The sequence below is a fragment of the Dermacentor variabilis genome, chromosome 11 (genome assembly GCF_050947875.1).
Source record: "Dermacentor variabilis isolate Ectoservices chromosome 11, ASM5094787v1, whole genome shotgun sequence".
NCBI lineage: Eukaryota > Metazoa > Arthropoda > Arachnida > Ixodida > Ixodidae > Dermacentor > Dermacentor variabilis.
Window position 1 is genome coordinate 57,008,987 of NC_134578.1, and position 111,851 is coordinate 57,120,837.

General features: G+C 46.0%; 4 protein-coding genes across 11 annotated transcripts in view; all 4 read left to right on the forward strand.

Annotated features, from left to right (window-relative positions):
* The window catches only part of LOC142563288 (solute carrier family 22 member 13-like), a 1,920-nt gene extending 1,759 nt beyond the window's left edge, over positions 1 to 161 (forward strand). The window contains exon 1 of the mRNA XM_075673843.1: positions 1 to 161. This exon is cut by the window's left edge and continues 1,759 nt beyond it. Within this exon, the coding sequence (XP_075529958.1) occupies positions 1 to 161 (161 nt within the window).
* Positions 162 to 12,358: 12,197 nt separating this feature from the next.
* On the forward strand, positions 12,359 to 44,458 carry LOC142564616 (uncharacterized). The gene is made up of 8 exons (XM_075675677.1): positions 12,359 to 12,678; positions 14,273 to 14,399; positions 18,023 to 18,903; positions 21,324 to 21,382; positions 23,084 to 23,207; positions 26,401 to 26,563; positions 27,732 to 29,261; positions 41,837 to 44,458. Coding segments are annotated over exons 1-7 (1,881 nt in total). The 5' UTR covers positions 12,359 to 12,677; the 3' UTR covers positions 28,258 to 29,261; positions 41,837 to 44,458.
* Positions 44,459 to 49,388: 4,930 nt separating this feature from the next.
* LOC142564615 (uncharacterized) lies at positions 49,389 to 87,206 on the forward strand. Of its 3 annotated transcripts, none has more exons than XM_075675675.1 (8): positions 49,389 to 49,500; positions 51,416 to 51,523; positions 55,362 to 55,466; positions 59,031 to 59,089; positions 59,915 to 59,965; positions 60,342 to 60,393; positions 63,835 to 63,997; positions 68,397 to 87,206. In XM_075675675.1, exons 1-8 carry the CDS (start codon positions 49,449 to 49,451, stop codon positions 68,860 to 68,862), a joined length of 1,056 nt encoding a protein of 351 aa, XP_075531790.1. In that variant the 5' UTR covers positions 49,389 to 49,448; the 3' UTR covers positions 68,863 to 87,206. The 3 variants fall into 3 exon arrangements, with proteins under 3 accessions (XP_075531790.1, XP_075531789.1, XP_075531791.1); XM_075675674.1 differs by lacking the exon at positions 49,389 to 49,500 and adding an exon at positions 49,668 to 49,893; XM_075675676.1 differs by lacking the exon at positions 49,389 to 49,500 and adding an exon at positions 50,102 to 50,372.
* Positions 87,207 to 89,020: 1,814 nt separating this feature from the next.
* LOC142564617 (uncharacterized) lies at positions 89,021 to 108,770 on the forward strand. Of its 6 annotated transcripts, none has more exons than XM_075675680.1 (7): positions 89,021 to 89,406; positions 98,467 to 98,571; positions 101,866 to 101,906; positions 103,727 to 103,780; positions 104,394 to 104,447; positions 106,937 to 107,045; positions 107,678 to 108,770. In XM_075675680.1, exons 1-7 carry the CDS (start codon positions 89,097 to 89,099, stop codon positions 107,800 to 107,802), a joined length of 798 nt encoding a protein of 265 aa, XP_075531795.1. In that variant the 5' UTR covers positions 89,021 to 89,096; the 3' UTR covers positions 107,803 to 108,770. The 6 variants fall into 6 exon arrangements, with proteins under 6 accessions (XP_075531795.1, XP_075531798.1, XP_075531796.1 ...); XM_075675683.1 differs by lacking the exon at positions 89,021 to 89,406 and adding an exon at positions 90,269 to 90,513; XM_075675681.1 differs by lacking the exon at positions 89,021 to 89,406 and adding an exon at positions 91,635 to 92,094.
* Positions 108,771 to 111,851: the final 3,081 nt, after the last annotated feature.

Genomic DNA, 111,851 nt, shown 5'->3' on the forward strand with positions numbered 1-111,851 from the left:
CGAAGATTCGAAAGATCACTGCTGGCAACTCTGAAAGAACTGCTAAGACAGCCGGCGGGCGCCACGGCCACAGACATGGAGTCACCCAGGCACCCTCAACCACAACCCCTCCAGAGCAACCCGTGCATAGCAGGCACGGTCATAAGTCGGCGCAGAAGTGACGATGCCATCGCAGGTTCATCGCTTCTCGACTGCGGTGTCGTCCTTCAGAGCGAAAGCTACACTTCGGAGGCGTGTTATCATAAATTCGGCGATTGATTCCGATGCGGCTGGAGAAATTAGCGTGGACTTATTTTCACAGTGTATTTCTTTCTTTATCATCGTGGTCTTCGTATGCGTTTCCAACATGCTAAGACATGCCTTATATGTTTTTATATCAGCTGCCTGCTGCGTAACCTTCTTTACGGGCTATCTGCCTAATTTGATATTCTTGCCGAAAGGTTACTTTCACTATAAATAAAATCTTTTACATAATTTGTTGATATTGGACTAAACTCTGGCCTGTCACTACCACTTCTTAATCGCTTTGTTAACAGGCTGATTATGCACTCGTTTACTGTTCATCTAAATACAATCGTACGTTTCTTAAACGCATTTGTGATCTCTTTTTTACAATGTGTGTTTTAGGCTTTCTTTGACTAGTTCGCCGGATTTTGCACGGCTGCGTGACTGCTAAGTGCGGTTAAGCCTGTCGGTATATCGGCGGATATATTTGTAGGTATATATACACAAAAGTCGTGTGTTTTACAGCGGCGCACTCGGTCTTTATTTCACGGTACAAGTTGCCGCGCGGGATTCATTTTCCAGGGTGGCAGGATGGATGGATGGTTGCCATGAGTGTCCCCTTTGAAACGGGCTGGTGGGTTGCACCACCAAGCTCGTGTTTTTATTTTGCCTAATGCCCTACCTATCTTTCCGAAGAAAACGAACACACACACACACACGCAAAGAATTCCCAGCATGAAACTTTCTGAACCACTACTGGGAACTTTGTTTTTGCACACCCGCGTTGTTTGCGGTCTCCCTATAGGTTAGGTGGCAGAAAAGTATATTTTTTTGCCACCAAACCTCCGATCGCATCTTACTAATCTATATCGCCGATATGTTTACTTTCACCCTGCTATTCCTGAACCCGAGGGCCTCAATGAGGCGAGAGTTGCCTAAACTGACAGCGACTGCAGCACCACTGTTCGGTAGAGCGTGAACCACGGTGGCGCTTCGTTTCTGGGAGCTTTTGCCGCAGAATGCCTATCAAAAAACTTATTTTGCTCCCTAAAGAATCGCCTTTGCCTAGATATGTACATGCTTATGCACAGGAAACGCCTTTAGCTCCATTCGTCCCTAGCTACGCTGTTTGCAGAAGTTGCAACACAGCCGCACTGAAGTCACACCTATAGCATTTCTTGCACTACTCCATTCTGCGGTCATAACGAGTAAATCGTGTTCTCTCTGTCGCGCTGGGTCGACATGGAAACCCGATAATCGCAACGGAGTGGCTGTAAATTCGCAGTTTTTCTTTCTTTACAAGCCAGGCAAACTTTGCAAAGTGTTGTATTGAACAATCCAGACCATAAAATATGCGATCTCGATCCAAAATTTGAGCAGGAACGAAGCATCCGTCAGGGGAAAATAATTTTTCCTCGATTTTAAAACAAATACGCTGCCGTGATGAAACACATCACACAAGCAAGGAGATGCACAAACATGGTGGACGGATGCGAATTTCCTTCCTTCATGCGAACAAACAAAAGTGCTCCGAAGGCAAACGCTTCCGAAGTGTTCCTTCAGTGGGGGAAGGTGGGCTAAAACTCATCTTGAACCCTGCTTCCGAAGCCCCTTAATTCTTCTTCAGCGGGTGCGCCGTCGCCCTTTAACTCACTCCTGCGGATAACTAACTCTGGATAACTAACTTTAACTAACTCCTCCGGAGGATAACTCCTCCGGTTATCCGACGCCAGCCGCGGTGCAGTGCCTTTGTGCAGCCATCACATAGTTCGCGTGTATATTGGGCCTGTCCTGCGTAAGGATAACGAAAGCTGAAGGTTGGGGAAAGGGGGGCTGAGATCCTCCCCCTCCCTTTCCTGCGGGGACCGGTAGGATCACGCCGCCCCCCCTCCTCCCTTTCTTCGAAACCCGCGGTCTGTACGATGTTCGAAACATGGCGGCCACGGTGTGTTTTCGGCTCTGCAATCACCTTCGGCGCATGCAACTTGCAAAAGCATAGTCTTCGCTTTCTGCTTTCCTAGTCAGAGGGGAAACTGTCGCTGGGGCGTGGATTTGGGCCTGTCCACTTGGACCTCTTTCTGTCCTTTGCTCCCATACCCTTCTTCCTCAATGCTGGCCGCCGCTCACATACAACATACTCAGCTATAAAGATCAAGTTACAGTTTTAGGGGGTAGTATTTTACTCCCGTAATTTCCTAAAATATTAAAGAAACGATATATGCGAGATCATGCTCCCAAGAGCTCATCCAATTAAAGAGGTCTTTGGTCTAGCTGGTTCAGAGCTGTGTTGAGGTCTTGTTTCTCGCTTTCGAACGACTGTGTCCCGTCCACCTGACTGAGCATGCGACCGAGCGGCCGCCTGTGATATAGAAGCGGCGACATCAACAGTGGACTTTATTTTCTCGTTATCTTTCGCTCTCCTTTCTTCTAGTGCAGGGTAGCCAACCGGGAGCAGTCCTGGTTAACTTCCCAGCCTTTTATTCATGCTTCTCTCTCTTCTTCTAAGGAACAACCCATTACTAGACATTGGCCTTCGAGACATGCGCGCGCTGGTAAGTTTTGTTCCCAGCAAAAAAAAAGTGTAATTGGCGCGCGCGACCGGCTGCCCCAAGGCACGTCCTTGGTGAATGTGTATAACAGCCGATCACTTGGAGCTGTCTCTTCTGAAGGACACTCTCGTCCTGCTAGTATATTACAGCACCAGTACCATAATGGGAAGCGTCGTTGTTTGGCTCGGACGGCTTTGTCAGTCCGGTATTGTCAGCACCGGGTCAGATGATGTAACGTCTCTTCGTCGGAATCATTAGTCCACGCAAATGGAGTATATTTCTGAGTCATTAGTGTTAGGCGTTTGGTCTTCAGGACGTCGTCTTTTATAAAAGCCCTAAACTGTCCATTGAGACCCAAGAACGTACACTCGAAAAGTATGCACGTCATACGGTTCGGTCAGCTGGAACATGCCACTTGTCGAAGTCATCTTTTGTGCTTTTAGTTTGCCCGCGTCAAGTACTCTCCCTAGGAAGACAACGGTGTTCTTAAAGAATTCCCTATTCGCTAAGTGAATTATTAGTCCAGATTTGCTAGGTGCCTCTAATACACAGGACAGATGTGATCAGTGGCGATCACGAGTCTTTGAATAAATGACGATGTCATCCACATACACGGCGCAAAAGATCCTAGTGAATTCATTAAGCACGCTGTTCATCTTCTGAAACCATGCACCGTCCGGAATTTTCTTTCCAACCGGAAATGAGTCGGTTGTATTCGGAAGTGTCCAAAGGACTAACAAACGCCGTGAATTGCATGTAGTCTTCTTGTAGCGGAATCTGCCCATACCCTTTGCAAATGTCGATGCAGAAAAACCCATGTATACATCCACCTGTCTCGTCAATAATATCGTCACTTCTTGGCGTCTGGTATGAGAATAAATCAGTCTGGACGATTTACAAGTATATGATCAGTTCACATCCTGAAAGTTGCATCATCTTTCGGCAATTGTTATCGGAGATACAGAGGTAAATTTTGGTGATAGAACAGTTTCAGCATCAAGCAAAAAGCCTTGTTACACTTCTTTTAGCCATTTTTTTACAAGACATCCCATAGGGATTCTGTCTAGCATCTGTCATGTCGCGGAGCTTGAACGGAACCTTACTTACTTTCGCTGCAGGAGGGTAAACTCCGAAGCATATCAGCTGCGGGTAGTGTGTCGGTACGTCCGAAGTATCACTGACACACTTGAGATGACAGTATGCACTCACATTCAACTGGGATGTCTCAACCGGGATGTCTACGACGACTTCACCACGTCCTGAGATATTTATCCTCAATTTCGTCGTGTGAGGGTGTGCCAGTATAAAATTAAATGCGGCGTCATGAACGAGTAGTGCTTTTGTTTTGCTTGTTTGAAATTCCACGCACATACGTACCCGCTCGTCTAGTACTCGAGAATTTCTATCGTAACTGTGGACTTGGACAACTTAGGCGCTGAATCAGTAGAGAATTACTTATGCTAACAGAAGCTCCAGTACCAATTAATACCTCAATGACGGTTCCGTTGACGCTCATCTGTGCGAACAGTAGGCTTGCCGCAGACTTAGCCAACTACACACTTTTAATTATTTCGGTCTTTCCAAAGAGAGTGAAAAGTCCCTGCTTAACAGCTCTTTTACCGGTCTCGGATGTCGAGTATTCGCATTGGTTGAGTCAATTACAGCATAACTCACTGTAGTGATGCGGTCGTACGACGACGGGTCTTCTACCCGCCGTGGTTGCTCAGAGGCTATGGTGGTGTTGGGCTGCTGAGCACGAGGTCGTGGATCGAATCCCTGCCATGGCGGCCGCATTTCGATGGAGGCGAAATGCGAAAACACCCGTGTACTTAGATTGAGGTGCACGTTAAAGAACCCCAGGTGGTCAAAATTTCCGGAGTCCTTCACTACGGTGTGCCTCATAATCAGAAAGTGGTCTTGGCACGTAAAACCCCTAATAAAATTATTAATTAAACGGGCCCTCTGTGGATCCAATAGTATAGCTTCGACTACTGATGTAGCTTTTTCGGCCATTGGCTAGAAAATATGTGATCGCCAGCGTCTTTCGGTGACTGTATAGGAGTTCAACCAATATCGCATGTGGTCTTATCATTATGCATAGATGCTGATAATCATTTGTAATTCCAAGAATAGCCAGTGGCACGATTGACGATTCCCGCAATATAGCAAGAGCAAATGTTTCTCATAGAAGTAGTGGATGGCAGATCTTTCTCGGAGCTTGAATGCAATGGCCTTTTCCCAGCATTCTATAGGGATCCAAGCAATTTAAGGCTCGTAGAAAACTACCTCGCCATTCAACCCATGGTACATCTGTGTTGAGCCGTATGCACAACTCGAACCGCTTCTTCGCACTTCCAAAAAGGAAACGCTACCCATCATAAATACACTCACAGTCCGTCGTCCGATTGTTCAGCGAGTTCATAAAAATATATGGGCACTTTGCTGAGCTAAACTGCGATAGGCGAAAACCTATCTATGTTCCTTTCTTCACTCGGAACCACCTGTCAACTTTGATGGATCACCCATTGTTCACCTAACGCCACCTGTGAACTTTGATTGATCCCCCATTGTTCACCTAGAGTCATCCATCAAGCGCTGTGACAGCTGTCACCGGCTGTGATTGATCACCGCTTTCCTGCATCCACCACGGACTGTGCACGGACACTCATGAGCCACTAAAGGCTTACGCCTTAGAAGTGAGCCATGTTGACGGGCTTGATGATGTACCATCTAAAGGATCTGGCTGGTCAAGTGCACGCATTTTCTGCTTTGCGTATCTGAGTTAGATGATAATATAGCGAGAAGCTCTTTTTGTATCGCTGCGCTTGCTGTTGCCGATTTCGCAAAATGTGTTGTGTGAAAACGCCGGCTGCTTGGAGTTTCGCTTTCAACCATGGTTTAACTAATCGAACTCTGCATACAACGTTGGAAGTGGGTCACCCTCATATTCACACTGCACGAATGAGCCAATAGATTCGAGTTTCTCAAGCGCTGAATTGGCTCTATCGGCTAAGAAGGCCAAGAAGTCTGGTGTGCTGACCTTTTCAGTTAACTTAGCGGCATTCAACTGTCTTCATCTTTCTATAGCAGTTCCTCACCTGTAGACGACAATCTTCATGCCGGGCGAAGGCGAATGGCACCGACATGGGGCAAAACTGTGACAGCGCCAAAGTGTATCATTATGGTTAAGTAAACATAAATAATGTGGGCGCCTCTTCTTACTCTTATCTTCCCTGGCGTCCCCTGTGCGCTTCTTCCTTCGCTTTCACGAGCGTTACAATACATATAGCCCGCAAACTGTGGAGTACAGTGCGTTTCCGGCACATTGGCAAATGATGCCTGACAGCCCATGTCCGTTTCCGGACGTGGGCTGTCAGCCATCATTTCCAAATTTGTAATGGACCCATCCCAGAGCAGCGTAAAGGCACTTTTTTTCCTCGCCTCATCCAAGCCGCAGCAACAGCAGTGGAGCTCCCGAAAGCCTCCCCGAACCATGAAAAGCTCTCGGTAGCGAGCGCCGCCCGGTGGTGTAGAGGAGTCATCCACGATTACGCCCTCTCCGTGCGAATCATAGGTGCGAATGGAACGGCGGCAGCAAAGCCTGCTAAAACCCCTTAAACTTCGTAAAGTAGCGACACTCTCCTCCTCCGTCTTCACTCCTCGTTTCTCCTCTCTTTCACGCTCCCTCCTCGACCGTGGCGCCGCCTACACTGCTCGAGCGTAGCAACGGCGCCGACATGTGCTCCTCGCCACTCCGCAGAAGCTTCTCGAGCAAAAATGGCGCTGATGCACGGCGCGAGGGCCCACGTGATGCTATTAGGCCAATAGCGACGCGGCGTTGGCCAGAGCGCGCGAGGAGGAGGCGGCATTCTTCAAAGCGTGGCACTACTTTACGAAGTTTAAGAGTCTTTAAAACCTGCCAGCGCGCGCAATCTCGGAGGGCATCACTCATAACTTGAGCTCTAACGAAGAGCGCGCACATCGAGGCAACCCGCTGCCCAGCGTTACTAGATTAGGGTTTAGTTTTCAAACTTCTTTGACTGCGTGGACCCGCCAGCGATGCTCGCCTCTGGTCGCGCTGCTGTCCTTATTTGCTCGATCAACACGGCTACAGTGTACTATAGTTCACTCTAGTACATTCTAGTACACTGTAGCAAGGCGCGCACGGTGCGGCACTGTCCGCGGCTTTTCACGTGGTTTGTCGGCGTGCATACATTTTGCTGCAGTCTCGGTGCTTGTTGCGAGACTCTTGTGCGTGTTGGATTGTTCATTTTGTACATTTTTTACATGTACATATTGAGGAGTTTACTGCCCGTATCAACAAATTTTATTTGGTGACGCGAATTCATTTTAATGCACGGTTCCAGCAGCGAAAACGGGCCTGCAATGTGCAAGTCTGCTCGCAAGCGAGTAAAGCTCATGTAGGTTTGAACATTGCACTTGTGAATGTGGTGCTCTGATGAAAGAAAAAAGTGCTAGCTTCATTTTTTTTTTCATCGCGAAATAGTGCTGAGAGTGCGTACATATCTAGAGAAGGTATTTTAGATTTATTCCTACTATTTTAAAAGAAGTGCATCGAGTGGCCTGCTGATCTGCTACAAGTGCTGATTAGCAGCAAATATTAGTACCAATACAGTAATTCATTAATAATTAACTGACTGGCCTACTGACCGCTACAACGGCTGGTTAGTAGCAACAATTAGTTATAATAGTTTGATTAATTAGGTAGCTGGTTGGCCTGCTGACCGCTATAACTGCTACTTAGTAGCAACTCTTAGTACTCATTCATTATTTATTTAATTCATTCATCAATAGAAAATTTGTACGATGACGAAAGATTTATGGCGCAAGGTAATTGAGTGGAAACACAAGAGGCATATGCTGCTAGCTATCCCGCTTGCGCTTCCTGTCACTTAAATTGCGCCACAAATCTTTCGTTAAAGCTGTGCACCAATTTGCCCAACAGTATACTCTAATTAGTACCAATCAGCAACAGTTGATTAGTTGAGCGCAGCGGATGCCTATGCGGCTGGGCACCTGGACTAAGGACCCAACAGCGCAATCCGGGGAGCGCAGCAGGAGTTTTACAGCTCAGTAAAGTTTTTCAGTGAATCTGCTAAACGCGAGGCTACTCAAGCATTAAAAAGGAATCGGTAAATGCACTTTTTGCATTCGCAAGTTGTGAAGTCGGAGAGGAGGGCCCGAGTGCCTTCGTCAACGCAGAGCTGCGCCCGCGTAGAGCAACGACAAAGGCACGGAGGAGCCCGCGACATATACGTTGCCTGCGGAGAGCTCAACAACTGAACATAGCCTAGAACGCTGCCCCATGGAGGAAGTGGCATTTTAACGCCAAAGCGGTAGGAAGCCCGTGTCGCAGAAAATCCGACGTCGGCGGACAACACTTCGGCGAAAAAGATTTTCGAACCACCCATACCCAGGCCATCCAAGTGATGCAAGGAATTTACTGAGCGAATAGAATTTGTCTAGCTAAAATACATGGAAAAATCGCAAACTACGGCATACACACAACCTGCGGGCGTGATAGCCCTCGCATTTTAATTTGACTATACGAGAAAATGTAATTCTGTTGGGCGAAAACTCAAGGAAACCCCTTTTCTAGCGTTTCTGCAATTCACTAACCGACCGCGGCGTCCGCCATTTGCGCATGCCGGTTCGTGGGTGTCTCGGGGGCCACGGAGCGGCGCGTCCGGTTCCTTGCAATACCTCCAGCTGGCGCTCGCCTCCGCCGCATCGCGGCCCACGCGAGAGGCCGCGTTTCTACCACGGAGCCCGCCTTCGTGCACAGAGTTTGCGGTCAACGTTTCCCGGTAAAGATTACGGTTACATATGCTTCAGTTGCCGGGTAGTGTGCGAAGCAGTCAGGGATCTTCGAATGCTATCGGCGTTCCGCTCTTAAAGGCGAAGCTTAAGCGTCCTCCAAATTGTTTTTATTTCCCACTACGGGCCGTCCAGCGGGCCGAGGATGCCGCCAGGACCCACGAACTCCTGGCCGTCACCTAGGCGGGGCCTTTGGCCCTCTCTGCCAACCCGCAGGGCACCACAATAAAGTTATTTCTTCTTCTTCGTCCTCCTCCTCCTCCTCCTCCTCCTCCTCCTCCACGCGTTCAGTGGAGGTACCCGAACGGGGAATACGTTACTATTCTAGTAACATTGCGGTAGCGGGGAATGGCGGGGATGGCACATAGCGCCGCTGGCGGCTGCTTATCGGAGGAGTTCTGGTTATAACCACTTGTCTCTATGTTTTATAGTAGGGCTATTTTTTTAATACGCTCATAAAGTTTCTCACTATATTACCTAGATGGAAATGTGGCGCCACTGCGCTGTGGTATTGGTGGTAGTAAGAGGCGATGGGAAGATTGGTGGGAGAATAGTAGGAAAACGACGAAAAAACGGAGACGTACAAAAACAAGGTTCACAATAGGGGGTCAGAAAATTTGGTTATGGGAATTCATCGTGGGTGTCTTTTTCCTTTCTTTTTTTCTTTTTTTCTCTTGCTTGCCACCAAGAAAGAACTTGGTGGCGCAACCCACCGCCCCGTTCCAAAGGAGGCGCTCATAACATCCATCCACCCATCCATGGATGAAAATGACGGTATATATATATATATATATATATATATATATATATATATATATATATATATATATATATATATATATATATATATATATATATATATACCGTCAAAATCGGGCCCCTTAGTTAACCCCCTTTCTTCTCGTTTATATATATATATATATATATATATATATATATATATATATATATATATATATATATAGTGACTTCATTGGCATCGTTTTCGAGAGCCTGCAGGGGTCATAGAGTTTCATACAATAATTGCATATTGCAGGAAATTATATGCTGCAGGTTGCCTTCACCCAAGAAGATCGCGTACTCGTTACGCCTGCAGCAGAAAAAATATTCCACATCCGCCGCCAAGGCTTGTGAGTGGTGGCGCTGGACAACTCTCCAATGATTAGTTCTAGTAGTAAAAAAAAACATAAATATTCCAGAAAGCAGACGGGGGAAACGGCACCGCAGTAGCTCACTTGATGATGATGAATATGATGCTGATTATGATTATGATGATAGCAACTTTATTGTACCGCCGGATAAGGAGGCCCCCTACTCCACGTCCCCGGCACACACGCCTAGGGGACGGGGGACGGGACCTCCGTGATTAGAAGCAAGCAAAGAGATCTTGACTCTTCGCGGCTTCTTCTGCCAGGCGGATGGCGTGTTGCTGTGGAGTAGGGTCCTCGCTCCGCAGCAGGGCTTCGCAGGCCGCTCTACAATTTATGTTTGCTTTAGCCCCCGGGGAGCTAGCGCATATTCCCAGATTATGTGGTCGAGGGTCCCTCTCGCCCCACAGTGTTTGCACTTATCGTTTTCTCTACCATGTATAACATGGTGTGCCCAGAACGGGTTTACGAAGTTCCCAGCTTGCAGGCGCCGCCATGCGACTGCCTCTCTATTGTTTAGACTTTTATCCGGTGGTGGCACCAGTCTCCTGCGTAGCCGATAATTTTCGACAATCGCCGTATAATTTTGCAGACGCTCGTTCATGTTCCGGCAGTCGGGCGTCTCCACAGCCACCCGGAAGTAGAGAGCTGGGCTAACTCGTGGGCCGCCTCGTTGCCAGGAACGGACGTGTGTGCGGGGGTCCAAATTAGGCTAATTTTTCTGTTTAGCCATCTACTGGCCCGAACCCTTGCCGTTTCCGGTGAGATCCTACGCTTTCCAAAATTCCAGATGGCCGTTTTGCTATAGCTAATTAAGAAATTTGCTTCAGTTCCCACGCAAGCGAGCGCTATCGCAACTTCTTCAGCCGTTTCCGTGTTGCGGCTTCTAATGGTGGCGGCCGATGCAGAGGCCCCTCAGCCGTCGACCACCGAGGCGACCGCCGCAGCCGACCTGCCACTTGCCGCGTTCACGTACGCAACCGACTTGCTGTCCAACGAATCCAAGCGTTTGATCAGTGCTTCGATCTGCTCTCTTTTCCCTCCTCTCCGTGTTGAATACGGGATGCATGTTACGATGGAGGGGGGAATGATTAGATTTTCTTGGCAGTCCAGCGGGATGTTTGTCTTGCCTCGTAGTCCCCTATCGGTTTGCAGGCCTACCATTTCGAGGATAGCTCTGCCTGTGGTCGTTCGTTCGGCTTAATCTTTCGAGCTGCGAAATTCTGACAGCCTCCGCTATTTCGTCCCAGGTATTGTGCACTTCCATAGAGAGGACCTTCTCCGTGGAGAGGCTAATTGGTAAGCCTAAGGCCTTCTTTATGCACCGTCGAATGAGCGAGTCGAGTTTCCTCCTCTCCTCTGACTTGACGTTTAAGAAAGGCGCGGCATTGTAGACGCGGCTTATTACGTATGCTTGGGTTAGTTTAAGCAAGCATCTTTCCTTCAGGCCTCGTCCTCTCAGCGCAACCCCTCTATATATGCCAAGGCCTTGCGTGGCAAATCCCTCTAGATTTTTGATTGCCCCATTATTATATCCATTTTACTGTACGAAAAGTCCCAAGATTCTGATTTGGTTTACCTTTGGGACTGGTTTCCCCTCAACTTTAATGTCAAATTCTAAGCTGCGCTTGCACCGGATCGACTTTGGGTTGTAGACGAATAATTCCGATTTTTGCGTAGGGCATGAGAGACTAGCTGCTGGCAGCATATATAGTCGACGACAGTGTCCGCCGCCGCCTGCAGGCGCTCCTCGATGCTCGCCTCGCTCCCCTGGTTGGTCCAGAGGGCGATGTCATCCGCATGCATGCTGAAATTTAGCTCCTGTATGCTTCTCAGAACTTCATGGAGGCCCCTCATCGCCACGTCGAAGAGGAATGGGGAGAGAACAGAGCCCTGCGGCGTGCCCCTGCTCCCTAATTTCAGTGTTGGAGATTCAATATCTTGGAACTTCATGCAGGCAGTTCTGACTGACAAAAAGTCCTTGGCATGGCCGAGGATTACCTTGGCTTCTCTAGAACGCGAGTCAATTGTGTCATGTTTGAGTAGGAGCATCACGTCCTGCATGCACAAGCCCAGTCGGAAACCGATGATCTCTTGCGGACACAGGTCGTTCTGCTCCATAAAGCGCGTCAGTCTGGTCTGGACTGCGCGGTCCATCAATTTCCCTATGCATGAGGTTAGGGAAATGGGTCTTACATTTTGTGTTTTTTGGGGTTTGCCCGGCTTTGGGAGTAGGATCCCGTTTGCCGACTTCCAATGGCGTAGGAGGTGGCTTTTAGTCCAAATTTCTTGCATGTACTCCATCAGAGCGCTGCTCACTTGATAAGAGAATCGCACGCGTAACGCGAAGACGTGGGTTCGTGCCCACTTGCGGCCAGTTGTTTTTTTTTTTTATCCGCTTTCCTTTTCATTTATTTATAATTTTCTTTAATTCAATCAATAAGCACAAGTAATTCCCCCTGTATTGTTATTGGTGTCCTTGTTTGGTGGCTTTTACGATATGATTAATAACAATCAGGCCCCTCGGTTCCCTTTCTTCTCTTCAGCTGTACTCCCTAATTCGCGCAAAAGTCGATGGAAGCCAAGCCTGGTCAAGTCAGGCTGAGTTCATTTTGTAGACGCTGGCTGTGTGGCCTGCAACCCTACTTTTATAGCTAGCCTCCGTAACCCTTACGCATGCTTATGGTAAACTGCAGAAAAGTTTACTGTAGTTTTGGCACCGGTGGCCTTAAAGTGGCTAAATCTGTAGTAAAAAGGAACCCGCAACAAGCCTACAGCAGTCCCGACTCTCCCTGATACTTTTGACGATCCTGTCGTCTCGTCCGGCGGGAAGCGATGCCTCTGTGAAAAGAGGCTAGCGTGACCAGTAAATCAGCCAACGGCGCGCGGTGTTTTGGCGGTGCTGCAACCACCAGTCAGTGAGTTTGTTTCTCATTCACTCTCAAACTGCCTCAAAAGCGTTGTTAGCGTACTGCCGACGCTTTAACTACCACTGTCCCATGCGCCATTCGAAGAATCACGTCACACCGTCGGGAACTCGGAAGCTTGTGTATTCGTTTCGAATGCTCACAGCTGCTCCCTGATGATTCGTTGCATAACATTTACATAAACCGATAGAGACATAAACCCGTGCTTCACCGTGAACTTCAAAAACAACGGGACCGCTACATCACAACTGATCTTGAGAAGCATGAACTAGAGCGGGGCGCTGACATACTGTCGGGCGGAAAGAAAAGTGAGATAGAACAGTTGTCCGCATTGCGAACAACGCAAGCCATCATCTATGTCATCTTGACTGCTGGCACGTCCTTGTTGCAGATTTCCTCTTAAGAAACCAATTTTGTAAAATTCACTCATATTTAATCCTCTATTTGTATATGAAGTCGCCACGGCGTACTTCATTCATAAACAGCGCACAGACAGCCGTCTATGTGCCGCCCCGCGCGAAGGTAGTGTAGTTTATCTTAATCACGAGATATGCTATCTTTCGTTGTCTGTTCATTCATAGCCGAGTCTGCAGGAGTCGTGCATTGTGAAAAGAACATATTCATTTTGTATTACTCCTTGCGTAGAGAATGCCTCTGCTTATCAAAGTTCGGTTCGTTGACGGTATATCTAAACTATTTGGGCAGCTTGTGTGGCAAGCGCAGCCCACGTTTTTAGATAGACATTGTGCTTCTAGAACTTAAAATTTCAGTGAAACGTTGCTTTGAAATTTGAGCTTTCCGTGGTTTTGCTTTTCTCTTTTCTTTTCTTTTTGTGTGTTCATTGTCTTAAGCTTTCGTGAGCTCAGAATCCAGCTATCCCTGTGACATCACATTGGAACGTCTCTGCTAGAAAAATAAATGGCCATCATTTGTTCTGTTTGAATCAAGGGTCCCATAATTGCCACATGTATGTTGCATTGCTTGCAATAAAAGGAAGAAAAGTTGCAATATCACCTTACTCCCCTACTTCACAAATGGTCCTAACAGGCCACTGTAAGGGTTGTATCAAAAAATATCAAATCACTTCTTTTGCAAAGTTCTGTTAAATTAACAATGGTGGTTTACAAGCACCATAATGCAGATTGCTGCAGTGTACTAACCAATTCTGTGGTCGGAGTTTTATGAGTGGCATTGCAGAATGTTAGCCAATTTCATGGCCTTGATGGGCACACTCTCGACTTGCCCGAAAGTCATGAACTGTACCTGAGGCATAACCTTAGTAAGCTCCAATGCAGACTCATTGAGGCAGATTTGTTAAAACCCAACAAATGTGGTTTTTAGCTAAAAGTGAGCTGAGCTCTTTTAAGGGCATTGAAGGGCCTACCTAAATTTTTATTGGAGAATCATGCATGCATATTCTTTCGCATTTGACTTACTGCAGAACTATGCAACCTTCGGCATTGTCATTTGGTGCACATGACCAAAGCACCGAGAGTAAAATGTGCGCTACAGATTTCACCGTTGGAGCTTAGCTTTAAGAGGCACACTGCTTGTGGCACTCCAAGAGGTGTGGTTGTCTTTGCAGTGGAGGAACAACCCTCGCAACAGAAGCCACAAGAGGAAGGAGCAACGATGCAAGGCTCATCAGACTGTGACGTCTTACGTTTGTGCAAGCAGCTGCAAGAGATACGTGCCCAGCTTGCCAAGGCCAGGTGTGTGCATTGAGACTGTATTCTGCTGTTATTGGCTGCATGTTTGATCGGAGCTATGCTTTATTTCAATGACAGTGGTGAGTTTCCAGAATTACCACTGTTGTTGATAAGTGAAGTGTGCAAACATTGCATTCGGCCAGTGCTAACATACGGGGCAAAAACTTGGAGGTTAAAAAAGAAGCTTGAGAAGTTAAAGACTGTTCGAAGAGCATTGGAATGAAAAATGTCAGGTATAACGTTAAAGAGACAGGGAGAGAGCGGTGTGGATCAGTGAGCAAACAGGGGTAGCCGCTATACCAATTGAAATTAAGAGAAAAAAAAGGGGGGGGGGGATTGGGCAGGTCGTGTAATGCGTAGGGCAGATAACCAGTGGACCATTAGATTTACAGAGTGGGTGCCGAAGGGAGGGAAGTGCAGTCATGGACGACACAAAATTAAGTGGGGTGATGAAGTTAGGAAATTTGCAGGTGGACGTTGGAATCGGCAAGCACAGGACAGGGGTATAATTGGAGATCGCTGAGAGAGGCCTTTGTCCTGTGGACATGAAAAGAGGATGGTGGTGATAATGCTTTGTTTCATGCTTAGCAGGGCAATGCTTTGGAAGCTGCACAAATAGCGCAGTCATAAAAGTTTTCACGCTGCAGGTTTCGCGCTGCAGTTGTTTACCATCTGCAATGCTTCCTACAGACTAACTACTATCTATATAATGACTACAATTTGGGGACATGAGGGCATGTTAAACTGTGTGTCACCTGTGCACCTTTGTGCTTATAGTATGCAGCGCACAATGTATTGGTCGCAGGTGTGCTGTGGCTGCTTGTTGCAGCAATGTATTGAACAGCAGATGTACAGGGGCACACACTCCCCACTGACAAAAAATTTTGGGGAGAAATGTGCGCTGTACGCTGTCACACGTACACTGTTTTTTTACTTTTGTTCCAGTTACTGTCGTTCACCATATTACCGCTGTTATCAAGTTAATTAAGTAGAACCCTTGGAGGCTTATGAAAAGGGTTCTACTTGAATTGAGGACGACGCAACGAACTATGGAAAGAAGAATGATAGGTGTAACGTTAAGGGATAAGAAAAGGGCAGATTGGGTGAGGGAACAAACGCGGGTTAATGATATCATAGTTGAAATCAAGAAAAAAAATGGGGGCGTGGGCAGGACACATAATGAGGAGGGAAGATAACCGATGGTCATTAAGAGTTACCGAATAGATTCCAAGGGAAGCGAAGCGTAGCATAGGGCGGCAGAAAGTTAGGTGGGCGGATGAGATTGCGAGGTTTGCAGGGACAACATGGCCATAATTAGTACATGACCGGTGTAGTTGGAGAAGTATGGGAGAGGCCTTTGCCCTGCAGTGGGCGTAACCAGGCTGATGATGATGATGATGATCAAGTTATTCGTCTTTATCACACACACCTACTGTATCCAGAATAGCTTGAACGTTGTCACCAGTTCTGTAGCAGGAAAGACTTGTCTAATCAGATTGCATGTGCAATGCAAATAGTAGTTATTTACATTCTCAAATGTACACGAGTGCCACTGGTTACTCGCTTATAAGTAGCAGACTGATTTGGCCCGTCTGTAAAGGTTTGGTGACTGACAACTGTGCCTGCCTTTGTAGCTGTAATTTGAGTGTTTTTCTTCTTGGGCACAAGCAGGATTCATGCAATGGGACGGAGTGCCAATTCAGCCAGCGAATGAGCATGACGCAGCTCAGTGCCACCGAATCACGCCACACGAAAAAAATGTCACAGAGAAGCTGGCAGTAGCTCAATTTGTTGTGCCTTCGTCATGTGACAGACTGTGAACTGAATAGGCAATCCGTCTCGTCGTGTGAATCCAGCTTTAAAAGGACATGAGGGGGGAAAAAATTATATTATTCAATCACAATTCTACGATATGAAAAAAACATCTCACACTTGAGAACAGGCTTGCTAAATCGCAATAGACGCAAATACCAAGGACACATGGCAACACCACGTTGAACTCTAGTTCAGTCACTTCAAGTCAAGCACCATCTCGCCACGACATTATGGATATTGGCTGAGCCTGCTTGAGTCTAGTTAATTGTTTATCGGCAAATAAGGACTATGACGTATTCTGAAGGAATTATACAGAACAGGTTTCAAAGTCTGACAATGCCACTGCAGCCCAAATAGGAGAAAATACTTTGAAATCCATGTTGTCACGCTGACATGGTGGCACTGGGATCTCGGCTTGAAATTCGAGAAGTGGACGCTTATCCTTCATTTTCTGTTATGGTAGTAATTAACCTCTTAGAGCAAATTTAACAAAAATAGAGTTTTAAAAGGATAATTTATCAGCCCAAACTGATCTAGTGCTTCTGAATTAGCATCCCTTTAAGTTGCATTTTTGACAGTTCTTCACCAATATTACATGACTTCACTATTGTACACGCCATCATAACTACCAGCACGGCGTAGCCATTGTGCACTACACCACACAATGTTGCCGCAGGCAGAGCATGTACCAAATGCACACATGTTGATAAAACATCAGGAACATGACGGCAAAATTTTTTAGAATTTGGCGTGCAACTCTCACCAAGCACGTGCAAGGAAGCTTAACTGTTTCGTTCATAGGGCTGTCTAGAAAGCATTTACATGGGAATTGCCCGATTGCACAAAACTTATCAGCTTCTCTGATTTCCCAAGTGCATTTGCAATAATATTTCTTCCAAGTCAGTGTTGTCTGTGCCTGCTCCTGTTCGTCCTGTGTAACTGCGCTGTAAGTCCAGTGACGTGTCACCCAAGAAGCCATCATCATCATCATAAAAACTTTAATGTAAGACTGAGGAGTCAACTTTCCATGCACCTGCCCTGGCAGCTCAGTGGCTGTGGCGCTACGCTGCTGAGTACAAGGTTGCGTGTCCGATTCCCAGGCGTGTGTGCGGTAACGGAACCCAGATTGTCAAAATTAATGCGGAGCCACAACAGTCGAAACTTGTTCTGTTCTAACCTTTTGATGGCAACGGCGCTGGCTGTTGCCAGCATTGTTAACTCAGTTTTGGCTTTGTAGCCGATGGTAATGCATGAAAAACTTTTGGACACTTCTCCCATTTGCTTTCCTTAGGGGTGCGCCATTAGAATGGGTAAATAATGTAGTTAATGTGGCCTTTGCTCATTTGTCTCTTACTGGAAGACACAGCTCATTGGCCTTTTAGACAACAAAATTATTTTGTCTGGCAAAATGTTTTGACAAGCTCACTCTATGTTCCACATAGTCACTCGCTTCATTACCGTGGAAAGCATAGTCAGTGCCTGCATTCATGCAGCTTTTTCTTTTATCTAAGAGCATGTTCTCAACGACTGGCATTCAGGTGCCTGCCAACCCTAGTGGCATTCACATCACTAGGCGAAAACTGCAACAATGGCCATTTGCAGACGGCACTTGTGTATGACAAGTTCTTGTGAACGTGTGCCCATGTTTTCTTGTGTATGGCTGTTTTCCCCGTACTTGCTTGTACAATTTTTGTGCCGCAACACTTTACACAAGATAGAGCCGTCAAACAATGAGGAATGTGGTGTCGTTAGAGGGCTTTTCTGATTGCGACAACTGACTGACCATGCATCCCCTTATTTCTGTTAATCAGGGCCAAGGTGCAGGTCGATGGCACCATTCAAGACAAGGCAGCGGCAAAATTAGATGAAGTGTGCGAGTTGCTACAGCAAGAAAGCCAGAGTGACGGGTCTACCCGTCCGAAAGATGGAACCTCATCAGAAAACAATGCTTCGACGATGACCGAGGACGATGCCGTGAATGCAGTTGTTGAGGGGCCAGCCTCTGGTCCAAGTTGTTGTGCTGCAAATGAAACAGTTGGGGGCGACGACACGTCCCTTTCGTCGGCGGTCATTGTGGACACGGCAAACCTTGACATCGCCTGCGAGACCGTCTCGACCACAGACTACTGCGACGTCACAGAGAGCCCGCCGCCTGCGGAAGCAGACGGAGTGCGTAACAGCACACTGGGAAGCTCTCCTTACAATGAAGACCACTGCTATGCAGCAGGCACTAGCGGCGGTGAATGCATCCTTCCCGACTCACAGGCTTCGTTAAAATTCATCCACCAGAGTTCGGAAAAAAGGCCTGCTCCCACCGACACGCAAACTCCAGATGCGAAGAAGTTGAAGACCACTTCGTCAGTCTCTTCCGGGACTCCACTCAAGGGCCAAGTGATTGTGGCTGGAGCCCGTGTTCCGTCGGGGACCCCGGGTCCTGTGATTGTGCGCCGGTGCATCCTGCAGCCCGCCGGGACGAACATTTCACAGACGCTGCGGAACTCATCGCTGCCCATTGCTAGCCAGTCCAGAGTCACCATGGTAGTCAAGGCGAAGGATGCCGGCAAACCGATTCGTGTGCCGGTTCACATGTATTCCTCGTCAAATCAGCAGAGTGGGGAAGCTGGCAAAGACTCGCCACAGAAGCTCACGATTGTGCACATGAAAGTCCTGCAGCAGTCACCGCAAACTAGTAGTGAGTTTTCTTCCTTTCTCTCATCCTAAGGCATGTTTTAATATTTTGTTAATTTATTTTTACCCACCGTGGTTCATCGTGTTGCTTCTGATCTGATGCACTGTGGCACTGACTCTCTGCGCATTGAGAAAGTTTCAAAGGAACACAACTCCTTGGAGACTAACCGGTGGGTCATGACGGATCCGAGCAATTTGACAAGTCACCCACCAGTGAGTCATCACACTCGAGGATCGAGACTCTTAAAAGTGGTGCCACAGTGAATGTATTTAGTAGGAGGTCGCTGGTGGAATTCCCAGTTGTGGTGGTGAAATGCATAAAAAAGAAAGTCGTTTAACATGCTTTGGGTGCTTGTTAAAGAACCCGAGGCCGTCAGAATTAATCAGGATCAACCTAGCGTGTCATAGCTCCTGTGGTGCTTTGGAACGTAGAACCAGGTTTATCAGCCGTTTCATGCTTTTCCTTGGTTTGAAAATGTGTCTTTTGTGTTTTATTGCACACACTAGCTGCAATAGTATGTAGTTCAGGAGAGCATGGTGCTGGGCCCGTTGGCATTGCCGTGTTATCAAAACTAGGAGTTATTTTTGCATCTGCATGCAAATGATCATGTTTCTGTGCTAGCCTGACTTGGAAACATTGGCATGATGTTTTGTGCAAACAATTTCAAAGGCTTTGTACATTGTAGTCACACGTCATACCATGTACAAGCACATAAGTAGGAAACAGCAACACAAAAATTTGTTGTGCGATTACAGTGTCGTTGCATGTTTAAAAAGAAAAGAAAATGATAAGCAGCTCGTACCTCTGATCTTGCATGGTTCAAAGATGCTTAGTATCACTCATTAGGTGAACGGCATATTTAAAAAAAAGATAAATGATATTTGTTTTACAAACAGCTATGTGCAACTAGTGCAAAGACTTGCAAAGGCTTACAACAATAGATTAAACTGGGTAAACTACTAGTACAGGTGCCATTCTGACGCCTGGCCACCTCTCTCAATTCGCGGCCATGATTTCTGGAAAAAGCCCATGAGACTTTTCCCTTTTTGTTGCTTCCAAAACACGCGTTTCAGTTGCAGCGTTTTGAAAAGTCAGCATTGTGGACCTAACCCTAACATTTCTCATCGGCTGGTCCTGCAGTGTGCTTCATCCCGAAAGGGACCAGCATTGAACAAATGTGCTTGTACACACAAAGCTTTTATCGTTCTGCACGTAAGGGCCACTCGATTTACAACATGACATGAATCAAAAGAAGGCGTGTGTACAGAATAATGTACAATTGTACTGCTAGGCACATTTCTCACCAGCAAGTTTTCCCTGAAATATATGCAGACTCACGAGCTGCTACTGGTTGGTGTTCTGCGCTTTCAATGCTGTTGTGGCACTGAATGACACAAAAAGTCCTGTCTACCAAGCTTGCCAGATGACGAGGCCATTTTGCCATCGTAAAAACGCAACCACGGGTAGCACGCGCTCCAACACAAATAGGCGCGCGGTCGCTCTGACGGGACAGGAGGTGACCCTCGTTGTACGAATCTGCCTGCTTTGGGGAGCAATCTGTGCTAGTGTATCAGGTGGAAACTTTATGTTGCCTCACCTTTTGCTAAGTTTGGCTGCCGGCAGACTTCGCTGAGACTGAGGGGACCACAGGTGAATCCGCACTGCACTTCCGCTGCCGTCTGACCTCACCCTCCCAATTGGTCGAAACCGCCCTTAACTGCCACAGCTCTCGGAAAAACTACTATACAAGGCCGCGCTGCTTGGGCCACTGGGCCTAAGTTAGTTCAGTTATTACTTAGTGCTTGAAGTAGGTGTCTGGGCTACACGGGAGTTCAAATAATCACCAAAGTCCTAATTATCGACTGTCAAAGAAATTGGCCAGTGACTCTATGCATCATTTTTGCCATCAGAATGCATATATTTTGAGGCACCTGCATACAAATTTTTGCTTCACTGTAACCGACATTTAATTGGATACTGCGTTTTCAGTTACAGCGGTAGAATACTCCATTGAAATAAAGCACGGCCAATCAAATTTTATATTTTCTTCATTTTAGCCAATAATTTCTTATATTTGTATTCGCTACATTGAGGTTCGACTGTAGTGTTTCATTAACTGCATCACAACCTTTACTATGCACAGATTCCAAAATGCATTGGAACTGCTGGATCTTTTTACCTGCTTTTCTTTTCTTTTTTCAGTTTCGATTTGAAATGCAAAATTTAGAAAATTTTTTCTTATGCAGTAATTAGCATTTTGCTCCGTGCCTTCTGTGTAGCCACATTATTACTGTCAATATTTTTTATGTGATGCAAAATTTTGATGCGGTTGGCTTTCGAGCTCGTGCGGTGGTGTGGGCAATTGCGAAGTGCCTGAGCTGCTTTTTGATGATGCGCTTACCAGTAAATCTTTCTCCTTCCAGAAGCAGCAACTGCAGAAAAGGCACAGAAAACGCAGAAAACGATGTCCAAGGGATGTCAGGTATGAGGGCCCCCTCACGCATGATATTTGTGGCTTGAGTCAACCACAGTTGACAAAACCTTGCTCGCCCCTTTCAAGTCCCCACCACGGTGACTCGGCAGCTCTTATGTATTGTTTAAAGCTACATTGCACTTTTGACTTTCGGTCATAGCAGCTGCACTTTTATGGGACTGGTATACAAGAACACTAATTTATTGTGCATTGGGGGCGCGTTCAAAGGGCACTGCAACAACAACAAAACAAAATTGTTTCAGCTTAATTAGTTCACTACCCTTCTGCAGTACCAAGCTAGCCACTTTCTCCGTTAAAAAAGATTTGGTAAGCCAGAAAAAAAAAAACAGAAGGATAGACTGTTGGAGATGGCCACCGTGGAAGTTCCAGCTCCAGCTTGTTGTGACGGCATGAACTTTGCTCATGTGTAGCTAAATTTATTGTGGTAACAACGGACTGTCTACTTCGCATTCTAAGACTCAGCTGAGAAAACCTCAAGCGCTTAAGCTGAGGCACAAATGTGGAAAAAAAAAATTGGTAAAGAATGTTGAAATCTGTGATGTCACGCTGACTCGCCAGCACTGCAGTGTTGGCATAAGATTTTTAAAATGCAACATTTACCTTCTTTTTCTCTTCTGATAATTCTCTTCTTATCTGAAATTAACGAAGATAGAGTTTCGGGAGAATAACACATCAGTCTAAAATTATTTGGTGTTTCTTTTTAGTTTGTATTTAAGAATAGATGCACCTCAGAGGTCTGTTCATCCACCTCAGAGATCGAACCTAGGCCGGGTTGAAACCCCGCCACAGTGGCTGCATTCTCATAGGGGCGGAATCTAAAAACGTTCATGTATTTAGATACAGGTGTACATTTAAAGAAACCCAGTTTAGTCCGGAAACTTCCTCTACAAGGTGCCTCATAATCAGATGATGGTTCTGGCACATAAAACTCCAGACTTTAGTTTTTTTATGTTCTTGTTAGGCCCTGGGCACTCTTACGCCCCCCCCCCCTTTTTTTTTTTCTTGTTGCTTACTGAGCAGGCTTGTAAAAAAAAAACTTGACAGCAACTACAGTGGGTGGAATAAGATCAGACCAAAATTCTAAAACTTTTTTTTATTATTAAAAGAAAAAGGCAGCACAGGGGTAGTGTGCAATTCACCTTAAGCAGGGCTCTGCGTGTTCAGATAAATCCAACGAAATGAAACATGCATGCTCATGTCTGCCTATAAACAGTTGATTCACGTGTAACACAAAAAAAAATAACTCGTAATTTCAAGTACCTCGGTTCTGGTCACGATGTGACCGTGCCGGTGTACAAGAAGCTGGTGCACGCTGGCTTATTCTCCACATCCTCCCCCATGTAGGGTGGGGGAGAATAAGCTAAGCGTAGATGAGAAGGCTGCTAAGGAAAGCAATTGCCAACAAGTCAAGTCGTTGGCTCTAGCAACATTTCTTGATCAGTCGGTGCTCATCACTTCAAGCTTCCACCTGCCCCGTGAACTTCTGAGTCGGCTGAAATCTGCAGGGTTGCGGAATTCAAGAAATTTATGTTTGGCCTTCATTTCCTGTTCCGGTAATCGCTGCACCTTAACCAAAATTAATGAGAGTGAGTTTTGGGAAAATGTATCAGCAGTCTCTAAACAGGTTCAGTGCTTTCTCATTAGCATTTATTTAAGTCTGCTGAATTTTTCACTGTTGCCTACATGCAGACGACCAGAATCACCAGGGCCCAGACAAGGAAAAAGGCTGCCCCCGTGGAAGTTAAGCAGGAGCCCTGTACTGCACTCGTGAAGACATTCCCACAGCCAGATAAACGCAAGGGGCGCAGGAAAGGTGAGTTTCAGTTGTTTAAGGGGCCTCTCACCGGGCCACAATTTTTCTGACACGCTGGAAGTTATGTGCCCTCTAGGGAGCATTCTGCCGCAAACATTGCTCAAATTGGTTCATTAATAGCCGAGACTGAAATGTTTAGGTGCCGCGAACTCGTGATTTCAGAAGGCGGCCTTCGCGACTGACATAGACACACACTCCACTTGCCCCGTCCAGCCTCCGCAAGCGAAATTCCTTAACTGTGTTATCCCATACCGGAGCTCGAAGATCACGTGGCGCATATGTCACAGGCCCCGCCTTCTTTCTTTTCGCTCATTCTCTCTCTCTCTTTTTGCCCTTGCTTTCTTGCTGCGCAGTGTACTTCCGCTGACGGTGTTGCGTGAGAGCTTTTGCGGTTGTCTCGTTTCACACAGCATGCGATTTTGCGCATGAGAACACCTGACTAGCAGTATAAGTCAGTGCTACACGAACACTGAGGCAGACACAAGCGGATCACAGAGCATGATCACGCACTGGAACGTGGTAGAAAATGTCATAGTTTCGTTGCCTGCACACGTGACTGAACGACGTGGTAACAAGCAGACAAAACAAGGTACATCTCTCTCACTACAATATGAAGTAAAACAAAAACACGCAGACATTCGGTTTGTGTGTTTTATTATTTTTCTAACCTTTAATTTGTCTATTGAAGCAACAGATTACACAAATAACAGATGTTGCCTTGAATAATTCTCAAAGTCACGTGTCACTATGAGTAACATCACAGTACAGACATGTACGTAGGCGCACTTGTGCATTTGCATCACCTCTCCAGCTGGGAGCACGGCACCTGTGATGAGAAGACCAAACGGTATTTGGTTTAAATTTCATCTCGTTCTGCGGCGGTTAGCGATGTAATACTTAGCAGGCACGATCATTAGCACACATTGTATGCACTGCACTTGTCAACTCGATATGGCCAGACCTGATGAGGGACCCTTTAGGAGATTGTTTGTGGTGCACACTTTTGGCATTCGAGACATCAGCAAGTTTGGACACTTAGCACCTGTGATGCGGGTTTTTATTCCTTTAATGTTTCAGAGGGTTTCCTGAGGCAGAGCCTCCGAGAGCCCAATTAAGGACATGTTGCAAAGCGTACGCAACACTCTTAGTGCCACTCGTGCAAAAAAAGAAATATATAATGTAAACACTCAATGGAAATTCAGAGCAAGAAACCACTGCACTCAAAGCTAGAACAGTACCTACACCACGCGAGTCAGGGCAGACCATGAGTGTGATCGCATGCAGCAGTTTGATGTGGAGGGGGGGGGGGGGAGGCGAGGTGACGAAAGAAGCAGCATTGGTCTCGCTAAAAGATCAATCTGGTTGACCGTTCGAGCACGGCAGCTCCGGCTTGGAGACGGCACGCAGGCTGCCTGGCAGCACGTGCAAATGGAGGCAACGTTCTGGCCGGGCAGCTGTGTGCAAACTCGAGTCTGTAGTCCGACTGCTCGCACTCTGCGAGCGCAGGAGTTTGCCAGCCTCAGACAGGAGGCCCCAGTCAGTTGGAACTCCGGAGGCTCTGGTCCGGAACCCAACGGCTCCCGGTCCGGTGGCCAATCTTCACCCTTGCGTTGCTTCCTGGAACTCCCCCCTCTTCTGCCAGTGCGCCTCGCTTTTCTGCCACTCTGCCCGATTTGTCTTTGCCTGATTGGTGACCTTCGGAGTTCCGTGTTCACAGGGAATTGGCCCCTGGAGGCTCCATGGGTTCTTCTGGTTGGATTCCTTTCTTTTTATTTTATCTTGCACAGCGCATTCTTGTGCTTGACATTCCTTGATGTAATCGACTTTCACCTAGCACAGGATTCGCCTCCGTGCACACATTCTTTGTCGTCCTCTTCTTTTCACCTTCCAACCATGGCGCTCTCACGCACTGCTCACATCACAGCACCTGAAGACTATCGAGGGAGACAGTCCTCAAGGCGACGCATGGCTTTTTGCTGACGCCTGACATTAAATGTGCGTCTTTTTTCTTTAATAAGTGAATACCATAGTTACTCGAATGTAACGTGAAATGAAGGGAAATGAAAAGGGCGCCTTTATTCAGGGAATCAATGGGGAAACGAGTTCTCTTTGGTTATCATTGTCATCTAAGAAGGAGACGGTTCTTTCCTTGGGTAGTACTCTCGGGCGATCACTTTGGGAGATAGTTTCAATATTGCGAAATTTCGCATTACCAGGCACAGAAAGTGTCCCCAACAAGTGTTCCTAGCGCTGTACCGAGCTCATTATCAGTGCTAACAGTAGGCTAGCAGATGCCCCAGCGCATTGGTTCGGAAAACTTGGGACAGTGCCAGAGGAGAAAAATGTCCGGACGGGACTTTTTTTTTTCTATTGTAGAGGTGAAAACGCATCAGGTTTTGCAAGGACGTGCTCTGCCCTCACAAGGGCCGCCTAGCAATGTATGTAGGTGCGTCTCTTCCATCTTTTGCCCTTCTTTCTGCAAACACTCTTTCTGCTGCCACACCAGCTATGCACGGTGAGAAATATAACCTCCATGCAAGCGAGAACGCGACACGTTCGCACTTTCCAGACGGTGTCGTTTACACACGGCTACACTTTCTAATAGTTCAGGTGTCCACCTCGAGCGAGACAGTTGGGGTGTCCTCAGCAAGAAATGTGAAATATAAAGAAACAAAAACATTCCACTTTATTTAGGTGACATGGAGCTTCCTCTTTGTCTATGGTTTTCTGGGCATTAACTTCTCATTTGCGGTTGAAACTCTATATATGGCACTTTGGTGGTGCGTACACTGGTGGTCATACAGTGACATCTGATAAACTAATGAGTTTACGGGGGGAATAGTTAATTTTGGGGCTTTCACTATAACAAACAATTTGCTGCGACCCCCCTGAAGTCTGTTATATTGCAATTTCACTGGACTACTACATTTCAAATTCAATTTCCCCCAATGCCATCTTTGGCATCAATGACGGTGTGCGTGTCTTAGCATGGCTGCAACTAACCAAACATCTTGCCCCTCGGATCCCCTTATCTACATAGCTTCATTGTTGGTGTGTTGATCGTGGTCTGTTGTGTGTCATACAAATTTAGGTTTCACTGAGGTCTCGAGGAAGTTGTTATCGAGATTCTGCTGTGGTACATATGTAATCGTAAAGTACCGTTGCCTGAGCACCTCCGTGTTGTATGCTGCAGGCAAGAACGCCATGACCACCCAGTGCGTGGTGTTCTGCTGCGAGGCGTGCGGCGACGCGTTTTCGGCGGCCAAGCACCTGCACCGTCATTGGCAGACCCGGCACCGGAAGAGGCAAGAGGGCAAGCACCAGTGCTCCTACTGCACCTACAGCAGCGACCGGAAGTGAGTCCGTCTGTCTTTTCTTTTCATTGTGACGGCAATTGCAGTAAAACCTCGGCTTTACGTTTTGAGAGAAGAAAGAAAGAATGCAATAAAATGCACACTGACTGGGAAAGCGTACAATTCGAAGTCGCTAAAAAAATTCGTCAGGCTCAACTGTAGCTAACAGTACGTAACGCGAAGCGTTGCACCAGATGCTACAACATGAGATGCTGCCACGCTCCAAGCTGGTGGTGCTTGGTGATGCTTTGTTGTTTTCCTATTGTATAGTGTTTTAGAAAAGACCGGCGACGGGAAACCGAAATCAAATTGAGCTCGTGGACAACGACGCAGTAGGGTGCCGCCAGAGTTAAACGGAACGCTCAATTCGCGTTCCCTGCAGCAGCGATCGGCAGCAGGTTTGGGTTATTGCCTATTAAAAGCGCACAGTGAATTTTCTATAAATATTCAGGAAAAATGTATTCGATTTATGAAAGTGTTTTGGAATTGTTGGAGGTTGAGGCAAGCCAAGATTGGACGGGAAAAAATTGCTGTGGTGCCTGTGGCACCTTTTTGTAAAAGCGCAAGACAAAACAGAGGGCTACTCGCTCCGAACATGGTTATTCAAGCAGGATCCCGAAGCACGCCAAATCGGCGAAAGCAAAGCTGCTGAATAGGTCACTGTTATCTGAATACTGTGTTGCTTCTTAGTCTCTGCTGCACCCTATATGCTGCCTTTAAATGTAAATAACGTGCTTATGTATCCCATAAAGGGCGTTTGTGCTCAGGGCAAAAAGAAAATGTTCTCTCTCTCTCTCTCTCTCTCTCTCTCTCTCTCTCTCTCTCTCATGTCCATGAGTACTACTACGAATTTTAAAACTTAGCTGGTTGTCTAAAGTTTTTCTAACGAGTTCTTTCACTTCCCTCCGCACACCCGCCGTGGTTGCTTAGTGGCTGTGGTGTTGGGCTGCTAAGCACGAGGTCGCGGAATCGAATCCAGGCCACAGCGGCCGCATTTCGATGGGGGCGAAATGCGAAAACACCCGTGTGCTTAGATTTAGGTGCACATTAAAGATCCCCAGGTGGTCCAAATTTCCGGAGTCCCCCACTACGGCATGCCTCATAATCAAAAAGTGCTTTTGGCACGTAAAACCCCATAATTTAAATTTTTTTAACCTCTCTGCGCACGCAGGGCCCACGTCACCATGCACGAGCGGACCCACACGGGCGAGCGCCCCTTCTCCTGCTACGTGTGCCAGAAGGGCTTCTACCGGGCCGACGACGTCGAGACCCACATGCGCGTGCACACCAAGGAGAAGCCATTCGAGTGCAACGAGTGCGGCCAGCGCTTCAACGTCTCCTCGAACCTGAACCGCCACAAGAAGCTGCACTCGGACGACGCCGAGATCCACGCCTGCGCCGACTGTGGCAAGACCTTCAACCAGAAGGTGCACCTCAAGTCGCACCTGCGCACGCACACGGGCGAGCGGCCCTACCAGTGTAGCCAGTGCAACCAGCGCTTCACCGAGCTCGGCAGCGTCCGGAAGCACGAGCGCATGGTGCACGCCGGCGACTACCCGCACTACTGCCCGCACTGCGGCAAGGGCCTGGCCAACAACTTCAAGCTGAAGAAGCACCTCCGTGCCCGCCACTTTCAGTTCAAAATGGAGGACTACGTGGATGAAGAGGAAGAGACACCGCAGGCGGCGGAGACGTAACGAAAGCGGTTTGAAAGGCACGGAGTTTAGGGCAGGGGACGAGGTGCAGCGAGGCAGCGTCTGGCATCGCGGGTTCAGCAGTGCCAAGCAAAAGAAAGAGAGTCAGACTCGGCTGTCCAGTGTCCGCAAGCTTGTGCACGCCTGGAAGCATTAGCTCACGCTTTCACCAGTAGCTTGCAGCCACAGGTCCTGAAGTACGAACACTATCGGCGTTGCGACAGTGATGCTTGTAGAAGCAGACGGCATTTGAGGGCAGTTCTTGTGCTACTCTCGGAGCTGGCAAAAAAAAAAGGGCTCGGCAAACAACAGAACTGGCATGCCTGCACCTCTGGGTCTGGCTTGTGTGCTCATGAGCAACAGCGGAAATTGCAGACACAGAGACACATAATGGATTTACAAATAGGCACTCTCGAAGAGCAAAGATAAAAGACATTGCTGACAGGATCGCGCTTGTGTGAAACACCCAGGAATCCTGAACAAAAACCAGACAATGCTTTCTAGAGGCAGCAGCTTGATGAAGGACTTGAACTGAAGAAGCAACTGCAGATACGGCTTTATTTTCATAAGCACTTCAAGGCAATTAAGCGCAACGGAACACGTATGACGGGAGAAGTAGAGTTCCGAAAATGTAAGGAAAAATACCGTGGCACCACATTTAGATTGCACCGTGTGTCCATCCGGCACTCCGGCGAGTCCAGCAGTGCATGCGATGTGACCTGAATTTTCAGACAAACTTGGGAAAGGAGGACTTGAGGTCGAAGAAACATTTTATATGCAGAAATGAGCTTCACCACAGAGTGTGTTGCCTAAGCTATAATAAACAGATTCTGGTGGGAACTGTCGAAGTTGTGCTAAGGGCGAGGGGGAGTGAAATCACCAAGCCAGAAAAATTCTGAATTGAACTGGCCTTAGAATCAAGGGAAGTGGTCGAAGAACTGAAAGTTAAAAGAAGCGACATGGAGAAGCTCGTTTACCTGGCTATTGCGTAAACGAGAAGTGGATGGGTAAGTTGTACAATTCAAATTGTGTCTCGAGATGCAAAGTTAATCACGAGAGCACTAACAAAGTGTATGTTTGATTTCCGGAATGTAAAATTTTGGCGAGATGAATCAAATAGCCTGCTGCAACGACTTAGTGGCTGTTGTGTTCTGCTGGTTAGCATACGGTAGGTCATGGGTGCGATTCCCGGCCACCGTCGACATATTCTGGTGGCAGCAGAATGCAAAAACACTCCTGTACGGTGCTTTCGGTTCGTGTTAAAGAAACCCCAGGTGGTCGAAACTATGCTCCATTTCATACGTAGCAGGCAACCCTGCATAAACTGCGCGAGTAATGCAGCTAGTGAAGTCCCATCCCACGTGTTTCACAGGGCAGTTGTTCTTGATCTGAAACATTTTCTATGAAACTGCTAACTAACTACACTAGAACCCTCTTATAGCGTTACCAGTTTTAACAATATATTGAGTATAACAATGAACAGCCAATTCACTGTCAACTTCTCTATGTCTCTGGGGTAGAATAAACCACTTACTACAATGCTCCCATGCTGCATTATCGGTTATAGTGTGTGTTCCAAACGAAAAAAAATTCGAAATCTTCGGGGAAAAAAATGAACGCAAGTTCTTTTTTCCTTGGGCACACCTGCCCATGTGCCGCCCCCGCACGGCATTTCGTCACCCCTCTCCCGCTGCCTCCACCCTCTCGGTGATGTCAGGGGGTCGGAGGAGATCAGTGTATGAATTTGGGCTTGTTGATGTAACATTGTGCAGTTAAGACAATAAATGAGTTTGTACCTTCGTTCAAAATTGTGTGTTACCTCCGTATCGTGTGCGAAACAGCTTCACTGGTCACCCACCTTCACAGACTGGAATAACTCATGATTTTCCTGGATTTCACGTTTCTTTTCAGTGCAGACACGCACTGGCCACATTAGATTGTCATAGCCAATCATTCAGCATGGGAACATTGTAGTGAGCGGTTTATTTTAGCGTAGAGCACACACACAAAAATTCAGAGTGGTGCGGCTTCTCATTGTTATACAGTCAAGTATTGTTGAAACCAGCAATGGTATAAGTGGGTTCAACTGTGCTTCTTTCTCTCTAAATAAAATGTTTGAATGTTTTCCGCCACTGCTTTTCTGGTGTAACCCAATTATCGGTTATAACAGTGAGGTTTATTTTAGCACTTGAGTATAAGTAAGAGTGGGTTCCAATGTATTACAACCACAACTTGTGGGCAGAAGTTTACGTCAAATCACATGTGCGTATCTGTGCTTCTAGTTGGGGGCATACTATGTCTTGGTTACGAGCATAAGTCACTCATTGTGGCCACAGGTCGCAGGTGTTTGTTCGTAAATAGGTGCAAGACCTGATTTTACATTGAATTACATGGCACATGCCTAATAACTTTCATATGTAATGTAGTACTTTTCGGCCGTGAATTGGAACAATGAGAGAAGTCTATCTTGCCTTTGTAGGGTTGCCTGCTACGTATAAAACGGGAGTATAATCCAGAGCTTCCCGTTATAGTGTTCGCATTGCTCAGTTTGGGATGTTAAACCACGCGATTTATTGCCATGTAACGTGCAAAATCACTTTGAACGCTGCAGAGAAGTTGTGGCTGAGTAAACTTCCATTTACCGAATTACAGGTGGCAAGCACTTAGTCTGTGAACGAAATAAGTGTGAGCTGTAATCACTTACATTCTCTTGTACGATTCCTGAGGGACATAACTAGCGGTATTTACATGAATACGACAGAAGCGTATCGTATCAACTTTCAAGCGTATCGCATCTCATGTAAACGAGGTAATTCGCTAGGAAGGCGTATCGCATCCAATACGCCAAGCAAGGGTAGTTTGAGATGGAGAATGCGCATTTCAGCGGCGCATGTAAACAGAAGCGTATCGCATCAGGAATTATGGGAAAGCATTCGCTGAGGGATTACAACCGGCCAAACAACCAGCGGCGCGGCCGTATGGCAGCGGAAGCCTGTTTACCGGAAGTAGGGGGCTCATTTTCAAATGTTACACCAGACGGCGCTAGCTTGCCAGCCAGTGAGATGCGCATACATATAAACGGAGGTGCATCAGCGGAATGCGATACGGCAAGATAATACGATACGCTTCTACCGTATTCATGTAAACGCGGCTACTGGAAGAGAAGGAAACTTGTAATCTGACTGAAGGGCCGCCCTGTCCTGCGACACAATGAAAAATTGTGTGTAACGTTAGCGTTGCTCATTTGGACAACGGTTTAAAGTTGAGAACATTGGATTACTGATACCTCTAAGACACACCTGCCAAGCCTCCCAAATTTTTTCTATATGTTTGTGAATTGGAGTTTGTTCTGCAGTTTTGCGAAAAATTCTGTTCGCTAAAAAGTCTTGCTTGTTGGTCTGTAACTCTACCCTTCGAAGTCTTCTGATAATGAGAGGGCACCAGAGGGGTGCCAAAGGAACAAGCTTATGCAGACGTGCTGCTGTGGCATGCATAATTGGCATCAGATAGATCGCCGAAAAGGTTACGGCAGCTTGTCATTCTCCGCTAAACTAGGTTTTCAGATGCTTGTGGGCTGCGTCTAAAGATAAATCACTTGTTAACAAAGTGTATAGTACGTGTCCCAGAAAAGATCTCTAGGCAGGGCATACTTTTTTTCCTATTTAATGTGATATTCTTTTTACTAAAAAAAGCCTGATTACAAAGCCAGTTTCTTCATTATTAGAAAACCACACTGCAGATGCCACAAACTTAAAGGGACACTAAAGCGAAACAATAAATCAGTTTAGACTAATGAAGCATTGTTTGAGAACCCTGCAGGCAGTCATTTAAAAAAAAAATAGTTTGATTATTAGATGAGAAAATGAAGGTCCAAGTATCAGTATTTGAATTTCGCGCCGAAACCCTAGCGCCGGTACTTCAGTGTGACGTCAGGGATTCCAGAGTACGTTTTCGCATTTGGGTCACGTTGGCTGAATAAAGGTTCCCGAAACTTGCCATGTTTAATATTTGGTTACATTAGAACACAATGCAGTCAATCTGTACTCCTATATATATTTAGTAGGCCCTAGAAGATGCCATCAAAATCCAAGACGTCGCAGCCCCCAGGTGCGGGAACATAAGTAGGGGTCGCCAATCGTATTTCGTTCTTGCACTTTTTCTGGCTTACCAAACGTCTTATCGTTGTAAGAGTGGTGTTTTTGGTGTTCTAGAAAGGTAAATTACTGATGTAGAAGAAATCATTTTTCACTTTAGTGTCCCTTTAAATAACGTAATAAAAATATTCTATTTCTTGCATTAGAAGAGAGGGTTGTAATTTCTGGGCCGTTGCCAAGGAGCAGTACTGGCACACATGTTTAGCTCCATAGCTTTGTGTTTATAGACCGTTTTGAGCGCCACTTTCATTTTGGAACCCATGACGGCGCTGACGTTGAGCGCCTTCTGGCTTCTTCACGATGACAGACAATGTGCCAAGTAGGTGCAGAATTATTATGCAGAATGGTGAATTTTTATTCATCCGTAATGCAACACTTTCAACTGAAAGAGCGAACGGAACATTGGTGCTGGGGACAGTTTACACACAGCCTTATTTTAACCCTACAATGGTGAGCGACTCCTACGAGTCTCTGCGTGTGTGCATTCTTTGATGAAGCGACACACACTCGCGCGCACTTCTTTTTCTTCGGTTTCCTCATAACATCAGGTTGTCCTTACCACTTCAGTACTGTATAAGTATCGGCCGCTTAATTAATGAAAGGATAGATGTAATCAGTCTTGCATCTTATGTGTACATATTTTGCTTCCACGAAACGGCAGTCTGTAGGGATATTTCATAATGCTTTTACAGGACAATGCTCGCAGTGAAACCTGTTTAATTCCTGTACTTGCCACAATGCAGGAAAAGGAATTTACATGGGGGACATTATAATGTTTATTATAATCACGACTGTGTGCCTAGTCCACTAAGATTGCACATATGTACAAGTCCTGAATAGTCTCCTCACATTAATAAAATGTCCATTACTGGGTGGGAAATTCTTGTTAGGAAGGACGGCAGTGCAGTGACATAAGTGTGTGAGAGGGCACTCGATTGTTCCTAGCTCCCTCACCCTTATAGTTGTTCATTTCATAGATACATTCCTTTCTTTTAGGAACTGAGTAATCTAAAAAAAAAATATTCTATGACAAGCAACCATTTTAATTCTGCACAACACGTTAACTTGCATTTCTCTTTATTGGTGCTGCAGAGTATGCTGATATTGCAGAGTGTCGGAGCATACTTCTTTCAGGTGTACCTTGCCACTCTTTGCTTCATATGGCCAGTAGCTCGTCCTGTACAGTCAATAGAGTTAGCACAAGCTCATTCCTCTTTTGTGATGATTCAGGCATTTGGTTGCACTCGAAAGGTGTCGTATGGCGTTGGAGACAATAGCGCCATCTATTTTCCGCTGCACAAACTAACCTCTGTAAGAAGTCTATAGCCAGCAAATGGTATCTGTCAGCCTTGCACCTTTTCGGATGACCTATAGACCTTGTAATATTCCAATGACCTTTTCCTCTTATATTGGAGTACCTGATGCTCACTGTATTGATAAAAATTGATAGGCACCTTTCTGTAATTTATATTGCAGCTGAATTAGCTGGCAAGGACCATTAACTATTGTCTTAGTTGATCATGGCCACCTGTACTAGGGAAGCTGGGAGTTCTGGTCCATTTCTTTACATTTGTGTTGTATATAAAGATTTAATAAACACTTTCTATTCCAGATCATAATGTGGTATTCAGTCAAAAATGAAAGCCTTGAAATCTCCATGCTTTCAGGGTCCAGGTATACTTGGAGAGACCCAAGCGTTTAAATGCATAGTCATAGCATAATGATGATACCACTCTGCATATTGAAGTCTTTTAACGAAAATATTTGCATGTTAGCATTCTGACATCATGAGTTAAATGATTTTCATCATAATGTCAAGGGCATGATGTGGCAGGTGTTTGAGCGGCAACTGTCGCTGTCTGATCTATATTAAAAATTGGGAATTCAAAATATGCGGATCCCACACACTGTGGGAATCGACGTAAGTGAAGCATTCTGTGCTGTTTGCTTTGATTGACAACAATAATTAGTAGCTATGTTAATGGCGAATGTTTAATTTCTTCAACGTTTAGTGCAATACGAGAGCGGTGAGTTGATGGTAAATGTTACCATGCATACACCAGTGCTGTTTGTCTGTATAGTACACAGAACACACAGGGAGACGCATTTGTTTGAGGTGTCGTGCACCATTGTTCATCACCGCCAAGAAGGTTAGTGTTGTCATTGCCTCACACGACACATCGCATTGTGACAGAAGTTTTCAACTTCACTTGACTTATGGGCCTGTACATGCCATAACCACAATGAAATTATGAGGCACACCGTAATGACAGACTATGGATTAAGTTTGACCCCTGGGGTTCTCCATCATCATCATCATCATCAGCCTGGTTATGCCCACTGCAGGGCAAAGGCCTCTACCATACTTCTCCAACTACCCCGGTCATGTGCTAATTGTGGCCATGTTGTCCCTGCAAACTTCTTAATTTCATCCGCCCACCTAACTTTCTGCCGCCCTCTGCTACGCTTTCCTTCCCTTGGAATCCATTCCGTAACTCTTAATGACCATCGGTTATCTTCCCTCCTCATTACGTGTCCTGCCCATGTCCATTTCTTTTTCTTGATTTCAACTAAGATATCATTAACTCGCGTTTGTTCCCTCACCCAATCTGCTCTTTTCTTATCCCTTAACGTAACACCTATCATTCTTCTTTCCATAGCTCGTTGCGTCGTCCTCAATTTGAGTAGAACCCTTTTCGTAAGCCTCCAGGTTTCTGCCCCGTAGGTGAGTACTGGTAAGACACAGCTATCATACACTTTTCTCTTGAGGGATAACGGCAACCTGCTGTTCATGATCTGAGAATGCCTGCCAAACGCACCCCATCCCATTCTTATTCTTCTGATTATTTCAGTCTCATGATCCGGATCCGCAGTCACTACCTGTCCTAAGTAGATGTATTCCCTTACCACTTCCAATGCCTCACTACCTATTGAAAACTGCTGTTCCCTTCCGAGACTGTTAAACATTACTTTAGTTTTCTGCAGATTAATTTTTAGACCCACCCTTCGGCTTTGCCTCTCTAGGTCAGTGAGCATGCATTGCGGTTGGTCCCCTGAGTTACTGAGCAAGGCAATATCAGCGAATCGCAAGTTACTAAGGTATTCTCCATTAACTCTTATCCCCAATTCTTCCCAATCCAGGTCTCTGAATACCTCCTGTAAACACGCTGTGAATAGCATCGGAGATATCGTATCTCCCTGCCTGACGCCTTTCTTTATTGGGATTTTGTTGCTTTCTTTACGGAGGACTACGGTGGCTGTGGAGCCGCTATAGATGTCTTTCAGTATCTTTACATATGGCTCGTCTACACCCTGATTCCGCAATGCCTCCATGACTGCTGAGGTTTCGACTGAATCAAACGCTTTCTCGTAATCAATCTCTAACAAGCAGCTAAACTTACGTACACAAGCATTTTTGTATTTCGCCACCGCTGAGATGTCGCTTCTGCAGTCCGGTTCGAACCCGCGACATTGAGCAATGCCATAGCCTCAGAGGTACCGCGGCCGGCACAGAAGTATTGAAGTGCGGTGCCTAGACTCTGTGGTGCTATGATGTCGCCTAGACGCTAGGGTGCTTTAATGTGGCTACGAGTCTGCATGCGTTGGGGGCATGACCTGTACACTTGATAAATTTGCATAATGTTTATTTTTCAGAAGTAGCAGAAATGCACCGTAGCTTGAACTTATATTTATCCAGTTCGCCTGCTACCGCTGTCATGTTATAGAGGCACCGATGTCATGTGCATAGAGGCACCCTAGTAGTATTGTTTCCTTGCCTTCTCACGCCGCCTTAGCCCTCTCCCGCTCTCCCCCCATGTATGCAAGCTGAGAGCGAAGAGTGCCAAGGGTTCTTCCCATTCTCTGCCTCCCCTCCTTCCTATCATTCTGTCTACTACCCCTCTGCACGATTGCATGTTAGCAGAAAGGTAAGCGCTGCAGTTTCTGCAGAGCTTTTGCAGGGGGGTCACGGATAATTACAGCAGTCAAGAGGCTATTGTGGTGTCGCCCAAGGAGCTTCAGAAGGCATTGTGCGCATTCGACACAGTGCGAAAGTCCAAACGTGTTTCTTCCTTTGCCTTTCCTCTCTGCCATGCTCCTGCCATGTACATACACGCTCTGAACCACCCCCGACGTGGTGTGCAAGACAGCCACAGCTGCAGCAGCAGCAGTGGGAAAGTCAAAGGAAGAGGCAAACTTCGCCTTGAAACAAAGCCATAGTTCTTCGTTATGGTTAAGATGAATAGAGTTGCCTAGGCCATGTAATACGCAAGGCATATAAACCAATTGTCTATTAGTTACCAGGGAAGGGAAATGCAGCAGAGGGTAGGAGAGAATTAGATGGTGTCATGAAATTGGGAAAGTCAGCTGCCCACTTCTTGTCATCACAATTTCCCAATTTTTTTCTTCCAAAACTAATCTTGCCTGTTCTTCTGAGACTTCAAGAGAGGCCCAGCCCAAGTCGCCCTGCAATGCCTTATTTGAGCTTGTACTGTTAGCGCCCAATGCCAGTCAGCCCTCTAATCTTTGGTTAACTTCAAACCCCGAGAAGACGTCTGATTTTAAGCACAGAATGGCATTTGCGAATGTTGGCACTGGCACCAGCGCACCTTTCCAGCTTCCTCACACCATCTTGTACTTATTGTAGCCCCTAGGGTTAAAATATCAATGAGCGATTAAACGATTAATTGATTAAAAGTATCCTGCAAAATTATTACTCTCCATCAATATCCACTTTTCATATAGTTTACCTAATCGGTTAGACATGTTCAATTAATCGTTTTCAAGAGTTTCACATGAGTGGAATGAAAATTTGGAAATCGTACTAGAATGGCGGTGCGCAAGCAGTGACCGTGCAGCCGTGGTAAAGTGACTGTCAGCTGTTTTTCCTAGTCCCAATTGATCCGAGGAAGTCCCACATCCCTCTTTTCCCCCACATCGCACATGCCGCCAGCAGCGGGAGGCCTCAAATGTCCTCGCAATTCAAGGCATACTATAGCAACCTAGTCACTGATTATTGTGTCACTCCCAGTCCACTAAAGACATGGCGCAGCAGTTGCGCCTGTTTGAAGCATGTATTTGACATAGCGATGGAGGTTATGTCGATTCCAGCAAATCTATAGCATCCGAGCGTCTATTCTCGCACGCTACACTCTCAGGCAAAAGTACACCCTTTGGGGTGTAAATCTGCCACACAACAATAATCATCATTCTTTGAAACTGATGGTAGCGCTAAAAAGGACGAACACACGGTGAAAAGACGACACGATGACGAGCGTTTCCTCGTCGTCGTGTTGTCTTTTCACTGTGTGTTCATCCTTTTTAGCGCTACCATCAGTTTTAAAGAATGCATCGCCATCTGCCTTGCTGACATTTCTTTTCTTGAAAACGCTGTGCCCGCTACTTTCCTGTCGGCGATGCTATGTCACGCTGATAACACGCATGCCGTTACTGGGAAGTACCGGGCTCGCAGCGTTAAAAAAATGAAGTGCGGTCGAGACAGATGACGATTATTGTTGTGTGGCAAAAGGATGTAATTTTGCTTAAGAGTGTAGTTTTGTGGCCATTCAAAGGTGTCAGTTTCACCCAAACATCCCAGCCAATTGAGATTCCTTCGCTCTGTAGAAAAGAGCACGTGGCATGAAATTCAAGCGTAGATGCCCCGTCTGTTAAATCGGCGAGATTATGTTTGTCAGTGTGAGAGAAGCGAGCGCCAGAGGAGGAAGGCCCCTGGAGGCAAAGAGAATCGCCACGTTTGTGCCTTTCTATTTGTGCTTTGACACTGCGGTGCTTGCTGTCCTTGTTTGCATCGTCCACACGCTTGCGCATAATCAGCGTTCACAAAGTGAAGCGTTACTGTAACTTTACCCCTGTGAATATTTCAGCTTCTTGCATATTTTAGTCGGACTTCACACTTCACTTTTGCCATTTTTCTTATTTCTTGTTTAACTGTACTGTTTAGGGATTCACTAGTGCCATATATCTTGTTTGATTGTGCTCTAAGGGCCCTTTTATAACCTATATTGTTTATCTTTTCAGAGGCCACTAGTGCTAACTCTATTTAGTCTTTAACAAATCAACAATTATTATCAAACTTTATACCCTCATGTTTCCAACTTGGTCCCAACTCAAACTCTCAATATTAATCTCTCAAACATTAAAATTATGTACAAAAGTAGATAATTGTATTTCAACCCTTTTTTTTAAGTGCCCGGCAAAACTTTCAATTAATCAATTAATCGACGAGAAAACCCTGCGTCAAAAGTGATTAATTGATTAAAGGCTAAATTTATCAATGATTAATTCTTAAACGAGTTTAAAAATTGATCGACCATTCCTAGTAGCCCCATAGTGCTGTACATTTCATCCTAGCGGCATTCTGTTTCCCCATTATCCTCGGTTGTCTTGGTGGATGTTTTGGTAGGCCTTTTCTTCATTTACGCATTCACCCAGGCATTTGCTTGAGTAGGGGTATGACTTGCTGTCAAATTGATACCATGCATGTCATTACTCATCTCATCGTTAAAGATCATAATTCACGGTTTCTCTAATGCTAAAATTAAGGCCTAGACACGTCACTTTCTTGTTGCATCCTATTTTGAAGTCTCTGTAAATCCCCTAGTACATTGTCCACTAGTAGCACTGTGTCGCCCACATACATCAGTCCAGGGGCCCCTTCACATTTAGCCCTTCCTTCACACCGCCCGGAAGTCAGAAAAGGAGCAAGGCATGAAAATGTAAACAAGGTAAAAAAAAGAATACACATAAATTGCAAGCCAAGGTCAGTTCAGGGGCAATCGTCCAATTATTCGAGCGCAGTCGCAAGCACTTTTCTTGCCACGCTATAACAGGAACAGTTGTCACATGCAAGGCTGTCGGCCGTTCCAATGCAGAAGGAATAGGCGTTCATGAATGCCATGCCAAGCCACAGGTGGCACAAAAGTCTTACTTTCGCTCATGAATTCCTAGTGGTAGATGGAGTTTCAGACGTGGATCCGCTCTGTGGAGACTCGCATTGTTAAGTTCACTTATGTTCCGCAGAGTCAAGTGTTAGCCTGCAAGTGAGCGAAGCCTTGTGGCTGCATCGATTCTCAGCAGTGGTATCGGTACACAGTGGACGCCATTGTGGGCCGATCAGGTTCATAGGTTTTATAAGTTCACAGAAAGACACTAATATGGATTAAAGATCAAACGTGGGCAGGTATCTAAGATAAGAAAAAGTGTGGTTGACAGGCTATGTCTAGCGTACAGCACATAATGGGTCTTGTAGAAGTGTAACGAATGGGGGCCAAGGAAAGGGAGAAATTTCCAAGAGCAGCAGAGAATTTCACAGAGTGATGAACTAGGTTGGAGATTTTTGGTAGGGGCCTTTATTCTGAGTTTTACTCATTGGAACATAAATAGGAATGTTGTAAGTCAAGCTGGATTGGCAAATTGTACCAGGAATGCCTTGAAAGTGAGCCAAGTTTCAAATCAGCTTGAATTCCTGCTCTAGATACTTGTGGCATTACAAGCAGTGTTGCCAACTTCTTTTAGACGATGTCGCTAAGCTGAGACAAAGAAGTTACTAAATTTTCGCTCAGTTTGCTTAAAAGTCGCTAAGATTGTCGCTAAAATTGTCTCTAACACTGTCAAGGAAATTTTAATTGCAACACTAATATTGGCGAACATGGCATACTGCTGGAACATTTCGTGTTCATGTAGTGTCTGTGCAGGTGAGGAATTAACAGCAACTTTACCAACAAGTCTTTAGCGTAGGGTTTTTACTTTAGTGACATACATATTTACAAAACAATAGTGATGACCGCTTACATTATTTGTTTGCCTTTAGATTGCAAGTTTACAAACTTGTCACTGTGAAAAGGAAGGAACACGACAACCTGATTTTCCTAGTATGAAAACGCACGTGGTTGGCGTCATTCTTGCAAATTTTCAAGTTTTCGGCACTCATAGAAGGGGAACTAAATTTCACCCCACATATTTCCTTTATTAACTCGGTGACAATAACTATGTGATCTTTATACAGGTGAGCTACTAAGTTGCTGACACTTGATCCACCTGAAACCTCTGTGCAGCGTCTACTTTGTCCAAGAGCCACGTGGAATGGAAATAATGCGCTCAAATTTGTGCGAACATGCCCAGCCGCTTCGATACGTGCACCTTTCTACATGCAGTTGAACTGTGTTATTAGTCGCCTGCTGTTTTCCAAACTTTGCCATCAAGTGTATTGCGATGTTCTGATAATTTACGTCAACACTTGCGAATGATTACCAATCAAAGGTATTCAGTGAAAGTGCATAAGGGGGGTTAATGAAGAATAAAAAACATTCATATTGTGGCCAGAATGGGAAGCAAGTTTTCCTCAGTGCAATTAACCACAGTGTATGGCATCCGTGAGCAGACATCACAGTTGCTTCATCATAGTCACAGAGACTACTCACTGTATAGTTTATTTCAGCCGTCTTCTGCAGCTCTTGAATAATTAAGTGCATTCTAGAAAGCCATTTTTGGCTTGGCTTCTCTTCTAGGTTGATATCTTGCCAATTCTTCCTTGGTCACTAAACAAAGTCACCAGTCGATAAGTGGAATACTTTGTCGCTATGCAAACTAAAAGGTCACTAAATCTAGTGACAGAATCACTAACATGGCAACGCTAATCCTGAGATATGTACACACACTCTGGACTAATCACTTAAAATTATGGGCTTTACTGTCCCGGAACTGAACAGTCTGTTATGAAGGGCACGTTAGCTGGAGTGCTGTGCATAAATTTTTACCATTTGGGGTTCCATAATGTGCACCTAAGGCAAAGTTCGGGAGCATTTTTGGCATTCCACCCCATTGAAATGTGGTCATCATTCCGAGTAATCGAACCTGCAACCCCGTGCTCGGCAGTAGAATGCCATGGGCACCGCTTCACTGCAGGCGGTACGGCGTAATCAATGGCTCATCATTAAACATGGGTCGCATTGCATTTTAGACTCAACCTGGTTCCTCTCCTTATACTGTTGCTTAATTGCAGCACTTGTGTACATGTGTGCAACTGTTATGTAAGGTGTTTGGAAATTTGGGCATGTTGGTTTGATGTCTATAGGTAAAAAGGACACACCGATAGATTAACACACACGAAAGCACTCTGTGTGATGTGCCTTTTACCTAAAGAACAAGATATCATTTAAGGAATTGTAATCCACATTAAAGTAGCACAAAGTTACGAAGGAAACTCTGAACCAGGACAGAGTATTCTTCAACTGCAAAGATCTTTAATTAGGAACTCGTACAGGTTTCCTTTGTAGCTTTATGTTACTGTCATGTGGAAGTGCATGACAAGATTTCTTTTTTTTTTTTATGAAACTTTCTCCACCTGGCGGATTTCTGCAAAACTAATATGCTAAATTCTGATGCATTTCGTCCTCCATGCCCCAATCCAGACACACTCTTCAGAGGACACGCGCAGGAGCTCGGACATCTACGGCTGGACGCAGAGGACCAAGGACAGTGTCTGTCAGAGTGTCACACGAGTGGAGTGCAACACACGGGGTGCGGTGAATTAGTTTGAACGACACGCGGAAATACATTTGAACAGCAGCTTCTTCGAGCCACGCATTCAAAGACTGCCGACGGCCGAAATCGCCTTCTGCTGCGTTGCCGCCGTTTGTGACGCAGACGACAGTTCCCATCTACATCTGCAGTCGCTCTGCTCTGCGCTACCCCGCAGTTGGACTTCGAGGGTCAGTGAAGTAAACTTTAAAAGATTTGAAACCGAGTACGAAGTACAGGTTGCACTTGTTGCTGTTGTCGTGGATATGAAATTGAGGTGCTTCTTTTGCCGCTGCAACTTTGTTGACAGTTCCCGGCATCCAGCAAGAACGCTTGTTCCGTGCACGTGTGTTTGTCAGCGTGTGTACTTCGTTGCGGAAGTGGCATGCAGACATCTTGAACGTGACACAACTGCCTGCCCGCGGCCGTCGCTCGCCCGTGAAAGTTTCAACAGCAGTGAGATGCTGCGCAACCTTGAGGCTTCCCATCTCCTAATGGAAGCATTGTAATGATTTTCTACGATGGTGTCCTTGTAGAGCATCGGTTTTGTTTGCTATTTTGTTTGTTCATTGCATGTTGATCTTGACAGTTCTAAGCTAACTTTTGTGGTTGTTTGTTTTCTTCTCCTCTTTCTTTATTTTGTTCTAAATAATCTGCTTTGGCAGTGTCATTTTGTTGAACATCATTAATCTTTGGCGTGCTTCTGTATATATTGCATGTGGTAATGATATATTTCGGAGCAGAGTCCTTGGGGATCAAAGTCACACTTTTATTTTTTAGTGACCACATCTTGGAAGCGGTAGGTCTCATGCAGAGATATATGTTATGTTGTTGTGCACATCTCTGACACACACACAAAAAAAAACAACTTATTTTCACTTGACTGCATCCTTATGTTTTGGAGTGGCACCCTTTTGTCCCGCCTCCCCCCCCCCCCTTTTTCGTTTTTGTTGCATCAAAGCTGTAAGCTGAAACCAGAAGTGTGCGAAGACTACTGCAGTAGTAAATTACAGCTTTTACTGTTGACATTTTTACAGCACCCTCTCAGTACTTCATTTCAAAGGTGTATTTATTGGGTTTTTTTTTTTGCGTGCTAATATCGTATAGGGCTCTTTGTGATTGTTTGTAAGTGGTTTCTGTTTGATTGCAGGGCGACGCAACTTTTTTTTTTCTTAGTAACTGGAAGTGGTTGTGATGGTTAGAAACTGGAATACGCTGACCAGAACACTGCTGTTTTGATATGCAGTGAAAAAAAAGGCACACTGTGGCAGCAGAAAGAAAAAAAGATTGTCAGAACTGCAAGGAAGTTTCGAAAACTTGAAATGACAGTTGGATGAAACAAACAAAAATTTTTTGTTAGCTCAGTTTGTTTTTCAGTTCATTTTGGAACCACTTAATAGAAACATTAGCTTAATAAAGACTTATTAGCGTCTCAAGACTAAGTAGTGTAGCCAGAAATGGCAGATGATTGGACATTATTTTGCCATGTGACTGCTCAAAATGTGTGCACGCTTGATGTTCCACCTACTGTGAACTTGTGCAAGGAACACAGATTGAGAAATGGAGGAACAACCGCATGCTGCGACTGAAGTTAACTGAAGAAAACGGCACACTTATTTACAGAAAAGAAAAACATAAAAATTTGCAACTCAAATGCATATGTTTAAAACGCCATACATATAACAAGCAAGTGTAAAAATTTGACATGGAAAAAAAAGGTATTCTAGTCAAAACCGGCTTCCACACTCACAAATTTTTTTCAAAGGTTTAGTCAAGTTTTCTAGTGTGCTGTACCGCAAATGAAACGCCACATCGTACAATGATGTATAGTACTGCTCTTGTAGCTCTTGTACCGTATTACCTTCTAAGTACAGACAACTCAAGAATGGAAATCTGTGGTCCAATAGCGTTTGAGTTAGCGTGAGTGAACTTTTATACAAAATGTGGCAGTGAAAGTGCTTTTCTTTTTTCAGTTTCTTGTCAGTTTCCTTTTTTCGTCTTTCTTGTTGCATGCAAATGGTTTCTTCTTAACATACTCGTTCTAATTGTTATGCACCACTTAGCCTGTTCTCACTTGTATGTATAATCTACATCTATGCATTACTTGATGATGTGTGCCCGTGTTTTTCAACGAACACCTGGCATAGGCAGTGTTACAGTTGTGTGCAGCGTGCACAAAAGGTGTAAACAGCTTCAAATGCCCTTTGTCAACATTTCTGTACTTGTGATAAATAAGGAAATGGGTGTATTCGAAATATAAACACTACAGAGAAAGGCTGTCAGCTCCTGTGCACGCAATATTTGAAGGTCTTCTTTTTTGTTACTACTTTTTTGTTATTAGTGCTGGACACAAGTTCCCTGGCTGAATGAGAGTGCTTTCATTGTCCTCATGTGAATAGATTTATGCCGTAGCAATTTGTATGTTTTTACTTCAGATGAATTGCCATATATTTGCTGACACAATGAAAACAGAGTACCAGTTGCTTCTTCTTGAATAAATTAATAATCTTCAAGTGTTGTTGAAGTCGTGGATTAATTGTGGTGGGTAGATTAGCCTCCTATATGTCCAAAGCATGAGTTCTACTTAAAGTCATTGCAAGCTAGAAAAGAAGGGACTTGTAGGACAGGGTCCGCACCCCTGTCATGGAAATGCATGCCAGCTCCCGTGATGCGTCCTGTTTATAACTGGCTAGTTGCAGGCAACCCCCATTAACAGCAAAAAAAATATATATATATATATATATATGTCGCATTTCGAATTGAAAGAAAATTTAATTTTGGCATGTCTAAATGTGGCCATAACAGCCAGCAGAGCGTGACCTGAAATTGTCACGCTTGCATCCACATATGTGGGAGCCATAGGGACCTCGTAACAAGGGCATCCATGCCATAATCTTGACCGGTATGGTGTAACAATCCTTTTACTCAATTCCTTTCTGGTCACGATCAGCTGAACCACTAAAGTGCGAAGAAGTACAGTCTCCATTCGAGCAAAATATTTACATCATTCTAGCCTTGGTCACACGTGTGGTGCATCATACGGTTTGTTGGTGCTTTTAACCTATTTCCTCTGTTGTTAAATTTGAAGAACCTTCAAGTGTTCATATCTTTCTTTCTTTTTTTTTCTTATTTTTAAAGACCAAAGCTGCTGCAAATAATCTTGACAAGATGAACACCTAACTCTTACAGTGATTCAAAGCTCTGACATAACCAAGTTTTGACATGGCAACGTTCAACTGACTGATGTACTGAGGTACTTGGTGCTTGTCTCCCCTCCCTGGCTACATGGGCAGCACGATTCGTCATTTAAGGATGTAATTTCGTTATTAATGTTCCCGGGCAATCCTAACAAATGAGTACTGTTTTACGCAACGAACTGGGAGCCAAGTTGCACATTTTGTTACTCGTCCTTAACACAAAATTGTCAGCATAAACTTGGGATCAGTACCATCCGTCAAAAAAAAGGCAACGTGTGCTGAATTCTCAACACGCTTGCGCTTTGGCATTTTGCAGTTGCATGAATATTGGGGACAGCGTGAGCGCAGATTGTACCTACGGCCTGTATTTCCTGAAGATCATCGAACAATGACCACTGTTGTTGCATTGCGCCCGTAGTGGCATCCAAGTGCATACGAACTAATCAATTTTACGTCTAGTTTTACCCACGGCTGCTTGACAAAGCAGAACCGAGCAGTCATGCTAGTGGATGGCATAGTTAAAATAAATAAATGCATGAATATGTGGTGGGCGTAGGCTAGAGGCTTCCACCAGCAGGTAATACTACTTTTCAGTGAATTCTTGCATGAAAAAGGAATGGGGCAAGAGGAACCGGGATCGAAACTATTCACCTTGACAGCTTAACAATAAAAAAACAAACATTAATAAAAGCAGTGCCTATGATTATTACACTTTTAACAATTGCCTGTGCCTATTTCAACAGCCCATTCTGCTTGCTTTCCTATTTTCGCTCTGTTTGTTTCTCCTAGTGACGGCATGGTGGCACTAGCCTGTTATCCTTCTCCATACGGTTTGGACGGACAAGACACCCTATCGCTCGCCTCGATAATGACTACGGCACCCTGCAACCACTCGTTACCCATGCCTTTTAATGCGATTGATATTCTTCGGGTACTTCACGCACTTTCCCGGGTCTGACTGTGTGTCTGTCGCACGCGTAATGCGAAGACGTGGAATCGTTCCCCACCTGTGGCAAGTTGTTTTTTTCATACACTTTCATTTCCATTAGTTTATCATTTCTTTAATTCAGTTAGTAAGTACGGGTAATTTCCCCTATGTTGTCCTTGATGTCATTGCTGGCCTCTTATTATGTGTCTGTGTCTTGGAACTGTTTTCTCGCCAACTTGCATCATGGTCTAATGGGTAGCGCATCAGGCTGCTGCGCTGAGGGAATGAGATTTGAAACTGGCCATCGGACCAACTTTGGTCGCTGGGTTTGGAAACTTGGAACGCTAGGGTGTCAAAGTTAATCCAGAGTCCGCCACACAGCGTGCCTCATATTCCGATTATGGTTTTGGCACGTACAGCTCCATAATTACAGTCTAACACTTCTGCCACGATGCGGTGTGAGGCAACGACAAGGCTCAATCCTCTCGGATATTATGAACAATGGTGCACAACAACGCCTTAAACAAACGCGGTCCACAGTAGCTCAATTCACATGCGTAATGCAAAGACATGGGTTCCTGCCCCACCTGCTGGATGTTTATTAGTCATCATAAGAAGCCAACAAGCAAAGACACCAAGGACTGCATAGGGGAAATTACTAGTACTTATGAATTGAATTAAAGAAATGATCAATTAATTGAAATCAATATGGATGGAAAAACAACTGACCGTAGATGGGGCGGTCAGTATATATATATATATATATATATATATATATATAGAGAGAGAGAGAGAGAGAGAGAGAGAGAGAGAGAGAGCGGCAGAAGTGAAGGCTGGGGAGGAGTGGTAGTTGTCGGCGAAAGCAGGGCCGCACGAACTTTGCGGCGGTGTGGGAAGTGTGGGAAGGAACTTGTGTTTCTGTATGCCGGAGAGTCCAATGTAAAGTGCTCTGCTGATAGCGAAAGCCCGACCTGAAATTCAATCGAAATACAGGCTGAAGTGACAAAGCAAAACACGACAATATTGACAAGAGTTTGCGTAAGCCATTGCTCAAATCAAACGAGTACATAGTTACCGAGAAACTCCACACGTCAACGTTAAATAAAGGCGTGAACAAACAAACAAATACATACCAGCGGGAGCACAATTACTTCAAGAAGTTTTCAGCTTCCCAGCAGCCAAATTTCCATGCCGGGCAGCTGCATCAGGCGCATTAGCTTCTCTGCTGATTGTAGAAACACACTCTGATGGCAGTTGCATGGTGATTGGCTCAGTCATCTGATCAGGTGTGCCACATAAGCTTCCAAAGCACTTGATGCCGATACAGGGTACGAATATAATTCATTTTCATGTGGAGGTAGACTAGCCAGTGGAGCTGTTGAGGAATTGTGCCTCCTCTCCTCTGTGCTGCTGAAACTCCTCATCTTGGCTGCGCTTCGGACGGATAGAAGAAAAAGCTTGCTAAACTTCCCATGCATGAGCATGTGTCTCTTTCGGATCCTGACAAAAGTTGATTTGAAGAAAATGGAGGCTTCGCTGGGCTGGAGTAACTTGAAGTTGAGTTCAGCTCTTTGTTGTTGCAACAGCTTCTAGCCTTTGCTCCTGTAGCTGTTGGTGGTTATGTCACGAATTTAGGACACTCCTGGTCCCTTGCTTCATTGTCTAGAGGTCAGGAGGCATCACTGTTGCAGGGAAGAGATGGACCTTCAACTGCCACCGTGAGCAACATGCAGATTAAACTCGTCATCTGCAAGTTAAATGAGGTGTGAATTACGGGCCAGGTAAGAGACATATAATGACGACTTCTTTCACCATTAATTTTTTATTGCACATGACGGCTACTTAATATTGTATTGTTGTTGCAAAAGCACCCAACACCTTTCAGGGTTATTGTTTGGAGACAACAGAAAAAAGCATGAAAGCTGGCAAATGGCTGGCGCGCAATACAAAAGGGTACTAAGGCAGAGCCAGGCATCTTGAAGGGAAATAACAGAAGAGGGCATGGCAGCCACTGCAACGCTCACGTGGCAGCATACAGCACTGCTAAAGGGCCTTTAAGTAGCTCTGCTAACCCTAGAGAAATTTTCTTAGATCTTGGAATTTTGTGCCTTCTTTAAGGAAAAGGGGAAATTTGCCCTTATCTAGGAAAACCTAAAAAAGAACACGGTGGCTGCGATTGTGTGTGGTGCGAGAGCAAGGACTATTTCGCAGACATGATCAGCTTTAATGGCTATGTCGCTTTGCTCGTGCTTCTGCTGGAAGGTTATCTTTACAGTATGTGCCACTTGAGTCCACTCTGCCATCACTTCTTTATCGGCATCAACGCCACGACTACTATGGAAGCTGCACTACTGTGAACCTGTATATCATCACCTTTGACTTCTGCAGTGCATATATGTTCTTTTTTGTATGCTTTACCACGAAGCCTGGCTCAGAGAGAGAGATAAAGGGCGTGGGAAAGGCAGGGAAGGTTCCCCCGAAGGAGAGCAGAGTAACATGGCGAGTGGTGTAGATCCGGGTGGGTCAGGTAGATGCTGCTTTATTGGCCACAGGCCAATCAATAATATGACACATTCTTTTATTTAATGGGTTAATGTCGCATTGATTTGTTGTAAAATATCAATTTGGAGGTTATAATGAAGTTCATGTTCATGACTGGGAGGAGCACGCACACACAGCTAGAACAGGCTCAGCTGACATGTACTGTAAATGAGGCCTTAACTGTAGGGTCCATCTATGTTCCAACATTTTCAATTTCGCTATATGGCAGGAGAATACTTCATTGAAATAAAGCATGTACAAATTTATACTTATATTGTTATATCCGATAATTCGTTATATCCGTGTTGTGTTCGTTATATCGAGATTCGACTGTTTTCAAGTTTTCCTAGTTATAGCTGGCGCTCTGTTGTTCTCCAACCTAGTTTTAATTGCGTGTGGAGCAATGCACAAACGTGCTGACGCCCTCTGTGAATATGGCTCCAAGTAGGAGACTGTATTGACAGCAGCTTCCACTAGAATGTTATTCCATCTTCAGCGCGGTGACTACATATTATGGTACGATGGAGCTTAGAAATAAATGTAACCTACTGGATGTGCAGCTATTTCCATAATACAGAATTTCCTTTTTACAGATTCACAATCTGAACAGTGCACTTGGCGCTGACTTGACAAGAACTAGGAGGAGGAGTACATTTTAATGAAGAAAAGCGGGGAGAGGTCGGCAAGAACTAGAGAAATCTAGAGCAAGGCCGTTACTAGGCGCATGACAGTGTACGCGCGTGTCCGACGGTGGTGGGCTAGTGGATTTTGCTTCGGAGGTTGGCAGCACTGCGCGGGAGGGAAATAACAAATGAATCATGAAAGAATAGAGAAGGCATGGATGAGGCAGACTATAACAGAGGTGACGAAGAAGAATATGATGGTGACGGTAAGTCATTTTACGTTCTGTGACCCGCTTCATATGTCTGAAACATAGTTTCTTACCTACCAGCAGGTGCTGCGTTTACAGTCATGAACACTCGGCGTGCTCAATCCGCGTGCGCGCGCGCTCTGCAAGTCGTCTGTGCTCTTATCGCAACGGTTTGATCGACTCCTTAGCTGAAGATAATGTATTCACCAATTGACGCAAGCAGACAGATAAAGCGACTGATGAGAGCTTCGCTGTCTGTGACTGGGAGTGCTTTGCGGACACAAGAGAAGACAGCTTCTGCAGTCACTTCTCGTAGTGCATACATCATGTTAGTGGCAATCCGCTTGAGCATGTTTGGGGAGGCCGTCGTGCTCGTAATTGTTTCTGAACACGGCAAGATTCTTCAATTTAGTAAGCAAACGTGAAGCTGTGTCGGTATTGTTCGCTGGACTTCATTCTGCGAGATGTCGGTACACGGTGCTGTTGCCTGGCCAGTGCGCGGAAACGTCACGTGAAAAAAAAAAAAAAAAAGTACAGCGGTGCAGTTCGTTTCAAATGGTGCAGCTCTGCCCTGCACGGCCGTGGTCAAATGTAGGGAAACTCGGACGCCTTGGCTAGTGATCACGATGACGTACGCGCCCTGCGTACTCGTTATTGGACCCGCCGTAGTGCTTTGTGCGCAGAATTTTAAACCGAGACGAAATCTCGCATGATAGCGGCTGCCAATGTTGCGGAGCGGGATCCACGTCTCTTGAGAGACAGTGCATTTGTAGCCACAGGGTGTCTGCTTTCCGGGAAACATTATTTTCTGCGAGGACGTCGTTTGAAAACCATCTTTGCGATTGTCCATTGGGGCTGCAGCATCTGATCTCTGCGTCACGTCATGCTTGGTGAAGACCACGATGATGAAAGGGTTGTTGTTTAAATCGAATATTCAAAGATCATCGACCGTGCTGGAATCCACTGCAGTTTCACAGTAATGCGTGGAGCATGAGATGACAATATGGACGTGCTAGGTGTACAGCTTATTGCAAGAAAAAAAAAATGTAGCAAAGGTGAGCCAGCAATGGCAGGCTGGCCTTGGCTTTCTTGTGATAAGCTGTTATGACAGAAGGATACAAAGCAATCCTGTGACACGATTTCGGTTGTTCAAAACTTGTGAAAAGGAGCATGGGCAATCCTTGCATGCTACAAAGTTCTGTCATCACAGGGTTGGAAGAAGGCTGTTAAAATTGTTAGACAAAAGGGCAGCTAGCTTCCCGAGAATATACCCTCTCCGATTACTATAAAAATTGTTAAGAAGCTTGACAGGGAAAAAAAGAAAATTGAAATATAACAAAAGAAAGCAAGTTTCTGATATATCTGATATACTCACTTTCCGATAAAATGAAAAAGGTTTGTAACAGGCACGGTGCGCTAATGGTATGTGCTGTGTTCAAGGAAATGAATGCATGTCAGGCTTAAGAAACTAAGCAAGCATGCAGCACAGAGCCAGAACAGCCCTTGCAGCATATTGTGCACGCAAGTTTGTTGAATGCCATGAGGATTGTTTACAGCACCTCTCTGTGCCCCAGAAGATACTTCATATAAGGCAGATAGAGAGATGTACAAATGCAAGATCGAAAGAGCATTACAGCAACTGTGGAAAGAGTTGCAACTGAGGAAATGCGGCTATGTGTGTTTTCCATTGTTTCTGTGTCGCTCTGAAGTTAGAGGAAACCACTTACAAAAGATCTAAATGACTCGATGCAATTGGTTATCGTTGCGGCTCTGACACTGGCCCCTGCAGGTGAAGGTGAATGTGCAAGTGGACATGTTATGGTACTAGTACCAACAAAAGGAATTGACCTTATGTGACGAATGTCTGGAAGTGATAGTCGTCGATGACAATGTGCTATGACAACGTTGTACACAAATTTATCCTCTCTCGTAGGTCCTGGCCTGATTACTGGGGTCATCGGGCTCTTGTCACCGAAGCGCGAGCCTGAGGAAATCGTTTGTGCTGTCGACTGCTCGGGCGGCTTTCTGCCAACCCAGATTGGTAAGTACCCACTGAATTCGATGGTCGTCGTGTTGGGACATCTGTGTTGCCTGAAATTTGTTGATTTTAGACAGCTGTAGGGTATGGGGGGAGCATAGAAATAAATAGTGTCATTGCCACTGTGTATGCACAAGCTGCAAACCACATGTTGGGGGCTTTTGGGGTGGGGGGGGGGTCGCACTTTCAAGCCGATGAGGGTTCCAGGGCACAGTTTGGGGGCAGCGGTGGCACGACGGTGCTTTCAGCAAGCAAGGCATTGTGAATCCCACGTGTTACACATGTGATTTGCTCTAGGGTCTCCAGTGTGCATCCATACAAAAATGATTTGTACCGGGGCTTACTCTCTGTCGAATGGCTTGAGCTACTCTGTCAACCTCGGGCACACTTGGTGCTGCTCTATGAAAGTGTTCGTGCATTGTACGGGTATACTGTAGCAAGATTTCGTCTGGATGCTGCGTTTGCAAATTGAGCCCGTGCTGGACTCTGAGCTACTATCCAGGTGGCAGGAACTCTTTTCGGAAGTGCATCGCAAATTCTTTGTAGATTGGAGAGGGAGACTGGGGCTTCCACCATTTTCCTGCACCTTCCTGCAAGACAGCTGGCAGGGGTATCACTAATCTGGCATCGGGAATGGCTAAATTCCTTTCTTTTTCTGGCAAGTTCCTTGTAGTGGTCTTTGTTTAGAGGCTTTCACAATGCATATAAAAGCTAGAAATATGGCCAGGGTGTAATTAGTTTTTCTTTATATAGGTTGTTCATTGCAGAGCTGATCCAGCCTTCATTTCATGGGAAACTCCAGCGGCCTTGATCAACACTGATTGTAGTTGCAATTACCGCCACACTTGTGAAAGTATTGGCTTGCAGCTGCTCTTTAATAATCTTCAACTCACTTATCTCGGATTCTGTTTCAATATCTAACAGTCTTTCCTCATTGGTGTGACTTACATGCAAGCAGAAATAGGCAACAACAATGTTTCTCATCTGTTCGGTGAGAGAAAGTGTCTCAGTACCCTTGTCGGGCTCCCCATGTCGACCAATTATTGGATTCCTACCTGACTCCAGTCTTGTCTCGATTTAGTACAACCACTATAAAAGGCTGTGTAAAATGTTTACACAATAATTTCGTTTATGTAATCTGTCTGTGTTTTTCTTTTTGTCTTTTAGTACGAAGCATCCATTTTCTTTTTCATTATGCTTTATGTATTCTTCTGATGTTAACATATGGGGCAGAAACTTGGAGACTTACAAAGAAGCTCGAAAACAAGTTGAGGACCGCGTAAAGAGCGATGGAACGAAGAATGTTAGGCGTAACATTCATCATCATCATCAGCCGCCTCTTTTATGTCCACTGCAGGACGAAGGCCTCTGCCTGTGATCTCCAATTACCCCTGTCCTGGCGTAACATTAAGAGATAGGAAGAGAGCGGTGTGGATCAGGGAGCAAGTGGGGATAAACAATATTCTAATTGACACTAAGAGAAAAAACTGCACCTTGGCAGGTCATGCAATGCGTAGGTTAGATAACCGGTGGACCATTACGGTTATGGAATGGATGCGAAGAGAAGGGAAGTGCAGTTGAGGACAGCAGAAGATTAAGTGGGGTGATGAAATTAAGAAATTCACAGGCGCTAGCTGGAATCAGTTGGCGCAGGACAAGGGTAATTGGAGATCGCAAGGAGAGGCCTTCGTCCTGCGGCGTACATAAAATAAGCTGATGATGTAAACCGTGCGCTTTAGTTCAGCTGCTGTGAAACTGTCCTGTGTACTACGTGGCCAGGTTCCCTTCCGGCTGCAACCTGCAGCTCTTCTGCTTGGTCATTTCTGCAACTTTGGTGTGGAATAAAATTCAGTTCACATCATCGTCTTACAACATTTTATTTGCTTATAGCACCTCCGCTATTACCGAGCCCTTTAAAAAGAAAAGTATTGCAGTGGAATGCAACCTGGCAACTTTTAAGATTTTATTGTAAAATGCCCGATTATTTCTATAAGTTGCTGATGGTTTTTGTGTTGATGCCAGTGATCTTGACTTATCATTTGTGTTTAATTTAGGTCAAAACTAACCTCTGTAGAAGGCCAATATGCCATGTTTATTCGAATCTAAGCGGACCCCCTAAATTTGGAAGAAGTCAGAAAAGAAATTTGCTCCAATGTAAGCCGCCCGAGATGCAGTAAATAGCCACAAAAGAAAAATAGCATTTATGACCAGTATACGGCGGCAGCCGCGGAATTGTCCCCATTCGCTTGCCGTCTGCGTTGCTAGGCTCATCGTTTTCATTGTTGTCAGTGAGCTCTTCATCGCTGTCTCCTTAATAAAGCACACAGTCCTCTGCGTCGTCAAGTGCATTTGAAAAGCAACACTTTCTAGATGCACATCTAATCACATTTTTTGGTATGTCGTCCTGTGCTGTGGCAATTTTCTGTTTTCTCCAGCGATGCAGATTCATCTCTTGCTCAGTGCCATTACGCTGTCGTTTGGCCAGAAGCGAACATAGAGAGAAAAAAAAAAGAAAAAAAATCAAGACACTCACAAACGCCTTCACTGTGTGTACTCAAAGCAGTCATAACGTCATCCTCATGTCTGTGCTCTGGTTGGTTGCCTAGCACATTGTAATGGTTTTAACGCCTTTTCATGGTGGCGCCAGAGGAATGCCGTCTTTCCATTGGCTCCTAATGAAATCCTCGAATCTAAGCTGCTGACATGAGGTATCATAATTCGTAAAAAAAAAAAGGAAGGAACTATCAGCTCACATTTGAATAAGTACGGTAGCCATCGATTGACTTTTCGGAGCCTGCATTTTCAGACCCTTAAGATTGTTTTAAGTGCATTGTCAACGAGAACAAGGTGAGGGGACACAAACAAGCATTTGGGTCTTGCCAACGAGGCCATACATCAACACTTGTCATAGCCACTCGATGTCAGACATACTGGCAGCAGTGGCACTACTAAAATAGCAGGTGAACTTTTTACTGCCATTACTTGAATATTTCATGTAGAACATCTTGAACATTTCTGTTTTTCTATGATGCAAATCATTTTTGCTGTGGGTATAGAGCAGTGAGCTTTTTCACAGAATCTCTACAGAACAAAGTCAGCTGATTCTTTTTTCAATAAACAGTGTATGTGTGAGTAATAAAACACTTTATAGCATATTTCACCAAATTTTAGTCTTTCTTTTTTTTTTCTTTAAGAGCAAAATTTTTGACGTTTTAAGATTGGCAGGTCTCCTAATGGTTCCTCGATTTTGCCTTAACATACAGTGTATGACCTGAATTCTGATGAGGTCTGCTGTGGATTAAGATCATGTATTTTATTCCTGGCCACAGTGTGACTGGGGACTGTGGGTGAAATTAGTCTGAGCATGTATTAATGCGAAAAAAGAATAGCCATCTTACTTTCACATTTTAACACTGGCCCATTGCTCACACCAATGTGCATATGGGGTAGAGAAATGTAAGGTGAAATTGTCAGCAAAATTTTGCGGTTAATTGCAGCTAAGAAATATTGTTGTGTTGCGAGAAAATGTGTATTCAGTGTCTGCAAGACAGTGTCTGTATAAAATATGCACCCACCTCTCATGTAATTCTCCATTCATTCAGGGTCCTTAAGAGAATAAAATAACATTACAATAAGCAAAAAGGCTCCTGCATAAAACTGACGACCACGAACAGACCACACACATAGATGGGGCAGTCCAGCCTGCGTGTGTGTGTTCCTTTTTGCATCCATCTGCTTTGCTAAAGAAAAAAAGAACCGACTTGTTTACTGTGATGTGCCAACTAGGCCAGCAACAGGTTATTCTCAAGTGTCTGCAAGTTTGTTTCATTTGTTGGCGCAGACTTGAGCGAGGGTGATGTCGGGCCCTACTCTCCCGAGTGTAAAATGGAGGAGGTCGACCTTGCAGCCGAGGGCTCCTGCGACTCTTCACTGTTTGGCCCTTCTCGTAAGTAACTGCTTGAGCCAAGCCTCAGATACATCATAGCGAAAAATGGCATTCACCTTCTGCTAATCACATCGACTAGGCTCTCTCGCAGCAATACAACATAGCTGTACCCCTATGGCTGGGTGTAGCATTTACAAACACTTATTCTTTCCTTCTTGGAATTGCCAACAGACTAATGTGCTGTACTTGTGGGTCTGAAGAAACTATCAAACGACTCTTGCGCACTTGCCCTCAATATGACATCTAGCAGATCTATTTACAAATAGTTTTAATAGCAGTGAGCCGACTGGACTTGGAACATTTTATGAAATGAAAATACTTGGACCCTGGCCGAATCTGTCAGTGGCGCAGAAAACTATTTGTGTTCTATTGCAGTTTTTTTACAGTAAAGGTTAATAAAATGTTTTACAATTAACAATGATGCATGCAATTTTGTTAACTTTCATGCTATGCAACATGTAACCTCATGGAATGTTTATGTTTATTCCCACAAAAGTCACGACATTATTGTCATGCACTTTGTATGCTTATTTTTATGCACTACATTGCTCAGGAGCTGTGCTAGAATACAAATTTCAAATCGGACAGGTATATAGTGTGAAACGTGTATGCAGTGATGTCGCAAGGATTGACACAATGTATGATGCTTGTTGAGGGAGCAATAGTGATGACAGGTGTATGTACAGAAAAGTATGACACATATGAAGCAACATTAAGGGATTCTGTGTTGTGTCACTGTAAGACTCACTATTCTGTATGGACAAGGACAGTCACAACCCCTTGGCACGTACAAAATGGCTAAATTAAAAAAAGAATGAAATAAATGAAGGAATCTGTCACATAAAATTCATTCCATTAACAGATCAGTGTGCTTTAGAGATGCTTGTGAGCTGACATTATATGTTCAGGTTTTATGTAGGAAGTTATTATTATTTTTTTTGTCATGCAGAACAGGGGCGCATACATACTTGGTCAGCATACAAGCATATGTAAGCCACTCATGTAACATTTCTTCCACCATGTTGTGGCAGACATACTGATAGAAGAAAACAACAGACAACTGTTCAAGCCCCAAACCAAAAAGACCCCCCCCCCCCCCCCCTTTCCACTGTTTACTGTCAGTGAATCCTTTATATATCCTGGTGGGCAGTGGCGTCACCTGCGAGCTTGGATGCTGCAGCCATCTTGGAACGTGGACGTTGCTCAGTGCAACGTCGGAGCACTTTGATGCGTTACACTGCTTGTTACGGTGCTTGCATGAGCGCACTTGTATTGTTAATTGCATGTGAACTAGCCCGACCACGTGTCCGTTACAATGCGCCACTTAAACGGCGAATCGCCGCACGTCAGCAACAAGTCAACCAGGCATATGCTGTTATATTCGAAAGTGGCTTTCAGCCTGCAGAGCACCCAAGTCCATTACCACTGATGTGTCCCTGCGAGCACGAATGAAATGTGTGCCGTGCAGACTGTGGGTCTGTGGAATTGCACAATGATGAGTCTTGCATGCCGCTGCTGTGATGGACCTTCCGCGAAAGGTGGTTGCTGTGTGCAGTGCTTTTGTTAAATCCAAACTAATGTAAAGATCTGCCTAAGTGGAAGTTGGAGTTGCATTATTGTTACTTATTTTCCTTGGTGGGGAGAAGGGGGTGGGGGCGCTGCTCACAGAACCATAAGATGCCTATCGCCGAAACTGAAAAGATTGAGTGACATCTATGGTTTCTTGTGGAATGCACTTATTGGTCTGGGAGACCTTTTCCAATTTTGAAGTAGCGTGGCGATCCTCTATTCCAGTAACAAATGGCCATAGTCAGTATGCTTCACCGCATTACACAATTGAGCTGTGGTGAAGCTTACTAAAGCAAACTCGCCATTATGGAGTGCAAATAAGACCCTTGCTGCACCAGCTTTCCATATTTTGGGGCACGCACCCTGTTCATTTTTCCTCTGTGGCATGTACTGCCCTTCAGATTCAGTGCATTGTTTTTGCATCTGCCAAAACAATGCTGTTTCATTGGCATGAATATTTCTGATGGTGCAAGAAGTACTTGCAGGGGCACAGCTCGGCGTTAGAGGTAGGGTTAGAGGTTCCCTTCATCCTTCATTGCCGATGTGCGACTGTAAGGACATGAATACAAAACTTTGCTGTGCTTCACAGCTTTCATGATGTCCATCTTTGTGATGAATGAGAGTATTTTGTTCATTCACACTTCTTACCTGGTGCCATCACGAGGCACAAAACGCAAAAACTAGGCAATGTGAAGAAGTCTGCATCAATAACATAAGTGAAAAAAATAAGTTAAGGGAATAAAATGGGACCAGTCCATGCAATAAGCGAGACATTTTGAGCTGACATGCGCAGTGTGTACAATGCAGCTAACGATCACGTCTGCTAAGTATTACATTCCTACGCACTGCGGGAAGAGCTTAAATTTCAAACGGAATGGTGTTTTCCCTTCTGTTGCGGGTGCCGCGCTTCCAGCTGGAGAGTTGACACCAATCGCACAAGTGTGTCTATGTACATGGCGGTGCTGGGACGTCACTCACTGTGACATGACTTTGAGAGTTATTCAAGGCAACAACAGTTATTTGCTTAATCTGTTGCTTCAATAGACCAATTAAAGTTTAAAGAAATGATAAACTACACAAAACAAATGCCTGCGTGTTTTTGTTTTACTTTGTACCATAACAAGGGAGATGTACTTCTGTTTCGTCTGTATGTTCCACGTCATGCAGTCGCCCATGTGTAGAACAAAACTGTCATTTTCAGCTGTATTCCAGTGCCGCAATCATACTGCTTCGTTTTCTCGCGCGTGCTTCAGTGCTCTTGGTTGTGGCACTGACTTATACCGCTAATCAGGTGTTCTCACGCAGAACGTGCAAACTCATTCGCTGTGCAAAACGAGACAAACGCAACGGCTTGAGCATGAGACCTTCACGGGAAGTACACCATTGGTCAAAAATGCAAAAGATAGAAAAATCAAGAGGATGGGGCCCGTGACATATTTGTCATGTGATCCTCTGGCTCCAGTATGGGAGAACACAGTGAAGGAATTCTGCTTACTCTTATTCCGCTAGACGGAGAAAGTGGAGAGAATGCTTATGTTGGCAGTGATGCTGACCTCCTGAAATCATGGGCTCATGGCATTTGAAATATTTCCATCTGTTTCCAAATATTTCCAAACTAATTTGAAATATTCTTTCCAGTAGGGCATTTATTAGAGGGCATATAACTTCCAGCATATAACCAAAATTTGCTATGTGGCCTAGTGGGAGGCCCTTTAAAGAACTAACAAAGGTGTACCGTTTCCCACATATGAGTGGGATCTGCTAGCTTATTTATTACTTTTCTTTTTCAGCAGGAAAACACAGAATTTATCAAGGTTTTATTTTATGCAGTTATTCTCGTATTGAAAAGAAAGTTTTTCCCTGCAATTATTGCTGCCGTTCAAGATCATGCTTTGGTGTAGGTACTACTCGGTGCCTCAGCCATGTCGAGGATGAAAAAGATTAGTGCTTTTCTTTTTTCATGATGCCCTTATCAGTAAACCAATCTCTTTCCAGAAGCAACAGCTACAGAAAAGCCACAGAAAACACAGAAAGCGGAGTCCAAGGGATGTCAGGTATGTTGGCTATCTCGGGCCTCAAGCTTTTACTTGAGTTCTCCATATTACAGTTGACAAAAGCATACTTGTTCCTAACAACTTAGTTGTTGAACGTTTCAATAGCTGACCGACATATACAAACTAAACAATGTGTGTATGGTTTCAGTGGGCAGTACTTTGCATTCTGAAAAATATGATGTGTGTGGGCCGTAAGGTATGTTTGCAATGGTACGAATGGCATGCTTTTGCGCACACTCAGCTTGAGCATGCTTTCTTTAGTCATGGTTCCCCTTATTAAATTGCAGTGGTATAATATAGATAAAAAAACAATAATTGCATTTTACATACGGAAATGTTCTTGGAAAAATTTGTTAGTGATGAGTTAGTAGCCCTAATATTCCATTTAGATTTCTACAAACCTATTCAATATGTTGGGTTCAAGTCACGCTTTCAGAAAAAGTTGCACCCAGAGCTTTAATCTCATTTACAAAAATTATTTCATTATCAAGGTATAACTTTTGCAGTGAAGAGAACATAATATAAATTGAAGCAGCATAAAGAAGACGAGGACAGGAATTGAAAACAAACATGACAGGACGAGCACTGAACTGCCATCCGATAGTTGGCAATTCAGCGCTCGTCCTGTCGTTTTTGTTTTCAATTCCTGTCCTCATTTTCTTCACACTGCTTCAAGTTATACTCAAGATTAATGAACTCGCCGAAATGAAGTTGTTGCTGCTACAGAACACAGTAATTCTAGTATGAAAAAGGATAGCCTGAGTTTTCCTGAAATATAGTTCTGTGAATATAGTTCTTCATGCCAATTCTTAAAAATCTTTTCAGGCCAGCATAGCTACAGAAAAACCACAGAAAACAGAGTCCAAGGGATGTCAGGTATGATGGATATCTTTCAAGCATTAAATTTTTGCTTGTGGTGTCTCTATTGCGGACGCACTCGTCCCTTTCGAGAGTAACACGAAAGGTTGTGGGTTCGTCTCCAAAACAGAGGTCGCGAGTTCAACTCCCACCAAAGGCCGGAGGTTCGAGTGCCTTAACTCTGCGTTAATTAACTATGCCTTAATTATCTTGCAATGCATGATTGATGATGATTGATGATGATGAAAAGGAAGAGAGGAAAGGCAGGGAAGTCAACCAGGCGCACGTCCGGTTTGCTACCCTACACAGGGGAAGGGTATGCATGATTGAAGCTCGAAAATTGGTGTCATGCCGCCTTTGAACTGATTAAATTTTTGTTGTTGCCTATGCGCAGACGACCAGAAGCACCAAGACCAAGAAAAGGAAAAAGTCTGCCTCTGACGAAGGTAAACAGGAGTCCTGTACAATGCAGGAAGTGCGATTCAGTTATAGGCGACTTGCAAAACAGTGCACACTCTATTCTGTAGCCAAACCACTCACTAGAATATATGGTTGGGAAACCACGCTTATCTCCGCTGTTACCTAGGCTATGAATTCAACAGATCTCTTTTCCTGCCATTTTTCCTCCTCACTCTTCTTAATGTGAAGTACCCTAAGTGCATTCTTAGGGTACTTCGTGGACACAGACTTTCCAGAAGCTATCTATCTATCTATACATGTTTCTATGTATGCTTATTTGTATCTCAATGCTTTCTCTCCTACGCTTGTTTGTATCTCAATGCTTTCCCTCCTACATGTGTTACTGCATAGTCTGTGGTCAAATGGGTGGCGCATCAGGATTCTGTGCTGTGGGAGCAGGCTTCAAAACCTTCCCATCAGACCAACTTGGCTTACTGAGTATGTGGCAGTGTGTACATACCTATGTGCTACTCCTCAGTGAACCTCTTTCGCACCGATGTGGATCACTATGGTTGCAGAATTGAGTATGTACTGCTGTCTGATGCCAACTTGTGTCAATGGGTATGTGCCAATGGGTATGTGCCAATAAACTCTTTTAAAAAAAATTACACCCTTTGGGGCTTATCTTATCCCACAACAATAATCGTCATCCGTCTTGCCTGCGTTTCCTTTCTTTGACGCTGCGAGCCCGGTACTTCTCAGTCACGAACGGCTTGCGCATTGTCAGTGTGACGCATCATTCTCGACAGGAAAGTAGCGAGCACCGAGTTTTCGAGAAAGGAAACGCGAGCGAGGCAGATGGCCATTATTGTTGTGGGACAAGTATACACCCGAAAGGGTGCAACTGTTTCAAGAGTGTAGGTGTGTGCTGCTATAAAATGACGAAAAAGATCCCTTAAATTTTGCCGACACTGAGTATAGTCAAAACTCCATCACAAAGGTTCCTCGAGGACAGCAACCCGATGCTTTAGCAGGCTGCTCGACAAGTGCGCTGGGTATGTGCTTGAGCGAGCTGCGCCATGAATGCACTGCATACCTGCCGCCCGTCAGCCAACCTCTGGCCAACTTGGGCCACTCATTATGTGCCACCGGGTCTGCGGCAAGCGAGGGAACGATTCTCAGCGTTAGCATGCACCGGTGGACCACGCTTGTCGTCATGGAGGCCACGCGCAAACTTCTCAGCAGCACCACTAGGTGGCGCAGGGCGTCCAGAAAGAAGCGGGAGAAAGGAACCCGGCGGCCGCCTGACTCGTTTCTCAATGTTTGCACACACCGGTGCGCCATGCATTTCAAAGGCCATGTGCAGGCTTCGTAGCACCGCCGCTAGATGGCAGCGAGTGTCCATAGGGAAGTGTGAAAGATGTGTCCCTCTGCAGTATGTGCCTCACACATAACTCGTTTCGATGGTGGCAATACATTGTGTTGTTATATTGATTCCCTATAGCAACACAATCCCACAACCTTCAAACGATCTCTCAACCTTTGCATTACGTGGAGTGGATGGGGAAACGGCGCCGCAGTAGCTCAATTGGTAGAGCATCGCAGGCGAAATGTGAAGGTTGTGGGATCGTTCCCCACCTGCGGCAAGTTGTTTTTTCATCTACTTTCATTTCCATAAGTTTATCGTTTCTTTATTTCATTAATTAAGCGCAAGTAATTTCCCCTGTGTTGGTGTTTGTTGGCTTCTTATGATATGACTAATAATAATCGGGCCCCTCGGTTAACCCCTTTCTTCTCGTCTCCGTATATAATCTGACGAACATCACCGTGTTGGGGATCTGCGATCTCCGTTGCCGGAGATTGCTTTGGAGATCGAGGGAATGAGCCACGTTTCTTCGCACCACTTGGCTCTCGCGAAGTCATACAAGATGGTGCTGACCACACAAATGTGAAGCCGCTCAAACACGCACAAAGATGCAATGTCGTCTCCTAGATGTACCTGCTCTATGGCCACACCATATGCAAATAACAACTGAAACTTTAACATAAATAAATAAAAATGAATCCCGCATTAAGTGATTATGATGGTAGGGCTGACTGAAAAAATAAATAAACAAGAAAAAGTGCCGTCCCCAGAGCGTTTTGTCAGCCAAGGAAGAGTGGGCATGGCCTCTGAGACTGGAGGATGCCACATGCTTTTTATTGAAAGCGTGCACGTGCCGACCTTAGAGGCTATAGAGCGTGCCACTAGAAGCCAAGCCAGCGGAAAATCCAACATGGTGGCGCCAAGATTGGGTATCGTGGCTGGGAACGTGCAATTTAGACCAAAAATAGAATTTTGGGGCCTAAATTCGTCCGAAACATTGGTCGGAAGAATATGTTAGCTCCGTGGGAACCCTGACGGTGCATTCATGAAGTACGGAATATGCATCAAGTCTGAATTCTTTAAGTCCGAAAAATCTGTTGGCAACTGTACGCAACTGTGCAATGAGTGTTGTCACATGGAATTAGCATGTTGGTTTGCCAGATGGGGTCTAGCCAAGCCAAGTTCCTGGTAAAGCACGCATGCCACTGGCCGACTTCTCCGACATTGTAGGGAGCGCATGTGAATTTGTACTTTTCTACAACGACCGCCAGTCTAGCCGGTGCATCTTGTGTCTCGTTCGATCACCAATAAGGTCCACAAGTGCGAACATAAAAACTAGCAGCCGCTGGCTGACATTTTAAACATGGAGGACACTGCATGTGGCGCACCTCTATTAGAGCCGTCAGTCTAGCTCATGCATCTCATCTCGAACTCAATTGCTGATAAAGTCTACGGGTGCGGATATATTGACTGCGAGCCTCCCGCAGTGGCTGTCGCCCGCTTCTCTGCTGATCGCACTACTTGAGCAACTGAGCCAGCTAGGCCTAATCAGCGTCGCTTTGTTGAGAGTTAGTTGCTGTTTTGCATTTCCGGCATCGTGCGTACAGTTTATACGTCCGAAACACTGTGCGGGGTCCAAAGTTTCAGTTATTGCTGTGATATATTGATGCTACCAGTGGTAGCCACACGTAAGTCCAAATAATCACACAAATCCAAAATATTAGGTGTCTGTATAGTTGGTTGGCAAGTGTACTTGAAGTTATTGCTACCAGAATATTTTCAGGCATGTACAAATATTTGCGTCACTATAACGAATATTGTGTCAGATTCCACATTCTTTATTTCGTTATAGAAAGAGAGTAAGTACTTAATTGAATTAGAGCATGACCAACCAAATTTTGTATCTACTTCTTAATACACAATAATTCATTATTTATTTGTGTTCATTATATTGTGATTCGAATGTATGCATATTCTGAATTATATGAATATTTGAGTCCCTGAGAAATTCATTATCGAAATACTACTGTAGGATACTTTGTCATTTAGAGCACAGGTTTTAAAACCCTAGTTTCAATCAACATGTGCTGTTGCATGAGCACCACAGTTTTGTTTGCTGCAGGTAAGGACAGTGTGATCACCGAGCGTTTGGTGTTCTGCTGCGAGGAATGCGGCGACACATTCTCGGCAGCCAAGCACCTGCACCAGCACCGAGAGACCTCGCATCGGCCAAAGCCAGAGGGCAAACACCAATGCTCTTACTGCACCTACAGCAGCAACAATAAGTGAGCCTATCTCCTGTTCCTCTTAATGCGATAGCATTTACATGGACACTCGAGGGGTGTTCATGCCGTCGTGCTGTCCCACTATTGACAGCGCATGCGCGGTTCTTGCGCGGAGGTTTATGCAATCTCCAGGGATGCAGAGTGCATTTAGATGCAAAAATGACGACGCACGAGGTTAAGGGACGTGCCTGCTGCACCAAAAGTTTGAAAACTGCTCAGCACGTCATAATGGAATGCCAAAATGATGCCACCTGCAAGAACCGTAGACAGCTTCCACCTTCCAGAAGCGCTTGGTTTGAAAGTAAATGGAAGCGTTAACTGGTTGGCAGTCGAAGTAAGCAAGAGGCGTTTAGAATATTGGGGGAGAGAAAGTTTAGCACGCGCGACTGCAGTTGACGTCTGCGCAATGCTTTGTCGTCAGCACAGTGTGCCGACGTGCGTCGAGCTGGTCCAGGCTTTGGTGGCCTGCGATGCACTTTTGTAATTTTCCTATTGCCTAGTGTTTTAAGATGCCAAATGATTGAGCAGTGGTGAAACAGCTGGATCAATTGTGCCAGGAACCTTCCTTTATGCCATCCTGCTAAAAAAGAGCGCTTTAGCGAAACATTTTGCCAAACCTGCGCCAAATGAAGCGTAAGAACGAGAGCCCCCTCTTCTGTTGATGCTGCCTTGGCAGTAAAAATGACACCAAAATTCAAGAAAGTGGCATAATCATTGTCATGAATGTAGCTGTCGGTTCTTGATTCACTGTTTTCATGCTGCTGTACTCCACGCTTGTCCTGTGTTTTTCACTCATCCTTGTCCATTCGTGCTTTTCTCAACAGTGAACACTCACCAACTCGCCCAGTTTGCCATTTTAGTGTAATTTTGTTTGTGCTGTTCTAGCGGCAGTTTGGTATTCCTCATACTAGATAGTCACCGAGCTCACTCAAGGAGGACGTCGGATAAAAAAAGAAAAGCCTCGGATAATTTTCAATCGTTTAGCATAGTTGTTGCCTGTGCAACTTCAAAAAATATCTTGTACACCTGCTCAACTGCTGACATATAGTAACTAGGGGTGTGCGAATATTAGAACTTTCAAATATTAGAGAGTTTTAGCAGTGCCAAGTTATTGTACGGTAAGTACGGTAAGACCATACTGGCCTAGGACTGTCGGTAAGGCTCGGCTTGCCCTATGTTTTGCGAGCCAAGCTGCACCAAGCCAAAACATAGTGAGAAACTGGCATCACCCACAGAGTTCATGCTGTGCATGCCCGCATTTCGTGTGCGGTTTTCACCATGGTAGGACTGCGGCACAAGTTAACTTTAATTCACCCTCTGCAACACGACAAAGTGGTAGCGAGTATGATAGCTCTTCTAACCACAAGGTAAACTCGAGCTGAACTTAACTAAACATGTGACTGTACTCTTTGCAACCGGCAAGTAACCTACTAAGGCCAAATGAAGAAAACAGGAATATTAAAAGCAAAAATCATCTAAAAAAATCCAAAAATGAAACATGCCAAAAAAAAACCACTCTTCAGGTTGGTGGCGCCTACTGGTGACATAGAGTTTACTTAGAGGGGCACAGTGTTTTTATTTCAGTAACTACATTTTACTTATCTGCTTATGTAATGTGTAGGCAGTGGTGCAATATACAACAAACAGTCCTTTTTTGTACATATTGCTTAGATAAAAACACCTATGTAACTAAAAAGGGTTTCACATGTAAGACAAAGCGTTACAAGATGTCGCTACCGGCTTTGTGACTGAAGTCTACATTTGCCGTAACTCAGTACTTCCGTAAAGTATAATATGTGTATGGACAAGCTAAAGCTTTCTAGTATTTGCCAAAATGACTTTTTCGTGCTCAGCGCAGTTATTGTATTCTGCAAGGCCTGAATGTTAGCCACTATCATCATTACCACATTACTGTACGGATCTACCCCACATGCAGATAAAAGGTCTTCTGTCATCGTGCTAGGTTAGTATGGAATGGTAATACCGTACTGTATGATGCATCTACCATACCATAATACGACCTGCTGAAACTCTTTTTCGAATAGCTTTTGCTGTTTTGGTCAAGTCACCTGGACTTTTACTATTCGAAGTATTCGAAGTTGTGGAAAATAAGTACAGCCAATGACTGATTTTTAGGGCGCCCGATTTTTCAGACACGCCCGATAATTTGGACGCTCTCGCAGAACCACCACGTAGCCCATAGAGTCAATAGAGAGTTTTAGCACTGCCAAGTTACTGTACAATAAGTGCGGTAATAGAGTTTTAGCAGTGCGGTATGCGGTACATTATTACGGTTCTGTACTAACCTACCGCGATTACCGAAGACGTTTTAGCTGCGTGTGCTGCTCAATGCATTTGGTAATGTGATAAAGATGATAGTGGCTAACATTGGGACCTTGCTGAATACAACTATGTGCTGAGCGCAAAATATTCATTTTGGCGAATACTAAAAAGGTTTAGCTTGTGTACACACAAACATTGTCTTATACAGAAGTGCCTGGTTATGGCAAGCGTAGACACCAGTCGCAAGGCCGGTAGTGACCTCTTGCGACACTTTGTCCTGCAACATGTGAAACATATTTTTGTGACATAGGTGTTCTTATCTAATCAATTCATAAAAAAAAGGGTTTGTTTGTTGTAAATTGCGTCACTGCCGACACTTTACACCAGCAGGTAAGTAGAATATGGTTAAGTACTGCAATAAGAACTCTGCGTCACCTCTAAGTAAACTCTGCATCGCTAGATGGCGCCACCAACCTGATGCTTTTTATGCCTCTTTATTTCCTGTTTTTCTTTTCGATCAGCAATTTTCAAGCAGCAATTGATTCTCACTCAGGAAAAGAAAATTTCTTCCATTTTAGTCACTGGGGACCAGGAGTCACTTGGCTTCGGTGTACGAGGCCTGTAAGATGGATTCGATAATGGGCGGTTGAAATTCGGGTTGAGCACTTCTTGAATGAGCACAGAATTTTTCCAGAAAAACATAGTGCTTGTTATAGTCGAGTAAATACAGTAAGCCCAGTCACACTACAGTGAAACCTCGTTAAACCGTAGTTGGTCGGAGCTCGGGAAAGGTACGTACTAAACTGTAGTACTGTTTAACCGAATAGCATGAGATCGCCCGCTTACCTGTCGAAAACGGAACTCAGAGAGAGTGCGATGAAAGGGGAAAAAACATGCAGTATTTACTAACTTCGCGCGACAAAAGCGTTATTTTCGTTTGATGCCGCGGCGGCCTAGCACGCCGACGACAGCGGCCTCAAACTTTCTGAAGCTGGGTGCCAGCTTTTCAGCCAGCCCCCTCTTCTCGGCAAACACTCGCATGGCAGATTCCTCGTTGGCGTTACGTATTCACCGTGCACGTGCGCAGCAGTGCTGCAGAAGTCCCGGGGGCGCCTTTTTCATTACAGGTGCCGGAGTTTGGAATAATTTTCATTTGGAATAGAGTTACATTATCGCGCCCCTATTGTCGTCGCGACGATTGCATTCATGAGGCTGACGCAACGCGCAGCTTATGCCACTGTCGGGCCTGAATCGCCCGTGCTATCGCTTTCCGTGTCGTCCTCGTCACTGTCGCTAGTCGACACTTCGGCAACAACAGAGGCAACGATGGCGAAAAGCCGAACCTCGTAGCCGACATATCTTCGCGGTCGCAGCAGCACTGCCGAGCAACTTCTTCGCATTCCAAATGCCACACACTGTAGTCAACAGCAGATCCCTGTTGCGTGTCAGCGCCGACTTCTTCGTGTCACGTTCGATAGCACGGACGATGTCTAATTTTTCTTCTATGCTGAGCATCCGGCATCTTTTTTATCCAAGCTTCGGAACGACGAGAGTCCTCACTTGCACGACGCCATAACGCTCTCTGGCACCGCGTCGAAATGATGTTGATGTTGATGTGGCTTCACGTGCAAACGCACAGGGCGCTTGGAGGCCGTTGTTCCGATCTCTGAGGCGTGTTGTTCTGCCGGGCCGCCCGATGGAGACGGCGCAGCGCCGTGTTTGCGCGACGAAAAGTTCGAACGCTACGTTTTAACCGATGCGTACGCAGTAAGCTGGTACGGTTTATGCGGATACGAAACACATTATGTTCAATGGCCGCTGAGTCGGGGATTTGACTTTACTACTTTTAAAACGAAACTACTGTTTAAGCGGGTAAGGTTTAACGAGGTTTTACTGTACTTACCTTCTTATGCTAACCTGATTTGTGCTCTAGTACATATGTATCCCACAAAAGGGTGCGTTCAGAGCAAAGATAAACAAAAGCGCTTCCTGCTTCTTCCTCCGCATTTCACTGCTATTCGGCCATGTCTGTGAGTATCTTTACTAACTTTATATTTCACAGATGTTGCCAGACATGCTAACAAATTCTTTCATATCTTTGCACACTCGTATGCAGGAACCACGTCACGATTCACGAGCGTAAACACACGGGCGAGTGCCCTTTCACCTGCAACTTGTGCAAGAAGGGCTTCTGCCGGGCCGAGGACGCCAAGAGGCACCAGCGCCTGCACACGAAGGAGAAATCATACGCGTGCGATGTGTGCGGCCAGTGTTTCAACGTTCACTCAAACATGAAACGCCACAGGAAGCTGCACACGGGCGACGCCGAGGTGTACGCCTGCCCAGACTGCGGCAAGGCGTTTGCCCAGAAGGCGCACCTCCAGTCGCACCTGCGCACGCACACCGGCGAGCGACCCTTCCAGTGCAGCCAGTGCCACCAACGCTTCACCGAGGTCGGCAGCGTGAGGAAGCACGAACGCATGATGCACGCAGGCGAGTACCCGCACCACTGCCCACACTGCGGCAAGGGCCTGGCGAACAACTTCAAGCTGAAGAAGCACGTCCGCGCGTGCCGAGTTTGAGCGTAGAGTGTGGTGGACGGGAAGGAACAGACGACGCAGACGACGAAGAAGAAATGAAAGAGGTTGTAAATGCGCAAATTGTTCTAGCGAGCGGACGAAGTATGGTGGAGCAGTGTCTGGCATTATAAATGCGGCAGTGCAGAAAGAAAGACCGAGTCTGACTCAGATGTTCAGTGTTTGCAAGCTTGTGCTTTGACAAGGACTTGACTGGCAGCTTCAAGCCGGAGGTCTTGAACTCTGGACACTACCACTCTTGTGACACCGTGCTCATAGAAGCAAACGGCATTGGAGGGACAGTTTTTGTGCCAACAAACAAAACAAGAAAGATGTAATGTTCATAGAAAGATTCCAATGTGGACTAGGGATCAGATGTGGGTAGACATTTTTAAGGTTAGAGAAAGTGTCATTTACAGGCCATACGAAGCGTAGAGCACACAACGGGTTGTCTACAGGTGTAGCAGAAGATTTGATAGATGGATTGGCTTGGTTAGATTTTTAGTACAGGCCTTTAGTTGGGTTTTCAATTGAAAGGGGCATGAAAGGGAGAATTGTCATCCAGCTGAACAAAGCCACAAAGCTACATTCAGCTTTCGGAGTAACCCACATGGGTTTCTCAGAAAGAAAGCTTCGCATCTGAGGAAGAACTTGTCGCCCTACCATCCGTGCTAACCAGGAGGCTAGCAGATCGTAGTGCGAGGGCGAATCAGTTGACAAATCGACCTGCAATCTGCTAACCTCCCGGATAACTCAGATGGTGGAGTGACTGCCTCGGAACGGTGTTGGTCCCGGGTTTCTATCCCGGACTGGGACAAATTTTTCCTCACGCTGCGAAGCTTTCTGTCTGAGAAAGCTGTATAGGCTTCCTTTGTAGATTTGCATTACATTTGGGTGGATGTCCATTTTTCCTTTCATGACACTTCCTCTTCCTTGCAGGATTCCACACAACTGATTTGCCATAAAAAGGACAGTACAATAGAAATGTTTTAGTTAATTTGCATTGTCAAATTACACCTGTGGAGTACCAGAAATATTGAATCTTCAAAGTACAAAGTGTAGTCTTTGTAAGCCAGAAATGCGAAGAATGAAACATGGAAGTTTCTGCCCTAGCTGCTCATAACATCATATAAGTATGTCTGCTCCAGACTAATCTCCAGACTAATCTTCGTGGTAGGTGTAAGCGGTGCTGTAATGAAGGGCATTAGATTAATTTTGGCAACTAACATGCAACCAAAGCAAAGGGGACGTATTCTAAAACGTTTGCCTTCTGCGATGGTCATGTTCCATAAATCAAGCGACTGCTTACCCGTGACGTCAGCGTGCACTACCAACATGCGCTGTCGATCGCTTCACATCGCATGAGAGAGCGCACGGTGCAAGTGCAAAGCGGCTCGGGTGTGTTGTTTTAGAGTGTAGTGGCCGCAGTACGGGTTCTGCGCACTGACTACGGTTGGTTACGGCCGCTTTGGGTAAAATACATTGAATAAGGAAGTGTGGAATGTTTTGTTTTAAATGAATCGACAACTATTGCCACGAAGCAATGCATATAAGACGCCACCAAAAAGGCTACTATAAACTACCACCTGTCTTATCTCTGCTACACTCCACCACCAACTGAATGCCAAAAGATGCCAAAAGACGTGTTCGTTTATTCAATATATGTCGAGAGCACCCATTGACACCATGACGTAAAACTGATGTAGGCCAGAACTACTAGATGGTGCTGTATATTTTCCGGTTTTGATAAAACCGCCAATCAACGTGCGCCATTGGCGGAGGCGTGGCCAGGGTTGTAGTTTCGCGGAAGGCGAATGTTTTGGCCCAGTACACAAGCATCTGTGCGCACCAGCCCCATCAGAATTTTACTGCCATGGCTGAGAATTAAACTTGTATGGCATCATATAAGTGGACAGGTTCTGTGGTTTTGGTGTCAATGCAAAATTCGTCCATAATCATATTTTTTTGGTCAGCCTTGTTCAGAAAAAAATCACAAGAATGTCCCTTATGTGACCTTGCCCTTGCAAGAGCATCCTGTTCCAAATGCATGGATCATTACTACATAATCAAGATTTTAAAAGTTTGGACAAAGAATGGAGACAACATTGCCAAGTGTTATGTTAAACAATGTGGAACAAAAGCTCCTTATTTTTTTTAACCTCCATGGCAGGCATCAATTGCCACCACCCGGCTGCATTTTTGGAAATAGCAATTTCGCTTAGTAATTGCTCAAAAATTATTTGAGTGAATTATCCTTTTATCCTTTGGTGGAACAATGCTCAGACCTCTGGTAAACCTGACATTATTGAGGGGCAACAAGAAGAATAAGGCTTCCTTGCAACAGACAGCATCGGCTGCAAGCTGTGTGATGACCATAAAATTCATCAGTGCAGTACACGAGAACAAGAGCTAGCTGGTCATGTTTGTGAATATATGACTGGAAGTGGCAGCCCAGCGATGTGCAGTTCTTGCCAACCAAAAAAAAAAAAGAAAAGAAATTCCACAGCCATTCTACTCTTTGAAGGTCAATGACCAGTGAGGCTGTATAGATCATATAATGTACAACACAGAGATGCATAAATATTTTGGTGTTGTTGATTACTGCACGCAAGTTACTGTAGCTTCGTGGTCGCTATCGTAGACGGCCAAGGGTTCGGTGATGATGATGGACAGGCTTTTGGCAAAGGTTAAGTCCAAACAAGAGCGTCTTGTGGTTGTTATCACCTTGGGATCAGTGTAGCACTGTAGCCCGAACCGTTCAAGCATAAACGAGGCCAGCCAATTACCATCTGGTCGCGACAAGTCCGCAATCAGACAAGCCCCCTCCTGCCGTCCAGAGTGATGGTGCTGGTACGCAACTCTACGAGCACTCAATTGGTCTTGATCTTGATGCTGCGCCTGCAAGCCGATTACTGAGCAGTTTTGCCTTGACGTAAACGAGCCAGCTGTGGAAGATGACGACGATGCTCGAGCCATCGCTGATGGTGATGGTTGATGCTGATGATGACAATGGTTTCCTCTTGCCAACGAATGACTCGTACACCCTTAAGCAATCAGCAGCAACGGAGCCAGGTGAGGAAGAAGACAACAACGAATGCGTGAGAAGTGGCATGAGCACGTTCATGCAGTTGTGGCATGGGACACCAACGAGCTAGTACGCGGGTTGTTCTTGGATGACGGAAAGGCTCTAGCCATACACAGCTTTACTGTGAAAGATTGCTAATTCATCCATTAGTTTGCTTACATTGAATTTGCTGACCTTTACTACATGTGTTGGAACTTGGAACGCATTTCTGTTCTGATTGCTTTCTGTTTTTTCCAGATGTATAAAGACCCTTAGTGCATATCTCTTATTGCATATCAAACTCTGACGTAAGGGAGGAATCGTAAAGAAACAGCAAAATGAAGCTACAAAGGAAACCCTGTATATGCGGATGGCTCTAAAATATACGTTTATGAATTCAGTAGAGTGATGAGAGAGAGAGAGAACATTTATTGGGACCATCGAGGTCGTTGCTCTTGAGGTCAAGTGGGTGGTGTCCTCATTCCAGGACTCCACTGGCCATGGCTGCTCGACGTACTTGCTGAACGAGAGCTTCTTGTCCCACCAGGGCATCGCCGGTCAGCTGTACCTCCCACCGCTCAAATGTCGTGCCAGGCGTCTTTAAGTGCTGAGGTTTGCCCCCGAACCCCCACGAGATGTGAAAGAGTCTAGGGCGTGTGTCGCCGCACCAGGGGCAGATGCCGTGATATGTATTTGGGAACATTTTACTGTATCTGTGTAGGTTTGAAAATGTGTTGGTCTGAATAAGTCTGAGAGCTACTGCCTCTTCAGTGCTGAGCTTTCTGTGAGGGGGAGGATAAATCCTGCAGTTGAGTCGCTGGATCTCGAGTCGGTCGCAGTAGTTGGATGGCAGGGGCACGAAGGTAAAGGGTGGGGATTGATGAAACGATTGGTCTTGCCCCGCTCGGTTGATTAGTGCTCGAGCTAGAGCATTCGCCCTTTCGTTCCCCTCCAGTCCCGTGTGGCCCGGCGCCCACGTGATTTGATGGGATTCTTGCAGCCTCTGGCCTAGAATCTGAGCCATCAGCAGCGGTGTTCATCTGTTGGTAAAGTTCCGGCAGGCTTGTTGCGAGTCGGTAACGACATGAACTTCTCTGCCTACCCTGTCTAGTTGCTTTATTACTGGTGCCGCGGCTATGGTCTCAGCCGCAGCTGGGGTCTCTGCCCTGATGGAGGCCGCGAGAGTCAAGGAGTTGTCGCTCCCGTTCACGGCGGCTACCACGAAGAGGCCTCCCTACAGGATATGCCGCCACGTCCACATACGTTACGTACGAGTCACCCTTGAATAGTCGGCGCTGTCTGTTGACGTGAGCCTTGCATTGTCCTTCATGAAGTTCATAACTCACGTGCTTCGGTATGGGGTTCGCCTTGATCTTGCCTCTGACCTCAGGTGGGAGTGATTGTTGCCCATCGGAATGGCATGGAGCTCCGTTGCCATTCCGGTCTGGTGGAGGATGGCTCTGCCCACCGCCGTGTTCTGTAGTCTGGCTTTTTGCGAAGCCATAACCGTGTCTGACAGCTCAACGAAGGTGTTGTGGATCCCAAGGGTCACTAACTTCTCATTTCAGGTGGTGACAGGGAGACCCAGTGCCGTTTTGTATGTGCCTCTGATGATGGGATCAACTTGTTCTTGGTCGCGTTCATTTAGCGAGTGGTAGTGATGCGGCATGCTATACGTTACTCTGCTGATCACTAGAGCCTGGACGGGGCGAAGCGTGTCCTCTTCTGGCATGCCCTTGCGGCTTCTTGTTATTCATTTGATAATTCGCGAGATCTGGTTGGTGGCAGACCTTAGGGTTTGGATGGTGTGGGAGGCTTTCAGGTTGCTCTGGATCCAAAAACCCAGAATCCTGCCTAGTCTTATTGCTTTCCGTGATCTTCTGGCCCTCTAGATAGAGGTTGATAGGGCTGGGGGACTTGTAGATTCCTCCTCCATGCACCCGGATCACCTTGGACTTCTCGGGCGCGCAACACATCCTGCTCGCTGCTGCAAATCTTTCCACGGCCATCGCGGCCTCCTGAAGGATCGCCTCTTCTTGCGCGTGGGAGCCCTTGGTGGCCCAGAGCGTGATGTCGTCAGCGTACAGGGCGTAACCTAGGTCCAGGAGCTTCCATAGCTCTTTGGGCAGCGCTAGCATCGCGACGTTGAAGAGAATCAGGGAGACTATCGCCCCTTGTGCCGTTCCTTTGCTGGGCACGTCGATCGTATCCGATCGAGTCTGGCCTATTCTGATGGTTGCTGTCCAGCCCGTCGGGAACGATTTGACGTAATTAAAGATGCACTCCCCGCAGCTGATGTCATTCAGTTCCTTGGGAATGGCCCCATGAGAGATATTATCGAAGGCTCCTTTCAGGTCAAGTGCGAGCGGGAGGTGTTCTCCTCCCTTCGGGATGCCCTTGAGAACTTCTTCCCTTAGGATTAGAAAAGCATCTTGCTCAGAAAGTCTAGTTCTGAAGCCAAGCATGGTGTGCGGGAAGAGGCCACCGTCCTCTATATAATGTTGGAGGTGGGTTTCAATGACCCGCTCGTACAGCTTGCCGAGGCACTAAGTCAGCAAAATGGGACGCAGGGCATCGATCGTGGACTTCTTGCCAGGTTTGGGAATGGTCACGATTTCCGCGTGTTTCCACACGTTCGGTACGTGGTCCTTGCTCCAGAGTTCCTCGTTTTGGTATTTGGTCAAGTCCAGGATGTGCATCGGGCTCAGGTTTCTAATCATGGCATTGGTGATTTTGTCAACCTCAGGAACAGTGTTGCGCTGTGAAGCTCGTGCCATGGCATACACTTCTTCCTCCGTGATTGGAGCGTCCAGTTCTGATCTTGGTTCTTCGTATTTTAGGAGGCAGGGTCGTATGGGGTCGCTGCCCAAGTATCTGGTATTTAGGGTGTCAATCAGATCCTGGTCAATCCCGGGGACTTGTGAGCGATTTCTAGAAGCATCCGACTGGTTGTCGATTTCGCCTTGTCGGGCTCAATCAGGCAACGTGGGATGGCCCACGTCTGTGCTGTACTCAGGGTACCCTTGAGGGAGGTGCAAAATTGTACCCAATTTTGCTGCGTCAGCTCGTTCGCGTAATTTCTGGATTCTTCGGTGATATGCTCGATTCGTCAACGTAGTTTCCGGTTTAATCGCTTTCGCTTCCACCGTTTGAGGAGGCCCTCACGGGCTTCCCACAGATATAAGAGCCAGCAGTCCTCTTCGGGCGTCTTGACCATGCGCTGGATGGTTTTGGCAGTTTGGATGTGGACGTTCCGAAGGTGCTGCATCCATTCCGCTATGTCCGTTATACCGTTTTCGTTTGGGGGGTACCACCGTTTATAGATTATTTTCAGTTCCTCATCTCCTCGCCGCGCCCTCAGCGAGTATGCAGCCCGCCTCTGTACCCGTGCCCGCGCCGCTGCTGTCGAAGTTTGCACCAAGGAAGCATGTCATCTGCTACAGGCGCGTGGCATTCCGTTGTGCTTTCGCACTGCTTAACTGAAGGCATTGCTCACACTTCACGGCGTCATTATCTGCACTGTACAAGTTTTAGGAGTTAGCCCACGTATGCGTACAAATGATCAGTGATTTAGAAAAAAGTGGACATTGGCGATTACATTTCGTTTTTGGCAGAATAGTCGCCTGCGTGCGCATTTCGCGCTTTTGGTTTTTAATGCATTTAAATGCTTTAAACCTGCTGTAAAAAACTACGCTGTCGAATATATGGCGTATGAATCAGCGTTTATTGAACAAAACATCTATAAACAATGTTATAAATTGTGTAAATCTAATTGACCGTCTGCATGCATCTCGGCGCTCACGTTTCTTACCTTCCGCATCTGTATAGCGAAATGAGTTTACTTTGCACTTTCGCTTGAAAGGTGACACTACCTCTCCGTATCAATCATACTGATCGCGAATAATTTTTATTCCTGTTTTCCGAACACGAAATCGCATAAGTCGGCATTAACAAAAATTAAAACAACAAAGCTTGAACATTTCCCCAATTTTATTAAGGATGAGATACACCCTCCAGGGTCGTCTAGAGAGGTTCCATGAAGCGACTCCTTAGTTTTCAATGCACATATAGAGGGCTACCTGATAAATGGATATCATGCTGACATTGCTCTGCTACCTCTGGTAAATAATTATAAAATAAAAGCATTACAGAGATGTTTTTAGTGGACTTGTATCAGCATATTATAGTTTATTAAAACTCTTCACACACTTTCAGAGACCTTCCTTTTCACTTCAGTTACCATTCACACGAGCTTTGCTTTTTTAAATTCTCTCCGAGCTCCACTGGCACTGTCGTTCTCCTGGCTCTTCTTTCGGGAAAAAAAGTTCATTCGTGTGACCAAATAGAAGCGTACAATCTGTGCTGTAAAATCACAGCTCTGCTCTGGGCAACCGATACAGTTTGTCCCTGTCCTGGCAAGGGCATCTAAAACCCTCTAAAAAAGGTCCCCGAAGGCTTCTTTTTTTTTTATGCTTGCACAACGGTGCTTTTCACACAACTAAACAGTTTCCTCCAAGGACAAGCAAGGCTGCCAGTCACAAACTCTCGTTCAATCACAAGCATTGCTTCAGGAGGTAGAGAGTCCTGTGAAGCCTTTGTATCCCTTTTGCACTTCATGCAGGACGTCACGTTCATCATTTTATGTGATTTTAAGTGATGTTTATTAACATATTGAAAGTCACAGAGGGAAAAGAAAAAAAAAAAGAAAGTGGCAAGTGCTTGCTATGCGCATCCCAGAAAAGCAAGTCGAATTATTTTCTAAATGCTTTTCTTCCGCCCAGCGGGGTCAACGATTTGGTCAAGTACCAGAAATGGGAAGTTCTTCAACCACACGAGCAACGCGGCACCAGTTTTCTGCAGACAGATACTACGTAGCTCATGTCTTTGCGAACTACGACACTCTTCAATATTGTGTACCTCTCCCTCCATTCCTGCCTCGTAAAAAACAATCTGTGATCGCTGTCCATTTAGTCTTCAAGATCTGCTGATCTCCACTGTCGAGGCAACCACAAGGACGCGCTCTTCTCCACCAACTCATTAACATTAAAGCTGATTTGCACGGGCTCTGGTTGCTTTTGTACGGCGTCCTCTGCAGTGTCGCTCTGAGTTGCCGCTGCGTTTGTTGCGACACTCGCTCTCTTTTTCAGAGATTTTCTCCATTTGTGATTTGAGGATAAGTACTACGTGAGATGGACAAATATGGTAGGAACTGCATCACTCCTGAGAGACCATACTCTGCGCTCGATATCAGTCACTTTTCCATTAATTATATGTTTATACGACTTCACAATGTCCCCTTCTTGGAAGTGGGTGTCACACACTTTGGATGTTTTCCCCAACACTTGGTCTGCGTGGGGTATCGCTCTCTCCCACTTTGCAAGGAGAAGCGGATCGATCGGCGGAGAGAACTGCCTCTTCTCTATGTTGCGCCGGCACCCACTGGTACATCCCGGCACGAAACACGTTGGCATTTGGTTGCCCAGTCCTAACACATTGTAACGAAGATAAATCACACGCACCACCTACCTTCTGACAGCAAAAAATAAAAACTGGCATTGAAGAGCGCCAGCCCACACTGCTTGCATACTTGCAGGTCCCAAGGGCAACATGAGCGCCCACACCGACTGCACCATACCATACACGGAAAGCTGCTGAAGCGCAGCTTATGCACTACTCACGATAATGCACACACACTTACAGGGAAAAAATCAGGACCACTCAACAAAAAAACGCGACGCAAATGCTCACGTCTACTGCAGCGTCGGTAGCGTTGCTGCACTGCAGCATGCCTAGCGTAACGCAAACTTTGACTGCAGCGCCATCTCAGTCCCTAGGCACAAAACACGCCCGCTTTGGAAGGAGCACTTTTGAAACTAAAAAGGCTTTAAAAATTGTGGGGGGTACTTCCTGTACGCCTCCCGATCCGTGAGCCTAATTTCACCAATTGTTCTCTTGAGTTTCGGGGTGGATACCGAGATGCTGAGGATGTATTGATCGCTGCCCAGTGTTTCGCCCAGGTGCGTCCATGAGTATTCCTTTACGTTTTTGACAAATGACAGGTCCGGAAACTTGTCTCGACTTACACTGTTGCCTACTCGGGTTGGTTATCAATTCCAGGCTCATTTGGTCAACTGCATCAAGGAGCGACCTCCCCTTTTGCATGTCTTGTTGGTAGCCCCAAGTCGTGTGTCTAGCATTCATGTCTCCCACCACTACCAGCTGGTTGCAGCCAGCGGCTCTCACGCTGTCGTAAATGATGTTGCGGAAGTCATCCTTCTGAGCCCTTGGCAGACTGTCTACCCCTCTTCTGCAGGAGGACTTCCACTAGCTGGCATTAATGTCGTGATGTTGATAATGTCCCACGGCCATTATTATTTTGTGAACTAAAACTGCGACCTTCGGTGATCCCGCGTGTTTAATTATGTAGTAACCCCGTAGCTTGATCGGCTGGTTCCCAACCTCTTGAAGGCAGATGACGTGGGGGGGGGGGGGTGATTTTGAATGAAGAGCTGGAGTGAACTTGCCTACTTGTTGAAAGAGCGAAGATTCCACTGCCAGATCTCGAGGTGTTCGGGTGTGCTGCATGTAGTGTTAGCCATTGCTGACGTTCATGCCACCGCTGTCGCAGTTGTCAGCGTCGCTGACATCACCCGTGTTGTTTATGTGCCTGTACGCCTTGATGCTTGAATTGCTGCTCTCGTCGTCGACCCGCTTGCGCGAGCCAAACTCAACCTTGCATATTCTTTCAAGTTCTTCATGGCTTAGTGTGTTCTCCTTGGCTTTATTGTTTAATTTGCCCATCTGATAAAGCATCTGTTGCCGTCATCATTAGCCTGGTTACACCCGCTGCAGGGCAAAGGCCTCTCCCATACTTCTCCAACTACCCCGGTCATGTACTAATTGTGGCCATGTTGTCCCTGCAAACTTCTTAATCTCATCCGCCCACCTAACTTTTTGACGCCTCCTGCTACACTTTGTTAAGAACGGCCAGCTGAAGTGCAAGTTTTGCCAGCCAGTTGCGACAGCGGCGGCAACTTTCCTGGAACGCCACCGTTACACTCTAGCCTCGTCGCCGTTGTGACTGAACGCGCTCGGCGGACCTACTATTGTTACTGAGCCCGCCACCGCCAACCTGGTCTGCCGCGAGCGGGGTAGTGCCCGCGGGAACGTCTACTGAGGCCTCTTCCCACGCGTCGTTCGAGACGCAAGACAATGGGCTACCGGCCACGCTGTGGGGGTCAGCTCCGAGTTCTATAAAGTCCGTCTGATGTCGGTTCTGTACCATAAGCCTCGTGCAAAGAAGTGTGTGTGTGAGTGTGTGTAAGCCATCCCGCAGAGAGGCGGCTTGTTTACAATGACTGGATGAACGTTTCCGTTACCTTGGAATCGAGGGGGGACCGAGTGTTTATAAACCGCTGTTGTGCGGATGCTCAGTGCACTTTCTCAAGCAGTCCCGTTAGACAGGTATTTTCTCTCGCAGTCATGCTAGACTGATGTAGGTACTGTAAATAAATCCATATTCCTCGTTCTCGATGAGAAGCAGTCCTTCCCCTCATCAACGTCCTCAGCGTGGATAAGTTGGAATACGGCATGGGCCAGCTACCTTCTAATTCATGCAGGATTCCAATCTTGACAACGGGTTACGAGCGATGGGATTGAGCCCCCAATCCTGACAGCTTCCCTTCCCTTGGAATCCAGTCCATAACCCTTAATGACCATCTGTTGTATCGTAGCATAAATGCTTTTGAGGGTGACTACACTTGACTGGCCTGCCGCTGCCGAGACCGCATCGGGGAACGAGGAGGGCATGGTGGTTCTTGAGGGGGGGAGGAATGGAGATGGCGGGCTGGTGGCCTATCGTTCCGCTTTGCAGCCCTGGCTGTGTCTTGATGTTTGTTTTGCTTAGCAAAGCTTCTAAGCATTGCATGCGTTGATTTAGGTCGTTAACCTGAGCTTTGAGTTTTTTTATGCTCTTCCCTGATGCGTGTACATTCTGGTGCATGTTTACTATTGTCACTGGTATTTTGAGCGGAGGAGGTACTAGAAGACTGATTCCAGCTCACCTTCTTGTTGTTGGCTTGGTTCTTCTTGCCCGATTGGTTCTTCTGCTTCAACGTAGATGACGAAATAGAAAGCTGCCGCTGCCCTTGCTTCCCTCCTGGCTTTGGCCACTCCAAGTGGAATCGGGACCTTGACCTGGACTGGGCCCGGGACCTTGAGCGGCTCGCCGAGGACTCCGAGCTGAACCACCGCAGGCGGCTTCACCTTGTCCTTCCTCCATAATTGTCGTCTTCATTTCTCCTTCTAGGCAGAGGGTGCTTTTTGGTGGTAGCGCTGTTGTTTTTGAGCTTTTGCTTGCACTCACGAGACCCCGTGGCATGGGCTTTGCTGCAGACGGCGCACTTGAGCGAGCACTCGTGGTCGTCGGTCGGGTCGTGCGTCCCGCAAGCGAGACAGATCTTGATGTTCAGGGTAGGACAAACATCCGATCGGTGTCCCATGCACTGGCACACGTAGCAGATTTGTTTTGTGGGCTTGTAGGGGTGGCACTTGGTCTCCCCTCCGTAGTAGTAAACGTATCGTGGAACTACGCGAGAGCTGAACATGATCACGGCCATCTTGGTCTTTCCCAGCATGCAGGCCTGCACGATTTCCACGCCTTGAGTCCTCGCCCTTGGGTGAGTCATAAGCTCCTCGGGTGGGGTATCCGGGTCGATTCCATGAATGACGCCCGGGCCACTCCATCCGGTGCCACAACATAAGAGTTGACTTCGTAAAGGTTGCCACTCAACACAATCCACGTGATCTTCTGCGCAATATCCGCACAGTATCCGCACCTCCTGATCTGGGGTACTAACAATCATTATGTTGGAACCAGGTCTCAAGCGCATGAGGAAATGCGAATCGTCAACTTTCCCTCCACAGGAGGCCGAGATGGCTTTCGAGATTTGGTGGTTGGTGAAATTCTTCACCTGAAGGCCTTTCTTGGGTCGAATGATAATTTTGAAGTCACTACGTGGCAGGGGGGGGGGGGGGAGTCGTCGCCTCTTCTTAAAAGAAGGCTTCTTTGATGCCCCAGCACCTGCAGCTGCGTAGGATGTTGATGATAATGCGGTGGCGGAGGAGCGTGATAGCAAAAAGATTACCCTGCCTGCCATGCGCACTTGCTCGCCTCTGGCGAGCTTCTTCTTCGTTCTTGGCTTGAGGTGTAAAGACCAAATGAAATAAGGACATTCCGATAGAGAAAGGTCCTCGTCCATAATGGCAGAGTCGTCATGGCGATCTTCTGCGATCTCTTGGAAGTCCATGGATGTTGTTTCTTGCAACGAAGGTCCTTTGGTAGCTTGAACAATAGCACCGGGGGCAGGTGGGGCTGTAGTAACAATTACACTCCCTCCGGTAAAAGTAGAAGCGGTTAGCTGGGATCCAGCGATGTGCGCCATAGTGAGCGTCGAGAAACCGTAGCAAGCAAGCGAGCAGCAGCAAAGGCAGCGGAACGCCTTGCCTACCTACGCGCTGCCACTTACGGTGACGTCAGGCTTAACATGGCAGCGCCACCCCGGAGAACTTCAAAATCCAAAAGCGCAAAATAATATTCACTCGCAGTTTTCACATGGGGGGTCCGGATAACTTCACGAAGGTCTTTCGTCAAAGACTTCGTTCCTGCGATGTGAATTTCTCACAATAATGAAAGTCGGCAGAGCCCATGCGGAGCACGTCTACTTGCTCGGCTCTTCTTCTTCTTCCGCGAGCAATGAAACAACTAGCCCAAACTGAAGTTGTCATTGATTTGGTAAACTGACGTATTTTGCACTCCTTGCCCCAATCTGCACCCCTTCCTTCTTTGTTTTGCACATTCTTCAGAGGACACACACACAGGAACTTGGATCTTTAAAGCTAGATACGGAGAACCGAGCACCGTGTCTGTGTGTTGCAAGTGTGAAATGTGGCGTACGTGAAGCAGTGAATCGGTCCTGTTGCGTCTTCTTTGTGGCATTACTATAGATGACATCGTCCATGAAAATATTGTTATGATGAGGCGAAGAAGAGAATGATGACGGTTCTGAAGACTATGAAAAGTGGACACAGCCAGGCTGGGCTCTCTTCCGTTTCCGCGAGCGTTCGCTCTTTGTAAATATATTGTAAATAATTCTATACCCGTAACATTTGGTGTAGGTGCGGGGTACCCATCTTCATCGCAATGGAGTTCCGCAGCAGATGTTGCATCCAGTTTACGACAGTGCCTCCTGGGGACAACACCTGATCTACGCCTGCACCGGCACCGTCGGCTACCCAGACCCTGTACGTTGCTCTTCCACATCCGCATGACCCGGTACATTCTCCAGTCTCAATGGTACGGACATAGAAGAATGGCTTAGCATGTACGGACGTGTCAGCAAGGGGAACAGGTGTTACGCGATCATAATGCTAGCCAATGTCATTTTCTATCTGGATGGAACTCTGTGCATTTGGTTCCAAACACATGAAGAGGAACTTACTAGCTGGGAGCTGTTCAAGCAGAAGCTGTCCGACCTTTTTGGGAATCCCTCTCACCACCAAAAAGCAGCTCACTACCCGTGCCCAAAGTGCGAATGAGCCGTACGTCTCCTATATTCAAGACGTTCTCGCCCTTTGTCACAAAACTGACATGTCCATGGCAGAGTCCGATAAAGTAGGACAGATCCTCAAAAGCATTGCAAATAACCCATTTAATCTCCTGGTTTTTAACATTTCTACTGTTGACGCCACCATAAAGGGATGCCGCCTCTTTGAGCTAGTGCAGAACCACTGTGTCGCCCATCAAGTTTCCGCCTACCGAAGGGGTTGGCATCCCCTGTCCGCAAGTGCCTCCGCCATTAGGAACCTGGGCTTTTGGCGTGAGGACGTCACGCCCAGGCCCTCATTATTCCTTAAGCCGCCAAGATATTGAAGCTCTCAACGTTGGCCCCGGGGCACCACATGGAGGTATAAATGGCATCGAGGCCAATGATCTGGCCTCTGGAGGGTCAAGCATTGCTCTCCGTGCCACCTACACCGCATGCACTAGTGCTCATAGCTGCACTATTATTGCCCGACCTTATTGTGATTTGATTACGAGCGTTTACTGACAAGATACTAACCGTCGGAAATGCTCTGGGAATTTGCGAAGTTGCTTTTACTGCTGTAATTTAGAACCTTGAATTTGCAAAATTCCCATTTTAACAATGTTTTCTGCTGCAAGTACAACCTCGTTATGTTGAGGCTTTCACTGTACTGCTCATGGTAATGATTTTTAGAGCACACTTCTTGGGAGTGATTTGCCTTTTTTTTATGATCACTTTTTGCAAGTGTTAGGTCTACTGCAAGTCTTGCAATGCATTTTATTTGTTTGTTTGTTGGCTGTTGTGTACTTGAGCACAAAATTCAGTGCAACAAGAGAGGCCAAGCCAAACAGGCTCATAAAAACTAGCCCGTCATGATGTACCCAGGTGACCAGGTGAAAATATTGCTACTGATTTTCAAGTGGTACTACCGGTTTTCAAGTGGTGCGAACTTGTCTGATGTGGTCCCAGTTGAAGAGATACGGGTCTGTTACTGGTTTCAACTGGTCCCAGTAGAAGGCTGTTGGTCTTCAATTGGAACTGTGCTGGTTTTCAAGTGGTGCTATTGGTTTCCAAGTGGGATGAACTGGTCTGGTATGACCCAATTGAAAAGCTAGTGGTCTATTGCTGGCTAGTGGTCTGTTGCTGGTTTCAACTGGTCCCAGTAGGAGGCTGTTGGTCTTCAACTGGAACTGTGCTGGTTTTCAAATGGTACTATTGTTTTTTTAAATAATAATAATGACTTTATTTGTTTTAAGTGGGATGAACTGGTCCGATGTGACCCAGTTGAAAAGCAAGTGGTCTGTTAGTGGTTTCAACTGGTCCCACTAGAAGGCTATGAGTATTCTATTACCTTACTAGCATATTGGCCGGTGAGCTGGCATGTTACTTTATTAGGCATCGGAAAGGGAAAGCACATGTGGAAGGCCATGTGGCTCAAAACAGTGCTAGCAGTAAAAAAACAAAGCAAAAAAACTTTTTTCAGTAAATGACACATGAGCAGTACATGTGGCTATTGCGATGAGTCATGACCAAGGCGTAGCTGTCCTCACTCTCCGAGAAGCAGAGGATTTGAGAATAAAAAGGGTTTCTTAACTGCAGCCGCAGCAGAAAGAACACATGGGTGGCTGTGATGAGCCACGACTATGGCGGCGTTCTTTCTCCCCACCCTATAGGACTTGATTTTATTCAAGATAAGGAGACGCCGCTTTTACTACAAACATTTCAGTGCTTAACCAAACATAGTAATGCTACAAATAGCAGCTCAAAACAGTGTAAATACGTTTTCATAAAACAGACGTGCCATCACAAAGCTATATGGGAAACGTCATAGTTAAAAGGAACTTCCTTTCTACTTACAACAGTGATCCAATCAGAAGGCAAGCAGTTGAGCTTGCTGGCACTTTCATTAATACCCAAGGCGGGTGTGTGCCTTATAAGTGAGGTATGACTTGCAAGTTGCCCAGGCATGGTGAGAGAACGAAAGCCCAAATCTAATGCCTCTTTTGAGGTCATTGAAAGAGTGACAAGGAAAGTCGCCGACACACACCATAACACACATGCTCATCTGTGCATACACATACTATATTAAGGCCACATATTCAAGCGAAGCAGGTTAGCCATAATCTAGGTACATAAAAATATGTAAATATAATTCAAAATACTCTCTGAAACATATAGGGGGAAAAAACCGAAGAACTGCACAAGAAGTTACAATATCGAAAATTCACTGCAAAAACATTTCGTGTAGCTTTTTCTCCTAAGGCAAAGTAAGATTTCAAGACCACTTTGTTTAAAAATTTACCACTGTAAACAAACAAACTTCACCATTTACTGGCAATACTTTGTACTGCGCGTAATAACCTTCCCATGTTCAAATTGACTTAAGTTGTCAATTTAGATGTCAAGCTGTAAGGAATACAATCTCATGATTGCCATAATTCTTAATTTAGCTACTCTATACAAATGACGCAGCTAAAGTTGAACAACTGTGACATCTCCCAACCATAAAGTTGTAAATATACAATATGTTTTTCTACTTAGCTATTGGACAGTCATTGTTGAAGAATACGTACACTGTGCAAAACATTTAATTCAAACATTTAAAATGGTCGGGGACAAAACACGAAGCTGTCTCAACATTTCAAATGTGTAGCAAATGCTATAAATGAATGTTTACATTTGATTGTTGAAAGGGAGCAGGTGCCAATTTTTGTGGAACCTAATTCAGTGCAATGCAAAGCGCAATGGTACATGGTACTCGTGGCACCCAATGCAGCAGCAGCGGTAATGCCAGAATGTCGTGAAAAACATTTGACAGGAATTTTCCAATCTGTCGAGGTCTCGGCTTTTAAACAAAACTGTGCCTATGGACATGCTTCTATTAATATAAGCCACATTCTTTTCATTGCCACCATAATCTCCCAACACATTTTAGTTAGCTACCATAAAAGCCCCACTTAAATTTCTAAATGCAAGTTTTGTGCTAATTGTGAGCTTGCTCCTGAAAAGCTCCCTGTAGTACTAAAATTAAAACAAAAATTTTATAGGAAGGCGTCTACGCTTAAATTGATACATGCACTATTCCCAAGTCAGCTTGCCAACAAGTGTTTTATGCGCTAGCCTTACAAACAATATTTTACCACCACACTCCATGCAAGTGCATGAGCTAACATACGTTGATAATTCTAGTAAAATTTCCTGCTCCGCTCTCGGAGATTCCATTACATGATTTGTATTATAGGCACACTCGAAAGAGAACCTACGAGACAAATATTTTTATGCAACTACTCACATCTTTGAACGAAACAATGTGTTTGATTTTGAGGCATTTTCCTTGACCTGTCACAAAAGCAATGCTGTCTGTTTTGTTTAGCCTTGAGTACTGCTCACTGTGGAACATGTTCCTGGCTACAATGAATTGGTCATGTTCCACAACAGGGCCACAGATAATGTTCCAAAGATGTTTGCGAACAAAGCTGAGCAATGGCTCCGACACGCCTCGTGGCTTGCTCACAAGGAGAACGGCATCGTTATTGCAGTGACTAGACTTTGCCGAAAATCGCAATGTATGTGGACTGGCTTGTGCACTCAAACTCTTATAGTTGCTGCAGCCATCATCATGCATTCAACAATTTGAATAGGCACACCTTTGGCTGACATCACTAGCTCTTTAAGGTGACCAATGTGGGCCTCAAAACTGAAGCAAGAGTGTGCCCAAAGGTGACCTTGCAGGACAATACTCTCTGGGATGTGCAGGATGTACATTGTTTGTCATGTGCTTTTCGTCATACAAGAACTACACGTCAACTACAAGCCGTACAAGACAGTATGTACTAGCAGTAATATTGTCTTCGCTCACTGTATCTTGCAGCAGCCGGGCAATGGCTCGTACTAAAAGTGAAAAATGCTTTAAAAACTGTGCTGGCAAAAGCCCCTCAAGCCATGGTAATGCCTTGAGGGGCTTTGGTACATGTCACGCAGTCTTTTATTGCATAGTTTGTGTTTCGATTATGTCATTCCCCTCTGCGTTGCACTGACACTTCCTTGCTTGGTTTGCTCAAAAATCTGTTTAAATTGTGCTGGGTTTTGCCAGTAGTAGTGTGTACCAGCCAGCTGTTTTCAATACTTTGTGACACGTTATGGACTCCTCGGAATCAAAGTCCTTTGTTGTCATCGACTGCAACCCATGTGCTTTGAAGTAGTAACTCCCTTTTTTTCTTTTTCCATGTTGCAACCTTCCTCCTCCTCTTGCAGTAGGCAGTCAATCCATGAGGGCAGCGTGCAAAAATGTTCATCTTAAATGCCCATTCTGGTGGTGTTGCACTTGTTTTTCTGTTCCCATATGTATATATATACATATATATTCAACACTTCCTGCATTGCTTGACGACACTTTTTGTGCTCTGCTGGATGCCTAGGACCAGCAGTTTTGCATATACATATGTGCAGCGTGCACACAAAGGCTGTGAATACCGAAAATGCCCATTGTCCACATTCTAGTGGTTGTAATAAATTCGAGAACTATAAGCACTCCATAAAAAGATTGTAATTTCATGTGCACACAATATTTGAGGTCTCTTGCTCTGTGTACAGAAGTTTGCTGGCTTGAATGAGTGTGTGTTTTCATTGTGCGAGTGTTAATAGATATCTGGTGAAACAATTTGTATCGCTCGTTATTCAAATAAATGAGATATCTTTCTTTACACGAGTGAAACAGAGTGGTTCCTCCCCCTCGGCGTGGTACTTGCGACGTTTCGCGTCGTTCTCTGCTTCTCGTCAGTGCGGTGTCACCGTGCGTGATGGATTGTGGCGAGAGTTGCTGAACAACGGGGTGGCACTGCTATAAGGCTCCTGCGTAGAATCGAGTTGCGTTAGTGCATCTGAATATGTATGTCTCGGTTTACGTATAAAACCACACATTGTATGTAACGTACGCGCGTGGTTTAGTTATAATATGAGCTATGGGTAGACCATGCAAAGTAAGAATTCCCGAAGAGCAATGGGAATACAATGCGCATAGAAAGGAGCAATATAGGCTCTCGAAGCAACGTCGTAGGCAAAACCCTTCGAGCCAAGAAGCCAAGCATTGGGCGAGAGTCAAAGAAGCGGACCGCAAGCGACGAGAAGCGGAGAACGAGACGAAACGCTACAAGTACCATGCCGACAAGATCGCCACGTTCAAGGGAGTGGCTTCAAAATGCCAGCGCAAGTTCCGCGGCGTGGAATTCGGATTCTCCTGCGCCGTGTGCAAACTGCCAGTGGTTCCGCGACATCTTGTCGTGCATCTCCACCGTAAAGAATGCTGCAAAGAAACGCAGTGCCCTCGACGTGCTCGCTCAAACGTTCACTGGAGACGCCGGTGTCTGATTTCGAGGTGAGCAGTACCTGCAAGGATTTTCTACTCAGGTAAACTGCCTCTTCTTTCCAAGATTTGCGGATACCCATATGTACCCTCCGATTCTGCCGTACATGCCCCCGCTGAACGTTGTCGGAGGACGGCTGGTTGCACTGCGCATCCCATTCGTGTCGATCAGGCGCCTCTCTCACAGAGTCCGTAATCAAAAAGATTAGATGCCAATCAGACTACTAGTGGACCGTTATGGTTATACACTGCATTTTACGGCATGCTCATTTCATTTGTTAGACTAGAATAGCTTAAGTAAGGATGGTAACAGCTTCGCTGGCAATCCACCTTCACAGAGTGGATTGGGCCTTCAAATTTTTTTAAGATTAACATAACCACAGTGTTGGCAAGATTAGAGCATCTCTGTTATTGAAGCTCTGGCATGACTAATTTGTGCAGTGGCAAGATTGTAGCATGATTTTTGTGATTTTCTTATGTCCCCCTGTAAATCCTAGTTCATTAATAATTACGTATCATATGTTTTGTGTAATGAGCTGGGAGGAGAATTGCACTTTATGTTGCAAGACTGGTAGCATGAACTTGGGGTGAATTCCGTCGTTGCATTAATTTTGTGGGCAGCATGAGCTTAGATTGTAGGTACTGCCTGTACCTTAATTTTTTTTTTATTATTTCGAGCAATGACCTTTTGTTGTCATGGCTGCGTCACAAACCACAGTCGAGGAACCCCTCCAGTAGGTGGCATGTCGAAAAGAAATAAATGCAGAAAAATGCCTGGCTGTGCTATCGCAAGCACCAGAGACCAGCGGAGCTGGAGGAAGGCCAGTAAAGTAGTGGCAAGCCATACACTTAACCTAACTTTTGCTGGGCTTCCCTCAACTCCGTCGGTCTCTAGTGTTCGCAATGGCAGAGCCACGCATAATTTTTTGCTACTGTGAGAAAAAGGACCGCTGAAGCGAGCGAGCGGGTTTTTATCGGGGAGGAATTACGTCACAGCACCTGTGTCCCCGCCGTACCGCTCCTTCTCCCCCACTAGGCTCGCTATGCTGCGCGATGCTATTTTTCGACTCTGCTTTCGCTCTCTCTCAGCTTTCTCTCCCCCAACTCGGCGAAGCTGCGGACGCAATGAGAAACCCAGCGAGGTTATAACAGCTCCACCGTAAAAACCCGCGCGCTTGCTTCGGCGGTCCTCTTTCTCGCTGTGGACAAGTGTCGTGGCGTTTGCTGAGCAATGGCGAAGACTACCGTCAGGACTCCCGAGGAAGAAGCTGCTCGACTGGAGCGCCGTCGAGAAGCTGATCGCCAACGGATGCGGCGACGGAGATCCGATCCTGAAGCGAGAGCCAGGGAAGTTGAAGCAAGGCGTCGCAAGAGGCGAGAAGATTCTGAAGCCCGAGAACGCAGCCGATCCAATTCTGCGAGATACTACGCAGAACATCGCGAAGACATCCTGAGCGCTAGCAAACGGAAGAGGCTGGAAGATCCTGGGTTGCGTGTGCTCAGGAACTTTCGCAAGATTCAACGACTCGGGCGATTTAAACGTGAGCCAAACCGCACATACTTTTGGTGGGCTTCCTCCAGCTCCGCTGGTCTCTGGTGTTTGCGATAGCAGAGCCACGCCGTAATTTTTACACTCTGCTTTCGCTCTCTCTCAGATCTCTCTCCCCCAGCTCGGCGAAGCTGCGGACGTCAAGAGAAACCCAGCGAGGTTCTAACAGCTCCACTGTAAAAATTGTGCAGATCCCGCTCACTGCACAATTACAATCGAAGTTACGAAGCATTCCGCAGCTAGCTGGCTATGGCATCGGCCTTGCAGCGGCGCGTCTCAACCGGCTCTTTGACTCTCTCGATTCCTTCAAGCAGGCGCTCATCGTATATGCCGAGGACCAGAATTACGAGGGCTTGCCTAGCTGCTCGAACTTTGCGAGCACGTTCCTCTTCCTCTGCGCTAAGTATCCCAGTAGTACGGCAGACTCGAGCTGCTCAGTTAAACCTCTGCAAACCGCTACGTCCGAGTTGACGCATTTCTCGACGAAGCTAGCGTTTCCCCAGAGCTTGTTTGTGAGCATCAGGAGCTGGTTGAGGCGCACAGGGTGGGAAACTTGCTTTTGAATCGCAGTTCGTATCGTCTGTTCGTACAGAGCATGTACGGCGGAAAGTGTTGCGCACCAGCGGGCTCGGCGCGCGCAAGAATGCTCTAGAGGCGAGAATCGTATCCTATGTGATCGTTCGTATCATCGGATGACGGAAGCTCGAGTCAACGTTCCTCGAGTGGCGTTGATGCTGATGATGACGATGGTGTTCTGTGACCACGCCGCCTACGCGAACGTGAGTATATAACCAGTGCTCAAGTTGATAGGCACCGCCAGCCCCAGCGACGTAAGAGGCTAGGTAGACAGATCACACACTCAAAACGCTCGAAGTTCGCAAAGAATGCTCTGCATTATTATGCGGATGCTGCTTTCCAATTAGAAATCGGAGTCGAAACTAGTTACTTTGGCAGCCTAACGGTCATGAACATCAGTGATGGTAGCGCCCATGCAAAAGAAGAATGGCAGCGATGTTATCAGCGCATTTATTTTTGCTTCTGTCGATGCTCCTGGACGAAGACGAAGATGACACAAGTAGCGAGGAGTACGACGTTGACGGTAATGCGAGTTGTTTTACAGTCATTCACACTCGGTGCACTAGTTCGTGTATGCGCTAGCCCGGTGTCATCGTTGTTGTCACCACGGTTTGTTTCTCCTTAGCTAACGGTTATGTATGCGTTAAGTGATGCAAACAGACCAAGAAAATGAATAGCGAAAATATTTTGCTGTCTGTAGTGTCGTTGGGAGTGAGTTGTGGGCGCCAGCGAGCACAGCCACTTCAATCACTTCCCGTAGTACGTATTCGTAATCGTAGAGCAATTGGCATTCGGCTTTTGCTCGTTTGGGGAGGCCGTTGTACTCAGCATTGTTTCTGAACAAGATTCTCCATACTTGAACTTCAAGCGTGACGTTGCGCCAGAATTGTTCGCCGGATTTCATTCTGCCAGGTTTCGGTATTCGACGAGCTGCTTGACCACTGCGCGCAAGCAAATCGTCACGTGAGAATGAGTGCAGCCAGAGCTTGGGTAAAGTACGTTTGACGTGGCACGACGATGACGGATGGTCAAACCCCACGGAAGATCTGCGCAACCGGAATGCACTGTATCGTTTCGTTTCCACAAAACTGGCGCATACCGACAATGCGGGATTGGCCAAGAAGCAGGTGGTTTTATGCACCGTACAAAGACAACGTGAACGAAGCGCTTTATCGACGACGTGCCGTGCGTCTAATCAGACTGAGGTTTTCGTCGCACATTTCAAACGTGCAACCGCGTTATCTCGAAACGATTCAGCAGGCGTTTCGCGAGAATGTTGTCACGGCGTTTGTGCTGTGTGCCGCGTGTAGCATCGTTAATTTACCGAACAATATTTGTGGTAGAACGAGTTTACTGGGAGGATCGTCATTGCTTGCGTGGTATTATTCTTTGCAGTAGCTTGTTTCTCATATACGACGGCCTTGGTTTCTAGGGGCAGAGGATGAGCCTGATAAGTAATTCTGAAGAATGCTACGCACTATATCGTAATTCCCCAGTAGGGAACTTCTGCCACCCCCCTCTTTTTTTCTTCTTCTAATTACTTGGGCAGGTGCCCAAGGTCATTTTAAGACGAAAGCTTTAGATCTCTGTACCAAGGTCGCGTTGTGAGGTACACAAAAACGCAGCGCGCCGGGGAAGGGAAATAGCAGCGCCAGAGGAGGATTCTGGGAAAGGGCGACGGAAAGCAGGCGGAGAGTTGAGGGAAATGTCAGTGGCGGCGCTGGGGAGGAGGAGAAAAAGTGTCAATGGCGGCGCCCGTAGAACGTTCTGGAAACGGCGGTAGCGCGCTCGCCTGCCTTGTATATGTCGCCGCGTGGGGTCAGAGCTTCATTACACAGCGCTATGGGTGACGACGCACCTATTCGCGGGCGGGGAAGACCGAAGAAGTACGCCACGGCGGAAGAGGCTAGAGCAGCTCGGAATGCCGCTCGTCGTAACCGCCGTCGGGAGGAGGATGAAGCTGCGGCAGCGGCCCGACGAGAGCAACATGCGGCCCTAATGCGACGCAGGCGTTCTGGGAATGCAGAATTGGCGGAGAGGGAGGCCGCTGCCGCACGTGCAAGGCGAGCGGCAAAGCTCGGCAGCAGATCAACAGAACGTCCAAGTAGGCTTTCGCCTTCACATTCTTAGAAAGTTCTAAGCATCCCCCGTAATTTTCTGATCCCTTCCGTTCGTCCTTACGTTTAGGAGGAGGAGGATGAAACAGCTTTATTACCCTTCCATTTTTTGTCCCCAAGAAGGACCCGTAGCGCCACCTAGGCTCGAATAGATGAATTTATGTGAATACACAAACCAGATGCTTGCATATTTCGCTTGAAGTGTTCGAAAATAAATTTTGCGCTTACCGCTGCACTCTTACTCGGACATTGCAGAAAGAACGCATTTTGGAGTCAACGTCGTTTACTGTAACCGTTCGCACAGTTAATTGCGTGTATTTAAAAAAAAAATTTTATGCTTGCGCCGTCGTGGCAGCCGCATTCTCCTAAAAAAAGGCAACTTTGCACTTTTTACAGCAGAGCTGTTATGCGATCGGTTCTGGCGGTTTGTGTGCGTAGGCAAAAAAGATGGCAGCCACCCCAGAGCTAAAACAGCTAAAGCATGCAGCGAAAACGTATCGCCGTGTAGGCTGCAGCTGCGTTTAATGGCGAGAAGTGTCAAAACTGTTGATGCATGGTAGTGTTTGCGTTGCCGGAGCTCCGCACCTGCGCCTAACGCCCTGTGTGTCAAAACGGGGTGATGGATGGCAGCTGGCGCGCACCGCCGTCAGCACATAGAGGAAGGAAAAATATAGGAGGGAGCATTACGTCACGCAGCCAGCCTTGGCAAGCGAACGCTCCGTGAAGCCAGTGGTGGCCCAACACGTGACCTCTTGGGTCGATATCGCGGGGTAAGAATCGATATTCTCTGAGACGTCTGGTTCTCAGTAGCTACGCCAGTAGTTTTTATTCGGCGCGAGCTTGTTCGACAGCCCTACCGTGGCACTCCCTGCAGAGCGGGAACTCTAAAACCAACCGTGCACTTTGACATGAGATCACGTGTTGGGCCGACAGGGTTGGCTTCAGTCGCGTTGCGCTGTGCTCCCTCGTATGTTTTTCCTTCCTCCATGGTCGGCACAAAAGAGAGTGGCAGTAGGTTTTGCGCAGCCATGTAGTATTGTATCAAATAGTGTTGTGATAAAAAAAATCGTAAAAACAAAACCGGAATAGACACTGTTTAGTATGCATTGCGATTGGACGTCACGGGCTCTACATGCCACTTACCTCAGTTCCCTACCACCTGTGCAATGGGTAGGCCGCGCGCGGTGAGAACTCCAGAAGAACAGCGCGCCTATGAAGAACGTCGTCGTGAACAGAAGCGGGAATGTGCGCGGCGATGGCGGGCGGCGCGCAATACGGACGAAGATCGTGCGGCAAACGCCAAGCGTATGCGGATCGCCCGTTGGCGCCGAAGTGCCCAAATCGTTCAGTTCAACGAAATTCGTTGTGGTATGTGTCTTTTGTTTTCAATCAACATATTTATTATCAGCATATTTATCACCGTATATACAGCTCCGCGGGTGGAATGACAATTTTTTTTCTTATAAACCAGGCACTTGACTGTGCTGTCACTCTAAAACTTCCATGTAGAAAGGAAAACTTAAAAAGAGTTCTTGTGTAGGCTCCCGTTAGCTCCCTAAAGGGAGCCTATGCAGTAACTCTAAAACGTCTGTACGCTTACCGCCACCTATCTGTGGGCGTACGAACCTCCGGCGCAATATTTTCTCAGAAAGCCGCCAGGCGGCGACGCACATCTACCTAACGCTCAAACGGCGTTGTCTTGCCATATGGTCTTGCTCCGTGGCCCGCAGCATTTTTTTCCCGACAGTTCATTGCCTGGAGTACTTAGATTACGAAAATTCCGTGTGCATGGCTCGCCCTAAGAAACTGTTCAGTGACGAGGAACGGAGACGTCGGAACACGGAGAGAAAGCGTATACGAAACGCAGCCCTTACGGAGGCGCAGCTAGAACGCAGGCGAGAGCTTGCGCGGGCAAGGTATGCGCGGAAAACGCAAACAGCGAGAGAATTGTATCTGCAACAGCAGAGAGCAACAGTTTCCGAAGAGGACTCGCTAGAACGCAGGCGAGCGCGTCGGCGGGCAAATTATGCGAGAAAAAAAGCGCTACAGCAGCAAAGACCCCTTACGAAGGAGGAATTGGAATGCAAGCGATCGCGCGATCGGCTATATTATGCGAGGAAGAAAACGCTACAACTACTGAGACCCCTTACGAAAGAGGAGTTGGAGCGCAAGCGGGCGCGTGATCGGTTATATTATGCGATGAAGAAAGAGCTACAACTACTGAGACCCCTTACGAGGAAGGAGTTGGAACGCAAACGAGCGCGTGCGCGGGTGTATTATGCGACGAAGAAAGCGCTACAACAGCCGAGACCCCTCGCGAAGGATTTGGAACGCGAAGGAGCGCGTCGTCGGCCAATTTATGCGTTAAAGAAAGCGGTACGGCAACAGAGAGCGCTTACGGTGCAGGAGCTACAACCCAAGCTGGAGCGTGCGTTTGTCTTTCATTTCCCAAACACAAGATTGGTGGTAAAAACAAGTTTACTGGGAAGATCGTCATAGTGTGCGAGGTAATCTTTGGAATGCCTTATCTCTTAAAGTACGGCAGTCTTGGTTTCAAGGGCAGAGTGTAACTAATGATTCCAAAGAAATGCTACACACAATATGACACTTTCCCACTGAGTAATCCGACACTTTCCCGTCTGTGCTCATGTTTTAAGGCAAAAGCCTTTAATGGCTCATTGTCAAGGCCATCTGCCGTTAGCAGAAACTGTCACAGCTTTCCCGCCTCCTGATTGGTCTCCTCTGTGTCGTGACGTCACCGTCGCTAGGCGCAGGTGTGCGCCTCCCGATTGGCTCGCGTGCGTGACGTCACTCGTCAAGTGCGGGTGTCGGGGTGGTTCGGCGCCGCGCGGGATGACTCATCACATCGGCACGCGTGGCGGCCATATGTTCGACGGTGCGCCCTGACGTCACTGTCGTCAGGCGCTTGAGGTGGCCTCCTGATTGGGTGCTGTGTGGCCTGACGTCACTCGCGAGTGGTGACCGTCTGCTTGGGTGTGGTGTGGCGGTGGCGGCAGTTTACTTTGCGGTATTGTGTGGGAAGGATGCCTCGTCTCGCGAAACCAGCGTCTCCCAACATGTGGCAGCTGCTGAACGCAAGTGGTGCCCAAGAAAGGCGAGCGTATACGTCGCATGCATCAGGGCGGCGAGTCGCATCAGACACCACAGAGTCCAGGGACGCAACGGGCAAACGCAAGAGAGGCAATGCGGTTGAAGCGACTCGCTGCTTCTCCGGGTACCAAGGCAAATGAAGCTCGGAAGCTCCGTGACCGCCATCTTGCTGCGGCAAGCCGAGCAAGTGCAAAACAGTGTACGAGTTGTGTGCTTCCGTGGTGTTTCTGACGCAACAAATCGCCATTGGCAATGGTGTTAGGCTTCCACTGTTTCACACTTTAGTCTCGACAAAGTGTCTTCTTTATATTTTTTTCATCTTCTCTGGCATACCAGGATTCCTCCTATAGTGAGAGTACTCGTGCTATTACACGAGTCTAATTTATTACTGTAGCTTAGCATTGCTTCCTTTTTATAGTGCCCCTAAATTATGCTATTTCTCTAAAGAAGCAAATGTAGAAATGAGGCAAGGAGCAAGCTGCAGAAGGAAACTTTCATTCCCCCCTCTCTTCTCATTGTCAGTCATTGCAAATTGCCATTGCCAAACAGTTAAGTGGATATATGATATATCAGATACAGTAAATAAGCTATTGAACTAGAGACATGGTGTGTGTTTAGCTTGACAACATGTATGACGTTATGCATGCCATAGCTGTGTGTAAAAAAGACAAGCGTACATGCAGAAGAAAGACATTCCAGTTATTCTCACATACACCTTTGTTTGTACAGAAACCTGTGGTGCGTGTAAATTAGGTGCAGCTTTTGCAGCAGATTGCCAATCATGCTTTCACGCAGTGCAGGTGCCAATCGCGCTTTGTTGGAGGGATTTGGCGTACTGTGATGTGCACCCACCAGTATGCTGAAACGTCTCAGCTGCACACTTTAAAAAAATTAGTTAATTTCTTATGTACATTATTTGAGCCGCGCCACAAAGGTATTCTTTCCAGCAAAGCAATGTCCACAATGAGGTCACCTACGGAATCACCTGCATAGCCAAATCTGTGAATGTTGTTGACACCCTGTAGCACATCTGATGAACATAGGCACAGGCACAGTAGCACCTGTGGCGTCATTCATGTCGTCCAAGTTCTAAGCCAGCAGTGTCGGCATGAGGCAATGCCTCCTGATAATGCATATAGAAATACATTTGCTAAATTATTATTCCATCCTTCTTAGCCAGAATGATCTTCAACACAGATTCTAGAATCGTGATCATCCAGGCGATGCTAGCCTTCGTGGCTCCGTGCCGTTTCTCTGATAACCTTCGTCATGTTTGTGAGTGTCAATGTTGTGAAGCTCTGTGACATTGTCCGTTGCAGTTGCCCCCTACTTGATTGACCAACATGTTACTCTAGTTACAAGACAACAAACACGGAGGAAGGAAAAAGAGGCTAGGACGGTGCATTACTTAACAAATTTGAAGCCAAGAAAAGTTATCCAACATGTGAAGATGTCGCAGTGATATTTAATGTCTTTTATCGCTGCTTTCAGCACACGCTCTTCTGAAAAACTAACGGGTGTGATGGCAAGGTGGGGCTGCCGTACTTGTAAGTTGCAAGGAACACATACTGATAAGTGTGTACATTGCTATAAACAATAGAAGTTGGGCAAGTATATTGAGGGAAAATGGGCACAAAGTGGTTGGCAAAGCTAGCGAAGCACTCTGCGCATTGACTTCAGCGCTTCGCTGTGCTCTCTCATGGTTGAGTGTGCTCTACTCACGGGCGCATAATCAAGTGTCTTTCCTTTCATTAAATCACTATCGTCATCATTGATGTCACAGCGGCGGTTAGGAGGCGGGTGATGGAGGAGCGTGCATACTTTTTCGGCTCGCGCGGCCGGCCGGCCACGCAAGTACATCACTGCAGAAGAGGCGTGTGCCGCCGCGTCAGCATGATGTCGATGACGGGGCGATCCCGAACTGTGGAAGAGAGACGCGGAACAACGACGGGTACAACGAGCAGAAGAGGCCGAGACACGAAAGCGAGAAAACGGGGCTCGGAAATGTGCAGCAGGCCTTTGCCTTCTTGTGTTACAAGAGTGTGACACCTGCCCAACATTTAACTGCAAAGCTGTTCTTGCTCGGCGTAAAATGGACCGCATATCACAGAACTCCACCGGCGCCCACTGACGGAGACACTGCACGCAGCTGGCGCTAAGCTACGCCCACCGACGGAGAGACACGGACACACTGCGTGCAGCCGGTTTTGCGGCTGCGCCGAAATCTGCGCATGCGCCGGGGTAACGGTTAAGAATGTGCATGCGCTTAACCTTGAAAAAGGATTTGAAAGCGTGTGCTCGGCGGTGCTCCGGCGCTCGGTCAGTTCTTTATTCTATGAGTTAATGCCATGGGCCGGCCTAGGAAAGTCCATACTGCCGAAAAAGAGGCTGCGCGTCGCGAAGCTAGACTTGCGATGCGGGAGAAACAGCGGCAACGACAAGCCGATCCGACCTACTTTTCCAGAGAGGCCGAAGCCAAGAGGTGGCGACTGCGCGAAGACCCAGAATACGCCAGCCAAGAGAGAGCCAGGATCGCTGGGAAGCATAGATGATTATGCCAAGACCCTGCAGTACGGGAGGCCGAGTACGAGTGACGCCGAGCTCGCGCTTCAACCGTGGGTGCCAGCGCTCGGTTTCAGCGTGAGTTCCTCTTGTTGGAGTTTGGACATTCCTGCCGAGTGCGCGATCAACTGTGGTTTGACTTGAACCTATAGACGCTCAACACGGTTCGGTCTGTCGAAAAACGTGCACAAGGCACGTGTGTACTGCAAGACGTCTTCCCGGAGGCCAGCGACCACGACGAGGTGCGGCTGTGTAGGACTTGTCGAGAAACGGTCTCACACGGGAAGGTGCCGCAGTTCAGCATTTCAATCTAGCATCAGCCAAGTTACAACCTTAGCAGCAGCAGCCTAGTTACAACCTAACAGTAGCCGGAATAGCCCCACATCGACCAGCTTCACTATTTCAAACTTCGCGCGACCGAGTGCGAGCTTGCCATTTTTTTTTCCCTTGTGTGTTGTGTAGTGAAAAAAAAAAAATTTATGCAGTGTCTGCAGAACATGAATAGACTCTTGCATGAAAAATATCACCACAAACGTAATACACATATAGAAAGGACAGTCCTGTCTATGTTTCTTTTGTGGTCGCCTACTTCGCACAAGAATCGACTTGTTTACTGGCATGTGTGAACTAGTCCAGCAACATGTTATTTTGAAGTGTCTGAAAGTTTGGTGCATTTATTGGTGCAGGCTCGAGTGACAGTGATGTCGGGCCTTACTCTCCCATGCGTGAGGTGGATGAAATGGGCTCTGCAGCCGAGGGGTCGGATGGCTCTTCACTTGTCGGCCCTTCCAGTAAGTGCCTGCTTGACCCAACACATAAGGAGCACCATAGAGGAGTATGACATGCGTCCTCTGGGCTTGTTAACCACATTGCCAACTAGTCAACAAGCCAACTAGGCTCACCCATGGCTATTAGGCATTGCTTTAACACCTATGGCTGGGTACGACATTTACAAATGCTTATTCTTTAAGGCATTGAATGGCCAGTGCACCAACACGCCACACTTGTGCCTCTGAAGAAACTGTTGGACACCCTTCGTGCACTTGTGTGGCATATACAGTCAACAGCCTTTCTGGCGCTGCGCCAGTCTTTCTGTGTTTGCAAAATGTCAACATAGCTTTCGGCTGTCTAATTTGACACACCTGATGTCAAGTTACACAAAAGCTATTGGAGGTGATAGTATCACCAAAAGTAGTTGCTCAATAATATCTCCCCTGAATAAAAATTGTTTGCTCTGCAAGCTATGCTACCATGGCTGATGACCATTCTGGAATGCTTTTGTCGTGGAGATCTGCTGCACATTTCTTGTCGTGATGCACCTTTAATCAAGCCTTTCATTCTTTTATTTTAGGTTGGCTTTAGGCCTGTTCTTTGCCATCACTACTACGTGGCAATACCTTCGTGGTTCAGGCGTTCTCTCCCCTTGATTTTTATTTATTTTAAACATAAGGGACATATCAAAACTGCCAGCAGCGACAACACTTGTGTGGGAGTGAAATGCAAAAATGCTGGTGTGTCTATATTTAGGTGCACATTAAGGAATGCTAGGTGGTCATAATTAATGCAGAAGGCTGCACTGTGGTGTCAAATTGGCCATCCTACCAAACTTGGTCATTATTTGGCATGTGTTCAAGGCTTCGAAGGTGCAGCAATGTCATGTGGTGGCGAAGACCGAGATTATATGATGCTTGCCGGTGAGAAAATTATATGCGTGCTCAGTGTTTTGGTTTCCCCTGCCGCTTGTGGTTCTCGCATCTGTGATATGATAACTTCGCTTGACACAGCATGCACGTCTGCACGGGCAGGAAACAGGAATGTCCTTGCTATCAAGGCTCTCTGTGGTGTCCTTAAAAAATATGACTGATCTTTTCCTTTCAAGTCATACTAGGACAATCATACATAAAATAATGATATTACCTTCCCTAGGGTTCTTCAGAAGTCTATTGCTGAGAGGCTTTGTGGCTCTCTCGTTGTCATGGTGGGTTAAGGCTCTCTCCATGTCAGTTTCTTCCTAGGTCAAGGAAGTGGACTTGTCACTTGATGCGCTAGCTATCTCTTGGATACATGTATGTTTGTTTGCACACCTTTCATTGCCATGAATGCAGAGCAGTTCATTTATCCTCCAGCACACGTGCTGATTAGTCGTAATTCCATTGTAGTAAGGATTCGCTTCACTCCTCTCTAACTGTGCTGCGCGCTCTTGTTGTTATTTTAATCACAGATTTACTTTCTATAACTGGCTATTTATTCTTGCATATTTGCAACTTTCTTCGGAATCCTTTTTATAACACAATTACAATGTGGGAGAGTGTTCCACTTCTCCCTCCATTTGGTGTCCTTGTCTAAAACAGATACTACTGGGTCTCGCCAAAGCACAGTAGGATCCGCTTAAAAGGAATTCAGAGAGACAGAAGAAAGTGTTTCGTTTATCCGAAGTTTCATTTTAGGGTATAACACAGAAATCAAGAATGATCGTTGCAAAGCATCATGCATTTAAATTTTACTGTGGCAAACGAACTGATGTCAGTGTGCTCTGCTTTGAATATCATTGCTTGCACGTAAGCCATTAATCCCCTTTTAGGTGCAGCCTCTACTGCCTCCTCTTTCAAAATAGGGCAACCGGTACCAAAACTGGCACTGCACGAATGCTTGAACCACAGGAACAGGATGTGTCCCATTTGATCTTGTTCAGATGTATGCATGCGCTTCCACTCCTTCACAAAAGCTGCTGCTCCGGATCGTGTCTGTCTTCTCTTCTTATTTGTTACTTGTGTGGGACAATGAGAACTTCAGATTACACAACATCGCCGCACTTCACGTCTTTCATGACATCCAATTTGTAGCCAACGTGAGTGCATTAGCCTCTTGAGCTTTTTGACTGTGCCATCATAAGGCCTGCAACACGAAAATTAAGCGATGTGAACGCCGCCTAGCAGCCATTTACGACACAGCTCCACAAGTGCTGAATGTATTATATTTTCTTGACTGTTTAGTGTCACCATTTTACATGGCTGTCGGACCAATGGTTCATGACATGTGCATTAGTTTCGGTTCCAGTTCCGTTTAACCGGAGTTCCCAAAAAATGCTCCACTGAAGCGAAGTCTGTTAACATTCTGGCTATGGGTAGCAAACAAAGTTGGTAGTAACCTCATTGCATTTATCTGGCATTTTCATTCAGGCCAATTTTGTTTATGCGGAGTCTACTGTAGTTACAACAAAGCTCTTAGCAAGTGTGCAAATCCTTAATCAGTTGCCTTCAGGTTGTCCCTTAGCAGATGACAGCCAGCCAAAGTCTTTCATCAGGCCCAGCTAGGGTTTTATGCCACTTCTGGCAAGCTCTGTTAGCGGCGCGTTTAAAGTGAAGCGTTCTTTGCTGCTTCCCCACACTTTGCAAATGCCGCCTGCAGCAGATGTGTTGCTGATTACACAACTTGCGCGAATGGTTGTGTGCCTCTGGGTGTGCGACCGAATAGACAACTTGGAACGCCAGGTACACGCAACTGGGCATGAGGCAGTGCCAATGTTCTTGGCCTGTACCCCAGAATGAACATGTGAAACTGGATCGCTGCTTGAATAGACAAGCAGAACAAGAGGTGAAAAGTTATGAAGTCCACAACAGAAAATTGAAGTCAGCTACAGAGAAGGGAAGGAGTCAGTGTTAAGAGAAGCCGAGTGGGAAAGAAGGAAGTTGAGTGAACAAATTGGACTAGTCCATGCATTGAGCGAGCAGTGTTAAGCTACATAGAAGTGAAGAAGTGATGTGAAGCCATTTCGGTAACCATTGAAAGAAAGCTTGATTTATAGCCAATCCTCACATATGCATGGTATCTGATTTGTTTTTTCTTTCAATGTAGAAAAGGTAAAACTTAGCACGTCATTTCTTATGCAACCATTCGCATCTTGTATGTACAGTTTTGCTGTCCACCTTTTCTTTAGCTGCGCTATTGCCACAAATTTTGCCACAGTTGGCTTTCAAGCTCATGCTGTGGCATTGGTAATGCTAAGTGCCTCAGCTATGTTAAGGATGTAAAAGATAGTGTTTTTTCGCTGATGCACTTATCAATAAACCCTTCTATCTTTCCAGAAGCAACAGTTACGGAAAGACCGCAGTCCAAGGGATGTCAGGTATGATGGCTGTCTCATGCATGAAATTCTTGCAAGTTCACTTGTCAGTACATTGGCTCCGGCTTTTACCTTGTTCTCTATTCGCTCATCGTCTTGAATTTCCATCTCCCGCCTTCCCTGTGTTTTCCCTACTTCAATCTCCGTATCGCAGTTGGCAAAAGCCTACTCATCCCTAACAACTTAGTTAAGTCGTCGTTACATGTTGTGATACCCGACAGATGTATACTAGCTAAACAGAAAGTGTGTGTTTGTTTCAACAGGGAGTACCGTATGTACTCGTGTACTGGCAGCAGGTTCTTTTCCGAGATTTGGGGTGAAAATTGGGGGTGCCGCCATTACAGGAAGAAAAGAAAAACATTTTCTTTTCCATAATTACGTTCATTGGTACTTGCCTTTATTGAACTACAGTACTCGCTTGTACTGGCTCTGGCTATTCTTGGCTATTCCCGTAATGCGTCACGTGCCGGCTGGAATAAATGGTGATGCCCCTCACACCAGCAACGGCAGCGTCTCTGAAGCTGTGCTTTTGCTAATTGGAGGCGCTAAAGACTTGGGATGGCTTCCTTGTTTTGCCATTAAAAAAAAAAAGCTTGGGAATTCTTGCACCACACAACAGGTAGCACTGCCAACCTTCTCAAAAATCAAGGGTGCGGTTTATGCACAGGTAATTTTTAAACATATTTTGGGGGGGATTCTTTTTTGCAAAGTTCTGGGTACGGCTTTTACACAGGTACAGCCATTACGCGAGTATATACGGTACTTTGTACCAGGAAAAGTGATGGAGGATATGTGTATAAGGTGTATTTGCAATAACTGAGTGGCACACTTTTGGCACATGGGTCAGCTTGTGCATGTTTTCTGTAGATGTGGTCTCCAAAATAAAGGGGCCTTAAAACGCTTTTCTAACCATTACTAGCCTTACTATTAAAGGACGTCGCCTCTCAAATCTGCCGCCACAAATATTTTTCAAATCCTTCAGTTGCAAGTGGAGTTAGAGGTGGTCATCGAACCTATGTGCGAGTTTCTCTCTCCTTTCGTCTGTGCTATAGCATGCCGGAAGCACGGTATCTGCGCTGCACAGCATGCCGGTGCGATACCACAGGCCGTGCTCAGCAGACGCAGCTACGCACAACTGGTGCATGTAGATCGAAAGTGCAAGGATGAACTTTTGGTCTTTTTGAGATTGCAGACGTGTATCTTTCACTCACTTAATTCAATATTCGAAACTTTAATATTACTGAGAGCATTCTGGCGATTACGAAATCGGCCAATAAACTGCGTGTGGGCTTGGCTGTCTGTGATGTAGCTACGTGACAACATTGCAAAGGAGAGAGCAAGTCATGTGTCGCTCTTTTTGACATGAGATTGTAAATTACCTGCTGCATGCAGTGCAGTAACATTTAGCTTGCAGGTCGTAGGAGCTTTGTCTGCAGATAGGCGGTGTTTTCTGGTTATGTTCGGAAGTTGTTTCAAGGCCCCTTTAAGTGACAGTAGTATAATATAGATAAAAAGCAAGAATTACAAATATTACGCATTGAATGGTTGCTGGCAAAATATGTTAGGGACATTTTAGTAGTCCTGATATTGTGCTTAGTTTACTACAAACATATTCAATATGTTGGGTCGAAGTTGCAAAATAAATTACGCCAACAGTCTTAATTTGCATTTACAAAACTTATTGCTTCGTTAGCAAGTTATGTATGGCTTTTGTGTTGAAAAGAACATAGTACTTTTAGTACGAAAAAAGAAGATAGTTTGAGCTTGCTTGGAAAATCAATTCCGAGGCTATTTGGAGACCAATAAATTTTTTTTTCTTTCAGGCCAATCTTTTATCTACAGGAAAATCACAGAAAACGGCGTCCAAGGGATGTCAGGTATGATGGCTATCTCATGAATGGAATTTTTGCTCGAATCTCCTTATGGCAGTTGAGAACAATGTACTCATCCCTAACAACTTGGTGAAGTTGTTGCGTGTTGTGTTAGCTTACTGATATATGCAGGCTAAACAGAATCTGTATATGATTTATGGTGTATGGTATATGGTGTATATGGTATATGGTGTATACGGGGAGTACTTTATACTTCGAAAAGTAAGGGAGCGTATGCGCACCGTACTGTGTACTATTTGCATAGTACGAAGGGCATGCTTTTGGCACAAAGTCGGCTTGTGTGTGCTTTCTTTCGTTGCGGTTCCCCATGTTAAATACCAGTTGTAAAAAAACAAGAATTTTATCTTGCACATCGAATGGTTGTTGGCAAATTTTGTTGGTGACGATGTAGTAGTCCTATCCTAATATTCTATCTAGTTTCCTACGAACATATTCAATATGTCTGCTCCAAATTTAGCTGTCAGAAGAAAAGTCGCTTACAAAATTGATATCTTTATAACCATAGCATACCTTTGGTGTTTAACAGACCGCAGTACTTTAGTAAGAGAAAAGATAGCTTGACATTTCTTTGAATTAATTTTGACATTCTTATTTGCAGGCCAATTTTTTATCTACAGAGAAACCACAGAAAACGGTGCCCAAGGGATGTCAGGTACGGTTCCTCTCCACTCATGAAATGTTTGCTTGAATCTCCCTGTACAGCGGTTAACAAGAGCGCAATCACTCAAATGGGCGTTTGTGCTTTATTACGAAATTAATGAAAATGAGTTCTGGAAAAATGCTTTCTCACTCTTTAAATTTCGCCACCCCTGGGACAAGTTCGTGGATTGCTTCCGTGCCAAGTTCCTTCCACTGGAGTGTGAGCTATTGAATACATGTGCTGCACCAAATCAGGAAGGCCCTTCAGAGACCCGAGCCATTTCTGCTTAACTGCAAATGTCTGAGTTTGCACTAGAATAGGTGGAATATAGTTACGTCTAGATGGCACTCGATGTACTGCTGAGATATCTGGCGATTTAAGATGTGTTATGTTTAGCTTGCCAGCTAGGTCACATGAGGAGGAGGGCAAGTTTTCACCAGATTTGACTGGAAGACCGTGAATGTCGAAGTTACATCTTCTGCTATATTGTTCGAGATCCTTTATCTCCCAAGTCATCCTGTCAATCAGTTGTGTCTGGGAAACAACTGTTGAGGAGAGCGATTCAACCTTTGAACATACGCCACTAAGCTCAGCCTGAGTGGTGGTCACCGTAGAAAGAACTAATACTACAATGAAAGAAAGTCAGTAGAGGACTGTAGGTCCTTGACAACTGAAGCAACATTTTCACTAGTTTCCTTTACCTACAATAGTTCCTTAATTTTCGCCATCAGTGCTGAAAGAGTTGTCATCAGAAAATCCTGCTTCATATTCACAGCAGGCAGTTGCTGCGAGAACTAATCATTGACTGGGTCGGATGGTGCATCAGGTTGCTTAAACGAATCAACCTTGCATGAAGGATGCTTCCACGTTTTGCGTATTACTGTACTCATCTTCGTAAAGGCACTATCCGTAACTGATGAGCAGTTTTTCCCCAGCTGAAGTCTGCCCCCATAGGTACAATTCATAAATCTGCCATCTAGTGGCACGGGCTTTGAGCAAGCAGTACATAAAGAAGACACGGTGCAGTCAGCGGCAAAACCTGAATAGTGAGAGATTACAGAAGGCCTAACCTACATTCACCTGCCAAATGCAAAGCAACGGTTTAGTCTAGGACAAGGGTTTGCCGCTGACTGCAACAATTCACAAAGTTGATGGCCTTTAAATAATCCCTGATCTGCACCAGGGGGACATCTTTGGTGGCTACAGAGCCAATGAAGTCAGAGATGGCATTCTATGATGAAGCTGCAGCTGTCCCGTGGTCCGAATACGTAAATGAGTCGCCAGAACAGTTGCAAAGGTGATAGCTGTTCGAGGTACGAGCGGCTTTTCCTGCTGACACTGTCGCACGGCCTGCAGGACCTGCCAAATGCGAAACAAAAGTTTTAGTCCAGGACAAAAGTTTGGCATTGACTGCCAAAGAGGGCAAAAAAAAAAATTATGCTGATTGAAATGCACATCTTGGTATATATGTGAAGATTTTCGTGAAGAGGGGAATAAAATGTCATAAATTCGCCCATTGCGTTCCTGCATCTTTGACGTAAAGAAAACTGCCGCGTGTACCTGTGCTGTTGCACGCCACATGCTATGCAATGTGACACACGCAGCGATCATCTGTTAAGAGCTAGTTGGCATTGGAAAGATAGAACTATACGTGCGATTGTAGCCTAATAATTAGAGCATCAGCCTACTGTGCTGAGGGACCGAGGTTTGCTTTCACCATTGTGCATGTAATTCAATTTCCTTTTTTTTTTATTTAAGTATAAGCTATGTGACTAGACAGCAGCAGCAGCCACAGTCAGGAAATTTCGGGAGTGTTCGTTAAGCAAGCTTTGCTTTAAGAACTGGGCTCTCGGCACACATTCCAACTGGAAATTTCTATTTGAAGTCACTGTCTCAAAGCCCCTTCCAACGACAGTGACCGAGGCTTTGGTGAGGTTTGTGTGACGTTGGGAAGTTAGGAGCCACTGTTATGTAGTCTGCTCTGACACAGCCAAAACCACGTCGGATATCTAGCGCCGCACCTTCTGGCACCCAAAGGTACAGTAAAGGTGTCGCCGTTAAATTGTTTGTATTCTTTCACTCGTGAAATAAGAGCAGCACCATTTGGAGAACGCCTGCAGTAACTATACCTCACGCTGACCAACGACACGTGCGAAAAAATAGATGATGCATGGCGACCAAGACGTATTTCTGGCTCCTGAAATCGTTTCTGGTTCTTGCAGTGCACCAAAGCATGGCCTTCGAGATCGGCTTCTGTTACTCCCGTGAAGCCCGTTGCTGGGGGTGTGATTTCATTCTGTCACCAGTTTGTGTTGCCAGACTGGCGTGTGCAGTTCACCTGCAATGTAAAAAAAAAAAACCCTACCATATCAAATGCACTCTAATATTGCAAACTTGCTGGGGCACGTGTTTGGTTTAACATGCAATGCATTATTCAAGCTTGCAAATCAGTGTCATGTCCCCTTTAAGATGATTAAATTTTTGTTTTTGCCTGTACCCAGACGACCGGAATCACCAGGAGCCAAACACAGAAAACTCATGCAGACGAAATTGAGCAGGAGTCCCGTGCAGCGTTCCTGCAGCCAGAAAAGCACTCTGGGAGCAGGAAACGTGAGTGTGGGTTGTTTAAGACTGTTGAATAACAGCGCGTAAGAAACAACGCACAAACATAGCCGGAACATACGCATCATTATTTGATGATCGTGAATAACCAACTAGCCCGAATTTCATCTCCAGTGTCATTTAATGGATTGTTTGGTGTACACATCTTTGGTATTCGAGCCACCAAAAGAATGGACTGCAGGTCTAGATGCTCAGCAACTGAAGACCATTTGTAGAGATGGCCTTAAGAGAAGATACAGCAGGCACAGCTTTTCTGCGATGTCGGTGGTCTTTCTTCCATTCTTTTTTTGGCAACACGCCAAGATTTAAAAGAGTACTGACACAGATGTTCCGAGACGTGGAAACCCTACCACACGCTTATAACATGTGAAAGGATGACGCCCTTGATGTATGAAGTCTCTGCTGTGCCTAGCTTGCTGCTGTGTGTATCCCCCAAAAGGGGTGTGCCCCGGACAAACGTAAACAAAACTTCGTGCTGTTTCCTTCCCCCCCCCTCCCCCCCGCCACGTTCACCCCTCCTCTTGCTTTGTCACGTCCGTGGGTATTTTTCTAATATGTAAATTCACAGCTTGGTAGATGTGCTAACATGTTCTTTCACATCTCTCCTCACCCGCATGCAGGGCCCATGCCGCAAGACGCGAGCGCATCCAGAAGGGCTTCTGGGCTGACGACGTCGAGCAGCGCATGTGCGCACGCACCAAAGAGAAGCCGTTTGAGTGCGACCGATGCTTCAACGTCTCGTTGAACCTGAACTGTCACAAGAAGCTGCACTCGGAGGACATCGAGATGCATGTCTGCGTCAACTGTGGCAAGAGATTTGCCCAGAAGGTGCACCTTCAATTGCGCATGCGGAGGCAAACGGGCGAGCAGCCCTGTCATTGCAGCCAGCGCCACCAGTGCATCACCAAACTTGGCAGCGTCAAGAACCGCGAGTCCATGGCGCTCATGGACGAGTACCCGCACTGCTGCCCACACTTCATCAAGGGCCTGTCCAACAACTTCAAGCTGAAGAAGCACGTCCACATGTGCTACTTTCTCAAACTCATGAACAAGGAGGAACGGACGATGCAGGCGACGCAGTGAGGACAAAGTGTAGCGAGCGGTGTCTGGCATCGCGAGTGCAGAAGTACAAAGCGAAAGGACTGACAGGCTAAAGCCAGCTGTCCAGTATTTGCAAGCTTATGCACACTTGGGTGCATTAGCTCGCACTTTGGCAAGGATTTGACCAGCAGCTTCGGGCTGAAAGTCTTGAATTCTGAACACCACCAGCCTTGCGACAGTGATGTGTGTAGAAGCAAACAAGATTTGAGGGTTCATGCTTGTACCACTGCCTGAGCTGGCAAAATGGTATTGGAGTGGGACTGAATTGAAGAACTGGCATGCCTGCATCATCTACGGGTCTGGCAAAGGTGCTCTGCTGGAACCAAGGAAATTGCAAGCGTGATGGATTACAAGGAGACCCTCATGAATAATACAGACAGTGGTGACAGAGCCGGTGCTTTTGCAGAACATCCAGCATAGCTTAGAATTCTGAAGAAGTGAAAGCTAATGACAACGCTTCTTAAAGGCAGCAACTTAAAAAGACTTAAACTGAAGAAGTACCTGCAGATGTGGCTTTAATTACATAATTGTTCTAAGGCAGTAGCCTAAATGAATTAGGCATGATGGAGGGCATATAAAAGTGGGAGGGGGTTTTTGAAAATATTTAGGAAATGTACCATGGCACCATGTTTGAGTTGCACAGTGTGTCCAGCCTAGACACCAGCAATTCCAGAAGTGCATGTATGTGATCTGAATGTTCAAATGAAGTTGGTAAAGAAGCACTTGCATTAGAAGAAACACGGTGTGGAAATAAACTTCACGACAGTGCGTTGTAAGAACAATAATAAGAAGATTCTGGCAGTAACTGTCGAGGTTGTTCTAAAGGGGGGGGGGGGGAGAAGTGAAATTGCGGAGTAATCCTTGAGCAAGGAGAGCCTGAATTGAATTTTTACAGGTTATAAAATTAAGTGCAGTGATGAAAGAAATGAAGCCAGAAGCAGACATGAAGTAGCTTGTTTACCTGGCTATTGTGTGAACAAGCAATGAACAGGTAAGGTGTGTAATTCAAATTGCATCTTCAAATGCAAAGTAATCACAAGGTTGCTGATGGTGTGTATGCTCGATTTTTGTGAATCCATCGGCTGCTGAAGCTGGCAATTCGCTGTATGAGAGGTATTGTTGACTTAAACAGCTATCTATAGATGGACACAGCAGCCAGTAGTTTTAGCAGTGACACGTTACCCTACAAAAACTTGTCGTATACGGTACGGTACTACCGTTCCGTACTGGCCTACCGCAATGACCGAAGATGTTTTAGCTGCGCATGTTTGAACTTTGAACTCTGTTAGAGAAGGTATGGTCATGCAGAAAAATGTTCATTAAATGTGTGTGGCTCGACGTGCACAATAATGTAATGATGATAGTGGCTAACATTCAGGTCTTGCAGAATACAAGAACTACATGCTGAAGGCGAAATATTCACTAGATAGCTTTACCTTGTCCATATACACATTATTTACAAAAGTGGCGGGTTACGGCAAACATGGATGCCAATCGCAAAGCCGGTAGCGTCATCTTGTGACACTTGTCATACTACATGTGAAACTATTTTTGTTGTTACATAGGTGTTTATGTCTAATTAACATATAAAAAATGACTGTTTGTTATAAATTGCACAGCTGCTGAAACTCTACACCAGCAGATATGTAAAACATGGTTACTACATAAAAACTCTGCATCCCCTCTAAGTTAACTCTGCATCTACATGGTGCCACTAGCCTGAAGTGTTTCATTTCTTTCTCACGTTTCTTTTATTTTAGCTAATTTTTGCTTTTTTTGCATATTATTTTGTTTTCATTTGACCTGAGTATATTGCTCACCTGTTACGAAGGGTACAGCCATGAGTTCAGTTCAGCTTAAGTTTATGCTTCCGGTTAGAAGGTCTGTCATGCTTGCTGCCACTTCATCGCATCACAGAAGGTGAATTAAAGTTAACTCGTGCCCTGGTCCTACCATGGTGAAAAAACTCGCGCAAGACACGGACATGCATGGCTCGGACTCTGCGGAGGACGCCAGTTTCTCGCTATGTTCTGGCTTGGTGCGGCTCAGCTCGCAAAACACAGTGCTAGCCGAGCCACACCAACTCCTTACCGTCTAACATGCCATACGGGAAGTCTTTCCATACAGTAATACAGAGTTTCAGCTTGAGCTGGCTCACCAGCCGCGGCCCGGCTCAGTGGAGCCCTGGACTAGGGGCCCATCCATGGCTGAAGAGGACCCAAGCTTCAAGAATGAAGACTTCGGCCTCGACCCGCTAAAACCTTAAAAGAGTCAATAAAGTTTTCCATTCCATTCCATTCAGCTTGTTCAGTATTCAGATAAACACAGGCGAACTGGGCATTGGGGCAGAAGGGCGTAGGCGTAACCGTTAGCGGCCTGCATAGTGCAGCCGCTCCACACCGCTCCACAAGCACGGTTTGTAACAGAACTTGTTGGCCCACTACTGTGGTCTGTTCGTCATTCTTGACCGCCTCAGCGATGTTGCGTATGTAACCTCATGTCTCACAAGTATACTGGTCGCTGCTCGAGCAAGACGCCCTTGACTCTCGTCGTGCTTTACCACCATCGATCCTCTGATTGACTTGCCCAGTGGGCATCGTATGAGAAGGGGGAGTGAAACGTGCCAACAAAATATAGAAGAGTAGGATGAAGTTGCACTGTACTGTGAGCGTCTCTGTAGACGGCCTGACTCATGGCCGATGCCTCAGGGTGGGTTGTACCATTTCACTAGGGAACAAGAACATGATGGTTTTCGTTGAGCTGTCATACCCCACCTAGCAAATTAATGCGATCCATCGTCACCGTATACCGGGCAAGTTTAGAAATGTCAACAGGTTGCACCAAGTGCTTGCACGAGGTTCGGTTTGTGAAATTTTGTAGTAGAATCGTTACATTATTCTAGCCCTGGTTTTACATATTGTGCACTCTAATGTTTTTTGGTTCCTCTTACTTATTTTTTTTTTCGTAATAAGTTTAATGCGTCTTCACTTGTTCGTGCACCATATATATGTTTTATTTAAGGGATAAAGCCTTCTACTGCTTTCTGCCCTTGTTTATGTGACCTTGAGTGGGACCATATGACACCTGCATATAATTTTTTATCAATAGTTTAAAGCAAAGTTTATCCAGCAAAGAAGCCCGGTGCTCTAACCACTTGGCCACAGATGCATGCTTAAACAGGCTGTATAAAACGTGTATGCATTTGCCTTGTGCATATAATTAAGCAGCACTTTGAGATTCTTGGCGCATCGGGATAGAACTTACGAGATGCGTTCGTTACTGAAATTCGTGTTGCATCCGTTATCGTACTGTGGCCATTGTGGCACATTTGTACAGGGTACTTTCACATGTAAAAGAAGAACCAACCTAGCAACTGGTTTCATTTGTGTTCTGATAGCACAATGGAAAGGCCATGCATAGTTAGGACTTCCGAAGAGCAGTGTAAACACGATGAGCGGTGACGGGAACAGCAACGTCAATATGCACAACGGCGTGGTGCTCGGGCTAAGTAGAACTCGGCGATTGCTGCTCAAAGAAGTTGCGCACGGTTAGGACGCTTGAAGAGTAGCGCAAATACGATGAGTGACGAAAGTAATCGGCAACGTCAGTACGCACAACAGCATCGTGCCCATTTCAAGGTTATGTCGCATTGGTCTATCAGATCAGGTGGTAACATGTAACCACAGCTTCGCT

Excerpts from the sequence above, each read along its gene's own strand:
- LOC142564616 (XM_075675677.1), top strand. Across the intron at positions 14,400-18,022 it reads GCCCAGCTTGCCAAGGCCAG|GGCCAAGGTGCAGGTCGATG; the intron begins GTGTGTGCATTG and ends TCTGTTAATCAG. Across the intron at positions 21,383-23,083 it reads CGATGTCCAAGGGATGTCAG|ACGACCAGAATCACCAGGGC; the intron begins GTATGAGGGCCC and ends GCCTACATGCAG.
- LOC142564615 (XM_075675674.1), top strand. The coding sequence starts at position 49,680 with ATGTATTCACCAATTGACGCAAGCAGACAGATAAAGCGACTGATGAGA. Across the intron at positions 49,894-51,415 it reads CGGCAAGATTCTTCAATTTA|GTCCTGGCCTGATTACTGGG; the intron begins GTAAGCAAACGT and ends CCTCTCTCGTAG. Across the intron at positions 63,998-68,396 it reads ACCTACAGCAGCAACAATAA|GAACCACGTCACGATTCACG; the intron begins GTGAGCCTATCT and ends ACTCGTATGCAG.
- LOC142564617 (XM_075675678.1), top strand. The coding sequence starts at position 93,896 with ATGGCTCGCCCTAAGAAACTGTTCAGTGACGAGGAACGGAGACGTCGG. Across the intron at positions 94,536-98,466 it reads GCTACAACCCAAGCTGGAGC|GCTCGAGTGACAGTGATGTC; the intron begins GTGCGTTTGTCT and ends TTATTGGTGCAG. Across the intron at positions 104,448-106,936 it reads CGGTGCCCAAGGGATGTCAG|ACGACCGGAATCACCAGGAG; the intron begins GTACGGTTCCTC and ends GCCTGTACCCAG.